Below are 134,022 nucleotides of genomic sequence, written 5' to 3'. Positions count from 1 at the left end.
TCCTTAAGATCAAACTAGCTCAGGCTGTTTCTGTCTTCTCAGCTGTCCCTTAAATAAGGGAAAGAGACAGTAACAATGAACACTGACCTGAACAGCAAATACCAGAGACCAGGGACCATGGATACTTTTTTGCTAATGTAATCCTTCCAACCAAAAGTCATGACAAGGAAGGAATAGGAAAAAAATCAATAACTTTTTTTTATTTATTTTTTTGAGACAGGATCTTACTCTGGCACCCAGGCTGGAGTGCAGTAGCATGATCACAGGTCACTGCAACCTTGACCATCTGGATTCAAGCAATCCTCCCACCTCAGCCTCCTGAGTAGCTGGGACTACAGGCACGTGCCACGAAGCCCAGCTAATATTTTTATTTTTGTAGAGACAGGGTCCCACTATGTTGCCCAGGCTGGTCTTTTTTTTTTTTTTTTTTTTTTTCTTTATTTTGAGACGGAGTCTTGCTCTGTAGCCCGGGCTGGACTGCAGTGGCCGGATCTCAGCTCACTGCAAGCTCCGCCTCCCGGGTTTACGCCATTCTCCTGCCTCAGCCTCCGGAGTAGCTGGGACTACAGGCGCCCGCCACCTCGCCCGGCTAGTTTTTTGTATTTTTAGTAGAGACGGGGTTTCACCGTGTTAGCCAGGATGGTCTCGATCTCCTGACCTCGTGATCCGCCCGTCTCGGCCTCCCAAAGTGCTGGGATTACAGGCTTGAGCCACCGCGCCCGGCCTTTTTTTTTTTTTTGAGACGGAGTCTCGCTCTGTCGCCCAGGCTGGAGTGCAGTGGCCGGATCTCAGCTCACTGCAAGCTCCGCCTCCTGGGTTTACACCATTCTCCTGCCTCAGCCTCCCGAGTAGCTGGGACTACAGGCGCCCACCACCTCGCCCGGCTAGTTTTTTGTATTTTTTAGTAGAGACGGGGTTTCACCGTGTCAGCCAGGATGTTCTCGATCTCCTGACCGCGTGATCCGCCCATCTCGGCCTCCCAAAGTGCTGGGATTACAGGCTTGAGCCACCGCGCCCAGCTGGGCTGGTCTTAAACTCCTGGGCTCAAGTGATCCTCAACCACCCCACCCACTCGGCCTCCCAAAGTGCTAGAGTTAGAGGCCTGCCCACCCATAGCCATCTAATAATTTTTGCCCAAGAAAGGATTGGGAAGGAAGATCAAAGCAAAGGCTTGGACATCTTTTCAACAACAACAACAAAAACACAACAGACTCAAATTATCACAGTAGAAGAAGTATAGGTCTTCCTTTTCCTAATATTTTAGGATTTTTTTTTTTTTTTTTTTTTTTGAGACAGAATCTTGCTCTGTTGCCCAGGCAGGCTGGAGTGCAGTGGCATGATCTTGACTCACTGCAGCCTCCACATCACGGGTTCAAGTGGTTCTCCTGCCTCAGCCTCCTGAGTCTTTGGAATTATAGGTGCCCATCACCACACCTGGCTAATTTTTTGTGTTTTTAGTAGAGATGGCTTTTCACCATGTTGACCAGGCTGGTCTCTACTAAAAATACAAAAATTGGCTGGGTGTGGTGGCATGCACCTGTAGTCTCAACTACTCGGGAGGCTGAGGCAGGAGAATCGCTTGAACCTAGGAGGCAGAGGTTGCTGTAAGCCAAGATCGCGCCACTGCACTCCAGCCTGGTGACACAGCAAGACTCTGTCTCAAAAAAAAAAAAAAAAAAGGCCAGCCACGGTGGCTCATGCCTGTAATCCCAGCATTTTGGGAGGCCAAGGCAGGTGGATCACCTAAGGTCAGGAGTTCAAGACCAGCCTAGCCAACACAGTGAAACCCCTGTCTCTACGAAAAATACAAAAATTAGCCAGGCATGGTGGTACGTGCCTGTAATCCCAGCTACTCAGGAGGCTGAGGTAGGAGAATCACTTGAACCCAAGAGGGGAAGGCTGAAGTGAGCTGAGATCATGCCACTGCACCCCAGCCTGGACAACGGAGAGAAACTCTGTCTCAAAAAAAAAATCTGTTTAAAAATACAAAATTAGCTGGGCATAGTGGCACATACCTGTAATCCCATCTACTCGGGAGGCTGAGGCAGGAGAATCACTTGAATCCAGGAGGTGGAGGTTGCAGAGAGCTGAGATCGCACCATTGCATTCCAGCCTGGGTGACAAGAGCCAAACTCCATCTCAAAAAAAAGGTGGCTAGAGGCAGTGGCTCATGCCTGTAATCCCAGTACCAGTACTTTGGAAGGCCAAGATGGGCAGATCACTTGAGCCCAGGAGTTTGAGACCAGCCTGGAAACAACATAGCAAGACCTCATCTCTACAAAAAATTTAAAAATTAGCTGGGGCAGTGGCCCACACCTGTCGTTTCAGCTACATGGGAGACTGAGGTGGGAGGATCACTTGAGCTCAGGAGGTAGAGGCTGTAGTGAACTAAGACCACACCACTGCCCTCAAACCTGGGCAACAGAGCAAGACCTTGTCTCAAAAACAAACAAGAAACCCACAGCACATTAGGTCAGATACTTTTATTAAAAAATTTTTTTAGGCCTGGCACAGTGGCTCACACCTGTAATCCCAGCACTTTGGGAGGCCAAGGTGGGTGGATCACAAGGTCAGGAGATCCAGACCATCCTGGCTAACACAGTGAAACCCTGTCTCTACTAAAAATACAAAAAATTAGCTGGACGTGGTGGCGGGTGCCTGTAGTCCCAGCTACTCGGGAAGCTGAGGCAGGAGAATGGAGCGAACCCGGGAGGCGGACCTTGCAGTGAGCCGAGATGGTACCACTGTACTCCAGCCTGGGCAAGAGAGCAAGACTCTGTCTAAAAAAAAAATTAGAGTGCAAAAATAAAAAGACTGATGAGTCTGTGTTTCAAAAAAACTCTCCAAACCCCCAAACTGTTTTAAATTTTTTCCTCTACTCTCTCACTCTCTCCCCTCAGCCCCATTCACACACACACTTTTTTTTTTTTTTTAAGACGGAGTCTTGCTCTGTCGCCCAGGCTGGAGTGCAGTGGCGCAATCTCGGCTCACTGCAAGCTCTGCCTCCCAGGTTCACACCATTCTCCTGCCTCAGCCTCCCGAGTAGCTGGGACTACAGGTGCATGCCACCACACCTGGCTAATTTTTGTATTATTAGTAGAGATGGGGTTTCATCTTGTTGGTCAGGCTGGTCTCAAACTCCTGACCTCGTGATCTGCCTACCTCGGCCTCCCAAAGTGCTGGGATTACAGGTGTGAGCCACTGCACCTGGCCTAAACTTTTTTTTTTTTTTTTTTTTTTTTTTTTTAAACAGAGCCTTGCTCTGTCACCCAGGCTAGAGTACAGTGGCACGATCTCGGCTCACTGCAACCTCCGACTCCCGGGTTCAGGTAATTGTCCCACCTCAGACTCTCAAGAGTAGCTGGGATTACAGGTGTTCACCACCACACCCGGCTAATTTTTGTATTTTTAATAGAGATGGGGGTTTCTCCATGTTGGCCAGACAGGTCTCGAACTCCTGACCTCACGTGATTCACCCGCCTTGGCCTCCCAAAGTGCTGGGATTACAGGCGTGAGCCACTGTGCTAAACAACACACTTCTTTTAAAGACAGGGTCTCACTCTGTCACCCAGCCTGGAGTGCAGTGGTGCAATCATAGCTCACTTCAGCCTTGACCTCCCAGGCTCAAGCAAACCTCCCACCTCAGCCTTGCAAGTAGTTGGAACCACAGGCGCGTGCCACCACACCTGCTAATTTTTGTATTTTTTTGAAGACATGAGGTCTCACCATGTTGCCCAGGCTGGTCTTGAACTCCTGGGCTCAAGCAATCCACCAACCTCAGCCTTCCAAAGTGCTGGGACTACAGGTGTGAGCCATGGTACCTGGTCTGAATATTAAGTGATATTAGGGAATTAAATTTACTTTTCTCAGGTATAATAGTATTGTGAATATGCAGATAAACATCCTATTTTTTGGAGATGCATGCTCACATACAAAGGGATAAAATGTCATAATCTCTTTAACATACTTCGAAATGATCCTACCAAATATAAGTACATACACATGCTAATATCATTGTTTGCCAATTTTCTTTTTTCTTCCTTTTAGAGACAGGGTCTTGGTCTGTCACACAGGCTGGAGAGCAGTGAGTGGCACAATCATGGCTCTCTGTAGCCTCAACCTTCTGGGCTCAAGCGATTCTTCCATCTCAGCCTCCCAAGTAGCTGGGACTACAGGTGCTTGGGACTACAGCTAATTTTTTAACTTTGTAGAGAAGCAGTCTCCACCCAGGCTGGCCTCAAACTCCTGCACTCCAGCACTCCTTCTGCCTTGGCCTCCCAAAATGCTGGGATTACAGACATTAGCCACCACGCCTGACCAAAACTTTTAAAAGTTTTTTTTGTTTTGTGACAGTTCCTCTGCCTCTTTTAGAGGAAATCAACCCAGTGTGGGGCGCAGGTATTCCCTGTGTGGTAACCCAGTGTGGAGCGCAGGTGTTCCCTGTGTGGTAACCCAGTGTGGGGCGCAGGTGTTCCCTGTGTGGTAACCCAGTGTGGGGCGCAGGTGTTCCCTGTGTGGTAACCCAGTGTGGGGCGCAGGTGTTCCCTGTGCGGCACCAGGAGCTGGGACTTGCTCCCTGTTTCAAGGTGGTACCAGCTAATGCTGCAAGGCCCTTTGAAGAAGGCTCCCCCTTCCAGTTTATTATCTGCCATCAGTAAATAACTGGGGATTATCAGCTGACATCTTTATCTTCGCTACATTCTTTAGAGTTTAAGACAGGCAACAGCCAGCCTAGAATGTGACCCACTTCCACCTGAGGTTCACCTGACTGGGAGCAATAAAGTTTAACATTTCAAGAGTCAGCAGGTACTTTAACCCTTAGGATAATTTGTTTCTTTATATAGTCTTTGGAAAATGATACAACAATTAAAAAAAAAAAAAGAAAAAAAAGAAAAAAAAAACCCGCCAGGCATGGTGGCTCAGGAGGCAAAGGCTGCAGTGAGCCAAGATGACGCCAGTGCACTCCAGCCTGGGCAACACAGCGAGACCCTGTCCCCCACACACACAAAAAAATCATGGGACAGTAGAATGCAAATGAAAAGAAAGTACTACAATAAACAAACTAACAGATGGACCTAAGATGCCAAAAACCAGGTACCCCTGTATGCCATTGGGCAGCAGAGCTCATGATGGCTCTGTGGCTGTTCTGACTGCAGGTAACAAATCCACGTAACAAAGTAGGACAGGCACAGTGGCTCATGCCTGTAACCCCAGCACTTTGGGAGGCTGAGGCAGGCAAGTCACAGGCTCAAGACCAACCTGATCAACATGGTGAAACCTCGTCTCTACTAAAAATACAAAAATTAGCCAGATGTGGTGACGCATGCACACCAGTAATCCCAGCTACTCAGGAGGCTGAGTCAGGAGCATCGCTTGAACCTGGGAGGCATAGGTTGCAGTGAGCTGGTATCATGCTACTGCACTCCAGCCTGGGCAACAGAGCAAGACTCCATCTCAAAAACAAAACAAACAAACAAACAAACAAAAAAAGCAACTCTGGAGTTGGAGCATCTCATTCCATCCTTCATGTTTCAAAACTTCCTTTTCATGTCACCTCTGATTTCTCTGCTCCACATTATGGATTATTTCTCCCTCCAACTCACTAATTCTGTAGTTGGTCTGCTGTTTATCTTATTTATTGTGTATCTTTTTTTTTTTTTAAGAGATGGGGTCTTGCAATATTTTTTTTTAGAGATGGGGTCTCGAACTTCTGGGTTCAGGTGATCCTCCCACCTTGGCCTCCCAAAGTGCTGGGATTACAGGCATGAGTCACCACACCCAGCCCCTAAGCTACGTTCTTAAGATACTAAGAAATATTTCAGATGTGCAAAAATAAGAAATGAGAGGCCAGGCACATTACATATGTATACATACTCAAAATTATATACATATTAATTTTACATACTACTAATATGTAAACATTACATAATACTAGTTATTGGTTTTTTTTTTGAGACAGTCTCACGCTGTTGCTCAGGCTGGAGTGCAGGGGTGCAATCTCGGCTCCCTGCAACCTCCACCTCCTGGGTTCAAGCAATTTTCATGCCTCAGCCATCAGAATAGCTAAGATTACAGGCATGCACCACACTTGGCTAATTTTTGTATTTTTAGTAGAGACGGGGTTTCGCCATATTGGCCAGGTTGGTGTCAAACTCCTGGCCTCAAGTGATCCACCTGCTTCGGCCTCCCAAAGTGTTGTAATTACAGGCATGAGGTACCGCACCCGGCCCCAAAAGCTTTTAAGGTTGTTTCTGGGCTCTAGAATTTCCTCACAACCCAAATGATGCAAATTCCATCCATAAGTTGTTGGTGCAGGTTTGGGTGTACCCCACAAAGCCTGCCGCTCTGACTCTGGCCAATGGATAGAAATTTTACTTCTTGAACACTGACAAAAGAGCTCCAAGCAGTTCCTGGGTTTCTGTAGTGTGGCCGAAGCAGAGTAGAGATGGGGTTTCATCATGTTGGCCAGGCTAGTCCCGAACCCGACCTCAGGTGTAGAAGATGAGGTCAGAAAGTTGATGGAGCTAGACTGGGAGGACCTTGTTGGGTGGCCCTTGTAAGATGGAGTCTTTTACTCTGAGTGAAATGGCAGCTATTACAGGATCTTCAGAAGAGGGTAGACATGACATGACTCCTGATTTGGAAGGAACCTTCCGGCTGCTGTGCAGAGAGAGCCTGTAACAGGGCAAAAGTGGAAGCCAGGAGACCAGGTAGGAGACGGTTGCGGTTGTCTAGGTAAAAGCCAGTGGTGGCTCCCACCAGGATGCAGCAGCAGTAAAGGTGTGAGACACAGATCCTGCTATCATTTCTAAGGTAGAGACAGTATGATTTGCTGACAAATTAGATGTAGCATGTGAGAACGGGACAGGAGTCAGGCAGATTCCCAGGGTCTAGCCTAAGCAGCTGGCAGGGAGAGGTGTCACCTCGAGGGCCAGCACACTGGCCAGTGGGTAAGGATTCCAAGGATTCCTGTCTCCCATTTCTGTGGGGAGACAGGCTGAGGCCAAGCCTTAGGAGGCTCACTGCCTACAGCAGCTGAAGTAGCAGGCCAGTCTCTATTAGAGTAACTGCAAGCTGGGGAGTTCAGCCTGGGGGGCTGGGAAGGAGGACTGTTTATTACTGAAGTTGCTCCACTCCTGGTATGGAAATGGGGCCTAAAGAAATGAGGAAAATAGCATTTTGGGGTTGAGGTCTTTCAGCATCACCACTTCGAGGGAAAAGAAGTTCACATGACCATCTTCACCATGGCTGTAGCTCAGTCTTACACCCTAAACCTGGAATGGCACCCACCACACAGGGGAGGACTTGGACCATACAAAGGGCAGGGGAATGCAGAAGAGACCCTTGGTGACAAGAAATGAAACCAACAAAGCTGAGTGTGGTGGCATATGCCTGTTGCCCCAGCTACTGAGGAAGCTGAGGTGGGAGGATCACTTGAGCCCAGGAATTCAAGTCAGGCCTGGGCAACAGAGCATGACTCTCTCTCTTCATTTATTTATTTAGAGACAAGGCTCACTCTGTTGCCCAGACTGCAGTGCAGTGGCACAATCATGGCTCACTGCAGCCTCAACTTCCAGGGCTCAAGCAATTCTCCCACCTCAGTCTCCCAAGTAGTGGAACCACAGGCATGCCAGCACACCTGGCTAATTTTTAAATTGTTTTGTAGGAACTAGATTTCACCGTGTTGCCCAGGCAGACTGGTCTCAAACTCCTGGGTTCAAGAGATCTGCCCACCGCTGCCTCCCAAAGTGCTGGGATTGCAGGCGTGAGCCACGGCACTGGGCATCTTTTTTGTTACAGACGGGATAAGCCGGGCTTGGTGGCTCAAGCCTGTAATCTCAGCATTTGGGGAGGCCAAAGCAGGTAGATCATTTGAGTTCAGGAGTTAGACACCAGTCAGGCAATATAGTGAAAACTTCACTGTATAAAAAATTTAAAAATTAGCTGGGCATGGCCAGGCACAGTGACTCACCTGTAATCCCAGCACTTTGGGAGGCTGAGGCAGGCAGATCACAAGGTCAGGAGATTGAGACCATCCTGGCTAACATGGTGAAACCCCACCTGTACTTAAAATACAAAAAAATTAGCCGGGCATGGTGGCCGGCGCCTGTAGTCCCAGTTACTCGGGAGGCTGAGGCAGGAGAATGGCGTGAACCTGAGAGGTGGAGCTTGCAGCGAGCTGAGATTGTGCCAGTGCACTCCAGCCTGGGTGACAGAGCAAGACTCCGTCTCAAAAAAAAAAAAAAAAAAAAAAATTAGCTGGGCATGATGGAGCACCTGTGGTTCCAGCTACTTGGGAGGCTGAGGTGGGAGGATCACTTGAGCCCAGGAGGTCAAGGCTGCAGTGAGCTGTAATCTTGCCACTGTACTCAAGCCTGAGCAACAGAGTGACACGCTGTCTCAAAAAGAAGAGAGGGTATGCCGGGTGCAGTGGGTCACATCTATAATCCCAACACTTTGGGAGGTGTGTGGATCACTTGGAGTCAGGAGTTTGAAACCAGCCTGGCCAACATAGTGAAACCCTATCTCTACTACTCAAAAAATAAATAAAAATAAAAAAGAGGTTATCTATTTACAAACGAGGAAATTGTTATGGGAATGACTGAGGAACTTAGCCAAAGTTAACCTAGCAGTAAGTGTTCAGTCTGGCTCCTGAATCTTTTTGAAACAATCTCACTCTGTCACCCAGGCTAGAGTGCAGTGGTACCATCTTGGTTCACTGCAGCCTCCACCTCTCAGGTTCAAGCGATTCTCATGCCTCAGCGTCCTGAGTAGCTGGGATTACAGGTGCGTGCCACTATGCCTGGTTAACTGTATGTATGTATGTATGTATGTATATATTTTGAGACGTAGTTTCATTCTTGTTGCCCAGGCTGGAGTGTAATGGCATGTTCTCAGCTCACTGTAACCTCTGCCTGCCAGGTTCAGGTGATTCTCCTGCCATCAGCCTCCTGAGTAGTTGGGATTACAGGCACATGCCACCACACCTGGCTTTTTTTTTTTTTTTTTTTTTTTTGGTATTTTTAGTAGAGACAGGGTTTCGCCATGTTGGCCAGGCTGGTCTTGAACTCCTGACCTTAGGTGATCCACCCGCCTTGGCCTCCCAAAGTGCTGGGATTACAGGCGTGAGCCACCACACCCGGCCCTAGTTGTATTTTCTGTACAGGCAGGGTTTCGTCATGTTGGCCAGGCTGGTCTCAAACTCCTGGCCTCAAGTCATCCACCTGCCTCAGCCTCCCAAAGTGCTGGGATATAGGAGTGAGGCACCACGCCAGGCTAGGCTCCTGAATCTTGACCAGTCCCTTATACTTCCTCTGTGATACTGTCATTTTAAACAGTCAAGTGTCATACAAATAGAACTCCTGATATATACTACCTAGACATACCCATCAGCTTATAAAAATACATTCTGAAGGTTTTTTTTTTTTCTTTTTGAGACAGAGTCTCGCTTTGTCACCCAGGCTGGAGTGCAGTGGCACAACCTTGGCTCACTGCAACCTCTGCCTCCTGGGTTCAAGCAATTCTCCTGACTCAGCCTCTGTAGTTCAGCAGCTGAGATTAGACACATGCTACCATGCTTCGCTAGATTTTTGTATTTTTAGGGGAGACAGAATTTCACCATGTTGGCCAGGCTGATCTTGAACTCCTGACCTCATGTGATTTGCTCACCTCAGCTTCCCAAAGTGCTGGGATTACAGGCATGAGCCATCTCACCCGGCCGGAAGTCTTTTTTTTTTTTTTTTTTTTTTTAGGATGAAGTCTCCCCGTCTTGTTGCCCAGGCTGGAGTGTAGTGGCACGATATTGGCTCACTGCTACCTCCACCCGCCAGGTTCAAGCAATTCTCCTGCCTCAGCCTCCCCAGTCAGTACCTGGGACTACAGACACACGCCACCACGGCTGGCTAATTTTCACATTTTTATTAGATACGGGGTTTCACCATATTGGCCTGGCTGGTCTCCAACTCCTGACCTTGTGATCCACCCACCTTGGCCTCCCAAAGTACTGGGATTACAGGCGGGAGCCCGGCCCCTTTTTTGTATTTTTTTTTTTTAATAGAGATGGGGTTTCACCATGTCAGCCAGGTTGGTCCCAAACCCCTGACCTCAGGTGATCAGTCTGCCTCAGCTTCGATTACAGGCATGAGTCACCATGCCAGACCCTGAAGTTTTTTATGTCCACAGATGTGTCTGGAAGGGTGGACTCCAAATGAACTATAGGAAAATACATGAACAACAAAAAATGTTGCAGGCCAGGCATGGTGGTTCTGGCCTAGAAACCTAGCACTCACTTTCAGACACCAAGGCTGGCGTTCGGGAGACCAGCCTGACAAACATGGAGAAACTCTGTCTCTACTAAAAATTAGCTGGGCATGGTGGCACATAATCCCAGCTGCTTGGGAGGCTGAGGCAGGAGAATTGCTTGAACCCAGGAGGCAGAGGTTGCGGTGAGCTGAGATCGTGCCATCACACTCCAGCCTGGGCAACAAGAGCAAAACTACGTCTCAAAAATAAATAAATAAAGCCAAGCGTGGTGGCTCACACCTGTAATCCCAGCATTTTGGGAGGCCGAGGCAGGCGGATGGTGACGTCAGGACATGGAGACCATCCTGGCCAACATGGTGAAACCCTATCTCTAGTAAAAATACAAATTAGCTGGGTGTGGTCGTGCACACCTGTGTTCCCAGCTACTCGGGAAACTGAGGCAGGATAATCGCTTGAACCTGGGAGGTGGAGGTTGCAGTGAGCTGAGATCACACCACTGCACTCCAGCCTGGCAACAGAGCAAGACTCTGTCCCCTCTACCAAAAAAAAGTTGTGGCAGAACACATGAAGAACTATTCTTTTTGAAAAATAAAAAATGGGCCAGGCACAGTGGCTCATGCTTGTAATGCCAGCACTTTGGGAGTCCGAGGTGGACAAATCACAAGGTGGAGTTCGAGACCAGTCTGGCCAACATGGTGAAACCCCCGTCTCTACTAAAAATACAAAAAATTAGCTGGGTGTGGTGGCGGGTGCCTGTAGTCCCAGCTACTCAGGAGGCTGAGGCAGAAGAATGGCATGAACCTGGGAGGCAGAGGTTGCAGTGAGTCCAGATCGCGCCACTGCACTCCAGCCTGGGCAACACAGCGAGACACCATCCCCCCCAAAAAAAAAAAGAAAAATGTTGTCTCCTGTGTCTGGTGGATCATTCAATTTTTATAAAGTTCAAAAGATATACAAAATTAAAATGACACATTGTTTAGGAATGCACTCAGTAAAACTACTAAGAAAAGCCAGAGGATGATATACCCAGTTAATTCTCCAAGTAGGAAGAAAAAGCGAAACTGAATCACACAGGTTTGCTTCAAAGTTATTGGTAATGTTCCAGCTGGGCACATTACTTGAGGTCAGGAGTTCAAAACCACCCTGGTCAATATGGTGAAACCCCCATCTCTTTAAAATAAGGTGTGCAGCTGTAGCCTGTTACTGGGAACGCTGAAGCATGAAAACCACTTGAACCCAGGAGGGACAGGCTGCAGTGAGCCAAAATTGCACCACTATATTCCAGCCCAGGTAACAGGGTGTAACTGTCTCCACAAAAAAAAAAAAAAAAAAAAAAAGGTGGCTAATTAGGTAGCTGTGTGGATACTTTACAATAATTTAAAAAGCTAAAATTTGGCCAGGCTCAGTGGCTCATGCCTATAATCCCAACACTTTGGGAGGCTGAGGCAGGCGGATGGTTTAAGGTGGGTGGATCACCTGAGATCAGGAGTTTAAGACCAGCCTGGCCAATATGGTGAAACCTTGCCTCTGCTAAAAATACAAAAAATAGTTGGGGGAGGTGGCAGGTGCCTGTAATTCCAGCTACTCAGGAGGCTGTGAGGCAGGAGAATCACTTGAACTCAAGACGCAGAGGTTACAGTGAGGCAAGATTTTACCATTGCACTCCAGCCTGGGCAACAAGGGCAAAACTCCACCTCCCCTCCACCAAAAAACAAAAAAAAACAAAAAACCTCAAATGACTGTCAAAAGTCTAGTGTATTATACATAATACTATGTCACCCAACCAAGAATCTCTAATATTAGGGTTAAGGTGGGGTACAGCCTAACTCTTAGCATTAACTCACACGGCTTCACCTTTCACTTCCCTTAATCTTTTTTTGAGATGGCTGACTGGAGTACAGTGGCATGATCTCTGCTCACTGTAACCTCCAACTCCCTGGTTCAAAGCTATTCTGCCGCCTCAGCCTCCCGAGTAGCTTGGGATTACAAGGCATGCATCACCACACCCAGCTAATTTTTGTATATATATATTTTTTAGTAGAGACGGGGTTTCACCATGTTGGCCAGGATAATCTCGATCTCCTGACCTTGTGACCCACCCACCTCAGCCTCCCAAAGTGCTGGGGTTACAGGTATGAGCCACTGTGCCCAGCCCCCTTAATCTTTTTGTACCTTTTCACTGAGACCAAACCATGTCTTGTTTACTTTAAAATGTTTTATTAGAATTATTTTGATAAAAGCAAATACTTGTATATAAGACAAATACAGGAAATAGAAGCTCTCTACTTGAAGTGCCCCCTAATTTTCAGGCATTCTTCCCCCAATAAGGTGACACAGCTGCTCACACAGGGTAATACAGGAAAGTTGTCAGTTCTTAGGATATGCCCAGCACCAGGCAGAAGATATTGTGTCAGCAAATTCCTGAAAATTCATAAAAAGAATATTAGAACCATATAGAATGTACCAATACAAATGAAGGATTTTATGTCCTTTGCAGAAACATGGATGCAACCAAAGGCCATGATCCTCAGGTGAATTAATACAGAACAGAAAACCAGATACCGTATGTTCTCACTTGCAAGTGGGAGCTAAACGTTGAGTATACACTGAACCCAAGTAACGAAATTACACATAATACCCCCTAAATCTACAACAAAAGCTGAGGCTGGGCATGGTAGCTCACGCCTGTCAATTCCAACACTTTGGGAGGCCAAGGCAGGAGAATCACTTGAGCCCAGAAGTTTGAGACCCAGCTTGAGCACCATAGTAGGACCCCATATCTACAGATTTTTTTTGAGATGGAGTCTTGCTGTCACCCAGGGTGAAGCGCAATGGCGCCATATCAGCTCACTGCAACCTCCACCTCCCAGGTTCAAGCTACTCTCCTGCCTCAGCCTCCTAAGTAGATCACTGACAGGCACCTGCCACCACGCCCAGCTAATTTTTGTATTTTTAGTAGAGACAGGTTTTCACCATGTTGGCCAGGCTGACTCAGGTGATCCACCCACCTCAGCCTCCCACAGAGGCGGCGATTATAGGCGTGAGGCACCACACCCATCCTCAAATTTTTTTAAAAAAAATTAGCCAGGGATAGGCTGGGCGAGGCTTGCGGTGAGCCAAGATCGCGCCACTGCATTCCAGCCTGGGCGACAGAGCGAGACTCATCTCAAAAAAATCAGTCAGAGATAGTGGTGCATGCCTGTAGTCATTAGCTACTCCAAGGGTGAGGTGAGAGGTGAGCTTCAACCCAGGAAGTTGAGGCTGCAGTGAGCTGTAATTGCACCACTGCACTCCAGCCTGGGTGAGAGCAAGACTGTCTCAAAAAACAGTAAAATTGTCAGACGTTATGGCTTACACCTGTAATCCCAGCACTTTGGGAGGCCAAGGTGGGCAAATCACCTGAGATCAGGAGTTCGAGACCAACATGGTGAAACTCCATCTCTATTAAAAATACAAAATTAGCTGGGCACGGTGGTGCATGCCTGTAATCCCAAGTAGTCGGGAGGCTGAGAGGCAGAATCACTTGAACCTGGGAGGCAGAGGGTGCAGTGAGCTGAGAATGCGCCACTGCAGTCTAGCCTGGGCGACAAAGCGAAACTCCATCTCAAACAAAAAATAAAAATACATGTTGCGGGCTGTGTGCGGTGGCTAACACCTGTAATCTCAGCACTTTGGGAGGTCAGGCGGATCTCTTGGTCAGGAATTCAAGACCAGCCTGGCCACCATGGTGAAACCCTGTCTCTATTAAAAATACAACAAGTAGCCGGGCCTGGTGGCGCATGCCTGTAATCCCAGCTACTTGGGAGGCTGAGGCAGGAGAATTGCTTGAACCTGGGAGACAGAGGCTGTAGTAAGCTGATATGGCGTACCATATCATGATAAAGAGTGTACCACTGCACTCCAGCCTGGATGACAGAGCGAGTCTCAAAAAATACACAAAACATGTTGGGGTGGGGCACAGTGGCTCACTGAGGCAGGAGTTGAAGACCAGCCTGTGCACAAAGTGAGACCCTGTAATATAGTTTAGATCTGTCTCCCCACCAAATCTCATATTGAATTGTAATGGATCACTGGGATGGATTCTTCATGAATGACTTAAGTACCATCCCGTTGATGCTGTGCTCATGACAATCAGTTCTCTAGAGACCAGTTTATTAAAAAGGTGAGGAAACTCCCAGCCATTGCTGCTGCTCTGGCCATGCTACATCCCTACTTTTCTCTGTACCTTATGCAATATAAAGTATCATGAGGCCTCCCCAGAGGCTGAGTAGATGCCAGCACCATGCTTCACATACATCCTGCAGAACCATAGCCAATCAAACCTCATCATGTAAATAACTGGCCATAAAAACATGAATTACAGGAGATTCTAGGCAGGATGAGGGTGGATCAGGTGGGTTCAAAGATCCTCAGAGAAAAGCTCAGAGACTCTAGTCCAACCAGATCATCATTACCGCTCCGACTGAGCCAAAACAAAGGATACTCACCATAGCAACGAAGGAGAACACGCATGGCTCTCCACCTCTCCCAGCCTGAAGGTCAAGTCGCAGGAATCACTGTCTAAGCATGACAGCCATACAAAGCTTCTTTCCACGAGGGGGAGGTTCCAAACCTTAGGCCTTCACTCAGGTTAGTGCAGAATCTCTGTGAAGGAGCATTGTCCCTGGCTGGGCTTCCAGAGCTCACATTCTAACAAGGTGAAAACAAGACAATTTGAGAATAAGCAGAATTATGGCTCTTCCATTGGGTCCCTCTTAGAAACCCAAGTATCCAGTTCCCTAAATGAGTCAGAACTTAGTTTTGACATCATGACCAGCATCAGAGACTCTAGTCTGTGAAATCATCATTCCCAATTAGGGAGATCTGGATCAAGGGAAGCCCTTCTGGAAAGAGATCTATCCAGTACATTCAAAGAAAACACAACAGTCCCAATATATATTGGTCTAACAAATGAGTCCAAGAATGGACGTTAGAAAGAGTAATAGAAAGTAACTTAAAACTGCAGAGAACAGCTCCTCTGGGAGGTCTCAGTGTACTCCTAGTTTACAGTAGAAATGAGTGGAGGAGTCAGGTTACCCAGCCTTCAACAAAAATACAGGAATTTATTGAAACGTAAAAACACAGGCCAGGCAAGGTGGCTCACGCCTGTAATCCCAGCACTTTGGGAGGCCGAACCAGGTGGATCACCTGAGTTTGAGACCAGCCTGACCAATATGGAGAAACCCCGTCTCTACTAAATACAAAATTAGCAGGGAGCCGTGGCACATGCTTGTAATCCCAGCTACTCTAGAGGCTGAGGCAGGAGAATCGCCTGAACCCAGGAGGCAGAGATTGCAGTAAGTGTAGACCATGCCACTGTACTCCAGCCTAGGCAACAGAGCGAGACTCTCTCCCCTGGTCCCCCAAAACAGTAAAAACACAACAGTCACAAGGAAAATGGTGTAACCCAAAAAGTAGTCTCTAGAAAGTCACCAACATCAGGCGCAGCGACTCACCTCTGTAACTCCAGTACTTTGGGAGACAGGCAGGAGGACTGTTTGAGCCCAGGAGTCGAGACCAGCCTGGACATGGTAAAAGCCCGTTTCTGTTAAAAAAAAAAAAAAAAAAAAAAAAAAAAAACTAAAAATTAGCCAGGCGTGGTGGTAGCACGTGCCTGTAGTCCCAGGAGGCTGAGGTGGAAAGACCACTCGAGCCCTGACGGCGGATGCGGCAGGAAGATCCTGGTATTGCGCTCCAGCCTGGGCGACGGAGCAAACAGTCTCAAAAACAAAATAGCAAGAACAAATAAAAGGGTCACCAGCTGTGGTACGTGGATAGCTCAAAAAAGAAAAAAGTGGCAGGACGCAATGGCTCACGAGGTCAGGAGACGGAGACCATCCTGACCAACACGGTGAAACCCCTTCTACTAAAAATACAAAAATTAGCCGAGTGTGGTGGGGCGGGCCTGTAGTCCCAGCTAGTCGGGAAGCTGAGGCAGGACAATCGACTGAACCCGGGAGGCAGAGGCTGCAGTACTGTGTTCTTGCCACTGCACTCCAGCCAGGGGGACAGGCAGACTGTCTCCAAAAAAAAAAAAAAAAAAAAAAAAGGCAGGGAGGCGCATAATGCCCCATGAACGAAAGCCTGCTTGGGAACAAAGCTTTCCCAAGAGGCACTCAAAAGGCTCCCGCACCTAATACTCACCTTTACTCAAGGATAACACAGCGATGAACGTCTTACAATTCCTAACGGGGAAATGAAACACAGGAACAAAAGATTAGAGATCTTGGCCGTGAACCCCTCGTTGAGCCCGGTCTAGAAATGTTGGACCGAGGGGCGGTCAGAGCGCTGCGGTGATGGCGTCAGCGACACACTCAGAGTCACCTGGGGTCATCATCACTCCCCTCCTCTCCCCGGGCGACCGTCACCCCCATTTTACAGTCACTCGCACAACCCCACTCACAGTTGTGATGTCGCGATTAGTCAGCAGGGGCTGTGGCGCCGCTAGCCGAGTTCCAAGAAGAGGCACCAGAAACTCTACAGTGTGCAATGGTAGTTCACCTCGACTGGGGACCGCGCTCTCCTCCCTCGGCCAGGCCGCGACGTACCTGCCCGCTGGCTGCTGCGCAAAGGCAGGGCAGGCCATTGGGATCCCCTGCTCCCCCTCACTCAACAGCCGGGCCTGCAGCACGCGGTAGAAAAACATTACATCTCTTCTACCAGCAACCCACGAGCCCACTCCGCAAAAAGGACTAAAATGGTGAGGCCGGGTCTATTTATGGCGGCGCCGGGTCGGGGGCCTGACGGCTATGGCTGTTTTCTTATCTGCCTGGCTAAACGCGCGGCATTTTCCCCATTGTTCATCCACATAGAACTACAACAAAGTGAAAGAAAGGCCAGGAAAGTATGTTTCACCCCCTTCTGGGCAAACATTCGGAGATGCTTTCTGAATTTTGAAAAACAAAAAACAGGGACCTGTCTGGCCAGGCGGAAGAAAGTCCCTGGCGCCAGCAGGCCAGCGCCAGCCGGATGCTGTTCATAAGCCGCTTCCCAGGAGCCCGTGGTTGGTTAATGACCTTGGGACTCCGCTGGAGCGCGCGCGCAGCTGCGCCAGTTTAGGGTCCAGCTGCCCCAGTTTAGGGTCCAGCTGCCCCAGCTTAGGGTCCAGCTGCCCCAGCTTAGGGTCCAGCTGCCCCAGTTTAGGGTCCAGCTACTGTGACACTCCGCACTCCGTTCCCCCAGCGAAATCTGAATTCGTCTCCCAGCTCGATCCCGCAGACTGTCAGGCACCTTAAGCGTCAATTAAACAAAACAAAAACCAAAAACACAAAAGCCAGGTCGGGCGTAATAGGTCACTCCTGTGATCTCAACACTTTGGACAGGCCTAGGCAGAGGATCACTTGAGACCCGGAGTTCGAGACCAGCCTGGGCAAATAGTGACACCCAACCCCCGTCTCTACTTAAAAAATAAATAAATAACAGCATTTTTGAAACTCATAAATCATTTCAAATCCCACCTTTCTGGACCCTTTCCTATCTCCCTCATTTATAAACGTGTATGATATTTGGTGATGTGTGTTGTGTGTGTTGGTATCTTTTTCTTCATTTTTTTTTTTTGAGAGGGAGTGTCGCCCAGACTGGAGTGCAGTGGCATGATGTCGACTCACTGCAACCTCCGCTTCCTCGGTTCAAGCGATTTTCCTGCCTCGGTCTCCCAGGTACCAGGGATTACAGGTGCACACCGCCACGCCTGGCTAATTTTTATGTTTTTAGTAGAGTCAGGATTTCACCATGTAAGCCAGGCTGGTCTCGAACTCCTGACCTCAGGTTATCTGCCTGCCTAGGCCTCCACAAAATGCTGGGATTACAGGCGTGAGCCACCAAGCCCAGCCTGATTGAGAGTAGCTATCTCTAGGTTCAGTTTTGGGGAGGAAGTGTTAGGGACACCTAGCTGATATGGCAGGAAGAATACCTTCAGGAAAGGCTTGTGTGGGAGGACAACCCATTAACGTAATCTTCTCAGCTTTATGCTGTGCAGCCTTTTTCTCCTTTCCTCATATATTTGCTATTTTTTAGAGTATTCATGAAAAAGGACAAAAAGGCTACTGTTCGTAAAATCTAGGGTAAAACCATCATTTAGAACCCGACACGAACTACTAAATGCCAACGATATTCAGGCAGGCAGTGGGGGAAAAAATCTTTGGCTCCTAAACCATCACTTGTTGCTCTCTAATTTGACCTTGGATGCAGCTCAAGTGACCACTTCCATATGCTAAATTGTCAAAAAGGTTCTAGAATACCTAATATAGAGGAGAATGGGATGAGGATTACAGAGGTGATACAAAGAACCTGACTCATCTTTCCTTTACCACCATAGCCCCAAACTCTCATTCCTCCGGACCGTCACTTGGATAATTGTAGCTAGGGTGACCATAGCTGAAAATGTTAGTCTACCTCACAGTTCTGCTCAAAACGATCTTAGAACTTTTGAAGTGAAGCTATTCAGACAAAATACTTTATTTTAAAAGGAGGCAACGAAAGCTAAATCAGTCTAAATAATTTGACTTGGTCACCCAAGTTGGGATTTGCAGAGCCATAGTCTGAACCTCCACTTCATTGTTGCTGTTTTGCCCATCCCGCAAGTTTTATTTTTTATTTATTTTATCTTTTTTTTTGAGACGCAGTTTTGCTCTTGCTGCTCAGGCTGGACCGCAGTGGTGTGATCTCAGCTCACCGCAACCTCCACTTCCCAGGTTCAAGCAATTCTCCTGCCTCAGCCTCCGTAGTAGCTGGGATTACAGAGATTCGCCACCAAGCCCAGCTAATTTCTTTCTTTCTTTCTTTTTGACATGCAGTCTCACTGTAGCCCAGGCTGGAGTGCGCTGGCATGATCTTGGCTCACTGCAACCTCCACCTCCTGAGTTCAAGCGATTTTCCTGCCTCAGCCTCCCCAGTAACTGGGATTATAGGCATCCATTACCATACCCAGCTAATTCTATTGTGAGGTTTTTTTTTTTTTTTTTTTTTTTGAGACAGAGTCTCACTCTCTGTCGCCCAGGTTGGAGTGCAGTGGTGCAGTCTTGGCTCCTGCAACCTCTACCTCCTGGGTTCAAGGGATTCTCCTGCCTCAGCCTACTGAGTAGCTGGGACTATAGGCTTGTGCCACCACACCTGGCTTTTTTTTTTTTTTTTTTTTTTTTAGTAGAGACGGGGTTTCGCCATGTTGGCCAGGCTGGTCTTGAACTCCTGACCTCAGGTGATCCACCGGCCTCGGCCTCCCAAAGTGCTGGGATTACAGGCGTGAGCCACGACGCCCAGCCAGCTAATTCTATTGCTTTTTGTGGAGATGGGGTTTCACCATGTTGGCCAGGCTGGTTTTGAACTCCAGACCTCAAGTGCTCCGCCCGCCTCAGCCTCCCTAAATTCTGGGATTATAGGCATGAGCCATCGCACCTGGCCCATTTTATTTTTAAATTGTTTTTGTAAATTGACAAACTTTAGTTGTATATATTAGGTACAAAATAGTCATTAACTATTAACACAATATGGAGTAATTAAATCAAGCTAATTAACATATCACCGCAAATACTTTTGTGATAAGAACATTTGAAATTTTGAAATATACACTATTAACTATTTTCACCATGCCATGGAATATATACCCCCCCAAAAAAATGAAAACAAAAACACAAAAACAGGCAGGGCACAGTGGCTCACGCCTATAATCTCAGCACTTGGGGAGGAATAGACAAGGGGATCGCTTGAGCTGAAGAGTTTGAGACCATCCTGGGCAACACAGCAAGACTTGGTCTCTACAAAATGCAAAAAATTGGCCGAGCATGGTGGCACATACCTGTAGACCCAGTTACTCAGGAGGTTAAGGTGGGAGGATTGCTTAAACCCAGGAGTTTGAGACTACAGTGAGCTCTACTGTGCTGCAGCCTGGGTAACAGAGCAATATCCCGTTTCAAAAAAAAAAATACAATTCATTCCTCCTGTCTGAGGCTTTGTTCCCCTTGCACATCTCCCCATTCCCCCATCCCACAGCCCTTGCTAACCACCACTTCTTCTCTGCTTCTGAGTTCTACTGTTTAGATTCCACATATAAATGAATATGAGCCGAGGTCAGGAGACTGAAACCATCCTGGCTAACACGGTAAAACCCCGTCTCTACCAAAAATACAAAAAATGAGCCAGGCGTGGTGACACGCGCCTGTAGTCCCAGTTAGGAGGCTGAGGCAAAAGAATCCCTTGAACCTGGGAGGCGGAAGTTACAGTGATCCGAGATCCTGCCACTGCACTCCAGCCTGGGCGACAGAATGAGAGTGAGACTCCATCTCAAAAAAACAACAACGAAAAAGTGACTGTTTTTTGTGGACTCCGCTAAGTGCAAGAGGGAGAGAAAACAACCATGATCCCCTCTCAGCACCACCCCTCCCTCCTCGCTCCAGTTAACCCACCTCAACCACCCCTCCAACACCCTTTTGAAGCTGCCATCCCTACTTTTCCCTGAAACAAGCCCCACTCTAATCAAGACGGGCACCTGCAATTCCTCTTAAGGCCCACAATTAAGCCCTAACAAAAATATGTGTAGCCCTAACTCCAACACGTATAACTCTTCAGAAGTACTGTCCTTTTCAGACTATAAAGATAGATGGAATTCAGACACTATCCCTCCCCAAATATCCATTATCTTCACATATAAACAGACAAGAACAAGTTTAACATTTTATTTTTCATATTTAAGTAAACAAATTATAAAAACATACATTCCCAGCCTTTGTAGTGTTTTCCCAAAGCAAGAAGGAAAGAAAGAACTCGTACAGAAGGTGGCAGTGTTGGTTCATTTAAAGGGAACGAAACACCCTTACAGTATCAACATTAAATGCAAAGAATGCTAATGAACATATTGGTTGTACTACAAAAATAATGAAGCCAGCTAATTACCATCAGGATACAACTTTACAAAGAAGTGAAGCAGCAAAGAGCTGAAGCAAAAATGACATAGGAAAACGGCAGCAAAGTCCTTGAGTCCAAACAGTCCACCTCAAAGACAAACATAATAAGGAACGAAGGTCCCTAATCCACCTCCTCAATGGTGGGGCCGGACCCAGACCCTCCCTTGGGACCCTGAGCCCCGAAGCCGCCAGGCCCAGGACCACCCGCACCCTGGTACAGTCCGCTGATGATGGGGTTACACACCTGCTCCAGCTCCTTCCTCTTGTGCTCAAACTCGTCCTTCTCGGCCAGGGTGTTGGCATCCAGCCACGAGATGACCTCTTGACACTTGTCCAGCACCTTCTTCTTGTCGGCCTCGCTGATCTTGCCCTTGAGCCCCTCATCCTCCACGGCGCTCTTCATGTTGAAGGCGTATGACTCCAGGGCGTTCTTGGCTGACACCCTCTCGCGCTGCACCTCGTCCTCCGCTTTGTACTTCTCTGCCTCCTGTACCATGCGCTCGATCTCCTCCTTGCTCAGGCGGCCCTTGTCGTTGGTGATGGTGATCTTGTTGGCCTTGCCGGTGCTCTTGTCCGTGGCCGTGACGTTCAGGATGCCGTTGGCATCGATGTCGAAGGTCACCTCGATCTGGGGCACGCCCCTGGGGGCCGGAGGGATGCCGCTCAGCTCGAAGCGCCCCAGCAGATTGTTGTCCTTCGTCATGGCCCTCTCGCCCTCGTACACCTGGATCAGCACCCCGGGTTGGTTGTCCGAGTAGGTGGTGAAGATCTGCGTCTGCTTGGTGGGGATGGTGGAGTTGCGCTTGATCAGGGCAGTCATCACGCCTCCGGCCGTCTCCAGCCCCAGCGACAGCGGAGCCACGTCCAGCAGCAGCAGGTCCTGCACGTTCTCAGACTTGTCCCCCATCAGGATGGCCGCCTGCACCGCCGCCCCGTAGGCCACAGCCTCGTCGGGGTTGATGCTCTTGTTCAGGTCGCGCCCGTTGAAGAAGTCCTGCAGCAGCTTCTGCACCTTGGGGATGCGGGTAGAGCCCCCGACCAGGACCAGGTCGTGGATCTGGGCCTTGTCCAGCTTGGCGTCGCGCAGAGCCTTCTCCACGGGCTCCAGGGTGCTTCGGAACAGGTCCGAGCACAGCTCCTCGAACCTCGCCCTGGTGATGGACGTGTAGAAGTCGATGCCCTCAAACAGGGAGTCGATCTCCAGGCTGGCCTGGGTGCTGGACGACAGGGTCCTCTTGGCCCTCTCGCAGGCGGTGCGCAGCCGCCTCACGGCTCGCTTGTTCTGGCTGATGTCCTTCTTGTGTTTTCTCTTGAACTCCTCCACGAAGTGGTTCACCAGCCTGTTGTCAAAGTCCTCCCCACCCAGGTGGGTGTCCCCGGCCGTGGCTTTCACCTCGAAGATGCCGTCGTCGATCGTCAGGATGGACACGTCGAAGGTGCCCCCGCCCAGGTCAAAGATGAGCACGTTGCGCTCCCCCTTGCCCGTTCTGTCCAGGCCGTAGGCGATGGCCGCCGCCGTGGGCTCGTTGATGATCCGCAGCACGTTGAGACCCGCGATCACCCCCGCATCCTTGGTGGCCTGGCGCTGCGAGTCGTTGAAGTAGGCCGGCACGGTGATCACCGCGTTGGTCACCGGGTAGCCCAGGTACGCCTCGGCGATCTCCTTCATCTTGGTCAGCACCATGGACGAAATCTCCTCAGGGTAGAATGCCTTGGTCTCCCCCTTGTAGCTCACCTGCACCTTGGGCTTGTCTCCGTCGTTGATCACCTGGAAAGGCCAGTGGTTCATGTCCGACTGCACCACCGGGTCGCCGAACTTGCGGCCGATCAGCCGCTTCGCGTCAAACACGGTGTTCTGCGGGTTCAGCGCCACCTGGTTCTTGGCCGCATCCCCGATCAGCCGCTCGGTGTCTGTGAAAGCCACGTAGCTGGGGGTGGTGCGGTTGCCCTGGTCGTTGGCGATGATCTCCACCTTGCCGTGCTGGAACACCCCCACACAGGAGTAGGTGGTGCCCAGGTCGATGCCGATCGCCGCGGCTTTGGCCATGCCGGTGCCCTGCTGTCTGCTCCGCTCCGAGATTCGGGACTGGAAACGGCGGACGGGACCCGCGACAAGAGCTCAGTCCTCCGGAACGCCGGAAACTCAACGGCGCTGGTGCCTGCAGCCGCACAGGTTCGCTCTGGGAAGCCTCGGGACAACGGGAGCCACGCTCTAGAAACGCGGCGGCCTCTCGCAGCAGCTCCTGACGCTGGCCGTTTTCCGGACCGCTGGCCCCTCGGCGTTTATAAGTCGTCGCGGAGACCCGCCTTTTCCTTTCTGAGCCAATCACCGAGCTCGATGAGGCTGCCAGGTCGGGAATATTCCAGGGGTTTCGCCTCCCGTCCTGCCCTCCAGCCTTCCTTGGACCAATCAGAGGCCAGGGTGCCGCCCTCTGCTCAGAACTCTCCAGAGTCTTCTGGGATTCACTGGAGGGGACAGGGGCCCTGAGCGAAAGGGGGAGTGGCGGTGGGAAGGGTGTTGGTCTCCACGGCGATGCTGGCCGCTTGCCTTTCAGTAGGTAATTGACAGGAAGGGCCCGCTCAGGGCTTGTAATTTTAGGGCGGTGCAAGATTGGTCGGATGACTTTGGAGACCACCAGAACCCGAAAGTTATCTTGCTTCTCGAAGGAGGCGGTGCATGAATGTGCCTAGGAGACTCTGATTGGACTGTGTCTGTGAAGGACGGGGCAGCTTTGGGTCCTTTCTCCAAGGCCTAGTAGGCCTGAGAAACGACCCAACTCTCCCGGATGTTTTTTCCATCGTAATGGGAAGAAGGAATGAGATAATACAATATAGTTTTTGACATAATCTTTAACCTACAAGGATGGGACATCTGGGAATAGGAGCCTTTATATTTTCACAAGGAAAGCAGTTGTGTAAACAGGCACTTCTTAGCAAGACAGGGGCACCCATCCAAGGAGGAAGGGAGGCGCTGGTCGGGTAGTGGGAGGGGTGGGTCGGCCGCACCCCTGCCCCCGCCCTCAGCCGCTCCCCTCTGCTGCAACCAGGAGTTAGAAAAAATTTTCCTTAGTATGTAGGCCGTCCTTAAGGCATTTTGGGTTCCTCCATTTCCCTCCCCATTCTTAGCTTGGGGTCCAGGACACCTCCTTTCTACTTTCTCCTCAATTCCTGTTTCACTGCAGGACAGTATGTAGAACTAGGACCTCACAGTCCCAAATAAAATTTTCTGTCTGTTCCTGAAATCCCTAGGCTGTCCACCGTTTTTAGGTCTAATGTAACAAGATGGTGAGCCTGGGACGGAGGTGCGGGGGGTGTTTAGCCCTCTTTAACATCACATACTACAGCTGTTTGGCAGGTGGCCCTCTAAGCAAACTGTGGAGTGATGCTGGAAATCAAGAGGGGTTGGGACCCAGGTTCTAGCTCCTCTAAAACCTTAGGTTATGTGTCTTAAGTTTGTTGTTTCCGTTTTGAGATAGTCTGGCTCTGTCCCCCAAGCTGGGGTGCAGTGGCGTGATCTTGGCTCACTGTAACCTCCCCCTCCCGGGTTCAAGCGAATCTCCTACCTCAGCCTCTTGAGTAGCAAGGATTACAGGCGGGCGCCACCACGCCCGGCTAATTTTTGTATTTTTAGTAGAGACAGGGTTTCACCATGTTGGTCAGGCTGGTCTCGAACTCCTGACCTCCTGATCCACCCACCTCGGCCTCCCAAAGTGCTGGGATTACAGGCATGAGCCATCATTTCCAGACAGTTGTTTTTGTTTGTTTGTTTGTTTGTTTTGAGACTCTCACTCTATCGCCCAGGCTGGAGTGCAGTGGCGAGATCAATGCTCACTGCACCCTCTGCCCCAGGGTTCAAATAGTTCTGCTGCCTCAGCCTCCCCAATAGCTGGAATTACAGGATGTGCCACCACTCCCGACTAATTTTTGTATTTTTAATAGAGATGGGGTTTCACCGTGTTGGCCAGGCTGAATGTGTCTTAAGTTTTTATCCTGGATTGCAACTTCCTGCGGATTCTCCTTCCTCCTGTTTGAAATACAATTGCATTTAGTAATTTACTTTCCCTTTTTTTCCCCCTTCATTCTTAGTGTGAATGCAAGACCCTTTTGTTAGGCATCTGAAAGGAAAATGTGAGGGGGTTGAAGCAATAGTACTGTGTTTACAACCTATCACAAAAAAAAAAAAAAAAAAAAAAAGGAAAAGAAAAGAAAAAAAAAATAGTCTCATTGCCATGCCGACATTCCTTGAGCACAAATGGAAAGAAGAAGTTATTGATGAAGGGAATAATCCTGTTTTTAAACACTTTGCTCAATTGGCATTTTTCATATGCACACGACACACACACACACACCTGTCCACTATCAAAACACCTCTTCCTGGAATTCAAGGGTATTCATTTGTTTATAATTCACTGATCTAAACTGATGTTGCAAATAAATTGCTTTAACAATCTGTGTGTGTCTGTATGTGCAGGTCGGTGATAACTTTCACATTCAGCGTTAGCTCCCTAATGAATCACCTCTCTAAACTAGTCAAACCGGTCAAACTTCAGGAATTTTCCCAAACATTTCTCTATGAAATGTCTGGCTGGAGATTCTCCCAAACTTTCATCTTAGCTGCACAGTGTATCAACACTTCCAGAGACCCTTAACCTCACCCCTCCCTCTGGAAGCTTCCTCACCATCAACTGCTACTACTGGCAGGTCTGGATTCATTCCTTCCCTCCTTCCAAATCTACAATTTAAAATAGTTCTCCGAGGCCAGGCACGGTGGCTCATACCTGTAATCCTAGCACTTTGGGAGGCCAAAGCGGGCAGATCACCTGAGGTCAGAAGTTCGAGACCAGCCTGACCAACACGGAGAAACCCCATCTCTACTAAAAATACGAAAAAAAAAAATTAGCTGGGCATGGTGGCGCATGCCTGTAATCCCAGCTACTTGGGAGGCTGAGGCAGGAGAATCACTTGAACCCAGGAGGCAAAGGTTGCAGTGAGCTGAGATCACGCCATTGCACTCTAGCCTGGGCAACAAAAGCGAAACGCCTTCTCAAAAATAAAATACTTACCTGATTCTGTTGAGAAACATAAAAAGTGGGGGGTGGGTGGTAAGAGGGGGAGGAAAAAACCCTCTCTATTGGCATGAAGCAAAGGGCATCACTGTCTCAAGTGCCTGGCAAGTAGATGTGGTGTTGGGGCCCCAAATCTTGGATGCTCTCCGGATAGCAGAAAAATCCAATAGAAATGCTGTTTTTTTTTGAATCAGTCACACTAGTCAGATTCTACAGTGCTATAGTTGACCTAGCTTTTAAGTGAAGCCTGTATGGACTAGACTGGAAACCCACACATCCATATTCCTTGTCCATTTCCTGACAAGGAGAGGGTCACTTGAATTTTCTTTCTTTTTTTTTTTTTTTTTTGAGACAGAGTCTTGCTCTGTTGCCCAGGCTGGAGTGCAATGGCACAGTCTTGGCTCACTGCAACCTCCACCTCCCAGGTTCAAGCAATTCTCCTGCCTCAGTCTCCCGAGTGGCTGGGATTAAAGGTGCACACCACCATGCCCGACTAATTTTTGTATTTTCAGTAGAGACGGGGTTTTGTCATGTTGGCCAGGCTGGTCTCGAACTCCTAACCTCAGGTGATTTGCCTGTCTGGGCCGCCCAAAGTGCTGGGATTACAGGCGTGAGGCACCACGCCCGCCTCTTATTTCCTTTTAGACTGGATGCTTCCCAAGGCAGAAATCCAGTCACAAGTTTAATTGCTGTCTAAAGTGAATATATAAGAACCCCAGGATATTTTTCAGAACTTTAATGGGATTAATTTCAGAATTAGGTTTTTACTGGATTCTGTGTTTGGAAGGATCAGAGCTCAGATTCCCCAAACTGAAAGCTGGGTCAGATGGTTTCAAAAGGAAAAGAGAACTGAAGAGGGAGTGCCAAGAACATAACTGCTACAGCAGTGTGGGGTAAGAGAGCTTTCTTCAGGCTGACTCTGCAGGGTGTTTTCCTTCCTTCTCCCTCTTCTTTCTATAGTTCCTCAAACAGTCGTTGTCTTAATTTTGTTCGTTTTAAAAGATGGTATAGAGTGGGAGCGATGGCTCACGCATATAATCCCAGCACTTTGGGAGGCCAAGGTGGGTGGATCACCTGAGGTCAGGAGTTCAAGACCAGCCTGGCTAACATGGCAAAACCCCGTCTCTACTAAAAAACACAAAAATTAGCCGGACGTGGTGGCACACACCTGTAATCCCAGCTACTCAGGAGCTGAGGCAGGATAATCACTTGAACCCAGGAGGTGGAGGTTGCAGTGAGCTGAGATCACTGCACTCCAGTCTGGGTGACAGAGCAAGACTCTGTCTCAAAAAAATAATAATAAATTAAAAAAAAATAATAAGATGGTATAATTTTAAGTTCATCCAGACGAAAGCAAAAGAGTTAATTGATATGAAATCTAGAGGTAGGCATTCTTCACGGAATGAATGACATATGCTTCAATGACAAAGAGAACCCTGGCCATTTCCAGCAGCATGAAAAGAAAAAATCTGGGAAGGGAAAATCCTGGATTTGCATCTGCGCCCTACTTCTTTGGTGAGGCTGTTTTTCTTTTCAACAAGGAAGTACTTATAAGTTGACTAAATAACACAAGTTTCGACGTGTTCATCTCTAAAACAGCATTAACAATATCTGGACTGGGTGTGGTGACTCACGTCGGTAATCCCAGTGCTTTAGGAAGCCAAGGCAGGCACTTGAACTCAGAAGTCCAAGATCAGTCTGGGCAACATAGTGGGTGGGGCACCATGTCTAACCAAAAACTTTAAAAGTTAGCTGGTCGTGGTGGCAGGTGCCTGTAGTCCCAGCTACTTGGGAGGCTGAGGTGGGAGGATCGTTTGACCACAAGAGGTCAAGGCTGCAGTGAGCTATGATCACACCACTGCACTCCAGCCTGGGAGACAGAGATCCTCTCTGAAATTAAAAAAAAAAATAAAAATTCCCTACATGATCAAAGAAAATATTATATTCTCTCTCCTTTTATTGGGGATCCCATACTCTCAGATGTGACTCCTAGTCATTCTTATTTAGGTGTTTAAAAGTTGGGGACCATTAGTAGGACTACAGCTGCTTTCAGCTTAATGTAAAAACTGTCCTAAGATCTGCAGGCACAGGCCATTCAGTCAAACCTTTTCATTTTCAAAGAGAGCACCAAGGATCAAAGAAGTTCAGTGGCTTGATCTGGTTACCCAGACGACAGGTTACAGAACTGGTGATTGGACCCACACGTTCTCACACTCATTTTGTACTCCTTCCCACACTGGCTTATCAACCTAACTGGGTTTTGTTTGCTTTTAATTTTGTGGTTAGACCTAATTGTTGTATTATCTAAAAAGGAAAACAAATGAACACAGTGCTGGGCTCTGCGAGCATTAAGGGCACCTCAGGTTTGTGATCAGCCAGGGACTCCCTTCCTGGCTGCTGCTCCGCTCTTGGGACTCACGACCATGGCCCCTACAAGCTTTGCCTTCCCCACCTTCCAGCTCTCCCAGCCCTGCTTCTCCTTTCTGATAGAACAGATTGCTCAGGCAGAAAGAGGGGAAAGGAGGGGGGAGCCCTGTTACTATGGCAAAGTTGGCATACAGTTCACAGAATCTTCTGGACGTTAAATATAGAGTCCTGACTAACCTTGATGTTTTAGGACCGCTTGGCGAGGGGGGAGAGAGAGGCTTGGGTGGCGCAGTTTGTTGGGCAGTGTCCCTAAGAATGACACAGCAGTTCTCGCCTTGAAGGTCAGAAAACTCTAGAAACTTCGGGTGGAGCCCAGAAAGAGCCTCAGCCAAACGCGAGGAAAGGCGGGGGAGCGCGGTGGGGAGGAAGAAAAGGCCGGGCCGCTGGGGCCTGAGGGCGGGGCTGGCTTCGGGGCTGCCTGTCCGACTCCTGCGTTTTCCGATGTGTTTTTTTTCCAAAAAGGGATTAAAGGAGGAAAGAAAGAAAGACCTTTCGAGTTTCTCTCATACTAGGTAACTTACGAGACGAAAATATTGGAGAGTTTTGTAACTTTCATACAACTAAATCAGATGCATTGGGTGGCCAGAGGCGAAAAGAGAAGGTCCCCACCGCCCGCGGCCAGCGCGCACCCGTCTGCGCGGGGACGCGCGACTGATGGGAAAGGAGTCGGGGACTGAGTCGGTTGGCTTTTGCCTACCGCCAGCTCAGCGCCCCGTTCTAGTCCCTCGCCCCGTGAGGCATCAAGAGAATAAAATTAGACGCTCAGGAGTGATTCTCGGTTGCTGGGCTCCTCCGTAGTCCGAACCTGTGAACCTGCTCCAGCCCTTCTCCGGTGCCCTCCCTTCTAATTTTTTTTCAACTTTTTTTTGAGACAGGGTCTCCCAGGCTGGAGTGCAGTGGTGCAATCACGGCTCACTGCAGCCTCCATCTCCCGGGCTCAAGCGATCCTCCCGCCTCAGCCTCCTGGGTAGCTTGTTCTCCAGGTCCGCACCACCACGCCCTGCTCCTTTTTCTTCTCCAATTATTGATCGGGCTGGACATGGGCCAGCGGGGTGGGGCGGGTTTAACCCCGTGTCTGGAATGCTCCGCTGCCCTACCCCTCAAACATCCCTTTAAATAGTGGTGCTAGGAAAGGATGAGGGCCCGGTGGGCTTACTCCCTCTGGCTGAACTGCACCTGATAGATACCTCAGGGACGTTTCCCAAGGGGACGGATTTATATAAGTTAGCAGGAGGAATGGTGGCTGTCACAATTTTTTATATTCACGTAAGGATCGCCCCCTCAGAAATCGCCAATATTGCCCTCCCCCGAAATAACCTCATTTCCTCTTTTAGCCTAAAGCCGTATTATTTCTGCCCACTTCTCTCACATCTATAAAATACTGTAGTTAATTTTTTGTTTTGTACCTTTTTCGTCTTTTGAGGATGACAAGAACTCTAAAGGCCAGGAGTAACAATAAGTGTATATGTTACAAAGTAAAATCCTGGGTTCAAAAGCCATATAAAATCAAATTTATTATCATAGCCTGCTGCCTTCTGAGGCTTGGTATAGGAAGGCAGGAGGTGATTGGAATCGAGAGGATATCTGTATTAGTTTTTCCACACCTGCAGTTATTTTTCCTGTTGCACTTTTCCTCCCTCAAAGTTCCTCTGCTACTCAAAACATCACTTCGTTTATGGATGGCGCTGCATTCTCTTTGCTAATTCCACAGCTCCCTCAACCTCTTTTCTTGAGGTTACAAAGTGAATATTTCAAAGTACAGTACTCTGTGCTAGGGTATGCAGGCAAGCAATAATTTGTATATATTTCTTGTTAAAACATCTACTAATAAGCTTGATTGATAGGGCCATAGGAACTCTCTTATTGCCTGCATTCAATGTTATGTCTGATGATTTCTCTACTGTTTCAACAAAGGCATTTGGTAGGTCCTTCTCAATCTCCACCCTTTTCCAACTACCCTTTTCCCCACCCATGCCACAGTAGTGGTAGTTGCTCCTGGTTTAGAGTCACTATAGGGTCTGCAGATCAGAGTCACAAATGCTACTGCAGCTCTGAAGGGGAGAGGAGGTCCTATAGCAAAAGCATATTCCCATAAAGATTGATTTACATTGTGGCCAGAGTCCACAGTACTACAGTTTAACTACCATAAGAGATAAGTGTTCCTCTATAGGCTGGCCTGGAAACCTAAGCATTTCATAGTTATTTTCTATTTCCAAACTTCCAAAGCAAGGTCTACCTGTATGTGTCATTTCCCATAACACTGGATTTTCTTCATAACAAGTATTTAGTGAATGGTTTGATGGGCTTTGAGGTACACATAAGCTCATAAAGTGCTTTAATGTAAATATTGATACAATTGATTTTTTCTTTTTTTTTTTTCAGACACAGGGTCTCACTCTGTTGCTCAGGCTGGAGTACAGTGGTGCAGTCATGCTTATTGCAGCCTTGACCTTTACAATGTTATGCTACCGTCAACTCTATCTGGTTCCAAAACATTTTCATTGCCCTTAGATACTATTTATTTATTTTTTCATTGAGACGGAGTTTCGCTCATTGTCCAGGCTGGAGTGCAATAGCACAATCTTGGCTCACTGCAACATCTGCCTCCTGGGTTCAAGCGATTCTCCTGCCTCAGCCTCCCAAGTTGCTGGGATTATAGGTGCCCGCCACCACGCCCAGCTACTTTTTTGTATTTTTAGTAGAAACGGGGTTTCACCCTGTTGGCCAGGCTGGCTCAAACTCTTGACCTGAGATGCTCCACCCGCCTCGGCCTCCCAAGTGCTGGTATTACGGGCATGAGCCACTGCGCCCGGCTGACACAATTTATTTTTATTTTTTGACATGAAGTTTCACTCTGTCATCCAGACTGGAGTGCAGTGGCGCAATCTCGGCTCACTGAAACCTCTGCCTTCTGAGTTCAAGCGATTCACCTGCCTCAGCCTCCCAAATAGTTGGGATTACAGGTGCCCACCATCATGCCTAATTTTTTACTTTTAGTGGAGCAGGAGCAGGGGGCAGGGGGAGGGAGGGGATCCTCACCATGTTGGCCAGGCTGGTCTCGAACTCCTGACCTCAGATGATCTGCCCGTCTCGGTCTCCCCAAGTGATGGGATTACAGGCGTGAGCCACCATACCCAGCCAGATACAATTTATTTTTAAAGGGGCTCACTCTGGGAGCTTTAAAGATTGTAGTGAGCGTTTTCCAACAAGGAGGGAATTACTTCTGGGATGCTAGCAGCTGGGGCATGAAGCATCTCCACGGGAAAGTGCATGGGAGTGAAGTCTGTATGTAGGTCTTCCTAGCTCGGGTGCTCACTGGGGTACTTAAATTGTAGGTGATAACTGCTAAGAATGTGGCATTTCTATTTCAGTATGCTTTCAGTCATAAGAGAGGCAACAAGCCAAACCCTTCCATTTTAAAAGATGACAACTAAAGCACATGTGCATAACTCAGCAAGCCAGTGCATATACCCCTATTTTTTCACTTTGAAATGTAGGACACTCCTTCCATTCCGTGTTGAATCTAGATTAAATATCAAGTCCATAAGCTTATTAGGTGTACCTACCGGAGGTAGGAGCACTGGCCTCCCATCTAACTGCATCCTCTCTGACCACTTTTGCAGAAACATCCCCCACCCCACCCCACCTCTTTTGAGACCAATCTTAAACACCAATTTGAGGCTACCCTCCCAGGTGTTAAAACTTTTTCTGTACCCTCAGGCTAAATACCCAATCAGCATCAACAAGCTTTACTATTTTTTTTTAACTTTCTCTTTTTGTGTGTGTGTGTGAGTCTTGCTGTGACACCCAGGCTAGAGTGCAATGGCGTGATCTCGGCTCACTGCTACCACTGCTTCCTGGGTTCAAGCGATTCTCCTGCCTCAGCCTCCCTGGGACAACAGGCACGCACCACCATGCCCGGCTAATTTGTGTTTTTAGTAGAGACAGGGTTTCACCACATTGGCCAGGTTGGTCTGGAACTCCTGACCTCAAGTGATCCACCCACCTCGGCCTCCCAAAGTGCTGGGATTACAGGCTTGAGCCACCACGCCCGGCCAGATTTAAGAAGCTTTACTGGAGCATACCATTTGTCTAACACAAATGGATCACATTACAGTAGCCACACTTCTCTAATATCTGCCCTTACTGGACGCAAAAATGCCATTCCATTTTAGACGCTATGAGAAAGATAACCTATGCAGACCCTACTGACCCCCAAATAAAGGAAAAAAAGGCATCACTTGAATTTTAAAGTTTATTTACTTTGAAGGAACTAACTTAAAAAATCGCCTGAGTTCAGTGTATTACAAAGAAGAAATGGTCATAAGATGGCAGTATAAATTCATCTCTATACATAGAGACCGGAAAAAAAGCAAGTTCAGTATTTCACCAAAAAAGTTACATTCAGTACTTCACCAAAAAACTTGAACATTGCAAACACAGGAAACTAAGAAATGACAAACGGAAATATTAGGAAATACAAAGTCTTGAGGCGCCAAAACAAAAACAGTAATCTTGGGAAGGCTCCTAATCTACCTCCTCAATGGTGGGGCCTGACCCAGACCCTCCCTTGGGACCCTGAGCCCCGAAGCCGCCAGGCCCAGGACCACCCGCACCCTGGTACAGTCCGCTGATGATGGGGTTACACACCTGCTCCAGCTCCTTCCTCTTGTGCTCAAACTCGTCCTTCTCGGCCAGGGTGTTGGCATCCAGCCACGAGATGACCTCTTGACACTTGTCCAGCACCTTCTTCTTGTCGGCCTCGCTGATCTTGCCCTTGAGCCCCTCATCCTCCACGGCGCTCTTCATGTTGAAGGCGTATGACTCCAGGGCGTTCTTGGCTGACACCCTCTCGCGCTGCACCTCGTCCTCCGCTTTGTACTTCTCTGCCTCCTGCACCATGCGCTCGATCTCCTCCTTGCTCAGGCGGCCCTTGTCGTTGGTGATGGTGATCTTGTTGGCCTTGCCGGTGCTCTTGTCCGTGGCCGTGACGTTCAGGATGCCGTTGGCATCGATGTCGAAGGTCACCTCGATCTGGGGCACGCCCCTGGGGGCCGGAGGGATGCCGCTCAGCTCGAAGCGCCCCAGCAGATTGTTGTCCTTCGTCATGGCCCTCTCGCCCTCGTACACCTGGATCAGCACCCCGGGTTGGTTGTCCGAGTAGGTGGTGAAGATCTGCGTCTGCTTGGTGGGGATGGTGGAGTTGCGCTTGATCAGGGCAGTCATCACGCCTCCGGCCGTCTCCAGCCCCAGCGACAGCGGAGCCACGTCCAGCAGCAGCAGGTCCTGCACGTTCTCGGACTTGTCCCCCATCAGGATGGCCGCCTGCACCGCCGCCCCGTAGGCCACAGCCTCGTCGGGGTTGATGCTCTTGTTCAGGTCGCGCCCGTTGAAGAAGTCCTGCAGCAGCTTCTGCACCTTGGGGATGCGGGTAGAGCCCCCGACCAGGACCAGGTCGTGGATCTGGGCCTTGTCCAGCTTGGCGTCGCGCAGAGCCTTCTCCACGGGCTCCAGGGTGCTTCGGAACAGGTCCGAGCACAGCTCCTCGAACCTCGCCCTGGTGATGGACGTGTAGAAGTCGATGCCCTCAAACAGGGAGTCGATCTCCAGGCTGGCCTGGGTGCTGGACGACAGGGTCCTCTTGGCCCTCTCGCAGGCGGTGCGCAGCCGCCTCACGGCTCGCTTGTTCTGGCTGATGTCCTTCTTGTGTTTTCTCTTGAACTCCTCCACGAAGTGGTTCACCAGCCTGTTGTCAAAGTCCTCCCCACCCAGGTGGGTGTCCCCGGCCGTGGCTTTCACCTCGAAGATGCCGTCGTCGATCGTCAGGATGGACACGTCGAAGGTGCCCCCGCCCAGGTCAAAGATGAGCACGTTGCGCTCCCCCTTGCCCGTTCTGTCCAGGCCGTAGGCGATGGCCGCCGCCGTGGGCTCGTTGATGATCCGCAGCACGTTGAGACCCGCGATCACCCCCGCATCCTTGGTGGCCTGGCGCTGCGAGTCGTTGAAGTAGGCCGGCACGGTGATCACCGCGTTGGTCACCGGGTAGCCCAGGTACGCCTCGGCGATCTCCTTCATCTTGGTCAGCACCATGGACGAGATCTCCTCAGGGTAGAATGCCTTGGTCTCCCCCTTGTAGCTCACCTGCACCTTGGGCTTGTCTCCGTCGTTGATCACCTGGAAAGGCCAGTGCTTCATGTCCGACTGCACCACCGGGTCGCCGAACTTGCGGCCGATCAGCCGCTTCGCGTCAAACACGGTGTTCTGCGGGTTCAGCGCCACCTGGTTCTTGGCCGCATCCCCGATCAGCCGCTCGGTGTCTGTGAAAGCCACGTAGCTGGGGGTGGTGCGGTTGCCCTGGTCGTTGGCGATGATCTCCACCTTGCCGTGCTGGAACACCCCCACACAGGAGTAGGTGGTGCCCAGGTCGATGCCGATCGCCGCGGCTTTGGCCATGCCGGTGCCCTGCTGTCTGCTCCGCTCCGAGATTCGGGACTGGAAACGGCGGACGGGACCCGCGACAAGAGCTCAGTCCTTCGGAACGCCGGAAACTCAACGGCGCTGGTGCCTGCAGCCGCACAGGTTCGCTCTGGGAAGCCTCAGGACAACGGGAGCCACGCTCTAGAAACGCGGCGGCCTCTCGCAGCAGCTCCTGACGCTGGCCGTTTTCCGGACCGCTGGCCCCTCGGCGTTTATAAGTCGTGGCGGAGACCCGCCTTTTCCTTTCTGAGCCAATCACCGAGCTTGATGAGGCTGCCAGGTCGGGAATATTCCAGGGGTTTCGCCTCCGCCGTCCTGCCCTCCAGCCTTCCTTGGACCAATCAGAGGCCAGGGTGCCGCCCTCTGCTCAGAACTCTCCAGAGTCTTCTGGGATTCACTGGAGGGGACCGGGGCCCTGAGAGAAAGGGGGAGTGGCGGTGGGAAGGGTGTTGGTCTCCATGGCGATGCTGGCCGCCTCCGCTTCAGCGCCTAATTGACAGGAAGGGTCCGCGCTGGGCTTTTAATTGTGGGGGCTTGTGCAGTTATGGGCAGGGGGATGGTGCGGGGAGCGGGTGACGCGCGTCCAGGGGAGGGTGGGGGCCTTTGTGTTGACACCGCCCGGGCACGTTACAATGGAGACACTGTCTCTGACCTCATGGGCCAGTTTGGAGAAAGATGACTGAGTTGGAGCCCGCTCAAATTTGCAGGGAGGGACGGGGTGGGGGGTGGGGGGACCCCGGTTGTGCAGTTTTATATTGAGGGAGCCCCCACCTACTCGCCGGGGCTCCATAATCTGAACGTTTCCAAACTGAAGCGAAGTCGTCGGGAGACTAGGTGAGCCAGTTAGGGATCTGATTGATTGTGAACCTGCAAGGCCCAGTAGGTCCTTGTTTGGGAAAGTAGTGGAAAGTTCCCTAGTTGGTTTAAGCCTGAGGTATGTGGGCGTTGGCTGAGCCGGGTAGGAGGAGCACTTGGGGAAAGCTAAGATGGCTCCAGATTGATTGGTCAGAGCAGCCAGAATGGGGGAGGTGGGAAAAGGGGGAGGCGGGGAAGGAAGCGGAGTAATTGGGAGGCGGGGGAAGGGAGTGCGGCCAGGTGGGAAAGTGGGGAGGCGGGGTGAGGGGGAGGCGGGGTGAGGGGGAGGCGGGGTGAGGGGGAGGCGGGGTGAGGGGGAGGCGGGGTGAGGGGGAGGCGGGGTGAGGGGGAGGCGGGGTGAGGGGGAGGCGGGGTGAGGGGGAGGCGGAGGAAAGAGAGTTCGGCCTAGGAGTCTGAGGTGTGGAGAGGGGTAGTCCCTAAACCGTTTATTTTATTTATTTATTTTTTTTGAGAGGGAGTCTTGCTCTGTCGCCCAGGCTGGAGTGCAGTGGCACGATCTTGGCTTACTGCAAGCTTCGCCTTCTGAGTTCTCGCCATTCTCCTGCCTCAGCCTCCCAGGTAGCTGGGAGTGCAGGCGCCCGCCACCACGCCCGGCTAATTGCTCCGCCTCCCGGGTTCAAGCTATTCTCCTGCCTCAGCCTCCGGAGTAGCTGGAACTACAGGCGCCCGCCACCACGCCCGGCTAATTTTTTCTTTTTTTAATAGAGACGGGGTTTCACCGTGTTAGCCAGGATGGTCTCGATCTGCTGACCTCGTAATCTGCCCGCCTCGGCCTCCCAAAGTGCTGGGATAACAGGCGTGAGCCACCGCGCCCGGCCCTTAAACCCTTTATTGATTAGTTATTGACTCCAGAAAACAGGGGTTTTCTTTAGGAGAAGGATAGAGATACTGTCTGGACCGCATGTCTTTTGAGAAAACTCGCGGGCTTGTGAGTTTCTAGCAGTCATCTTCAGGCTGACTGGAATTGACTGCCTATGAACCCCTAGTAGAGAATAGTATCCCCGGAAGGCAGCAGAACTCAAGTGTGGAGGCTGATGTCTCTTCAAGAGACCAGAATGTACACTACTCTTGGGTCATAAAGAGACAGAGTCCCACAATAAAATATATGACAGACACAGGAACAGGACAGTAGAATTAGGTCACTTGGGAAATTGAAAACAATATACAGCTACTTGCTTCCAAACTCCTTTGAGTAGCTGAGAATACTTTACCCTGTCCAAAAAGCACTCTGCCATGACAGTAGCGTCTCCATGTATTTGTATAGGCTTGTTCATAGCAACATTATTCTGTAACCTGTGTCCATCGAGAGATGCATAAGCAAAATGTGGTATATAGGCCGGGTGCGGTGGCTCATGCCTGTAATCCCAGAACTTTGGGAGACCGAGGCGGGCGGATCATTTAAGGTTAGGAGTTTGAGACCAGCCTCGCCAACATGGTGAAACTCTGTACTAAAAATACAAAAATTATTGGGGTGTGGCAGTGCACGCCTGTAGTCCCAGCTCCTCGGGAGGCTGAGGCAGGAGAATTAGCTTGAACCCAGAAGGTGGAGGTTGCAGTGAGTCAAGATCGCGCCACTGCACTCCAGCCTGGGCAACAGAGTGAGACTCTGTCTCAAAACAAAAACAGAAATGAAGTTGTATATAAATATTGTGAATATTACTCAGCCTTAGGAAGGAAATTCTGACATGTTACAACATGGATGAAACCTGTGCACATAAGCTAAGTGAAATAAGCGAAGTCACAAAAGGACAAATACTGTATAATTCCACTTATATGAAGTTACAAGAGTAGTCAAATTCATAGAGATAGAAAAAAGAGGTCAGGTGCCTTGGCTCGAGCCTATAATCCCAACACTTGGTAATGTGGAGGTGGGAGGTTTCCTTGAGCCCAGGAGTGAGAAACTAGCTTGGGCAACATAGGGAGACCCTGTCTCTACAAAAAAATAAAAAAATAACTGGGTGTAGTGGCATTCACCTGTGGTCCCAGGTACTTGGGAGGCTGAGACAAAAGGATCCCATGAGCCTGGGAGGTCAAGACTGCAGTGAACCATGATCACACCACTGTAGTGCAGCCTGTGTGACAAAATGAGACCCTGTCTCTAAAAAAAATGAGAAAAAAGAATGGTAGTTACCAGGGGCTAAAGGGAGGGGAAAACGGGAGTTGCTTAATGAGTATACAGTTTCAGTTTTGCGAGATGAACAGAATATTGGAAATCGGTTGACTGATTTCAATCACCACTGTGATTGAACTCACTACCAAACTCTACACTTAAAAATGGTTAAGATGGTACAATTTGTGTGTATTTTACCACAATAAAAAATAAAAAATAGGCTGGACGAGATGTTCACTCCTGTAATCCCAGTACTTGGGGAGGTTGAGGCTGAAGGATGGTTTGAGCCCATGAGTTTGAGACCAGCCTAAGCAACACAGTGAGACCCCATCTGTACACAAAATTTAAAAAGTAGCCAGGCAGAGGGCTGGTCACCATGGCTCACACCTGTAATCCCAGCACTTTGGGAGGCCGAGGCGGGTGGATCACCTGAGGTCAGGAGTTCAAGACCAGCCTGGCCAACACAGTGAAACCATGAAACCCCATATCTACTAAAAATACAAAAATTAGCCAGGCGTGGTGGCACCCCCATAATCCCAGCCACTCGGGAAGCTGAGACAGGAGAATTGCTTGAACTCAGGAGGTGGAGGTTGCAGTGAGCCTAGATCATGCCACTGCAGTCCAGCCTGGATGACAAAGTGAGACTCCATCTCAAAAAAAAAAAAAAAAAAAAATGAGCCAGGTATGATGTCTCCAGTTACTCTGGAGGCTGAGGCAGGAAGACTGCTGGAGCCCAGGAGATCAAAGCTGCAGTGAGCTATGACTGCGCCTCTGCACTCCAACCTGGGTGACAGAGGAAGACCCTGTCTCAAAAAAATAAATAACATTGAAAAGCATTCTGCCAAAACAGTATCTCATTCTTTCTCCATAGGCCTCAGAGAACCATGGCTGCTGCCAAGGGGATTGCCATAGGTATCGACCTGGGCACCACCTACTCCTGTGTGGGGGTGTTCCAGCACGGCAAGGTGGAGATCATTGCCAACGACCAGGGCAACCGCACCACCCCCAGCTACGTGGCCTTCACAGACACCGAGCGGCTCATCGGGGATGCGGCCAAGAACCAGGTAGCCATGAATCCCCAGAACACTGTTTTTGATGCCAAACGTCTGATCGGCAGGAAATTTAATGATCCTGTTGTGCAATCAGATATGAAACTTTGGCCTTTTCAAGTGATTAATGAAGGAGGCAAGCCCAAAGTGCTTGTGTCCTACAAAGGGGAGAATAAAGCTTTCTATCCTGAGGAAATCTCTTCGATGGTACTGACTAAGATGAAAGAGACTGCTGAGGCATTTTTGGGCCACCCTGTCACCAATGCAGTGATTACCGTGCCAGCTTATTTCAATGACTCTCAACGTCAGGCTACTAAGGATGCAGGTGTGATTGCTGGACTTAATGTGCTACGAATCATCAATGAGCCCACAGCTGCTGCCATTGCCTATGGTTTAGATAAAGGAGGTCGAGGAGAACAACATGTTCTGATTTTTGATCTGGGTGGAGGCACATTTGATGTGTCAATTCTGACCATAGATGATGGGATTTTTGAGGTAAAGGCCACTGCTGGGGACACTCACCTGGGTGGGGAGGACTTTGACAATAGGCTTGTGAGCCACTTCGTGGAGGAGTTCAAGCGGAAGCACAAGAAGGACATCAGCCAGAACAAGCGAGCCGTGAGGCGGCTGCGCACCGCCTGCGAGAGGGCCAAGAGGACCCTGTCGTCCAGCACCCAGGCCAACCTAGAAATTGATTCACTTTATGAAGGCATTGACTTCTACACATCCATCACCAGAGCTCGATTTGAAGAGTTGTGTGCAGACCTTTTTAGGGGTACCCTGGAGCCTGTAGAAAAAGCACTTCGGGATGCCAAGATGGATAAGGCTAAAATCCATGACATTGTTTTAGTAGGGGGCTCCACCCGCATCCCCAAGGTGCAGCGGCTGCTTCAGGACTACTTTAATGGACGTGATCTCAACAAGAGCATCAACCCTGATGAGGCAGTAGCATATGGGGCTGCGGTACAGGCGGCCATCCTGATGGGGGACAAGTCTGAGAAGGTGCAGGACCTGCTGCTGCTGGACGTGGCTCCCCTGTCCCTGGGGCTGGAGACGGCCGGGGGTGTGATGACTGCCCTGATCAAGCGTAACTCCACCATCCCCACCAAGCAGACACAGATCTTCACCACCTACTCCGACAACCAACCCGGGGTGCTGATCCAGGTATACGAAGGTGAGAGGGCCATGACGAAGGACAACAACCTGCTAGGGCGCTTTGACCTGACTGGAATCCCTCCAGCACCCAGGGGAGTTCCTCAGATCGAGGTGACGTTTGACATTGATGCCAATGGTATTCTCAATGTCACAGCCATGGACAAGAGCACAGGGAAGGCCAACAAGATCACCATCACCAATGACAAGGGCCGCCTGAGCAAGGAGGAGATTGAGCGCATGGTTCTGGATGCTGAGAAATATAAAGCTGAAGATGAGGTCCAGAGGGAGAAAATTGCTGCAAAGAATGCCTTAGAGTCCTATGCTTTTAACATGAAGAGTGTTGTGAGTGATGAAGGTTTGAAGGGCAAGATCAGTGAGTCTGATAAAAAGAAAATACTGGATAAATGCAATGAACTTCTTTCGTGGCTGGAGGCCAATCAACTGGCAGAGAAAGATGAGTTTGATCATAAGAGAAAGGAATTGGAGCAGATGTGTAACCCCATCATCACAAAACTCTACCAGGGAGGATGCACTGGGCCTGCCTGTGGAACAGGGTATGCGCCTGGAAGGCCTGCCACAGGCCCCACAATTGAAGAAGTAGATTAATTCTTTTTGGAACTGAAGCATCCTAGGATGCCTCTACGTGTATTTCATTCCCCTCATCTTCAAACATCATTATTATTCTTGACCAGACCTGAACCTAAGTTACCATCCCTTGGGAATTCTGGAGGAGGAGTCTCATGCACCACCTATCACACTCCCTCATATCCTGTTTCTGACTCTGGAATGGACTCAGGAAAACTAGGCCCCTCTTTAAACCGTGTGATGTATTTGAATGTCTGTTATTTCCAGCCACCCTAACATTCTTCTTCCTGTGTGGATGCTTATTTGTCAATCAGTAAATTTGTTCCTAAAGGAAATTACTTCTGGTATTTAGGCTGTGAATGTACCTCGAAGGGGAGAGTTCATGGAGAGAGCATGTGTTCTCTGATTGTGAGCTCACTGTGAATGATTAAATTGGTAAGGTAAAGTATTTGAATTTTCATGAACTCATCGGGGTTTTTTTTCTTTTCTTTTCTTTTCTTTTTTTTTTTTTTGAGACGAAGTCTTGCCCTGTCACCCAGGCTGGAGTACAGTGGCACAATCTCGGCTCACTGCAAGCTCCGCTTCCCGGGTTCATGCCATTCTCCTGCCTCAGCCTCCCGAGTAGCTGGGACTGCAGGCGTCCACCACCATGCCCGGCTAATTTTTTGTATTGTTTTAGTAGAGATGGGGTTTCACCATGTTAGCCAGGATGGTCTCAATCTCCTGACCTCAGAATCTGCCCACCTCGGCCTCCCAAAGTGCTGGGATTACAGACGTGAGCCACCGCGCCCGGCCCATGAACTCATTGTTTCAATCAGCACATAATTTTTGATCCTCAGATACCTTTAGCACAGATGAAACAGATTGTAAACTATAACTGCTTTTAATCAGTTACAGGCTGGTTTTGGTGTTTAGGACTCAGCTTGGGGTGGAGGGACAAATCCTGCTTGATGTCCTGATGTATAGGTAAGGTCCAGGAGGTTCAGCATCTGTGCACTCACAGAGTTCATTGTTTACATTCATTATATGGAGAAAATATTTCTTTTCTTTCTTTCTTTTTTTTTTTTTTGGAGACAGAGTTTCGCTCTTGTCACCCAGGCTGGAGTGCAATGGCACGACCTTGGCTCACTATAACCTTCGCCTCCCGGATTCAAGCAATTCTTCTGCCTCAGCCTCCTGAGTAGCTGGGATTACAGGCCCTCACCACTACACTCAGCTAATGTTTGTGTTTTTAGTAGAGAGGGGGTTTCACCATGTTGACCAGGCTGTTCTGAACTCCTGACCTAGGTGATACACCCACCTCAGCCTCCTAAAGTGCTGGGATTATAGGTGTGAGCCACCATGCCTAGCCCCAGAAAATATTTCTATAACAAACTCTTGACAAATAAATACTTCTATGCAAGATGACAAATATAAGTTTATGAAGTCTTAGTCCATGAAAAAATACTTTTACCGGCCGGGTGCAGTGGCTCACACCTGTTATCCCAGCACTTTGGGAGGCCGAGGCGGGCGGATCATGAGGTCAAGAGATCGAGACCATCCTGCCCAACATGGTGAAACCTCGTCACTACTAAAAATACAAAAATTAGCTGAGCATGGTGGTGCACGCCTGTAGTCCCAGCTACTCAGGAGGGTGAGGCAGAGGAATTGCTTGAACCTGGGTTGTGGAGGTTGCAGTGAGCTGAGATCGTGGCACCGCACTCCAGCCTGATGACAGAGCAAGACTGCATCTCAAAAAAAATTGTTTTCTTTTACCTGTGTCCTAATACACATTTATAAAAACCTGGGGGACGTGAGTTAGAATGACATGTAACTGTGCATTTCTGTCCGTGTTTGAAACATTTGGCAGTGAAATGTTAGACTGGGTTATTTGCATCTGTAAGCCACAGTCTCTTTATTTTTACTCAGTCCTTTACAGGACAGTCTTGGCAAAAGTGTGTAAGAAATATGGAGATTGAGGTTGGCTCCTTTGGAGAAATATATTTATTGGTAACCTTTGATAAAACCAAAATTTGTGCTCCAGCTCCTTCTTATCTCTGGGACTCCTCAACATTTTTTTGTTTTTTATAATTTTCTTTTTTATAGACACAGTCTCCCTCTGTTGCCCAGGCTGGAATGCAGTGGGGAGATCGTAGCTCACTATAACTCTTGGGTTCAAATGATCCTCCTGCCTCAGCCTCCCAAAATGCTGGGATTTACAGGCCTCAACATTTTTTTGTTGTTGTTGTTTTGAGACAAGAGTTTCACTGTTGTTGCCCAGGCTGCAGTGCAATGGCACGATCTCCACTCACTGCAACCTATACCTCCCGAGTTTACAGGCGCGTGCCACCACACCCGGCTAATTTTTGGGTTTTTAGTAGAGACAGGATTTCGCCATGTTGGCCACGCTGGTCTCGAACTCCTGACCTCAGGTGATCCACTTGCCTTGGCCTCCCAATGTGCGGGATTATAGGCATCAGCCACTGCGCCCGGTCAATTTTTTTTTTGAGACGAGTCTCGCTCTGTCGCCCAGGCTGCAGTGCAGTGGCATGATCTTGGCTCCCTGCAACCTCTGCCTCCCGGGTTCACGCGATTCTCCTTCCTCAGCCTCCCCAGTAGCTGGGATTACAGGCGCCCGCGACCACGCCTGGCTAATTTTTTTTGTATTTTTAGTGAAGATGGGACTTCACCATGTTGGCTAGACTGGTCTCGAACTCCTGACCTCACACAATCCATCCACCTTGGCCTCCTAGAGTGCTGGGATTGAAGGCGTGAGCCACCGCCCTCAGCCTTTTTTTTTTATCAGCTGAATTTAAGATTAAAAACATTTTTTAATTTTATTTTTTGAATTTTATGTTTTTACTTTAACAAATATAGAAAAGTGCACACTTCATAATCTTCACAAACTCCCCACAATTCTCGATAGGATGTGTGTAGAGGGCACGAACACATCAAGCTGTGGACGGCAGGGTTATGGAAAAGAACAAAATCCTTTGAGCTCAGGCGCTGAGTGCTTCCACCCGCCTAGCAGCCCAGGCTAGGGTCCGCGCCTGCGCAATGGGAGTCGGTCGGCCCTGGAAGAAGTCGGAACGAAGGAAACCCCGCCCCTTTCCCGGCTTCCTCCTCCCCTCGGTTTTACCCAGCTTGCGCTCCCCAGCCGCAAGTCGGCGGCGCTTTACCCTTCAGCGCTTAGAGGGTTCTGCGTCCCTTCCCGCTGCGCCTGCGCGGTCCCGCCTCGCCCCACGCGCGGGCTCGCGCTTCGGTTCCCCCAGACCTGCTCTCAGCATCCGGCTCTCTTCTCGCTCCGGCCCGGTGCCCGCTGCGCAGCACCATGGTGGGTACCGTGACGTCAAAAGGGGGCGCCCACGGGGATCTCGGACGGTTGGGGCAGGGGGGTCTGGCCTTTGTCCCCCTAGGCTGGAGTTAGGTCCGGAGTTTTTATCTTCATCGTTAGTCCTGTTCCTCAAGTTCGTTGAGGAGACACCTGAGAGCAAATGGGATTTTTTTTTCCATGATGAGGAAAAAAAAACCCCAACCCTGAGAGAGATTCAGTGGGGACAGCGGGAGATGGAAAAGTTAGACCTTAGAGCACTTCTCTGCCAGGCAAGCTTCGGCAGGGTGCGGGTGGGATGTTTTCTGTAATTCATTGAAAGCAGTGGGCAGGTACCCGAGAAAGGTGGTCGATTGAGAGAGCACACTGGGGAGGCCGAGGTATGCAGGGCAGAGCCTCTCTGGGACTTTAAGTGATGGGCTCAATGCAGTGTGCAGAATAATTTGGGCTCCAGCCTTTCACCTCTCAACCAATTATTCTTTCCTGTGAAATTTTGAGAACTGTCAGGGATGCAATGGGGTTCACAATACCGGTATTTGGTAATACTGTCAAGGGACACTCCTCCCTACCATGTTCCTTCCCACATGATGGTTTTCCCCCTCTCTCCCAATAGCTCTTCTATTCTTTTTTCAAGTCCCTTGTGGGCAAGGATGTGGTCGTGGAACTCAAGAATGACCTGAGGTAGGTACCTGTTCCAACAAGTCTGTTGGAGGTGGGTGTGCCCAGGGCCCTGGAACCTCTTTAATTTGAGAAATATTTGAGGGCTGGGTGAGGTGGAATATGTACAGAAGAAATAAATGGCCGGGTGCGGTGGCTCACGCCTGTAATCTCAGCACTTTGGGAGGCTGAAGTGGGCGGATCACGAGGTCAGGAGATCAAGACCATCCTGGCTAACACGGTGAAACCCCCTCTCTACTAAAAATACAAAAAATTAGCCAGGCGTGTTGGCAGGCGCCTGTAGTCCCAGCTACTTTGGAGGCTGAGGCAGGAGAATGGCGTGAACCTGGGAGGCAGAGCTTGCAGTGAGCCGAGATCACGCCACTACACTCCAGCCTGGGTGACAGAGCGAGGCTCTGTCTCAAACAAACAAAAGAAATAAATGGGTGGGGTGCAGTGGCTCACGCCTGTAATCCCAGCACTTTGGGAGGCTGAGGAGGGAGGATTGCTTGAGCCTAGGAGTTTGAGGCTTCAGTGAGCAGTGATTACTCCATTGCACTCTAGCCAGGGCAGTAGAGCAAGACCCCATCTCTAAGACAAATTTTAAAATTTAACGATAAATAAATGCCTTGTGCCTTAAATTTACAGATAAGCTTGGGGATTGAATTGTGTATTGGAAAACAATACAAAGCAATATACAGTTTAAAGAGTAAATACTGGTCAGGTGTGGTGGCTCATGGGCTGGACGTGTGGCTCATGCCTGTAATCCCAGCACTTTGGGAGGCCGAGGTGGGTGAATCACGAGGTCAGGAGTTCAAGACCAGTCTGGCCAAGATGGTGAAACCCCGTCTCTACTAAAAATACAAAAATTAGCTGGGCATGGTGGCAGGTGCCTGTAATCCCAGCTACTTGGGAGGCTGAGGCAGGAAAATCGCTTGAACCTGGGTGGCAGAGGTTGCAGTGAGCTGAGATTACGCCACTGCACTCCAGCCTGGGTGACAGAGTGAGACTCTGTCTCAAAAAAAATAAATAAAGAGTAAGTACTAGGCTGGCCATGGTGGCTCACACCTGTAATCTCAGCACTTTGGGAGGCTGAGGCAGGAGGATCACTTGAGTCCAGGATGTCGAGACTAGCCTGGGCAACATAGAAACATTTCTATAAAAGATCAGCCAGATGTGGTGTACATGCCTGTAGTCCCAGCTATTCGGGAGGCTGAGGTGGGAGGATCACTTGAACCCAGGAGGTCGAGGCTGCAGTGAGCCATGATTGTACCACTTTACTCCAGCCTGGGTGACAGAGGAAGACTGTCTCAAAAAAGAACAGGCCAGGCCAGGCGCAGTGGCTCACGCCTGTAATCCCAGCACTTTCGGAGCCCGAGGTGGGCGGATCACGAGGTCAGGAGATTGAGACTATCCTGCCTAACATGGTGAAACCCCGTCTCTACTAAAAATACAAAAAATTAGCCTGGTGTGGTGGCGGGCCCCTGTAGTTCCAGCTACTTGGGAGGCTGAGGCAGGAGAATGGCATGAACCCAGGAGGTGGAGCTTGCAGTGAGCCAAGATGGCACCACTGCTCTCCAGCCTGGGTGACCAGAGCGAGACTCCATCTCAAAAAAATAAACAAAAAAACAGAACAGGCCATAGGCTGGGCATGGTGGCTCATGCCTGTAATCCCAGCACTTTAGGAGGCTGAGGCGGGTGGATCACAAGGTCAAGAGATTGAGACCAGCCTGGCCAACATGGTGAAACCTACGTATTAGATATGCTACTGTGTATCTAATACCTAGTATAGGCCAGTTGTATGATAGGTGCTTAAGGAAAGAAAAATAATATCTGAAGACCTATTGACTAAGCACTATTCTGAATACATTTATTGATTGATTTCTCAAACACTCCTAAGTAATATGTACTATTGCTGTTATACATATGAGGAAACTGAGGCTTAGATCAGCTATACCACTTGTTCAAGTCTACAAAACTAGTAAGTGATACAGAACAGAAATATGATTATGTCCAGCTTTTTTCTTTTTTCTTTTTTTTTTTTTTTGAGATGGAGTCTCGCTCTGTTGCCCAGGCTGGAATGCAGTGGTGTGATGTCTGCTCACTGTAAGCTCTGCCTCCCGGGTTCATGCCATTCTCCTGCCTCAGCCTCCCCAGCAGCTGGAACTATAGGCGCCTGCCACCACGCCTGGCTAATTTTTGTATTTTTAGTAGAGACAGGGTTTCACCGTGTTAGCCAGGATGGTCTCGAACTCCTGACCTTGTGATCCGCCTGCCTCGGCCTCCCAAAGTGCTGGGATTACAGGCGTGAGCCACTGCGCCTGGCCTTTTTTTTTTTTTTGAGATGGAGTCTCACTCTGTCACCTAGGCTGGAGTGCAGTGGCGTGATCTCGGCTCACTGTAGCCTCTGCTTCCTGGGCTGAAGCAATTCTCTGCCTCAGCCTCCCGAGTAGCTGTGATTATAGGCGTCCACCACTATGCCTAGCTAATTCTTGTATTTTTAGTGGAGAAGGGGTTTCACCATCTAGGCTAGGCTGGTCTTGAACTCTTGACCTTGTGATCCACCCGCCTTGGCCTCCCAAAGTGCTGGGATTACAGGTGTGAGCCACTGCACCTAGTCCTATTTTCTTTCTTTCTTTTTTTTTTTTTTTGAGAACGAGTCTCGCTCTGTCGCCCGGGCTGGAGTGCAGTGGCCGGATCTCAGCTCACTGCTAGCTCCGCGTCCCAGGTTTACGCCATTCTCCTGCCTCAGCCTCCCGAGTAGCTGGGACTACAGGCGCCCGCCACCTCGCCCAGCTAGTTTTTTGTATTTTTTAGTAGAGACCGGGTTTCACTGTGTTAGCCAGGATGGTCTCGATCTCCTGACCTCGTGATCCACTCGTCTCGGCCTCCCAAAGTGCTGAGATTACAGGCTTGAGCCACCGCGCCCGGCCCTATATTCTTTCTTAAAATAATATTTATTTATTTAAAAATTAGAGACAGTGTCTCGCTTTGTTACTCAGGCTGGTTTCAAACTCTTGAGTTCGAGCAATCCTCTTGCTTTAGCTTTCCAAAGTGCTGGGGTTACAGGCATGAGCCAGCATGCCTGGCCCTGTACTTATCTGTACAGTCCTTTAAATGATATGTACATTTAGGCCAGATGCAGTGGCCGACACCTGTAATCCCAGCACTTTGGGAAGTCAAGGCGGGCAGATGCCTGAGGTCAGGAGTTTGAGACCAGCTTGTCCAACATGGTGAAACCCCCATCTCTACTAAAAATACAAAAATCAGCCAGGCATGGTGTTGTGTGCCTGTAATCCCAGCTGTTCGGGAGGCTGAGGCAGGAGAATTGCTTGAACCCAGAAGGCGGACGTTGTAGTGAGCTGAGATCAGGCCACTGCACTCCAGCCTGGGCGACAGACTGAGACTCCATCTCAAAAAAAAAAAAAAAAAAGTACATTTAAAATATTGATACCTATTATCTCATTATCCTTTAGAAAGATGGGATCAATTGTAGTCTCTTCCCAAAAGTGTCTTCCACATTTATTTTTTTGAGATGGGGGTCTCACTGTGTTGTCCAGGCTGGAGTGCAGTGGCACAGTCATAGCTCATTCAGCCTTCTGAATAGGTGGGGCTATATGCCACCATGACCAGCTAATTTTTTAATTATTTGGAGAGGCAGAGTCTCACTGTGTTGCCCAGGCTGGTCTCAAACTCTTGGGCTCAAGCAGTCCTGCCACCTTGGCCTCCCAAAGTGCTGGAATTACAGGCATGTGCCATGTGCCTGGTTGTCTTCCACATTTCTATGTGATTTAATTTCTTCGTGGGTTACACGTTGACATGGCAGGGAATGGTGAGGAGAGGAACTTAAGGGCCGTTGCATTTTAGAACAGAGGTTTCCGTTTGTGGCACTGGCCATGCAGGTGGTACTGATGTATATAGATTGGGGTCACAGAGCAAGACAAGTATGGAAATCACTAGCAGTCTTAGGCAATTTGGTGTGATGACTTGTTTTTGATTCTCTTCTTTTCTCCTTACTGGGCCTTTTATATGGGAAGCCTGACTGTTGCGTTATAACCCTAGGCCCTAAAGTACCTTTTTTTTTTTTTTTGAGACAGAGTCGTGCCCTGTCACCCAGGCTGGAGTGCAATGGTGCGATCTCGGCTCACTGCAACCTCCGCCTACTGGGTTCAAGCAATTCTCCAGACTCAGCCTCCCTGGTAGCTGGGATTACAGGCACACGCCACTACGCCTGGTTAATTTTTTGTATCTTTAGTAGAGACAGGGTTTCACCATGTTGGTCAGGCTAGTCTCCAACTCCTGACCTCGTGATCTGCCTGCCCCAGCCTCCCAAAGTACTGGAATCCCAGATATGAGCCACTGTGCCTGGCCCCAGTAACATTTCTTTTTCTTTTTTTCCTTTTTTTTTTTTTTTTCCCCCGAGACGAGTCTCGCTCTGTCACCAGGCTGCAGTGGCACTATCTCAGCTCACTGTAACCTCCGACTCCCTGGTTCAAGTGATTATCCTGCCTCAGCCTCCTGAGTAGCTGGGATTATACGCATGCACCACCACGCCCAGCTAATTTTTGTATTTTTAGTAGAGAATGGGGTTTCACTATGTTGGCCAGGATGGTCTTGATCTCCTGACTTGTGATCTACCCACCTTGGCCTCCCAAAGTACTGGGATTACAGGAGTGAGCCACCGTGCCCAGCCTTCTTTTTTTTCTATTTTTGTTTGAGACGTGGTCTCACTTTGTCGCCCAGGTTGGAGTGCAGTGGCGTGATCTCGGCTCACTGCAGCCTCTGCTGTCCAGGTTCAAGTGATTCTCCTGCCTCAGTCTCCCAAGTAGCTGGGATTATAGGCGCCTGCCACCATACCTAGCTAATTTGTGTATTTTTTTTTTTTTTTTTTTTGAGACGGAGTCTCGCTCTGTCGCCAGGCTAGAGTGCAGTGGCTGGATCTCAGCTCACTGCAAGCTCCGCCTCCCGGGTTCATGCCGTTCTCCTGCCTCAGCCTCCCGAGTAGCTGGGACTACAGGCGCCCGCCACCTCGCCTGGCTAGTTTTTTGTATTTTTTAGTAGAGACAGGGTTTTACCGTGTTAGCCAGGATGGTCTCGATCTCCTGACCTCGTGATCCACCCGTTTCGGCCTCCCAAAGTGCTGGGATTACAGGCTTGAGCCACCGTGCCCGGCCCAATTTGTGTATTTTTAGTAGACCTGGGGTTTCACCATCTTCGTCAGGCTGGTCTTGAATTCCTGACCTCATGATCCACCCGCTGCAGCCTCCCAAAGTGCTGGGATTACAGACGTGAGCCACTGCACTTGGCCTTTTTATATTAATTTAAAAATTTTTCATAGACAGGGTCTCGGCCATGTTGCCCAGGCTGGTCTTGAACTCTTGGACTCAAGTGATCCTCCCACCTCAGCCTCCCAAAGTGCAGTGACTACAGGTGTGAGCCAACACGTATGTGGCTCTAAAGTGACTTTTCTGTTGGGATAAGAAAGAAGATCTTTCTCCTTTTTTTTTTTTTTTGCTTAAGACAGGGTCTCATTCTGATGCCCAGGCTGGAGCGCAGTGGTGCGATCTTGGCTCACTGCAACCTCTACCTCCCAGGTTCAAATGATTCTTCCACCTCAGCATCCTGAATAGCTGGGATTACAGGTGCACACTACCACTCTCAGCTAATTTTTTTGTATTTTTAGTGGAGATGGGGTTTCACCATGTTGGCCAGGTTGGTCTCAAACTCCTGACCTCAAGTGATCCTCCTGCCTCGGCCTCCCAAACCAGGTGTGAGCCACCATGCCTGGCCAAAAGTTCTTTCTCTTATGCTTGTTGTCAGACCACTTTTGTGCTATGTATTTCCTCCTCCTTACGGGACTTAATAAAATAACACCATGGCCGATCGCGGTGGCTCACGCCTGTAATTCCAGCACTTTGGGAGGCTGAGGCGGGCGGATCACGAGGTCAGGAGATTGAGACCATCCTGGCTAACACGGTGAAACCCCGTCTCTACTAAAAATACAAAAATTAGCTGGGCATGGTGGTGGGTGCCTGTAGTCCCAGCTACTCGGGAGGCTGAGGCAGGACAATCGCTGGAACCTGGGAGGCGGAGCTTGCAGTGAGCCGAGATCGTGCCACTGCACTCCAGCCTGGGCGACAGAGAGAGACTCCGTCTCAAAAAAAAAAAAAAAGATACCACTTTGTGCAATTCCTAAATGTTATTTCACTAATGGAGATGGTGGGATGCTGTCACATGTTTTTCAGCAGCTAGCAATATGGTGAGAACATGACTGAGGCAGTGGATTTCAGATACTGGGTGTTTGTTTTTGTTTTTAGGCAGAGACTCACCCTCTATCTCAAAAAAAAATAATGATTGCCCAGTATTGTACTAGTTCATTTAAATTAATTTCCTATAGCATATTTAGGTGGGTCTTTCTTTTATTTTCTTTTTTTTCTTTTTTTTTTTTTTTTTTTTGAGACAGAGTCTCGCTCTGTCGCCCAGGCTGGAGTGCAGTGGCCGGATCTCAGCTCACTGCAAGCTCTGCCCCCCGGGTTTACGTCATTCTCCTGCCTCAGCCTCCCGAGTAGCTGGGACTACAGGTGCCTGCCACCTCGCCCAGCTAGTTTTTTGTATTTTTTTAGTAGAGATGGGGTTTCACCGTAGCTAGGATGGTCTCGATCTCCTGACCTCATGATCTGCCCATCTCGGCCTCCCAAAGTGCTGGGATTACAGGCTTGAGCCACCGCGCCCGGCCGCTTCTTTTTTTTTTTTGAGACAGAGCCTTACTCTGTCGCCCAGGCTGGAATGCAGTGGCGTGATCTTGGCTCACTGCAACATCTACTTCCTGTATTCAAGTGATTCTTGTGTCTCAGCCTCCTGTATAGTGAGGACTACAGGCGTGCACCACACACAGCTAATTTTTGTATTTTTATATTTAGTTTTTACATTTTTTTTTCTTTTCCTTCTGGGTTCGAGTGATTCTCATGCCTCACCTCCTGAGTAGCTGGGATTATAGGTGCACACCACAATGCCTGGCTAATTTGTTTTGTTTTGTTTTGTTTTTTTGAGATGGAGTCTGGCTCTGTCGCCCAGGCTGGAGTGCAGTGGTGGGATCTCGGCTTACTGCAAGCTCCGCCTCCCGGGTTCAAGCGATTCTCCTGCATCAGCCTCCTGAGTAGCTGGGACTATAGGTGCATGCCACCACGCCTGGCTAATTTTTTGTATTTTTAGGAGAGACAGGGTTTCACAGTGCTAGCCAGGATGGTCTTGATCTCCTGACCTTGTGATCTGCCCGCCTTGGCCTCCCAAAGTGCTGGGATTACAGGCATGAGCCACTGCACCCGGACAATTTTTGTATTTTTAGTAGAGATGAGGATTTGCCGTGTTGGCCAGGCTGGTCTGAAAGTCCTGGCTTCAAGTGATCCGCCCACCCTGGCCTCTTAAAGTGCTAGAATTATAGGCATGAGCCACTGTGCATGGCCGGGTTTTAAAGACTTTCAGAATTTTAACAAAAATTGGAGTCCCAACAGAGAACTGCTAACTTTATTTTTGGCAAGATAAGGACATTTTTTAAACTGCTATTTATTATGATTATTTTTATTTATTTATTTATTTTGAGATGGAGTCTCACTCTGTCACCTGGGCTGGAGTGCAGTGGCTCGATCTCAGCTCACTGCAACCTCCGCCTACCTGGTTCAAGTGATTCTCCTGCTTCAGTCTCCCGAGTAGCTGGGATTACAGGCATCCGCCACTATGCCCAGCTAATTTTTTGTATTTTTAGTAGAGATAGGGTTTCACGATGTTGGCCAGGCTGGTCTCGAACACCTGACCTCGTGATTCACCCGCCTCAGCCTCCCAAAGTGCTGTGACTATAGGCGTGAGCCACCATGCCCGGACACAATTATTTTATTTTATAACTTTAGAGATGAAGTCTTGCTGTGTTGTCTGGACTGTTCTGCAGCTGGCTTCAAGCGATCCTCCTGCCTCAGCCTCCCAAAGTGCTGGGATTACAGGCTTGAGCAACAGTGCCCAGCCAAAGGGTGTTTTTTAAAATTTTTGCACCATTCTCTCAAAGAGCGCTGGTGTTTTGATAGCATTCCTCAAATAGCATTTTAAGGGGCTCGAGGATTGGGGAATGGAGAGGACATCACTCATGCCTGCATCATCAAGAGTAATGCTACCTACCTTTATCTACATATGGGGCTCTGGTTCCAAAGCAATAAATGTTTGAAAATAGCTAGCCTGGGCGACATTCACAGTGAGACCCTTTCTCTACAAAAAAAAAAAAAAATCAGCTGGGCATGGTGGCTCACGCCTGTAATCATAGCTACTCAAGTGGCCGCAATAAACCATGATCACGCCATTTCACTCCAGCCTGGGTCACAGAGTGAGACCCTGTCTCACAAAAAAAAAAAAAAAAAAATAGCTGATGGTTTTGGGAGTCAGACAGACTTGGACTGAAGTTCCTGTTTGTTCTAAACTCAGAAAGTTTAAAACAACCTCTCTGAGCCCCTGGAAGGTAGTAACTACTTCAAAAGATGCTGTGAAGATTACAAATACTATATAGAACACATGTCTAGCCTTTACCAGTTGTTTAATGGTAGCTATTAAGAATAGGTTGGTTTGGCCGGGCATAGTGGTTCACACCTGTAATCCCAGCACTTTGGGAAGCTGAGGTGGGCAGATCGCCTGAGGTCAGGAGTTAAAGACCAGCCTGGGCCGGGCGCAGTGGCTCAAGCCTGTAATCCCAGCACTTTGGGAGGCCGAGACGGGCGGATCACGAGGTCAGGAGATCGAGACCATCCTGGCGAACACGGTGAAACCCCGTCTCTACTAAAAATACAAAAAACTAGCCGGGCGAGGTGGCGGGCGCCTGTAGTCCCAGCTCCTCAGGAGGCTGAGGCAGGAGAATGGCGTAAACCCGGGAGGCGGAGCTTGCAGTGAGCTGAGATCCGGCCACTGCACTCCAGCCTGGGCGACAGAGCCAGACTCCGTCTCAAAAAAAAAAAAAAAAAAAAAAGACCAGCCTGCCCAACATGGTGAAACCCCATCTCTACTAAAAATAAAAAATTAGCCAGGCATGATGGCGTGCGCCTGAAGTCCTAGCTACTCAGGAGGCTAAGGCAGGAGAATCACTTGAACCTGGGAAGCTGAGGTTGCAGTGAGCCAAGATCACACCACTGCACTTCAGCCTGGGCGACAGTGAGACTCCATTTCAAAAAAAAAAAAAAAGGGGGCCGGGCACGGTGGCTCACGCCTGTAATCCCTCCCAGCACTTTGGGAGGCCGAGGTGGGCAGATCACGAGGTCAGGAGATCGAGACCATCCTGGCTAATATGCTGAAACCCTGTCTCTACTAAAAATGCAAAAAAATTAGCTGGGCGTGGTGGTGAGGGCCTGTAGTCCTAGCTACTCCAGAGGCTGAGGCAGGAGAATGGCGTGAACCCGGGAGGCGGAGCTTGCAGTGAGCTGAGATCGTGCCAGTGGACTCCAGCCTAGGTGACAGAGCAAGACTCCGTCTCAAAAAAAAAGGGCGCGGTGGCTCACACCTGTAATCCCAGCACTTTGGGACGCCAAGGCGGGCGGATCACGAGGTCAGGAGATCGAGACCACAGTGAAACCCTGTCTCTGCTAAAAACACAAAAACTTAGCAGGACGCCTGTAGTCCCAGCTACTCGGGAGGCTGAGGCAGGAGAATGGCGTGAACCCAGGAGGTGGAGCTTGCAGTGAGCTGAGATCGTGCCACTGTACTCCAGCCTAGGTGACAGAGCGAGACTCCGTCTCAAAAAAAAAAAAAAAAAAAAAAAAAGGATTGGTTTAGGGAGAGGAGATGTCGGGATGTCGGGTTGAAAATAAACTACTCTGTTAGCCGTCTTTTCTACTCCAGGGCTTAGGAATTTCCCCTTTTGGTTGTACCTTTTTCTGACTTCAAGTCCTTGACTTCTCCCAGTCATGTTCTCATCCCAGCTCTGAAGTCACCTCTATGTTGATTTTGTTATAAACTAATTTGATTCTTCTCTCCCTCTGCCCTTGACAGCATCTGTGGAACCCTCCATTCTGTGGATCAGGTGAGATATAGTAAAGGCCCAGAATTGGTTCCTGGGGAAGGAGAGGGTTGGGTTCTTACATCATGTCTCTAGGGTTAATAATGGTGTTATTCGGCCAGGTTGGTGGCTCACGCCTATAGTCCCAGCACGTTGAGAGGCCGAGGCCTGAGGTCAGGAGTTAAAGACAAGCCTGACCAACATGGTGAAACCCTGTCTCTACTAAAAATACAAAAAATTAGCCGGGCATGGTGGCGCATCCCTATAATCCCAGCTACTCCAGAGAGGCTGAGGCAGGAAAATCGCTTGAACCCAGGAGGCGGAGGTTGCAGTGAACCAAGATGGTGCCCTTGCACTCCAGCCTGGGCAACAAGAGCAAAACTCTGTCTCAATAAATAAATAAATAAATAAATAAAAATGGTCTTCATCTTCTTTTCCTAGTATCTCAACATCAAACTAACTGACATCAGTGTCACAGACCCTGAGAAATATCCTCACATGGTAAGTTGGGGTCTGTGGAGAAGAGGAAACACCTCTAAAGCAGGAGGCCTCTGGGTGGTTAGAGGACATTTTTAAGGGTATTTTCACATTTGTCCATCTTTGTCTAGTTATCAGTGAAGAACTGCTTCATTCGGGGCTCAGTGGTCCGATATGTGCAGCTGCCAGCAGACGAGGTCGACACACAGTTGCTGCAGGATGCAGCAAGGAAGGAAGCCCTGCAGCAGAAACAGTGATGGCTCCTCCTCCTCTTCCCCTCCCTCTTTCATTGGTGACCCATAACCCCAAGTCCCAGCCCAGAACCCCTAACCCCGAATACTTGAAGGGGTTTTGTTTTTTTACTAATGATGGTTTTGTGGGTTTTTTTTAAGGGATGAGTGGATGAGAGGAATAATAGGGAACAGCTATCCTCTCTTGAGAAGGGGAGGATAAGTAGGCTGGGAAACTTCAAAGCCTTCCCAGTCCCCAGCACCTGCCTTTCTCACTACTTCCCTGGAGATGGTAGGAGAGTTTCCTAGGTCTTTCCAGGGCAGCATGTGATTCATTTGGGGATGGAAGGAATCTGTCCCGCATCGGGAATAAAATTTATGATGCAAATTCGTGTTTTGGTTCTGTTACTGTGTGTTGGGCAGGGTGCTGGGATGTGGAAAAGGATGTCAAATTCATCCAAGTCCCTGTTACTCTCCATTAACCCAGCCAAGAATCCAACTCAGCTTCCCACTACTCTCCTTGGTATAAAGCATATAATACAGTTGCTGTTCACCATGTTTCCCCAACATGCCCCTACCTGCAAGTTCTCCCTCTGGTCTTTTGCTTATACCATACCTGCAACTGGAGTGCTTGGTGTCCTTCCATTAATGTGACAGTGTTATAAGATGCACTTCATGCTACCGGACTTCGCCAATCCAACCAAATCAGTACATGTTTTCTGAATATGTACAGAAGATAAATACAAGTGATGTAATTTATATTTTGGAGAAAAGTTGTGACTGGGAATTACTAAACTTCATTCACTCATTCAGCAAATAAGAGTTCATGATAACAGATGAGACTTCTCAGCCTTAAGGGACCGTTAGAGACCATCTAGCAGGACCCTCCTTTTCTTGTTTTTGAGATGGGAGTCTTGCTCTGTCACCCAGGGTGGAGTGCACTGGTGCGGTCTTGCTCGCTGCAACCTCCGCCTCCCGGTTCAAGTGATTCTCCTGCCTCAGCTCCGAGTAGCTGGGATTACAGATGCCCACCACCATGCCCAGCTAATGTTTTTTTTTTTTGAGATGGAGTCTCACTCTGTCACCCAGGCTGGAGTGCAGTGGTATGATCTTAGTTCACTGCAATCTCCACTTCCAGGTTCAAGTGATTTTCTTGCCTCAGCCTCCCAAGTAGCTGGGATTACAGGTGTGTGCCACCACGCCTGGCTAATTTTTGTATTTTTACAAATACTCTAGCTCTGTCTCCAGGCTGGAGTGCAGTGGCACCATCTTGGCTCATTGCAATCTCCACCTCCAGGGTTCAAGCAATTCCCTGCCTCAGGCTCCGGGGTAGCTGGGATTACAGGCGCCCGCCACCAGGCCTGGCTAATTTTTGTATTTTTAGTAGAGATGGGGTTTCACCACCTTCGCCTGGCTGGTCTTGAACTCCTGACCTTGTGATCCACCCGCCTCGGCCTCCCAGAGTGCTGGGATTACAGGCGTGAGACGGGCTTTCACCATCTTGGCCAGGCTGCTCTGGAACTTCTGACCTCAGGTGATCCGCCCGCCTTGGCCTCCCAAAGTCCTGGGATTGATTATAGGCGTGAGCCACCGCGCCCGGCCGTCACCCTTTTCTCATACATGAGGAGATGAGGCTCAGAGAGGAAGCTGGACGCCAGGGCCTCGGCAAATGGACCTCCCCTTCGGTCCTCATCAGGCTGCTCCCTCCTGGGCTCTTCCCCGATACCGGGTGGGGAACGCTCTCCACCGGCAGCGCCAGCTGACCCTCTTGGGCCAGTTCCCTAGCTGCCCGCTGGGCGCCGCCCTCGCCACCCGGCCCGAGGACCCGCACAAGGTGCCCGTGGCGGCGCCTGACGGGAGCGCGGTGCCCGGGGGCGTCCTCTCGTCCTGCGTCCGCGCCCAGCGCCCCGCGCCCCGCGCTGTTCCTCGTGAGAGCGGCGGGCGGCTGGCGGCGGGCGGCGCGGCCCCCGGGGCAGTGTCGGACACGGTGGTGCGCGTACACGCAGGCGGGGCAAGGCCGCCCCCGCCAGGACCCGCAGGCCCGGAAACTCTCCCTGTCACAAAGGGGGGAACACGTGGGCGCCGGCTGCCGGGGCGGCGATCTCAGGGAACTAGGGTCACCTGGAGAGCCGCCCACCATCTCTGCCCGCTCGACTCCTCCGCCCCGGCCGCCCGGCCGGTCCAGCCGTGGCCGGCGCCTGGCTGTGAGGTGGATTCCCGGTCCAGTCTTACCATCTCCCTCCAGTACGTACACGCGGCTCGAACCCGCGTCCAACCAGACGCCGACCGGCTCCTGAGAGTCTTCCACACTCCCCGAAGCCTCGCGATCATGGATGGTCCCTCTTCCCCAGGAGCTCCCTACTGTCACTGCTCCTCTGAGAGCCAAGTCCTTGGCTCCTGACAGCCTGCCTGGTCAGACCCTCAGTCCTGGGGGACTCGGGTGTCTGCGGCGGAGGAGCTCCCGTGAGGGTCCCCTCTCTACTCAAACATAGGACCCACCTGGATCCCTCAGTCATCCCCTGTCTCTCTTTCTTCTTAGGTTTTTCTACTTCGTTCGGACCCTCTCATAACTATGTCCATCCTCTACGTCTCCCCTCACCCAGATGCCTTCCCCAGCCTCCGAGCCCTCATAGCCGCTCGCTATGGGGAGGCTGGGGAGGGTCCCGGATGGGGAGGAGCCCACCCCCGCATCTGTCTCCAGCCGCCCCCGACTAGCAGGACTCCCTTTCCCCCACCCCGCCTGCCAGCCCTGGAGCAGGGGCCCGGTGGACTCTGGGTGTGGGGGGCCACGGCTGTGTCCCAGTTGCTGTGGCCTGCAGGCCTGGGAGGCCCAGGGGGCAGCCGGGCTGCTGTCCTCGTCCAACAGTGGGTCAGTTACGCCGACACGGAGTTAATACCAGCTGCCTGTGGAGCAACGCTGCCGGCCCTGGGACTCCGAAGCTCGGCCCAGGACCCCCAGGTGAGGGGGTTGTACAGAGGGGGAGGGGAGAAATTCAGAGGAGGGAAGCGAGGACTGGAATGGACAGTGAGACAAGAAGGTAGCACATCAGATGTGGGAAAAGAGTGATCACATCCCAGATTGCCAACCGGTATGGTAACCCTGGGCACGCTTCATAAACCCGCTGTGTCTTGGTCGTCCTATGTCTGTGAACACACAGGCAAGTTGATGTAATGCTTGCCTCACTGAGTTAATAGGGTTAAAAGATGTGCGCAGAGCACATAGTTTAGTGCCGGGCACTTTTAAAGTCTCTTAGTAAAAGTTTGATGAGTCTGAAATTGATGAGGATAGAAATTATTTGAATTGCAGGAAAAGACTGGGTGAGGGAGAGATGACAATTGCTGGGAGGAGATAAAAGAGAAATGAAATGAGGAACGGAAGTGAAAGGAGAGATAACCCTGCCAGATTGTAACTATCAGTCCTTCCAAAGGAGACCTGAGCCTTGGTGTACTTTCAACTCCGCCTCCTTGCATGGTGTTGAGCACATGATAGGAAATTAGTATTTATTGAATGGATGAATGAATGCGACAGACCCTGACTTGCTCCCTCATGTTGTGATCACCCTATAGAGTCCTTGCATTCAGAATGTCTGTCCAAACAAATAAAATAGAGTTCCTCTCTCCTGGAATTCCCTGTTCCCCTCTTTTTTTTTTCTTTTCTTTTTTTTTTTTTTTTTAGACTGAGTCTCCTTCTGTTGCCCAGGCTGGAGTGCCATGGTGCGATCTCAGCTCACTGCTCAAGTGATTCTCCTGCCTCAGCGTTCTGAGTAGCTGGGTTACAGGCGCTTGCCACCTCGCCCGGCTAATTTTTTGTGTTTTTAGTGGAGATGGGGTTTTGTCATGTTGACCAGGGTCTTGAACTCCTAACCTCAGATTGTCTGCTCGCCTCGGCCTCCCAAAATGCTGAGATTACAGGCGTGAGCCACGGTGCCCGGCCCCTGTTCCCCTCATTCTGCTTTATTTTTCTTCATAGGAGTTAAGAAAAATATGGCATGAGTTTTTTTTGGTTTTTTGTTGTTGTTGTTGAGACGGAGTCTCACTCTGTTGCCCAGGCTGGAGTACAGTGGCGTGATCTCAGCTCAATGCAAGCTCCATCTCCTGGGTTCACGCCATTCTCCTGCCTCAGCCTCCCTAGTAGCTGGGACTACAGGTGCCTGCCACCATGCCCGGCCTTTTTTTTTGCATTTTTAGTAGAGGCAAGGTTTCTCCCTGTTAGCCAGGATGGTCTCGATCTCCTGACCTCATGATCCCCCCGCCTCAGCCTCCCAAAGTGCTGGGATTACAGGCGTGAACCACCAGGCCCGGCCTGAGCACTGCATTTTATATTTGCTCATTTGTTGTTCCCCTACAAGAATGTTAGCTCTACCAGGTCAGGGCTCTGTCCATCTGTTCGTGTTGTCCTCTCATTCCCTGGAGAAGTACTTAAATATTTATTGATGTCCTGAACCTGGCAGTTATTGAGTTGCCTCATATAATCTTTACTTCTATGCTTAATATATTGCATCTAACACATAAGTATTGAGTTTCATTTGCTGGATGAGTCAGAAGTATTTTTATTATGACTACTTGAGTGAAGAAATGGGACTCAGAGGTGGTGATTTGTTGGAGTGGGGTGGAGGGAGGCCAAAAGGAGGGTTGTGGTGGGAGATGGAGGTGGGCCAAACCTTGTCTCACACCTCTTCCCCTTCCTGCCAGGCTGTGCTGGGGGCCCTGGGCAGGGCCCTGAGCCCCTTGGAGGAGTGGCTTCGGCTGCACACCTACTTGGCCGGGGAGGCCCCCACTCTGGCTGACCTGGCAGCTGTCACAGCCTTGCTGCTGCCTTTCCGATACGTGAGTCACCAGGCCTGGGGAAGAACAAGACTGCTCCCCTCAGACCTCACTGTAGGGTGACTGAGAATAGTCATTTATTTCCTGTTCCAGGTCCTAGACCCACCTGCCCGCCGGATCTGGAATAATGTGACTCGCTGGTTTGTCACGTGTGTCCGGCAGCCAGAATTCCGGGCAGTGCTGGGAGAAGTAGTTCTATACTCAGGGGCCAGGCCTCTCTCTCATCAGCCAGGTGAGGCAGGGCGAGGAGTTGGAGGATAGGGGCTTCCCTGGGGCCTTCTGTGCAACTCACTTTCTTTTTTTCTTAGAAATGGTAGAATCACTGGGGCAGGGTCCTGCGGGAGAGGAGGGTGAGGGGGGAGGTCAGCATGGGCGAGACCTCGGGCATCTGAAATAGCCCATAATGAAACCTAGTAGTGCCATCCAAGAGGGTCCCCAGCTGGCTGAGTCTGAATTTCTGTGCCTCTCTCTAGGCCCCGAGGCTCCTGCCCTTCCAAAGACAGCTGCTCAGCTCAAGAAAGAGGCAAAGAAACGGGAGAAGCTAGAGAAATTCCAACAGAAGCAGAAGATCCAACAGCAGCAGCCACCTGCAGGGGAGGTGAGAGGCGAGGGTGGAGCTGGAAGGAAAGTTGATGTGTGCGGTGATGGGGTGGCTGATGCCTGGGCCTCTGTCTTCTCCCTCCCAAGCAGAAGAAACCAAAACCAGAGAAGAGGGAAAAACGGGATCCTGGGGTCATTACCTATGACCTCCCAACCCCACCCGGGGAAAAGAAAGGTACTAGGAGTGGGAAGGGGCTCACCCCTCAGCAGCCCCTTCCAAGTTTTCACCCTATCTTGCTCTGTTCTTGCTCTCACCACTTTGTTTGGTGAGGATTTCCAGACCCCCTCCCCTGCCCCTAGGCCCCTCAAATGCTTGTTCTACGATGTAAGCGACATCCAGAGAGGGAGATCCTGATCCCTCTCTGCCAGCACGTCTCCTTCCTGGTGCTCTCAGCCACGGCACTGAGCCCTCCCTTCCTCTCCCCCAGATGTCAGTGGCCCCATGCCCGACTCCTACAGCCCTCGGTATGTGGAGGCTGCCTGGTACCCTTGGTGGGAGCAGCAGGGCTTCTTCAAGCCAGAGTATGGGGTGAGTGGGCACTGCTGCCCAGGCCCAGAGTGGGTGGGGTGGGGAAGGGCAGGACTGAAGGACGTGTTGCCTGGGAGGGACTGGGAGAGGTGACTGAGGCCTTAAACATGTGCCATCCTTCTCCACCATCAGCGTCCTAATGTGTCAGCAGCAAATCCCCGAGGTGTCTTCATGATGTGCATCCCACCCCCCAACGTGACAGGCTCCCTGCACCTGGGCCATGCGCTCACCAACGCCATCCAGGACTCCCTGACTCGATGGTGAGCTCCTATCCGCACCTCCCTCTGGTTCCCTCTGCCTCATCTGGCTCTCTCCTCTTGGCTGACAGCCCCCCAGCCTCTCTCCTCCTGGGTTGGTGCTCACCTCTGCCCCCAGAGGCGCTGCACTTCTCTCTGTCATTCCCATCTGATCATTTAGCTTCCTCTCCTAGTCCAGTACTCCCATGCAACACCGCCACTTGCAGACTCTCTTCTCTCCCTTCTTTCTTTCTTTCTTTCTTTTTTTTTTTTTTTTTTTGAGACGGAGTCTCGCTCTGCCGCTCAGGCTGGAGTGCAGTGGCCGGATCTCAGCTCACTACAAGCTCCGCCTCCCGGGTTTACGCCATTCTCCTGCCTCAGCCTCCCAAGTAGCTGGGACTACAGGCTCCCGCCACCGCGCCCGGCTAGTTTTTTGTATTCTTTAGTAGAGACGGGGTTTCACTGTGTTAGCCAGGATGGTCTTGATCTCCTGACCTCGTGATCCGCCCGTCTCGGCCTCCCAAAGTGCTGGGATTACAGGCTTGAGCCACTGTGCCCGGCCCCTTCTTTCTTTATTTAATTTTAATTTAATTTAATTTTAATTTTTGTAAAGATGAGTTTTCGCTTTGTTGCTCAGTCTGGTCTCCAGGTCAAGTGATTCTCCTGCCTCAGCCTCCCAGGGTGCTGGAATTATAGGTGTGAGGCACCACACCCAGCCTATCCCTTCTTTTTCTAGTAACAATAACATTATTTTGAATTTAACTAAAAATATATGAAAATATATATATGTGTGTGTGTGTGTGTGTGTGTATATATATATATATATTTTTTTGGAGACAGAGTCTTGTTCTGTTGCCCAGGCTGGAGTGCAGTGACACCATCTTGGCTCATGGCAACCTCTGCCTCCTGGGTTCAAGTGATTCTCCTGCCTCAGCCTCCCAAGTAGCTGGGATTACAGGAATCTGCCACCGCAACTGACCAAAATATATGAATATATTCTTTTTTTTTTTTTTTTTTGAGACGGAGTCTCGCTCTGTCGCCCAGGTTGGAGTGCAGTGACCGGATCTCAGCTCACTGCAAGCTCCCCGTCCCGGGTTTACGCCATTCTCCTGCCTCAGCCTCCTGAGGAGCTGGGACTACAGGCGCCCACCACCACGCCCGGCTAGTTTTTTGTATTTTTTAGTAGAGACGGAGTTTCACCGTGTAGGCCAGGATGGTCTCGATCTCCTGACCTCGTGGTCCGCCCGTCTCTGCCTCCCAAAGTGCTGGGATTACAGGCTTGAGCCACCGCGCCCGGCCTATGAATATATTCTTATAAGAAATTTAAATTTTCAAATCCCCTTGACCACCCCCCAACCTACTTCCTCCCAAGATTTAGCCATTGTTATCACTTTGATGTGTATCTTTCCAGATCTTTCCTATTTACTTACATATACATGTGCCCATAGAAATTTATAGTTCTCCTTTTGGGTGAATCTTTTCTATATTTTAACACAAAGGGTTCACATTACACATGTTATGCTCTAGCTTTCTTCTTACACTTAACACTTTCTATTGGAGATCTTTCCTTGTCCTTACACACATACCACACATACTGACTTCCTTCTTTTTAATTATTCCGTAATATCCCATAGTGTGGCTATACCATAGTGAAGTCACTCTTTTTTTTGAGACAGAGTTTCGCTTCTTTTGCTCAGGCTGGAGTGCAGTGGCGCAATCTCTGCTCACTGCAACCTCCACCTCCTAGGTTCAAGCGATTCTCTTGCCTCAGCCTCCCAAGTAGCTGGCATTACAGGCACCTGCCACCACACCCGGCTACTTTTTGTATTTTTAGTAGAGATGGGGTTTCACCATGTTGACCAGGCTGGTCTCGAACTCCTGACCTCAGGTGATCTGCCTGCCTCAACCTCCCAAAGTGCTGGGATTACAGGCGTGAGTGAGCTACTGCTCCCAGCCTGGAGTCACTTTTTAATTAATGGTTCTTTCTGGTTTGTAGTTGTTGTTGTTGTTGTTGTTGTTGAAAACCTTACTCTAATGCACATCCCTGTATATCAAGCTTGTCCAACCTGCAGCCTGTGGGCCACTTGTGGCCCAGGAAGGCTTTGAATGCAGCTTAACACAAATTTGTAAACTTTCTTTAAACATTTAAGATTTTGTGTGTGTGTGTGTGTGTTTTTAAGCTCATCAGCTATCGTTAGTGTTAGTGTATTTTTTTTTTTTTTTTTTTTTTTTTTTTTTTTTTTTTTTTGAGACGGAGTCTCGCTCTATCGCCCAGGCTGGAGTGCAGTGGCGCAATCTCGGCTCACTGCAAGCTCCGCCTCCCGGGTTCACGCCATTCTCCTGCCTCAGCCTCCCGAGTAGCTGGGACTACAGGCGCCCGCCACTGCGCCCGGCTAATTTTTTTCTATTTTTTAGTAGAGACGGGGTTTCACCATGGTCTCGATCTCCTGACCTTGTGATCCGCCCGCCTCGGCCTCCCAAAGTGCTGGGATTATAGGCGTGAGCCACCGCGCCCGGCCAGTGTATTTTTATTTATTTATTTTTATTTTTTATTTTTTTTTGAGATGAGTCTCGCTCTGTCACCCAGGCTGGAGTGCAGTGGCACAATCTGGGCTCACTGCAAGCTCCAAGCTCCGCCTCCCAGGTTAACGCCATTCTCCTGCCTCATCCTCCTGAGTAACTGGGACTACAGGCACCCGCCACCACACTCAGCTAATTTTTTTTTTAAATTCTTACTAGAGACAGGGTTTCCCCACGTTAGCCAGGATGGTCTCGATCTCCTGACCTCGTGATCCACCCACCTCGGCCTCCCAAAGTGCTGGGATTACAAGCGTGAACCACTGCGCCCGGCCAGTGTTAGTGTATTTTATGTGTGGCCCAAGACAGTTCTTCCGTGTGGCCCAGGGAAGCCAAAAGATTGGATACCCCTGCTGTACATGCTTGCTCAAGCGTGTGTGGAAGGGTTTCACTGGTGTAGCTATCAAGAAGTGAAACTGCTAGGTCGGCAGGGCACACCTATATTAAGTACGCACAGAAGCTGCCAAGTTGCCCTGCAGAATGGCTTTGCTGATTGATACCTCCAGGAACTGCTGTGAGAGGATTCATTTCCCCACCCTTTCCAAGCCTGAGCATTAGGGTTGCCTAATTAGTTTTGCCAGTCTGATGGACAAAAAAATGATACCTCTGTTACTTTACTTTGTACTTTTCTGATTACTATTGAAATTGTACCTATTTCCATATTTCTTGGCCAGTCAGGTTTACCCATATGTGAATTGTCTGTATCTATCTTTTGCCTGTTTTTCTATTGATTCTTTGTTGTTTTTCTTTTTAATTTTTTTTGAGAATTCTTTACCTGTTCTGGGTATTGATTTTTTTGTTATATATTGTAAATGTTTCTGTTTTATTATTGTGTGGTAGTTTTCCTGTTATTGTAAATGTTTCTCCTGTTTTCTGTTACTATTTGTTTTCACTGCTAATATTTTAATTAGTAATAAATACAAAGTAATATAGGTGACAAATCTTTTTAAAAAGTGTTTTAAAATGACTTTACCATTTTTGGAAACCAGGGTTTATTATATTTAAATTTTGAGAATTTTTTCAGGTGTCTTAGGCACTAAATTAATGTGGTCAAAAGATATTTACTGGGCCCAACTATGTGCCCCCCATGCGCTGAGCACTGGGGATGTAATGTTTATGCATTTTGCAAGTAACTGAGAGCTGGGAAAACAGTTATTTATTTTATTTTTTTATTTTTATTATTTTTTTTCTTTGAGGCAGTCGCCCAGGCTGGAGTGCAGTGGCGCGATCTTGGCTCACTGCAAGCTCCGCCTCCCGGGTTTATGCCATTCTCCTGCCTCAGCCTCCAAAGTAGTTGGGACTACAAGTGCCGGCCACCATTTTTAATAGAGACAGGGTTTCAACGTGTTAGCCAGGATGGTCTCAATCTCCTGACCTCGTGATCTGCCCGCCTCGGCCTCACAAAGTGCTGGGATTACACGCGTGAGCCACAGCGCCTGGCCTGGTTTTTTTTTTTTTTTTTTTGAGTCAGAGTCTCGCTCTGTTGCCCAGGCTGGAGTGCAGTGGTGCATGCTTACTGCAACCTATGCCTCCTGGGTTCGAGCGATTCTCCTGCCTCAGCCTTCTGAGTAGCTGGGATTATAGGCACCGGCCACCACACTTGGCTAATTTTTCTATTTTTAGTAGAGACAGAGTTTCACCATGTTGGTCAGACTGGTCTCGAACTCCTGACCTTGTGATCCGCCTGCTTCGGCCTCCCAAAGTGCTGGGATGATAGGCATGAGCCACCTCGCCCAGCCAACAGTTCTGTTAAATACACATAACATACAATGGCCAAGTTGTTTGTGTTTGTGTTTGCGTTTTTGTTTCGTTTTTCAATTTTTCAATTTTTTTTTTTTTTTTTGGAAATGGAGTCTCGCTCTGTCACCCAGGCTGGAGTGCAGTGGTGCGATCTTGGCTCACTGCAAGCTCTGCCTCCCGGGTTCACACCATTCTCCTGCCTCAGCCTCCTGAGTAACTGGGACTACAGGCACCCGCCACCACGCCTGGCTAATTTTTTTATTTTTAGTAGAGACGGGGTTTCACTGTGTTAGCCAGGATGGTCTTGATCTCCTGATCTCGTGATCCGCCCGTCTCAGCCTCCCAAAGTGCTGGGATTATAGGCATGAGCCACCATGCCCATCCCTGTTTTTCAATTTTTTAACAAAACCAAGAGAGGGTCTTGCTTTGTTGCCCCAGCTAGTCTCGAACTTCTGGGCTCAAGTAATCCTCCTACCTCAGTCTCCCAAAGTGCTGGGACTACAGGCATGAACTACCATACCTGGCCTCCAAGTTTGTTTACATGAGAAGAGAATGAATACTTTTTTGTTTTTTAAATGAGACAGAGTCTCATTCTGTCACCCAGACTGGAGTGCAGTGACGCGATTTTGTCTCACTGCAACCTCCACCACTCGGGTTCAAGCAATTCTCGTGTCTCAGTCTCCTGAGTAGCTGGCACTACAGGTGTGCACCACCACGCCCAGCTAATTTTTTTGCATTTTTATTAGAGAGAGTTTTGCCATGTTGGCCAAACTGGTCTCGACCTCCTAACTTGAAGTGATCCGCCTGTCTCGGCCTCCCAAAGTGCTGGGATTACAGGCATGAGCCACCGCGCCTGGCCACATACTTCTTATAAAACTTTTTTTTCCTTATAAAACTCTTAAGGTAGCCACATTTTTTTCCAGTGAACATGGTTTAAATAAAATGTGAGATACTCCCATTACTTTAATGGAATAGAGTTATATCAACTTTTTATTTTTATTTATTTATTTATTTATTTTTGAGACAGAGGCTCTCAGCTGGGAACAAAGAAAGGTGCACGCCACCATGCCTGGCTTTTTTTTTTTTTTTTTTTTTGCAGAGACTAGGTCTCACTATGTTGCCCAGGCTAGTCTGCAACTCCTGGGCTCAAGCAATCCTCCCACCTTGGCCTCCCAAAGTGTTGGGGTTATAGGCTTGAGCCACTGTGCCTGGCTTGAGTTCTTTAATCTATCTAAAGTTTCTTTTTGTGACTATTGATAAGGGGAAGATTTTTTCCAAATAATTAGCTAGTTGTTCCAAACAAATATTTTGAATAGTTTATCCTTATTTTACTGATAGGAAGTGCCACCTTTCACAAATACTAAATTTGCTTGTATCTGTTTCCAGGCACTATTTTGTTTCTATTTAGTAATTTATTTTAACAATTAGAACTTTTGCTATCCTGTTTGGCAGGAGCCTCCTCTTTGTTCTTTTTTTTTTTTTTTTTTTTTTTGAGACAGAGTCTCACTCTATCATCCAGGCTGGAGTGCAGTGGCCCAATCTCAGCTCACTGCAACCTCCACCTCTCGGGTTTAAGCGATTCTTGTGCTTCAGCCTCCCAAGTAGCTGGGATTACAGGCATGCACCACCATGCCTGGCTAATTTTTGTATTTTTGGTAGAGACAGGGTTTCGCCATGTTAGTCAGGCTGGTCTCAAACTCCTGTCCTCAAGTGATCCACTCGCCTTGGCCTCCCAAAGTCCTGGGGTTACAGGTGTGAGCCACCACGCAGGCCTGTCTTTGTTCTTTTTCCATATTGCCTTGGCTCTTACTGCAAATCTTTTCTCCTTGACTAGCTTTAGAATCACAAGGGTTCCAGCTCCACCCCTGCTTCTTTCTTTTTTTGTTTGTTTTTTGGAGACGGAGTCTCACTGTGTCGCCCAGGCTGGAATGCAATGGCATGATCCTGGCTTGCTGCAACCTCTGCTTCCCGGGTTCAAGCAATTCTCCTGCCTCAGCCTTCCAAGTAGCTGAAGTTACAGGCATATGCCACCATGCCCAGCTAACTTTGTATTTTTAACAGAGACAGGGTTTTACCATGTTGGCCGGGGCTTATCTTGAACTCCCCACCTCAGGTGATCCACCCACCTCGGCCTCCCAAAGTGCTGGGATTACAGGCGCGTGCCACCATGCCCAGCTAATTTTGTATTTTTAGTAGAGAAGGGTTTCACCATGTTGGCCAGGCTGATCTCGAACTCCCTACCTCAGGTGATCCGCCCACCTCAGCCTCCCAAAGTTCTGGGATTACAGGCGTGAGCCACTGCACCCGGCCTCCCTGCTTCTTTATTTAGAGTCCATTGACTCCTTGCCTGGAGCCTCTCCTTTCTTTGGTGCCAGGCCCCACTGGCCTGACTCACCCTCTGGTCCTCCATGCCCCCCAACAGGCACCGTATGCGTGGGGAGACCACCCTGTGGAACCCTGGCTGTGACCATGCAGGTATTGCCACCCAGGTGGTGGTGGAGAAGAAGCTATGGCGTGAGCAGGGGCTGAGCCGCCACCAGCTGGGCCGTGAGGCCTTTCTACAGGAGGTCTGGAAGTGGAAGGAGGAGTGAGTATGCAGCATCCCTGTGGGCATCACAGTCCTGCCTCCCTGTCCCCTATCCAGAGGACCTCTGTCACCCGTAACCCCTGGCCACAGGGTCAGACCCTCTCACAGAAGCAGTCAGTTGGCTCTAGGGACCAGATAAATTTCAGGGGGATAGGTGATCTCCACACTGCCCAGTCAGCCACCTGATGTCTCCCTCCAGCCCAGGCATGAGTGCTGACCTCAACCTGTCTGTCTACTTCCAGGAAAGGTGACCGGATTTACCACCAGTTGAGGAAGCTCGGCAGCTCCTTGGACTGGGATCGAGCCTGTTTCACCATGGACCCTGTGCGTGGGAGGGGTCTCAAAGCTGGGGCAGGAGTAGGAGTCTCCCCAGGGTGGGACCCCCACAGGAGAGAGCACAGGTGCTGCGGCCCTCTCTCAGGAGCTGGCCCACGTAAAACACCATGGAGGGCTCGGCTGCAAATGCCACTTCCCACCCCTCGCCACAGCCCTTTCCATATCGTGGCCCTTCATGTTCCCTGTCTTGGCTCTGGGAGCTCCAGAGTCCTCCAGATGGCACATGATCAGGACTCCGTCTCCCATGGAGCCTGAACTCCCAGGGTCCTCTGCACCAATACTTGTCCCCAGCTGAGTGTCTTCGTCGCCACCTGCAGCATCACAAGACTTGTTGGCTGCTCTTGTGTTCCCTTAGTCCCCTCTCCCTGTCAAGGAAAGAAGGAAAGTACTCCCCTCAGAGGGGTCTCTGTACTGGCCAGTGGGACTCTGTATGGGCCAGGCCTCACTGGAGCCCGGGGTGTCTGCCTGGGCCTCCAGCACAAGGCCCATCTCTCTGACTTCTCCCTGCTCCACCCCAGAAACTCTCAGCAGCTGTGACAGAGGCCTTCGTCCGGCTTCACGAGGAAGGTGTCATCTATCGCAGTACCCGCCTCGTTAACTGGTCCTGCACCCTCAACTCCGCCATCTCTGACATTGAGGTGCGCCCCCCAACCTGGCCTGTCTCCATCTCCAATCTACCCTGGCCCTGGCCCCTGGGTCACGCCTCTAAATACCCATTTTACAGGTGGATAAGAAGGAGCTGACAGGTCGCACCCTGCTCTCCGTGCCTGGCTACAAGGAGAAGGTGGAGTTCGGGGTCCTCGTGTCCTTTGCCTATAAGGTCCAAGGCTCAGGTAGGAGCCAGGGGCACCAGGATCCTGGGCTGGGAGTGGCAGGAAGGGGCCAGGGCCAAGACCACAAGGCCTTCTGTCACCCCAGACAGCGACGAGGAGGTGGTGGTGGCAACAACTCGGATCGAGACAATGCTGGGAGATGTGGCTGTAGCTGTGCACCCCAAAGATACCAGATACCAGGTGGGGGACTGTCCACAGTTAGGGAAGGAATCCTGGCCAAAAAGGGCTCCCGTCCTTATGGGGTGGAGGGGTTGGACTTAGGACCCTGGCTGAGGAGAGGAAACTGGGTTAGAAACTGGTCTTCAGCGTCTTTCCCAGCTCTGACGGTAGAGCTACTGGGGGCTCTTTGGGGAGTTCAAGTGTTGGGATAGTCAGGGCCCTGGAAAGGAAGGACTTGGGCCCAGCCCTTTAAAAAGTTTTTAAAAAGTTAAATAACCGGGCGTGGTGGCTCTTGCCTGTAATCCCAGTGCTTTGGGAGGCTGAGGCAGGCGAATCATAAGGTCAGGAGTTCGAGACCAGCCTGGCCAACGTAGTGAAACCCCGTCTCTACTAAAAATACAAAAAATTAGCCGGTTGTGGTGGCGGGTGCCTGTAATCCCAGCTACTCAGGAGGCTGAGGCAGGAGAATCGCTTGAACCTGGGATGCGGAGGTTGCAGTGAGCCGAGATCACTCTGCTGCACTCCAGCCTTGGCGACACAGCGAGATTCCGTCTCAAAAAGAACAAAAGTTAAATAGAGACAAGGTCTCGCTCTGTTAACCAGGCTGATCTTGAACTCCTGGCCTCAAGGAAGCCTCCTGCCCCGGTCTCCCAAAGTGTGGGGATTACAGATGTGAGCCATGGCACCAGGCCCCTGCATGCATTTTTTTTTTTTTTTGAGAGAGGGTCTCTCTCTTGCTCAGGCTCTCTCTTGCTCAGGTGCCATCTTGGCTTATTGCAACCTCCACCTCCCGGGTTTCAAGCAGTACTCATGCCTCAGCCTCTTGAGTAGCTGAGATTACAGGCATGCGTCACCACACCTGGCTAATTTTTTTGTTGTTTTTTTTTGTATTTTTAGTAGAGACAAGGTTTCACCATGTTGGCCAGGCTGGTCTCCAACTCCCGGCCTCAAGTGATCTGCCCACCTCAGCCTCCCAAAATTCTGGGGTTACAGGTGGGAATCACGGCGTCAAGCCCCGCTTCATGCTTTTTTGGTATCTTTTTCTGCCCCCAGCACCTGAAGGGGAAGAACGTGATCCACCCATTCCTGTCTCGGAGCCTTCCCATTGTCTTCGATGAATTTGTGGACATGGATTTTGGCACAGGTAGGCAAGGGGCTGGTCTTATGGGGACAGGAAAAGACTGGAGCTGTACCATCTGTCTCAGAGATGGTAGCTGTCCATCTTCTCTCAGAGAAAAAGAAAATAAGCTTCAGCCAAATAGGCAGAGTTTGGGGTGGTTCTCAAGGGACTGCATTAGACAAGTGGGGGCCAGGAGTGGTCTTGGAGCTACATCCTTCTGCAAAAGAGGTGAGTGTAGGAAGGAACTCCGTGGAGTCCCTCATGACCCAGGCAGCCCCATGTACACCCAGGTGCTGTGAAGATCACCCCCGCACATGACCAAAACGACTATGAAGTTGGGCAGCGGCACGGGCTGGAGGCCATCAGCATCATGGACTCCCGGGGGGCCCTCATCAACGTGCCTCCGCCTTTCCTGGTGAGGCTGCCTGGAGCATGAGTGCCCGGGTCAGGGAGATGGAGGGGTGGCTGGGCATCGCCATGATGAGGCCTCGTTCCTACCCAGGGCCTGCCTAGGTTTGAGGCCAGGAAAGCGGTGCTGGTGGCGCTGAAGGAGCGGGGACTGTTCCGTGGCGTTGAGGACAACCCCATGGTGGTGCCACTTTGCAAGTGAGGGTGGGGGCCTGAGAGGGGAGGAAAGTGGAGGGCTCCTTAGGGTTTTACCGCCTGGCCTTCTCACCTATGCGTACCCACAGCCGGTCGAAGGACGTGGTAGAGCCTCTGCTGCGGCCGCAGTGGTACGTTCGCTGCGGGGAGATGGCCCAGGCTGCCAGCGCCGCTGTGACTCGGGGCGACCTCCGCATCCTGCCTGAGGCCCATCAGCGCACATGGCATGCCTGGATGGACAACATCCGGTGTGTAGGGCCCTCAGTGTGGGAGGGGCTTGCCAAGGGCTGAGCAGGGCTCGTGCCAGGCTCCACCAGGCCCTCCCTGATTTCCCCTCCCCGACATTTGCAGGGAGTGGTGCATTTCCAGGCAGCTGTGGTGGGGCCATCGCATCCCAGCCTACTTTGTCACTGTCAGTGACCCAGCGGTGCCCCCTGGGGAGGTGAGCAGACGGCCAGAGCTAGCTGCTGGGACACCCTGGGGGAGCAGTGTGTTTACTGGGTCCTTGATGGGGGGAGGGGCAGGATGAGCCAGAAGCAGACACACCCCCTTGGGTAATCACTGCACCTGCGGCAGGACCCTGACGGGCGGTACTGGGTGAGTGGACGCAACGAGGCGGAGGCCCGGGAGAAGGCAGCCAAGGAGTTTGGAGTGTCCCCTGACAAGATCAGTCTCCAGCAAGGCAAGGAGGGGCTTTGAGGGTTTGGAGGGAGTTGTTGGGGGCAGAGCTCCACTCCCTCTGACCTCTGACCTTTGGCCTCTCTCAGATGAGGATGTATTGGATACCTGGTTCTCCTCCGGCCTCTTCCCCTTATCCATTTTTGGCTGGCCCAACCAGGTGTGTTCCTGGGGCCAGGGCTTGGTGGGACAGGGGACTGGAGGGTGGGTGTTGGCTCCCCTTCACACCCTGGTCTGCCCTCAGTCAGAAGACCTGAGTGTGTTCTACCCTGGGACACTGCTGGAGACCGGTCACGACATCCTCTTCTTCTGGGTGGCCCGGATGGTCATGCTGGGCCTGAAGCTCACGGGCAGGCTGCCCTTTAGAGAGGTGCGGAGACAGCCGAGACCCTCCCATCACCCCCAGCCTCCTCTCCTGCTGTCCTGTTCTGCAGCACAGGCGCCGTGTGGCTGGGGCATGGAGTTAGCTGTAGGCAGGCCTGACCCAGGGGCTGGTGGGGGGTTGAAATCCAGCCTAGGCCCTGCTCAGTGATTCCTGTGCCCAGGGCTTCGTCTTCCCAGAGGAGGGAGTGCTTCTGATTCACATAAAGGCACTGAACGAACTCTTGGGGACACTCAGTGGGACATGAGGTTCACAGTGGGGTAGACCAGATACAGTCCTGGTCGGGGCACTGAGGCCGGGGAAGGAGAGGACTGAGTCTCACGGGCCTCCCCACCTGCTCTTCAGGTCTACCTCCATGCCATCGTGCGAGATGCTCACGGCCGGAAGATGAGCAAGTCTCTAGGCAATGTCATCGATCCCCTGGACGTCATCTATGGAGTCTCCCTGCAGGTGCGCTGGGTGCTGGGCCAGCCAGGAAGGGCCGTGGGGCTGTGGCCACAGCCACCTGACTGCTCCCACTCCACCCTCAGGGCCTCCACGACCAGCTACTGAACAGCAACCTGGATCCCAGCGAGGTGGAGAAGGCCAAAGAAGGGCAGGTGTGGAGGGTTGGGCTGGGCTGAGCAGGAGCACAGCGTGGATGGGGCTGGCTGAGGACACTCCTGCCTCTGCCTCTTCCCTGTAGAAAGCTGACTTCCCAGCGGGGATTCCCGAGTGTGGCACCGATGCTCTCCGGTTTGGATTATGTGCCTACACGTCCCAGGGTATGGCCCCCAAAGCTGCCCTCCCAGCCACTCCCTCCTTCTGTGAGGCCCATCCCTCTTCTCCACCCTGAGCCTCTGGTGGGCATGGGCTGGGAAGAGGATGATGAGGACTCACGTCTTACCCCCGACCCAGGTCGTGACATCAACCTGGATGTGAACCGGATACTGGGTTACCGCCACTTCTGCAACAAGCTCTGGAATGCCACCAAGTTTGCCCTTCGTGGCCTTGGGAAGGGTTTTGTACCCTCACCCACCTCCCAGGTAAGGACCTGGTGGGCAGCAAAGGCTGGGCACAGGAATCACTGAGCAGGGCCCACACAGGCTGCACCCCTGTCCAGAGTGGCCTCCATGTTGCCGGGGGGACAGATAGACACAGAGATGGACAGTTAAAGGGAAAGCCCAGGGCACTGGGGGCTGGGGCCTGTCACTTCTTCCCAGATCCTGGCACATAGGTGGTTGCTTTGGACTCATCAGACTCTGGGTGAAGATTTGCCCATGACTCCTGCCCCCATGGGGTTCTGTCACCCTTCCTTGGCCCACTGGCTGATACACCCTCTCTCCCTAAGCCTGGAGGCCATGAAAGCCTGGTGGACCGCTGGATCCGCAGCCGCCTGACAGAGGCTGTGAGGCTCAGCAATCAAGGCTTCCAGGCCTACGACTTCCCGGCCGCCACCACTGCCCAGTACAGCTTCTGGCTCTATGAGCTCTGTGATGTCTACTTGGTGAGAAGGAGCAGAGCGGGGCAGGGGATGGTGGGGATGGGCAGGCAGCAGAGCCCTGGGCTCAGTTTTGCCAGAGTTGGCCTTGAGACCTCAGCCAACCCATCCCCTTCCCAGTCTTCACATGCACAGTGAGGGCTCAAGGCTAGACCTCCAGCCATGAGCCCTGTACCTCTCGTCCCCTAGGAGTGCCTGAAACCTGTACTGAATGGGGTAGACCAGGTGGCAGCCGAGTGTGCCCGCCAGACCCTGTACACCTGCCTGGACGTTGGCCTGCGGCTGCTCTCGCCCTTCATGCCCTTCGTGACGGAGGAGCTGTTCCAGAGGCTGCCCCGGAGGATGCCGCAAGCTCCCCCTAGCCTCTGCGTCACCCCCTACCCAGAGCCCTCAGAGGTATGGCATGGCCTGGAGAGGGGAGTCTGACCTGCGCTCCAGGCCTCCTCACCCCCTCCTTCACCCCACAGTGCTCCTGGAAGGACCCTGAGGCAGAAGCTGCCCTTGAGCTGGCGCTAAGCATCACGCGAGCTGTGCGCTCCCTGCGGGCTGACTACAACCTCACCCGGATCCGGCCTGACTGTGAGCCTCAGGCCCCCATGTCCACCCCATCCCACTGTCCCCTCAGCCCACTCTGCGACCCAGCGTCCAGCAGTGACTGCTTGGTTTGCTGTCTCCATGGAGCTAGGCCTCACCTTTCTCCCTCTCTGGCAGGCTTCCTGGAAGTGGCGGATGAGGCCACGGGCGCCCTGGCATCGGCTGTGTCGGGCTACGTGCAGGCGCTGTCCAGCGCAGGTGTGGTGGCTGTTCTGGCCCTGGGGGCTCCCGCCCCGCAGGGTTGCGCTGTGGCTCTGGCCTCTGATCGCTGCTCCATCCACCTGCAACTGCAGGGCCTGGTGGACCCTGCGCGGGAGCTGGGCAAGCTGCAAGCCAAGCGAGTTGAGGCACAGCGGCAGGCCCAGCGTCTGCGGGAACGCCGTGCCGCCTCAGGCTACCCTGTCAAGGTGCCCCTCGAAGTCCAGGAGGCAGATGAAGCCAAGGTGTGTGGCGTGAGTGGGCATTTCCCACACCATCCACTTCCTCCATCAAAACCCTGGTCTGGGCTGGTCCGAGTACAGTGGCGTTGACGACTAATTGATCGTAACCAGCTACAGATTTCTTTGTTCCTTCTCCATTCCCACTAACCTTAAAAAACAAAACAGCCTGGTTCAGTGCCTCACACCTGTAATCCCAGAACTTTGGGAGGCCGAGGTGGGTGGATCACTTGAGCCCAGGGGTTTGAGAGCAGCCAACATGGTGAAATCCCATCTCTACAACAAATACAGAAAAATTAGCTGGCCACAGTGGCACAGACCTGGGGTCCCAGCTACTCGGGGGGCTGAGGTGGGCGGATTGCTTGAGCCTGGGAGGTCAAGGCTGCAGTGAGCCGAGATCATGCCACTGCACTCCAGCCTGGGCAACAGAGAGAGAGAAGACCCTCTCTCTCAAAAAAAAAAAAAAAAAAGCATCCAAAACAAAACCCAATCCTGGTCTGGAAGCTGGACTCTGTACCCAGACCTGGGGAATCCACTGGGAAGCATGGAGCCCAGGCGCTTGGAGCAGGGACCATAGAATGCCCTTCCCTCACACATGGGGAGCAGCTGGGGGCTGGGCACAGCGCAGGGTCACACAACAGGTCGGAGATGGAGGCTGACCTAGAACCAGGCATCCTATCTCCCAATCAGACCCTTCATACCCCACCCAGCTGCCTGAAATGTGGAAACCCGCATGCCTGAGGCTAGGCTTGGGGTCCACGTGTAGTTGGGAGCCCTGGACCTCCTACCACTTACTTTCAAGCCTACCGAGCTGACCCTGGAAGGCCAGTCTCGTTTGTCCCCTGCCTCCTGGGTTCCACCAGAGAGGAGCAATAGAGTAAGCTGCACAGACACGGAGAAAATCAGTCACGGAGGTCAAGAGCTAGAGAGCCTTGAGTGGACCTGGTTCATGTCACCTGGTTCTCCCAAGAGCCCTGGGAGGGGTAATATTATCGTCATCTGACAAATGAAGTGATTGGCCTGGGACCCTGTGCTCTCCTGCTTACGTGGGGACACTGTGTGGGGAGCATGTAGGCTCTGAGGTTCCTTTGTTCTTGGGGACTGACCACTCTGTGGAAAAAGGCAAGACCCAAGAGGTGCTGGTGGAGGTGGGGTGGGGGTGCTGGCGGAAATGGGTGGGGAGCCAGGCCAGCCAGGTTCACGCCTCCTCCAAGCTACTGACCTTCCATGGTCCTCGCTCATCTTTCCAACTTTGTTGTCCTGGGTGTCTGGGGGTCTCTTCGCTTGGACGTGGGTCCTCACCTATCCCCTGGTTCCACTCCAGCTCCAACAGACGGAAGCAGAGCTCAGGAAGGTGGATGAGGCCATCGCCCTATTCCAGAAGATGCTGTGATCCACCACCTAGCTTCCCCGCTCACCCCCAGCAGCTCACCATGGGGATGGCAGCAATAAAATATTTTCCCACAAAATCCTCTTGTCATCTGTGGTGGGGGCAGAGAGGGGAGCAGAGGGGCTGGGTGCCTGAATCCCTGGGGGTTGCAGGGTGAGAGTGAGGCCCTGGTTCTGGAGGGCAGAGGGGCGGGTCTGTCTGGGTCTGTCCCTGGCACTGTGCCAGGCCTGAGTCACGCTGCTCACTCCCTTCCTCCTCCCCAGCTTTCATTCACCTCCGCACTGCGGCCAAGGGAGGCCCGCCCTGGCATGGGCTGCTGCCTGTGGCCTTGGGCAGGCATGAGCAAAGGGGCCAGGGGGGTTGCCTGTCCTCCCCCACCCTGTGGGGGCCTTCCTCCCCCTCTACTGGGCCTCGGTTAATTATAACTCTGACCTAAGTGCCCTGTGACGTTGTGCCCGGGCCAGCCCTTCCTAGGAGACCCAGCAACCAGGTAGGGGAGGGCCTGAGAGGACTCAGGCTTCCTGTGCATGGGGAGTGTTTCTGCAGCAGGGCTGGGAACTCAGCCAGGGACTGGGGAGGGGGGCCTGGGGGAGGAACCCTGGACCCCTCTCCTGGCAGCTGTGTATGACCCTAATGGTCCGATGAGGCCCTCAGGTTGTCTGGGTGACAGAGAGGGCGGGGAAGCCAGGCTGCAGCAGACGCAGGTTTTGAGGTAAAGCAGGTGCCCATGGAGACCCGCAGAGCCAGCCTGCCCTGGAATCGCAGCTGCTTCCTCCTCCCTTGAGAGCCTTCTGTCTCCCAGGTCCATGTCTCAGCCATGCTCCCCACGGAAGTGCCCCAGTCCCACCCGGGCCCCTCAGTGTTGCTTCTGCTGCAGCTGCTGCTGCCCCCCACATCTGCCTTCTTCCCCAACATCTGGAGCCTGCTGGCTGCCCCTGGCTCCATCACCCACCAAGACCTAACTGAGGAGGCAGCACTCAACGTCACCCTGCAGCTCTTCCTGGAGCGGCCACCCCCAGGCCGCCCCCCTCTTCGTCTTGAGGACTTCCTGGTGAGCATCCCAGGGTCCTGTCACACCCCTGCCAGAGTCCCCAATTCCATGGGGCCTCTACTCCGTGAGGGCTCTGGTTGCCAAGAGAAGAGACACCCATGGCCCCACCCCTGCAGCAATAATCCCCAGTAGTCTTGGTCCTGAAATTAGGAGTCCCCCTCCTTTGTGGGGCTCAGGACCCTCATACCCAGCCTTGAGTGTCAGTTGCTGAGATAAGGTGGGCAACAGTCAATCCAAGGGGCCTCCCTGGAGCCCCGTCCTCCACTATTCTCCCCAGGGTCGAACACTCCTTGCTGATGACCTCTTTGCCGCCTACTTTGGACCTGGTTCTCCTTCTCGGCGGTTCCGAGCAGCCTTAGGTGAGGTGTCTCGTGCCAATGCGGCCCAGGACTTCCTGCCGACTTCCAGGAATGACCCCGACCTGCACTTTGATGCTGAGCGACTGGATCAGGGACGCACGCAACTGGTAGGGGCTCTGCGGGAGACCCTGGTGGCAACCAGAGCCCTTGACCACACCCTGGCTCGCCAGCGCCTCGGGGCTGCACTTCATGCCCTGCAGGTGAGAACAGGGTTGGGTTGATGGTCAGAGGGGTCTTCATGTCCGGGATAGAGAGCATCCTATGGTGCCTTCTTGATCATGCCTTCTCCACTCTGGAAGGGGTGGGCACTGGCACGTGGTGCCCCGAGGTTGTGTCCCAGTTCCCCACCTCCAAGCTGGCAGTGCTTCCTGTAGGAACAGCAAGGAGAGCACTGTGGCTGGAGAGAAGTGAGGGTGAGAGAGGAAGGCTGTGAGGTCAGAGAGCTGAGGGAGCAGCACATGCTGCAGGACCTGCAGGCACAGAGAGGCCTTGGGTTAGACTCTGAGCTGGGAAGAGATGCTGGGACAGTTTCCACCCGGGCAAAGCTCTGCTCTGAGCATGGAGAGGGGGCGGTGGAGGGGACTTGGGGTGTCTGGTGGGAATAGTGGGAGTAGGAGGGGACTTTCCAGGTGAGGAACTCAAAGGAGTGGCATATTAGTGCTGGGGATGGTGAGAAAGGTCAGACTAGTGCCTCATTCCCCTTCTCCTGTCCTCTGGACCAGGATTTCTACAGTCATAGCAACTGGGTGGAGCTGGGTGAGCAGCAGCCACACCCTCACCTCCTCTGGCCAAGACAGGAGCTCCAGAACCTGGCGCAAGGTACGGCTGTGACCCTGTCGGTGAGGCGGGAGTCCACAGGGCTACCTCAGTCCACCCAGCCACTGTGTCACATTCTGAGGTCCCAGAGGGTGTGATGTTACTTAATCTCCACAAGGACTGAAGTCCCCCAGTCCAAGCAATGCCTGGCTCAGTTAAGCAGCTTCCCCAAGGTCACACAGGGAAAAACAGCTAGGACCAGGTCTCCAGAACTTAAGCGTGGCTTCCTCCCCGCACTGACTCACACGGGGCCTTCTCCCACAGCTCCCTCATCCTCTCGCCTGGAAGCTGCCTCCTGTCCACAACTCACAGAGGGCACAATCCCCATAGGATTGGTCCCTACACGTACTGTTTGGGTTTTTTTCTTATTATTTATTTGTGTATTTATTTTTTAGAGATGAGGTCTCACTATGTGGCACAGGCTGGTCTCAAACTCCTAGACTCAAGCAATCTGCCCGCCTCTGTCTTCTAAAGTGCTGGGATTACAGGCGTGAGCCACCGCACCCAGCCTGTGCTGTGTTTTCTAGCACGGCCCCAGTTTCAAACATTCAGGCTCACTGCGGGCCCATGATCCTAGGTTTTAGTTCAGAAAGCCTTGCTAGGGAACTTCTGGGCTTTCACTTCATTCCAGCTGGGAGGAAAAGGTGAAGAGGTTTGGGTGTGTGGGGATAAAGGCTGGGGGTGGCAGAATCTTGGGTTCTAGTCCTGCCCTCTCTTCCCAGTGGCTGATCCTACCTGCTCTGATTGTGAGGCGTTGAGCTGCCCTGGGAATTGGCTGGGCTTCACACTCCTCACCTCTGGCTACTTTGGAACTCATCCCCCGAAACCTCCAGGTACCAGACAAGAAAGTTCCCCAGAAGTAAGGGGAGAAAGTCACTCCCTTACAGGATCTCTGTCCTGTAGGCCCGTATGCCTTTGCTATGGCATCTCCTCCTAGGAGGAGAGGATGCTGGGAACAGGGTGGGTGGAGGAAAGTCCCCTGAGGAGGCTGTGGTGGGGTTGAGGTAGGGGAGCAACTTCTTCCTCCACTGATAGGATTTCTCCCTTGTCATAGGCAGCTTGGGGGGACTGGCTGGAGGGATCAGGGGATCCACCATGTGCTGTGCTGATTGAGTACAGCACCCTAAGATTTACTCCAGAATTTCCCTCCACAAAGCATCATCCTGTTTTTTTTTTTTTGAGACAGAGTTTTGCTCTTGTTGCCCAGGCTGGAGTGCAGTGGCGCGATCTCGGCTCACCGCAACCTCTGCCTCCCGGGTTGAAGTGATTCTCCTGCCTCAGCCTCCCGAGTAGCTGGGATTACAGGCATGCGTCACCACGCCTGGCTAATTTTGTATTTTTAGTAGAGACGGGGTTTCATCATGTTGGCCAGGCTGGTCTCAAACTCCTGACTTCAGGTGATCCGCCCGCCTTGGCCTCCCAAAGTGCTGGGATTACTGGTGTGAGCCACCACCCCCAGTCATCATTTATTTATTTATTTGAGACTGAGTCTCGCTCTGCCGCCCAGGCTGGAGTGCAGTGGCACGATCTCAGTTCACTGCAACCTCCGCCTCTTGGGATTAAGCTATTCTCCTTCCTCAGTCTCCTAAGTAGTTGGGATTACAAGCATGCACCACCACACTTGTCTAATGTTTATAGTTTTAGTAGAGACAGAGTTTCACCATGTTGGCCAGGCTGGTCTCGAGCTCCTGATCTCAGATGATCTGCCTGCCTCAGCCTCCCAAAGTGCTGGGATTCCAGGCGTGAGCCACTGCGCCCACCCCCATCATCATTTCTTGCTGAACCCTTGCTGAGGGGTGAGAGGGTCAGGCCAGGTCTGAAAGGGCCTCATTTTCTTAGGAGGCAGTGGGTTTTTGACCTCCACTCTCCAGATCCCTTTCCTCAACCCAGGGAAATGTAGCCACGGGGGCCATTTTGACCTGAGCAGCTCCCAGCCACCGAGGGGAGGCATCAACAAGGACAGCACATCCCCAAGCTTCTCCCCTCACCACATGCTGCACCTCCAGGCTGCAAAACTGGCCCTTCTAGCCTCCATCCAGGCCTTCGGCCTTCTGCGAAGCCGCCTGGGAGACAGGGATTTCTCCAGGTGAGTGGCCTCCTGGGGATGGACCCACTCATGGGTAGGCATTCCTGCAGGAACTGAGAAACCAGACGCTGGAGACCAACGTGCAGACCCTTCACTGTGTCTCTGGCTTGCTCCCCAGGCTGCTGGACATCACCCCAGCCTCCAGCCTGAGCTTTGTCCTGGACACCACGGGCAGCATGGGTGAGGAGATCAACGCTGCCAAAATCCAGGCTCGCCACATTGTGGAGCAGCGGAGGGGCAGCCCCATGGAGCCTATCCACTATGTCCTGGTGCCTTTTCATGACCCAGGTAAGTGTGGTCTGGCTAGGACAGTAGAGGGGAGGAAAATTCAAGGTAAGGGATAGACTGGGCACGGTGGCTCACGCCTGTAATCCCAGCACTTTGGGAGGCTGAGGCAGGTGGATCACCTGAGGTTGGGAGTTTGAGACCAGCCTGACCAACATGGAGAAACCCCGTCTCTACTAAAAATACAAAATTAGCCGGGCGTGGTGGTGCACGCCTGTAATCCCAGCTACTCGGGAGGCTGAGGGAGGAGAATCACTTGAACCCGGGAGGCGGAGGTTGCGGTGAACTGAGATCGCAACTTTGCACTCCAGCCTGGGCAACAAGAGCAAAAAACTCCGTCTCAGAAAAAAAGAAAAGAAAAGAAAAGAAAAAAAGGTAAGGGATAGAGGCCTGTGGTGAGGAAGTGGGCTCGTGGTGGCACTTCCTGTAGTCCTGAGTGAGCCTCTATGGTGTGCATACAGAAAATTAGCAGCAACCTGGGTGGGGTGGCTCACAACTGTAATCCCAGCACTTTGGGAGGCAGAGGTGGGAGGATCGTTTGAACCCAGAAGTTCAAGACCAACCTGGGCAACACAGAGAGATTCAGGTCTCCACAAAAAAATTAATAAAAATCATGTGTGGGAGTGGTGGCGCATGCCTATAGTCCCAGCTACTTGGGAAGCTGAGGCAGGAGGATCACTTGAGCCCAGGAGATTGAGGCTGCAGTGAGCTGTGATGGCACTACTGCACTCCAGGGCAGCCTGGGTGACGCAGTGAGGCCCTGTCTCTAAAAAAAAAAAACAAAAAAAACAAAGATAACTAGCAGCCTTGTCTCCCACTATTTCTAAAATGACAGCACTTTCCATTAGTTTAATGCATGATTCGTACTTTGGCACGTGGCCTCTGCTTTCTTAGCCTTTCATGCTAATAAGCCGTTTTCTTTTTTTTCTTTTTCTTTTTTTTTTTTTTTTTTTTTTTTTGAGACGGAGTCTCGCTCTGTCGCCCAGGCTGGAGTGCAGTGGCGCAATCTCGGCTCACTGCAAGCTCCGCCTCCCGGGTTCACGCCATTCTCCTGCCTCAGCCTCCCGAGTAGCTAGGACTACAGGCGCCCGCCACTGCGCCCGGCTAATTTTTTTCTATTTTTTAGTAGAGACGGGGTTTCACCATGGTCTCGATCTCCTGACCTTGTGATCCGCCCGCCTCGGCCTCCCAAAGTGCTGGGATTACAGGCGTGAGCCACCGCGCCCGGCCTTCTTTTTCTTTCTTTCTTTCTTTTTTTTTTTTTTGAGATGGAGTCTTGCTCTGTTGCCCAGGCTGGAATGCAGTGCAAGACCTGGGCTCACTACAAGCTTCACCTCCCGGGTTCCCGCCATTCTCCTGCCTCAGCCTCCTGAGTAGCTGGGACTACAGGCGCCCGCCACCATGCCTGGCTAATTTTTTTTTTGTATTTTTAATAGAGATGGGGTTTCACTGTGTTAGCCAGGATGGTCTCAATCTCCTGACCTCGTGATCTACCCGCTTTGGCTTCCCAAAGTGCTGGGATTACAGGCGTGAGCCACCGCGCCCGGCCGCCATTTTCAATTCTCTCCATTTCCTATAGACAGAGATGGGGATGAAGATGGGGCTAGTGGGGCCAGGCTTCTGGGAAGCATCTGAGATAGCTAGCTACATTGTATTCCTTTCCCATTGATTGGAAGTTAGACTCTCTGGCTTTAGTCTGACTATGTGTCTTTAGGCTGGTCATGTAAACTTTCTTTTTTTTTTTTTGAGACGGAGTCTCGCTCTGTCGCCCAGGCTGGAGTGCAGTGGCGCAATCTCGGCTCACTGCAAGCTCCGCCTCCCGGGTTCACGCCATTCTCCTGCCTCAGCCTCCCGAGTAGCTGGGACTACAGGCGCCCGCCACTGCGCCCGGCTAATTTTTTTCTATTTTTTAGTAGAGACGGGGTTTCACCATGGTCTCGATCTCCTGACCTTGTGATCCGCCCGCCTCGGCCTCCCAAAGTGCTGGGATTACAGGCGTGAGCCACCGCGCCCGGCAACTTTCTTTGCCTGGATTTCATCATCCATAAAGTGGGTATCAGTTATGTATCAGTTAGGGTGGGGCAAGAACAAATCACAATGGTGGAATGACATCAGTTAAGGCTATTTTCACTTCTTTTGTGGATCTTCAGTTGCTTCAGGCTACCTGGATGTATAAGTGCAGGTCACAGGGGATATGATGGCTTAGCTTGGGCTCAGAGGCCTGACACCTCCCTCATCCTGCCTAACTCCCAGAGTTGAAATGATGATCAAATAAAATGCCTACTGGGTGAGAGTTGCCTAAGTTTGAGTCTTATTTGTCTGCATACATCCTACAGTGGCCGGCATTTAATAGAGAATTATTATGTTTGATGAAGATATAAATAAAGGTATAATTAAGAACTTAGCACTTATGTGTCAAAGCACTATCTTAAAATGTGCAAAATCAACTCGTTTAGTCCTCCCAATAAGCCTCTGAGGTAAGTGCTATTCTGTCTCTTTTCTTATGAGGAAACTCAGTGTGTTTTTTCCTTTTTTTTGTTTTTGTTTTTTTTTTGGAGTCTCACTCTGTCACCCAGGCTGGAGTGCAATGATACGATCATGGCTCACTGCAGCCTTGATTCAAGTGATCCTCCTGCCTCAGCCTCATGAGTAGCTGGGACTACAGACAAGCACCACCATATCTGGCTAATTTTTGTATTTTTTTGGTAGAGATGGGGTCTCACTATGTTACCCAGACTGATTTTGAGCTCCTGGGCTCAAGTGATCCTCCCACTTCAGCCTCTCAAAGTGCTGGGATTATAGGCGTGACCAGTTTTTTTTTTTTTTTTTTTTTTTTTTTTTAAATATATGTGCATGTTCCCAATAAAGGCCTACAGGAAATGCCACCATTTTTTTAAGGGAGTGGAGGCCCACCTTCTCACCAGGGACACCTAGGTCTGCCCTGCCCTGCCCCGCCCTGCCCTGCCCTGACAAGTGTGACTCTTTTTTTTTTTTTTTTGAGACGAAGTCTCGCTCTGTCACCAGACTGGAGTGCAGTGGCACGATCTTGGCTCACTGCAACCTCCGCCTCCTGGGTTCAAGTGATTCTCCTGCCTCAGCCTCCCCAGTAGCTGGGACTACAGGCACATGCCACCACACCCAGCTAACTTTTGTATTTTTTAGTAGAGACGAGGTTTCACCATTTTGGCCAGGATGGTCTTGATCTCTTGACCTCGTGATCCACCTGCCTTGGCTTCCCAAAGTGCTAGGATTAACAGGTGTGAGCCACTGCGCCCGGCCAAGTATGAGTCTTATAATGGAGTATTGTTGTTTCACTACTTGTCCACTCCAGAAGCACACAGGGACCCTCAACTGGGGAAGTGGCTCTGGGTAGGAATGAGGGGAGCTCTTTCCTCACTTATCTTAACCTCCTTTCCCCTTCCCAGGGTTTGGCCCTGTCTTTACAACCAGTGACCCTGACAGCTTCTGGCAACAGCTTAATGAGATCCATGCCTTGGGGGGTGGAGACGAACCTGAGATGTGCCTGTCAGCCCTGCAGGTCTGGCCCCTCTCCTCTTCCCTTCTTATCCCCACCGCATTTCCTGACCCCGCCACCAGGGGGAGCTAGATCCCTCCTGGGGCTCCCCGCTACCTTCAGAACCTAGATCCACTAGCTTCACTCCAGGATTACTGGGTCATATTCCCTTCTGCTTCATCCTCCTTGGCTCTACCCATTCCCCTCCTGCTGCCATTGTTAACACTGGTCGTTGTCTTCCCTGCCAGCTGGCCCTGCTGCACACACCTCCACTCTCAGACATCTTTGTCTTCACGGATGCCTCCCCCAAGGATGCCTTTCTCACCAACCGGGTGGAATCCCTGACTCAAGAACGGCGCTGCCGGGTGAGCAGAGCTGGTGAGAGACCCAGTGTTAGCCTCCCAGGGATGTGAGAGACCCTGTGATGACAATCTCATCACGAGGGTTGCACCACACTATGGTGGCCCGACAAGCCTTGGCACATGGGAGAAGCAGACAATGAACGAAACCTTTCCTGATACCTTTAATGATACACGTAGGAGACCCCACCCTTAATAATGCAGAATTTTTATTTGAACCTGTCCAGTAAACAATGCGAAGAACTGGGGATCTAGTCACCAAAAATCCACTGTGACAAGGGGGTGGCCAAGTACTAACTGAAGGCAGGGGGTTGTCATTGGGAGACACCATCTAGCAGCCAGAAGGCAGGCAGGGACCTTATCACGAACCATCAGCTCTGGAGAAAGCTTGAGTACAGGGATTCTCCTTCATAATAGTGGATGGCACTTGGATACCCCAACCACCAAGCTCTCTTCTGGCCACAGGTAACATTCCTGGTGACTGAAGACACATCAAGGGTTCAGGGCCGAGCTCGGCGTGAGATCTTGTCCCCTCTGCGTTTTGAGCCATACAAAGCAGTGGCCCTGGCCTCAGGAGGAGAAGTGATCTTCACCAAAGACCAGCACATTGGAGACGTGGCAGCCATTGTTGGGGACAGCATGGCTGCCCTGGTGAGCAAGTGGGGGCCAGGGCCCTCACTTAGGAACTGAAGGGTGGTCAGGCTGCACCTCTCTTCTTTTTTTTTTTTTTTTTTTTGAGATGGAGTCTCGCTCTGTCGCCCGGGCTGGAGTGCAGTGGCCGGATCTCAGCTCACTGCAAGCTCCGCCTCCCAGGTTTACGCCATTCTCCTGCCTCAGCCACCCGAGTAGCTGGGACTACAGGCGCCCGCCACCTCACCCGGCTAGTTTTTTGTATTTTTTTAGTAGAGACGGGGTTTCACCGTGTTCGCCAGGATGGTCTCGATCTCCTGACCTCGTGATCCGCCCGCCTCGGCCTCCCAGAGTGCTGGGATTACAGGCTTGAGCCACCGCGCCCGGCAGCACCTCTCTTCTTATAGGAGAAAGGGGAATCACTCTCACTGCTGTGTTGTTCTTCCAGTCACGGGGCAGGAATGGAAGTTTCTCTGCCTCTCAGATCCATGGCTAGCCATTTCTTTTTTTTTGAGATGGAGTCTCACTGTCACCCAGGCTGGAGTGCAGTGGCGCGATCTCGGCTCACTGCAAGCTCTGCCTCCCAGGTTCAAGGGATTCTCCTGCCTCAGCCTCCCGAGTACCTGGAGTTAAGGCACCCACCACCAGGCCCGGCTAATTTTTGTATTTTTAAAGTAGAGCCAGGGTTTCACCAGTTTTTTGGCCAGGTTGGTCTCGAACTCCTGACCTCAAGTGATCTGCCCACCTTGGCCTCCCACAGTGCTGGAATTATAGGCTTGAGGCACTGCGCCTGGCCTGTATTGTCCTTTTATATCAGTAAACCCCTCCCCGCTTGGCTTCCAGTATTCTGCCTTCGGCTTTACCACAGGAAGTCCTACCATCTTTCTGGGGAGGTGGCTTGTATTTTGCAGAGTCAGAGTCTTGCTTTATTGACTAGGCTGGTCTTGAACCCCTGGCCTCAAGTGATCCTCCTGTCTTGGTCTCCCAGGTGCTGGGATTACAGACATGAGCCATCATCTTTTAATGGGGCACAAGATGTGATTGTCTCATCCCGAATCCCTTGCCTCCAATTTTGTCCCTGACCATAATAACTTCATCCCTGGCCCTGTGCCCCTCTCTCACTGTACCCCTTTCTCTCTGTGTGACGTGGTTTTTTTCTTTTTTTTTTTTTTAAGACAGAGTCTTGCACTGTCACCCGGGCTGGAGTGCAATGGTGCGATCTTGGCTCACTGCAACCTCCGCCTCCTGGGTTCAAGCAATTCTCCTGCCCCAGCCTCCCAAGTAGCTGAGATTATAGGCACCCACCACCACACCTGGCTAATTTTTTTTTTTTTTTTTTTTTTTTTTGTATTTTTTAGTAGAGACGTAGTTTCACTATGTTAGCCAGGCTGGTCTCGAACTCCTGACCTTGTGATTCGCCTGCCTCAGCCTCCCAAAGTGCTGGGATTACAGGCGTGAGCCACCGCACCCGGCCCAATGACATGGTTTCTTCCTATCTCCCCTATCTTCTTTGTTCCTCATCCCATACTTCATCTTCTCCCCCATTTTCTGGTCCTGCTGATCCCTCAAGGTGACTCTTCCCCTGGACCCTCCTTTTGTGGTGCCTGGGCGGCCACTTGTGTTCAGCGTGGATGGGCTGCTCCAGAAGATCACAGTCCGGATCCACGGGGACATCAGCAGCTTCTGGATCAAGAACCCTGCAGGTACGTCTGAAGGCAGAGGGAAGAATGGCGACTGGGGAATAGACAGTCGAGGGGATGTACTCAAGGAGAGCCAGTGTTTCATTTCTTCCCTGACCCCAGGGGTCTCCCAGGACCAGAAGGAAGGCACGGGTCCTCTAGGTCACACTCACCGCTTTGGGCAGTTCTGGATGGTGACCATGCATGACCCTCCACAGACAGGAACCTGGGAGATTCAGGTCACAGCTGAGGACACCCCCGGGGTGAGAGTGCAAGGTAAGGAGGGAGGTGTTCCTGGGAAAGGAAAGGAGAGACTGCAGGCCTCGGAGAACACGATCAGTCACATTCCTTTCAGGAAGGGCTCTGACTGCCTTTGCCTTTTCCCAGCCCAGACCTCCCTGGACTTCCTCTTCCACTTTGGGATCCCCATGGAGGATGGACCCCACCCTGGCCTCTACCCCCTGACTCAGCCAGTTGCAGGTACATCTGTTCCCTGAGTCCCCACCCACCTAACCCCCAGTTATTTATTTATTTATTTTTTCCCGCTCGCCACCCAGGCTGGAGTGCAGTGATGTGATCTTGGCTCACTGCAAGCTCCACCTCCCAGGTTCATGCCATTCTCCTGCCTCAGCCTCCTGAGTAGCTGGGACTACAGGCACCCGCCAACACGCCCGGCTAATGTTTTGTATTTTTAGTAGAGATGGGGTTTCGCTGTGTTAGCCAGGATGGTCTCCATCTCTTGACTTCGTGATCCGCCCACCTCGGCCTCCCAAAGCGCTGGGATTACAGGCGTGAGCCACCGCGCCCGGCCAAACCCCCAGTTATATATATATATGTGTGTGTGTATATATGTGTGTGTATATATATAACGTATATATCTATACATACATCTATGCATATGCATAACTTTTATATTGAGTTATAATTTACATAATGTGCACTAAAGTGTACAGTTTGATGGATTTCATATAATACGCCCAGTTCAGGATATAGGACATTTCCAGCACCCCAGAACTCCCTCCTGATGCTCCCCATCGATACCCCTTGAAGGTAACCTATTTTCCCATCCATACTCCCCAGAGGGAACCCTTATTTTGAAGGCCATTAATTCTTTTCTCCCTGTGTCTCCGAATCTCACAATGTTCTCCCCTCCTCGCCCCTGTCCCAGGTCTCCAGACCCAGCTGCTGGTAGAAGTGACAGGGTTGGGTTCCCAAGCGAATCCTGGGGATCCTCAGCCGCATTTCTCCCACGTCATCCTTCGAGGGGTCCCAGACGGTGCCGAACTAGGCCGGGTGCCTTTGGAGCCCGTGGGACCTCCGGAGCGAGGTCTCCTCGCAGCCTCGCTGCCGCCCACGCTGCTGTCCACCCCTAGACCCTTCTCCCTGGAGCTGATTGGCCAGGACGGAGCGGGGCGGCGCCTGCACAGGGCTGCCCCTCAGCCTAGCACTGTAGTCCCTGTCCTCCTGGAGGTGAGACACTAGGGGAAAAGTGCGGCTGGGGCTGGAAAGAGTTGGAGCGGCCCCTTCCCTGACGAGCCCTTCTCTGCAGCTTAGTGCGCCCTCGGGTTTCTTGGCCCCGGGCAGCAAGGTCTCGCTCAGTGTGCGCGTCGCCAGCTTCTCGGGCCCTCAGGATCTTGACCTTAGGACTTCTGTCAACCCCAGCTTCTCCCTCACCTCCAACCTCTCCAGGTGAGGCCCCTGAACCCTCCATCTCCCTCTGGCATCTTGTCTGGCCCGTGCTTATCCCAAGCCCCGCCCCTGGCCCCTTCCGATTGGCTCTCAGAATCCTCCTCTCACCTCACGTGGCCCTGCGGGCGTCCCCTGACTCTAGGCTCTGGACAGCCAGGGGCTTTAGCGACGCCTGTATCGTCTCTCCAGGGCTCACCTGGAACTGAATGAGTCGGTCTGGGGCCGCCTGTGGCTGGAGGTCCCAGACTCAGCGGCCTCGGATTCCGTGGTGATGGTGACTGTGACTGCAGCGGGACGAGAAGACAGCCCAGTGCCCCCGACTCATGCTTTCCTCCGGCTCCTGGTATTGGCCCCAGCCCCGCAGGTGAGGCACCGCTACTTTCCATCACAGGGTAGGCAAGGCAGGGGGAGGGTGGTGTAGGTTTAATTTGAGTACACTCTAGCACACCCTGTCATTCTCTTCCTCTTCCCCGCAGGACCAGCTCGCCACCCCTACCGGCTCATCTGACCCAACCCTCACCACCGCCACCCCTGCCTTTTCCCCCTTCACACTGGTGACTCAAGGCAGGGCTGGGGCAGGGTTGGCGGGCAGCCCCTGGTGGGGCACAGTTGGAGGGTTGCTTCTTCTGCGAGGCCTGGCCTCCTGGTGACACAACAGACTCTAGAGGGCTCCAGCACTATTTTCAACCTGCCCCATTGGTAAGAAGACCCGGAACACATTTGTCACATAGGTCTTAGGACCTTGCCTCTCCTAGCTGGGATGAAGGTTTTCTTTTTCTTTTTTTTGAGACCGAGTTTTGCTCTTGTTGCCCAGGCTGGAGTGCAGTGGCACGATCTCGGCTCACTGCAACCTCCGCCTCCCAGGTTCAAGCAGTTCTCCTGACTCAGCCTCCCAAGTAGCTGGGATCACAGGTGCCCACCACCATGCCCGGCTAATTTTTTGTATTTTTAGTAGAGACAGGGTTTCACTATGTTGGCAAGGCTGGTCTCGAACTCCTGACCTCAGGTGATCCAACTGCCTCGGCCTCCCAAAGTGCTGGGATTACAGGCGTGAGCCACCACACCCTGCCAATGAAGGTTTTCTTTCTCCAGCACATCCCTTTCCTTTCTTAAAAACTTCAAGACTGGGGCTGGGCGCGGTGGCTCATGCCTGTAATCCCAGCACTCTGGGAGGCTGAGGCAGGAGGATCACTTGAGCCCAGGAGGTTGAGGCTGCAGTGAGCTATGGTCGCACCACTGCACTACAGCCTGAGCAACAGTAAAACACTATCACAGAAACAAAACAAAACAAAACAAAAAACCCTGTAAGACTGGGATAGAGGGCAATGGATTTTCCCACAATGCACTTTTCCTAACCCTATGAGAAACAAACCAAAGACATTTTTGGAGAAAGTTGCTTTCTGGAGCAGCTTTGGTTTTATTTTTGTATTTAAGGCTGAAGGACAGTTTCAATAAACATGTCTTCTCCCCAGAGGGATTTCAAAGAAAGATCATTTTTGCACGTCATATAGGGGAGAATGAGGACGTGAGACACCAAGAAGGTGAAGTTTTCAGGAGCAGAGGAGAAACATTACACCAAGATGTCTGAACTTCATTGACTCACTACCTGGAGCCATTTTTTAGCTGTTAAGAAACAGAAAAAGGAGCCTGGGGCTTCTGACTGTTTCACCAGGCTTAGGGGAGTGAGAGGAGGGTTTAGACACGGGTAGGGCCTCTTGGCCCGTTGGTGCAGCCCCGCTGAGCCATCTCCTCCTTTGGCTGGGTGACTCCTTTCTGCTGCCTTGACAACTCCTGGAGGAGAGGAGAAACAGATGGGGCCTCTTGGCTCCTCCCAGCCCTGTAGGGTGGGGCTCCTGCCCTCTCTCTTGAAGTTTACCTGTTGCCGCCACAAGTTCTGCTTCCTTCTTCTTTCCTTTGAATCCTGGGTGGTGCAGGAACTAGCCTTGTTCAGTGGACTTGGGGAGAACTGGAGGGGAAATTCACTGTGTTTTCTGTTAAGCCAGCACTGACCCCAACAACTCCCCTCACTAGTCCAGCTTCCCAAAAGTCTAAACTGAAACAATAAACTCACCTTCTCATGAATCAGATTCTGCAAACAGATGTTCACCTTTTGAATCTGGGCTAACGGGGGGCCACCAGGCTCTGAGTGTAAATCTGTTAGAAAATTCTAGAGGAGGAGTTGGAGGCTGACAACATGGTGAAAACCTGAGGTCCATCTGCCACTCTATTCCTGTCACCACAGGCCATCCCTCTCATCCGGATTCCCTCATCCCAGTACCCTCCCAGGCAGGTGGGAAAATCCAGTACTCTTCACTTCCATCTCTTTAGCAGGTCAGTTCCTCCATCCCCTCAAATAGCACAACACCCCCTTTCCCTACTCTTCATGGAGCCTCCCTGTCCATCCCTGCCCCATTGGAATGATCCGGCCACGCCCTCATCTCCATGGAGTGATCCAAATCCCTCTGAATGGAATGCAGACCAGCTTCCTCCAGCCCCAACAATGAACACCAACTTAACACTTGGTGGCATCCTGTCACTACGATGCTGCCTCCAATTCATGATCCCTGACCATTAACTCTCCCCTCTCCAGAGTGGTCTCAGGCTGTGTCTACACATTCCCTGTTCCTCCCTCCCTGGCCCTCCCCCCATTCACACAGAGGGGCAGCCCCCATACCTCACCAAGGGCCCCTAGATGCAGCTGCTGTTGCTGTGCCTCCTTCAGACGGTCTTCAAACCAGGCCTGGCCATGCTGTAGCAGCTCCAGCCCCTGCCACAGGGCATCCTGTTCTCTCTCCAGAGCCTGCATCCTCCGCAGCTGGGAAAGGCAAGCACAGAGGCTGACTCTTGTGCCACAGCAGGGCTCTGGGTTATGGCCCTTTCTCTCCACCCTTGGTTGGGTTCACTGTGTGGTCACTGAGTGTGAACCCAGACTGGCCACTGAGGACCTGGAGGGCAAGGGGAGGCAGGTGGGAACACTGTGGGCCCTCAAATTGAATGGAAACATAAAGGGCAGGTCTATGGAGAGACTTCCCCTGGGACCTCTTGTTGTACTGATACTCACCCAAAGGAAGAAGCTCCGGGCCCCCGGGTCTTGGCGGCTTGTTCCCAGCGGCAGCAGCAGGACTGTGTAGGGAACCTGCACCAAGGGCATCCCGCCAGAGCCCTGGCTCCCCATGGCTCTGAAGTGGGAAGGGTGGAGCCACTCCCACTGGTGCAGCCCGGGCTGGTCCCTCCCTTCCACCCCTGCCTTGCACCCATCCTGCCTCTGTCAGCCTCTCAGGCCCCTTCCTGCTGTGTCTGTCTGAGGCTGGCGTGTTCCTACTTGAGAAGAGAGACCATCTCCCTTGGGCCCCTCTGTCTTCCCTCTAATCTGTTTTGTAGGGCCTCTCTGAAGTGGTTTGTTCTCATGAACGATCCTTGGGTAGAATCTGAGAGTCTTCTTACAGCAAGGACACTGTATTTTTATTGAGGCAGGGCAGGTTCCCCTGTGGACTCCTGCTCTGTGTTTCGGATCTTTCCTAGTCTCTCGTTCTGGCTGGCCTAAAGAAACAGTATCTTTCTTCAAAATAAACTTTATTCCTAATATGAAACAAAATTTCTAGAGAAACTAAAAACTCTGGGTCTGAAGGCGATAAGGAAACAAAGAGGGCATGGCAGCCCACTGGGGTCTCAGGAGGCTGGGGAGGACGCAGGAAGGACTCTCAGAGGATGCTGGTGGCAGCAGGCAGCACTTCCTGGCTCATGAAAACGTTCAAGTCCAGGTTAGGATCTTCCAAATCCAGTTTCATAAACTTATCCACTAATGTCTGGCAACTGAAGAAGAGAGAAAATAGCAAGATTTATGGCAGAATGGACAACCAAGTCCCTGGGCAGAGGGGAGAGGCTGTGGCACAGGAAACCTGGGATCTTGAAGATTTAGGGATTTCAGAAATAAATGGTGGGTTTCTGAAGGGCAAAGTGCTGGAGGAAGTTTGAGTCCCTGAAAAGGGGAGAAGAGTTGCAGGAGAAGATGCAGAGAGGGCAAAGACACTGGGGCCACACACTCACTTTTCCATTTGGTTCTTCTTTAGCAAATCCTTGACAGGCTTGATGGGTTTTCCACCGCGGATCAAGTCTGAGACCTAGGAACGACAAGCAAGATGGTGGGAGGAGTATGGGGAAGAGTTGGGGAAGAGAAGGGAAAATAAGGGTCAGAAATCCTGTGGACCTAGACCCAGGCCCAATAGGACTAGGAATGGAAGGGAGCTCTTATGTGGACGCGATTGCACATTTGGATCTCATCACCTCCTTGCCACGAGCCACAAGCTTGTCAGGAAGCCCAGCCTGGGCAGCTGTGTGGGAAGCATGGCTGGCCTTCGCAACACCTTCGCAAACCTGATAGAAGAAGACAAGGTCGTTGCCATCCTCACAGGTCTCCATTGTCTTAAAAGAGAATAAAAGACAGTAAGTATATCATCAATCACCTCCTTCCTGTCCTGAAACCCTTGGCCAATCCTGTGGGGAGGGAGAAAAGGGAAGGGATGTGGTCTCTGTGCTGAGGGAGGCTTTGTTCTGATACAGGATTTCCCACCTCTGGGAAATGCCCAGCCTGGGGGCCTCCGAGGAGCTAGATTGGTCTCCTCACCAAATACTGCACCAGGGGCCCTTGTGGCAGCAGCTGTAACTGAACAAGGCTCAGAAAGTTGGTGGCCACAAAGATGTGGGGGCATGTGGTTCCACGTGCCAGCCAGTGTCGGAGCACAGCGGCCAGAAGCGCGAGCCCATCCACCTGCAAGGAGGGCAGAGGTTAGGGTTCGGAGCCATGCGGACCCCCATGTGCCCCTTTGCACTTGCACTGGCCTTTCCCTGTCTCATGTTCTGTTTCTTTTCTGCCCACACAGCCCTATTCCATTCCAGAGGCCCAGCCTCACTGTCATGCTCCTTCATCCTCCTCCATTTGCCCCTCCTTAGTTTCTCCCCTCATCAGTTTCTCCCCTCACCGTATTGGTTCCCTTTCCAAATTCATCAATGAGGACCAGCGACTGTGCAGTGGCATTGTTCACTGCTTTTGCCACCTGCAGGGTGTAAGGTGGACAAGGGAAAGTTAGTATTGGAAGCCCGTAACGCAGTGACCACAGTTGGCCTGTGAATAAAGCTATATACGCGCCCTCCCTACTGCACTGCAAGTTCTTGAATGCTGAGGTGCATGCTTTGTTCATCCTCTTTGCCAACAGTGACTCACATGAAGCAAGGGTTCAAGAAATGTTTGTGGTATTGATTCTTCCTATCTCTGACCTTAGGGTTCCCCACTTTTAGTATAAATGGTATGCAGCAGAGGGCATGCTTTCCTGTTATGAGCATTTTCAGGGGTTTCTTTCCCATTATCCCCTTCCTCAATCCCACCTCCCTTTGTTCCCTTTGACCTGGTTGAGGTCGATGATGAAGGTGGAGAGGCCAAGGGAGATGGATTCACAGCTATGAATTCGTGTGAAGATGGCATCTACTGCCCCAATTTCAGCCTCCTCTGCTGGCACAAAGCTGCCTACCAGGGCCATGAATGTGATCAAGCCTACCTGAATAGGAAAGGAGACAGGGCCTGAGGCTTGGTGCTGTGGGCTGAGGTGAAAGTGAGGCTCAAGGCATGAATGACAGATCAAAGAGAGATGGACAGGGTGAAACAGGAGACACAGATACACTGACTCTGTCTCTCCTCCCCCAGTCCCAAGCATAGCCCCGCTGGCTAATTTAGAATCAGTAAAGAGGCATGGGACGTGGGCAGAGACATACTTGGGAGTGGTGTGTACCTACTCGGAGACGGGTGAAGGAATTTGAGCCATGGAAAGTTCCATTAGAGCATGGCTCTCCAGTGGAGAATGAGAACATGTGAGGTGGAAGGAAGCACAGGGATGTAGGTGATGGTCCTTTCATGAAGAGCGAGGTCAGAAAATGGGAGAAGAGCTGCAGGAGACTGGGTTGGTTGGCAAGTAGGGGTGGAGTAGATGCAGGAGGTGCCAGAGGCCCAGGCTGCAGGGCTTCTCCTCACCTGTTTGAGGTATATGCTCTTCCCTGATGAGTTGGGTCCAGTGATGACTTTGACCCTTCCTTTGTCCCCACCACATTCTGTGGAGTTGGGCACAAAAGTTCGGGCACAGAGTTCCATCAGAGGATGTCTGCAGTGGGTGGAGAGGCACCTCACATGGCTTGTGGATCAAGATGGATGAACCCCCAGAAGATGTAGCCTTTGGGCCCCTCATGTCTATTCCTCCACCCACCTCTATTCTTACCTGCCATTCTGGATTCGTACCCCAAGGACCTGAGGGGAGTAACGCGGCCTTGAGTAGCCATAGTCCCGGGCAGCACTGGCAAGAGCCAGCAGGACGTCCAGGCGGGAGGCAAGGTCCAATACTTGGGTTAAGACAGCTGCTCGTGCCAGCACCTGGCACTGCAGCTGGTACATCAGCAGCGTCTCCTGGTCTGGGAGTGGGTGAGGGAGGGAGCTAGAGGTCAGCTCCAGGGGAAAGTGAAGAAGAGGCAGAGGCCCCTAGAGGGATCTGGAAACAGGTTACAGATACAATCTGAGACCTCAAGACATTCAGAGGAAAAGATAGAGTCAGAGTGAGTGAGACAGAGAACAGGAAGAGAAGGTGCCTGTTGGAAGCATCCCCAAGTTGCCCACTCCCCTCCTTCCCCTGGCTGCATTTTAAAAAATCATCTTACAATGCATATAACCTCTGGCTTCTCCTCACCCCGGATCTCACAGTGCAGGTCCCCCAGCAATGCATCCAACTCCTTGGTTCGGGCACTACGATAGTGCAGCTTCTCCTCTGAGAGAAACTGGGTACAGTGGTTCAAAGCTGTGGGTTTTGCATCTCTTGGTCCTCCTCTCCTTCCCTATCTTTCTAATTCCACCTCCAGCCCCTAACCCTGACTTCTCTTTCCTTTGTCTCAGTGCTGGTAAAGCTCAGAATAAAACTGCAGAAGAGAGATCCCATATTGGGCAGTGATGCTGTAGGGTAAGGCCCTCCCTCAGCTGCTGACTCATTTTCCTCATCACTCACTTTACAGAGGTTGAGGGTCTTACCATGAAGTCCAGTCCATTAATCTCAAAGTCACTAGCCTCTACCATGAAAGGCAGGCGAGGAATAGAAAGAAGGAAGCCGATCTGGGGAGAGTAAACAGGAGATACTCTACTCTCCTGCTTGGAGACTTACTGGACACCTCCCCTCCCTAGAAGGAGCTTAAGAGATCCCTGTATCCCCACAAAAAAGTGTTCATGTTCTTCAGGCTACCCCACAAGTTTTCTTATCTACCAGTATGTCTTTCATCAGCCTAATATCTCCCCCAAAAGACCTCTGAAGGCTACACCCACTCTCTTGCCCTCACCAGAGGGATGTAGATGACACTGCATGAAGGAATACGTGAGTCCAGATTCTCCAGCTCCTTGCGGGCAACCTCAGTAAGGAAACTGGGAAGTCCCATCAGTCTTCGCTTTTCTACGAGGGTGGAAGACACGTGGTTATCAAAAGTGAGGCTCCTGCCCTGGTTGCTATGAAGATCCCCAGCTGTGGGAACCACCTGCCAAGGATGGTATTCCATCATTGCGCAGGGCTCACAGGCCCATCCGCACCCAACACTCACTCTCATCAATTTCAGGATCTATGTTGGGGAGGACTGTGAAGCGATTTTCAGCAAGGCTGCCCTCAAAGTCCACCTGAGGAGATAAGTACTGTTTCTTAGCACCCGGCATCCTCTCTCTGTCCTGTTCCTCAGCTCTCCTTGGGCCCCAATTCTCCCTGCAGTCCTGCTTTAACTCTCATCCTCCAGATACTTCCCTGAAGTTCTGACGCCTCCTGTCACCATCCCATTCTTTATCCAATTGACCTCAATATCTTCCATGCTTCCCCATCTCGCACACTGCATTCTCTCTCCCTGACCTCCCTGGGTGCACACTCACTACTTTCCCAATGAGGCTGGCAATATGGTGCAGGTCATCAGAGAACTCTTGGGCAATGTCCCGAAAGAGCTGGATGGACTGCGGCAGGGAGCGGCAGGCATCCCTCAGGCCCAGGGCACCGTACACAGTCTGTGAGAGAAACACAAGTAGGACAGCCCACATCCAGCTCAGGCTGGGGCGGGGATAGGGACAGACTCAGAAGAACAAAGACCAGTAGGGAAGATCACAGTAACAAAGAGGGAAGATCTCAAAGGCAAAAAGAAACAGTGGAAGGTACTGCACCAAACACTGAGGCTACAAAGACAATCAAGATAGGGTCCCAGCCAGGCGTGGTGGCTCACGCCTGTAATCCCAGCACTTCGGGAGGCTGAGGCAGGTGGATCACCTGAGGTTCAGGAGTTCGAGATCGGCCTCACCTACATGGTGAAACCCTGTCTCTACTCAAAATACAAAAATTAACTGGGCATGGTGGCATGCACATGTAATTCCAGCTACTTGGGAGGCTGAGGCAGAAGAATCTCTTGAACCCAGGAGGTGGAGGTTATTATAGCAAGATCGTGCCACTGCACTCCAGCCTAGCCGACAGAGCGAGACTCTGTCTCAAAACAAAACAAAACAAACAAAAAAAGATATGGTCCCTGTCCCAGATGTGCTCACAGTCTAGCAAGGAAGACAGAAATACATGCAGAAGATGTAAAAGTGAGGTGGTAGGTGCTTTGATAGAGGGTTGTGCAAACTCTATAACAAAGAAGTTTATACAGAGTCAGGAGAAAGATAAATTTAGCTATAAAAGGCCATGAATCTGTAATGATACAAGAACAACGACAAAAAAATCTCATTGGCTATCAGGGCCGGGCACGGTGGCTCACACCTGTAATCCCAGTACTTTGGGAGGCCGAGGTGGGTGGATCATGAGGTCAGGAGATCGAGACTATCCTGGTTAACACAGTGAAACCCCGTCTCTACTAAAAGTACAAAAAATTAGCTGGACGTGGTGGCGGACGCCTGTAGTCCCAGCTACTCAGGAGGCTGAGGCAAGAGAATGGTGTGAACCTGGGAGGCGGAGCTTGCAGTGAGCCGAGATGGCGCCACTGCACTCCAGCCTGGGCCACAGTGCAAGACTCTGTCTCAAAAAAAAAAAACAAAACAAAAAACTTCATTGGCTATCTTGGAGAATGTTAGGGAACTAATTTACCATATTGATAGCTAGTAAATAAAGGTGGGGGGTGCTCATTTCTGCAGTACATATACTAAAATTTTGAAGGTTACAGAGATTAGCATGACCACTGGGCAAGGATGACACACAAATTCATGAAGCGTTCCATATTGGGAAAATAAGAAAAGGGCTGGGCACGGTGGCTCACGCCTGTAATCCCAGCATTTTGGGAGGCCAAGGCGGGTGGATCACGAGGTCAAGAGATTGAGACCATCCTGGCCATCATGGTGACATCCTATCTCTACTAAAAATACAAGAATTAGCTGGGTGTGGTGGCGCGCGCTTATAGTCCCAGCTACTCAGGAGGCTGAGGCAGGAGAATCACTTGAACCCGGGAGGCGGAGGTTGCAGTGAGCCAAGATCACACCACTGCACTCCAGCCTGGTGACAGAGTGAGACTCTGTCTCAAAAAAAAAAAAAAGAAAGAAAAAAAAGTGGGAGAAAAATCAAGCAACTTTCTGTATTTCTATATGATTTCTATCACTTGGCAACCAAATAGATGAAAGGAAGTTTCTTTTTACAGAAATTTCTGGCTAATGAAGAAAGAATGAGAGATTTAAATAATACGACTTTGTAATCGCTAAAGAATTAATAGATGGCTGGGCATGGTGGCTCACGCCTGTAATCCCAGCACTTTGGGAGGCCGAGGCAGGCAGATCACCTGAGGTCAAGAGATCAAGACCACCCTGGCCAACATGGTGAAATCTTGTCTCTACTAAAAATACAAAAATTAGCTGGGCGTGGTGGTGTATGCCTGTAAGTCCCAGCTACTCAGGAGGCTGAGGCAGAGGAATCGCTTAAACTCAGAAGGCGGAGGTTGCAGTGAGCCATGATTGTGCTCTTCATGTGCAGTGAGCCATGATTGTGCACTTCAGCCTGGCAACAGAGGGAGACTCGTCTCAAAATAAATAAATAAATAAATAAGGAATTGACATATCAGACATTATGTTCCTCTACTTCCAAAACAGTATTGAAAAAAAAACCTAATCATGCTTCTATAACTAAATATTAATTTACAGAAACTACAGAAGAGAGAGAAATGTGCCAAAAACATCTAGGAAATGCAAACAGCAAAATCCGCCCCGCGCCTGGCCTGTTATTCTTTTTAAAAAATAATTTTCTTTTAGAAATTACCCTGAAATATTGGCCAGGTGCGGTGGCTCATGCCTGTAATCCCAGCACTTTGGGAGGCCGAGGTGGGTGGATCATGAGGTCAGGAGATCAAGACCATCCTGGCCAACATGGTGAAACCCCATCTCTACTAAAAACACACACAAAAAAATTAGTTGGGCATGATGGTGTGTGCCTGTTATCCCAGCTACTTGGGAGGCTGAGGCAGGAGAATCGTTTGAACCCGGGAGGTGGAGGTTGCAGTGAGCTGAGATGGCACCACTGCACTCCAGCCTGGGCCACAGAGCAAGACTCTGTCTCAAAAAAAAAAAAAAAAAAAAATACACTGAAATATTTATGGATGAAATTATATAATGGCTGGGCTTTGCTTAAAAATAATCCAAGAAAGCCAGGTGCAGTATCTCAGGCCGATAGTCCCAGTTACTCTGGAGGCCAAGGTGGGAGGATTGCTTGAGCCCAGGAGTTAGAGGCTGCAATGAAATATGATCACACCACTCCACTCTAGCCTGGGTGACAGAGCAGGACCTTATTTCAAAAAACAAACAACAACAACAAAACCCACAAAATAATCTAACAGGGGAAAGTGAGGGACGATATAGATGAAACATACTGTGCTGGGCACTGTGGCTCTCACCTATAATCCTAGCATTTTGGGAGACCAAGATGGGAGGATTACTTGAGGCCAGGAATTTGAGACCTGCCTGGCCAATATGGTGAAATCCCATCTCTACTAAAAATACAAAAATCACTCGGGTGTGGTGGTGGGCTCCTGTAATCCCAGCTACTTGGGAGACTGAGGTAGGAGAATCACTTGAACTCGGGAGGCAGAGGTTGCAGTGAGCTAAGATTGCACTACTGCAATCCAGCCTGGGTGACAGAGCAAGACTCTGTCAAAAAAGGGCAGGGAAGGGCAGGGCAGGGCAGGGCAGGGAAGGGAGAAAAAATAAATATATTGGCATAAGTTAAAGTGTTGAAACTGCATGGTGGGTACATGGGGGTTAATTGTATTACTCTAAATATTTTTTACATTTTCCTGACTACAAAATTTAAAAAAAAAAAAAAAAAAAGAGGGAGGCCGGGTGAGGTGGCTCACACCTGTAATCCCAGCACCTTGGGAGGCTGAGGCAGGTGGATCACCTGAAGTCAGGAGTTCAAGACCAGACTGGCCAACATGGTGAAATCCTGTCTCTACTAAAAATAAAAAAATTCGCCAGGCGTGGTGGCGGGTGCCTGTAATCCCAACTTCTCGGGAGGCTGAGGCAGGAGAACTGCTTGAACCCGGGAGGCAGAGGTTGCAGTGAGCCAAGATCGTGCTACTGCACTCCAGCCTGGGGAACAGAGCGAGACTGTCTCAAAAAAAAAAAAAAAAAGAGGGCAGAATAAAATTGGACAGCATATCTAGGGCACAGACAGTCTGGAACACAGGCTGAGGTCTTTTACCTGGACTTCTGGGATTCAAGAAGGAAGGCCTTACCTTGTAGAGAACCTGCCAGTCGCTGACCTTGGTGTGGGACAACTTCATGCGTTTCAGAATCAGCTACAGTCAGACAAGGTTACAGCCACTGTTTTCCTTTCCCTCATTGTAATGCCCCTCAAGAAGCCCAATGCCCAGTATCAGCCCTCAACCTCCTTCCCCACCTCCCTGCCCTCCACCCTGGGCTCACGGGCACGTTCTTGATGTGACCCAGGAGCCGATGCAGCATCTGAGCCATGTCCAGATTCTGGGGCAGCAGAAAAAACTGAATGACGTCCAGACGAGAATTGAGTTCCCCCAGGTCATGAGTCGGACGTGTGAACCATAGTCTGGAAGTGAGGGTTAGGGTGGGGTTACTAGAAGTTACATCTATTATCATCTTGATCTCAGTTTGCCAAAAAGTGTGTCTGCAGTCTCTGGGGATTGTGGCAATATGTATCCACGATGTACTATGGGAATGTAGTGGCAAAGTGCAGTGTCCTACCCATTCAGGTGTGTTTACATGTATCTACTGAAAAATTGCTAGATGTAGGGGGAGGGATTGCATTGGGAGTTATACCTGATGTAAATGAGGAGTTGATGGGTGCTGAGGAGTTGATGGGTGCAGCACACCAACATGGCACAAGTATACATATGTAACAAATCTGCACGTTGTGCATATGTACCCTAGAACTTAAAGTATAATTAAAAAAAAAAAAGTAAGAATTTGCAAAACTGATTAGTTTCACTAGCAATAAAAACATGGCAATTAAAAAAAAAAAGAAAATTGCTAGATGTGAGCATAATTGTGTCTACATATCACAGTTTCAATGGATAAGACCATGTGTCATTCCATGTATATAAGTAACGGAGTTTGTCAATATTTTAGAAGGACAGCAGTGTGTTGAGGTATTTGTGTGCCAACACTGCAGTTCGCTCTGCGGCTGAGTAAGAGACGGTGAGTCAGTATGAGTTTGTATGTCTGTATTTAGCTGTGAAAGTGTCTCTGGGTAATAGCAACAGACATTCGTCTTTTCATGTTCTTCCTGTGAAAACACAACTGTCCCATTAGGGATGATAAGCCTTTAATTCATAATAATGGTCAACTCTGCAGAGAAAAAAGGATTGGGGAGGGACATTTAAGGGGCTTCAACAATATTGTCTTATTTATTTTTATTTATTTATTTTGAGACAGTCTCTCTCTGTTGCCAGGCTGGAGTGCAGTGATGCAATCTCAGCTCACTGCAACCTCCACCTCCCTGGTTCAAGTGATTCTCCTGCCTCAGCCTCCCGAGTAGCTGGGACTGTAGGTATATGCCACCATGCCCAGCTAATTTTTGTATTTTTAGTAGAGTCAGGGTTTCACCATGTTGGCCAGAATAATCTCGATCTCTTGACCTCATGATCTGCCCGCCTCGGCCTCCCAAAGTGTTGGGATTACAGGCATGAGCCACCATACTCGGCCAATAGTGTCTTATTCTTTTTTTTTTTTTTTAAGACAGAGTCTTGCTCTGTCACCCAGGCTAGCGTGCAGTAGCACAATCTCAGCTCACTGCAACTTCCGCCTCCCAGGTTCTGGGATTACAGGCACCCACCACCGTGCCCAGCTAATTTTTGTATTTTCAGCAGAGACGGGGTTTCACCATCTTGGCCAGGCTGGTCTCAAACTCCTGACCTTATGATCCACCTGCCTCGGCCTCCCAAAGTGCTGGGATTACAGGCATGAGCCACCGTGCCCAGCATGTCTTATTCTTAAATTGGCTGATGGATGTATAGATATTTGTATTATTATTATTATTTTTGAGATGGAGTCTTGCTCTGTTACCCAGGCTAGGGTGCAGTGGAGTGATCTCAGGTCACTGCAACCTCTGCATCATAGGCTTAAGTGATTCTGCCTCAGCCTCCCTAGTAGCTGGAACTATAGGTGTGTGCCACCATCCCCAGCTAAATTTTGTATTTTTAATAGAGATGGGGTTTTGCTGTGTTGGCCAGGCTGGTCATGAAATCCTGACCTCAGGTGATCTGCCTGCCTCAGTCTCCCAAAGTGCTGGGATTACAGGCGTGAGCCACCACACCCAGCCATTTGTATTATTATTGTTAGTTTTTATAGAGATGAGGTCTTGCTATGTTGCCCAGGCTGTTCTCAAGCTCCTGGCCTCAAACAGTCCTCCTGCCTTGGCCTCCCAAAGTGCTGGGATTATAAGCATCAGCCACTGCACCTGGCCCAATAGTATTATTATTTACATCTTTTTTTTTTTTTTTTTTTTTTTGAGACAGAATCTTGCTCTGTTGTCCAGGCTGGAGCAGAGTGGTGTGATCTCAGCTCACTGCAACCTCTGCCTCCCAGGTTCAAGCGATTCTCGTGTCTCAGCCTCCCGAGTAGGTGGGATTACAGGAGTTCGCCAACACACACGGCTAATTTTTGTATTTTTAGTAGAGATGAGGTTTCACCATGTTGGCCAGCCTGGTCTCAAACTCTGGACCTCTGGTGATCCACCTGCCTCGGCCTCCCATGTGCTGGGATTACAGGCATGAGCCACCACGCCTGGCTAATTATATCTTTTTTTTGTGCTGGAAGTATTTCCTAATAAATTAAAATAAATTCATACACAGAAATAAATGTCTCATCTGTGTTTGTCTAATTCTGGGTACCCCCGTATCCTTATTGGCCATGAAGAGTGTGAGACTCTGTAGGGACTTGTGAGCCCACAAATTCTTTTCTACATAGAGCAAGTAACTAAGGATGCCATTTTATGTAAGAGCCAACATGTGTACACACTAGGGCCTGAAACTTTGTATCTTACTTTGCAGTCTGTGGCCAGTTACTTTGGGTTAGAACACCCCAGATTAGAATGAAGCGGAGCATCCAGATGGCTTCAAGGGTGGGTTTCAGGTACCTCTGCTCCTTGGTCACTGAGGGCTCCCACCAGAACAGTGTAGGCCAGTCTGTAAATAGCCATCCCCACTTTAGAAAGCACATGCGCCGCACTAAACACTTAGGTATCTCTGATTCATGTCCTGCTAGTACTGGGAAAGACTTCAGTTAAGCCAAACTCCGTAATTTAACAACTGAGAAAATGAAATCGTTAAAAGATAAGCAACTTGCCCAAAGTCATACTGCTAATGAGAACAGCTAAGTCTCAAAATCATGTCTCCAGACTCCTAGGACAGTGCTCTTTAAAGCATACTGTGACATTCAGTAATATTGTTGGTGCCCTATCCAGCTTTTAGTTCTTGAACTCCTGGCCTCAAGCAATCCTTCTGCCTCAACCTCCCAAAGTGCTGGAATTACAGGCGTGAGCCACCACATCTGGCCCTATGTTATTATTTGCATCTTTTTGTGCATTAGAGGTATTTCCTAATAAATTCAAATAAATTCGTATATAGAAATATTAATAAATGTGTCATCTGTCCTTAGTTCATTAGATTATATGATGATTCTTCAAGTTATATGCTCTCATGCCCTGTCTGATTCCATCTGGGGAATCTGCACTCCTCCCCCACCTTAAATCCAGCTCTCTTCTCCACTGAGAATTCTCTCCCTCCCATCTGTGGCTGAGATTAAAGATCTGCACCTGAAGCACTGGAGAATGTGTGGGTAATTAAATTCCTGGCAATGCTGATTACCTGATTACCCTGCTGATTACCTGGAGATGACCTCAGAGATTATCCTAAATTAACCCCTACAAGATACACATTTCAGCAGGAGATGAGGTAGGGGAAGGACTGTGCACCTGAGGCTAGCAAAGGTTTCCACTCTGAGTGTTTAGAGATGGTGTTACCAGTGTATTTGCCTTTGTGTTGTGCTCACACGTTGAGTGCTACTATGTACAAGACCATGTGTCAGACACTGAGGTAACAGGTATGGTCACTAGACAGAATTCATAGCTATGGAGGCAAGCAGATTCACTGACTGCTAATTCTAACCTGATGTGACAGTGCAACTAGAAAAACATAAACAAGCACTATGTGAGCACAAGGAAGGTGCACATCAACTCCTTACAGGTACCTGTAAAAGCCAAAGGGTAACAGTTGGGTTGCACCTTGAAAAGGATGTACTTTTTTTTTTTTTTTTTTTTAAAGACAGTCTCACTCTGTTGCCCAGGCTGGAGTGCAGTGGGGCAATCTGGGCTCACTTCAACCTCCACCTCCCTGGTTCAAGCGAGTCTCCTGCCTCAACCTCCTGAGTAGCTGGTACTAGAGGCACACGCCACGACGCTGGGCTAATTTTTATATTTCCAGTAGAGAAGAAGTTTCACCAAGTTGGCCAGGCTGGTCTCAAACTCCTGACCTCAAATGATCCACCCACCTCAGCCTCCCAAAATGCGGAGACTACAGGCATGAGCCACCGTGTTTGGCCTAGATGTAAGATTTTGATAGGTACAGAACAAGAAAAAGACTTTCCAGAAGGAGCATCATAAACACAGGCATGACATGTTTCCATAATGGCAAGTGGCCCTAAATGACTAGAATATAAGTTAGATCCAGTAGGAAAGGACTTAGCAGGGGCTTGGGAAGGTAAACCTGGAAATTAAAATGGGTAAATGTGACGGACCCTGAACATCATTATACTGCTAAAGACGATAATCTTCATCCTGAAGGTAATGGGAAAACCTCCTGAGGTTTATGTTATTTTCTTTCTACTTAGGCTATTTAAAAAGTGGAGTGACGGCCGGGCACAGTGGCTCATGCCAGTAATCCCAGCAGTTTGGGAGGCCAAGGTGGGCGGATCACCAGGAGTTCGAGACCAGCCTGACTAACATGGTGAAACCCCATCTCTACTAAAAATACAAAAATTAGCCAGGTGTGGTGGGTGCCTGTAATCCCAGCTACTCAGGAGGCTGAGGCAGAATTGCTTGAACCTGGGAAGTGGAGGTTGCAGTGAGCTGAGATTGCGCCATTGCACTCCAGCCTGGGCAACAAGAGCGAAACTCAGTCACAAAAAAAAAAAAAAAAAAAAAAAAAGGAGTGACATGCTTAATGCTTAGATCTGTTTTGGAATGACAGGTTTTTTGTTTCCAGCTCACTTGAACTGGCAGAATGATAGGTATTTTAGAATGAAGAGTGGATTAGAAAAAGAAGAGATGGTCAGGCGCGGTGGCTCACGCCTGTAATCCCAGCACTTTGGGAGGCCGAGGTGGGCAGATCACGAGGTCAGGAGATCGAGACCATCCTGGCTAACACGGTGAAACCCTGTCTCTACTAAAAATATAAAAAACTAGCCGGGCGTGGTGGCGGGCGCCTGTAGTCCCAGCTACTCGGGAGGCTGAGGCAGGAGAATGGCGTGAACCTGGGAGGCAGAGCTTGCAGTGAGCTGAGATCGCGCCACCGCACTCCAGCCTGGGCGACAGAGCGAGACTCCGTCTCAAAAAAAAAAAAAGAAGAGACTAATTGGCCGGGTGCGGTGGCTCACACCTGTAATCCCAGCACTTTGGGAGGCTGAGGTGGGTGGATCACAAGTTCAGGAGATCAAGACCATCCTGGCTAACATGGTGAAAACCCCTCTCTACTGAAAATACAAAAATTAGCCGGGCATGGTGGCGGGTGCCTGTAGTCCCAGCTACTCAGTACGCTGAGGCAGGAGAATGGCATGAACCCAGGAGGCAGAGCGCAGTGAGCTGAGACCATGTCACTGCACTCCAGCCTGGGCAACAGAGTGAGACTCCATCTGAAAAAAAAAAAAAAAGAAGAGATTAGAGGCAGAGAGACCAATTTGAAGGCAGAGGCAATGCTCCAGGTTAGAAATGATGATGACCAGAATTAGAGCAGTGGAAAGAGACAGGGATACCTGGGAGAGACATTTCAGGATAGAATCGATAGGACTCAGCGAATAATTAAATATGGGAGATGAGGGAGAAGCATCAATCCAAGGTTCATGGCTTGAGAAGGTGTACTGCCAGCAATGCCATTAACCAGCAAAGGGAATGCAGGAAAAGGAAGAGATCTGGTGGGCATCAGTTTGGATGCTCTGAGTTTGAGCTGCCTGTGAAGACTGCAGGTGGTGATATGCAATTAACATTCACATATGGAGGAGTTCAAAACTAGAGACGCAAATTTGAAAGTCATCACAGAAATTTGAAGTGTGTTTTCTATAACTAAAGATAACCATGCTAACATAGCCATGTGTTACATTAGCATTTTGTTTTGGTTTTTTTTTTTTTTTTTTTTCCGAGACAGAGTCTCATTCTGTTGCCCAGGCTGAAGTGCAGTGGTACAATCTCAGCTCACTGCAACCTCCGCCTCCTGGGTTCAAGCGATTCTCCTTAGTCTCCCGAGAAGCTGGAATTACAGGCACCCACCAATATACCCGGCTAATTTTTGCATTTTAGTACAGATGGGGTTTTCCCATGTTGGCCAGGCTGGTCTCGAACTCCTGACTTCAAGTGATTCACCCACCTTGACTTCCCAAAGTGCTGGGATTATAGGCGTGAGCCACTGTGCCTGGCCTTACATTTCATTTTTTCCTGCTGCTTGTATGTGTGCAAGTCTGTGTATCATCAATGGGTATATGTGTACCTGTGCTGACAACAAAAAATGAGATGAATATCAGCTACTACACAAGGCTGTCATAAGGATGAAAAGCATTTAAGCCAGTGCTCAGTAAAGGGCAGTTGCTTTACTACTCCTAGGTGGGGTGGTGTATGTGAGAATCTGTATACTGCCATTAGTAGGCTTCAGTATGGAGTGTGCATATGGAATTCATGCATTAGTGTGTAGTACGTGAGGGACCCACTCACCTGAGCAGCTTCTCTCCCCACTTACAGCGGCATCTGTTGAGGATTCCTGTGAGGGATAAGGCAGGGAGTGAACTTGTTACAAGGCAGGGACAGGGAATGGAATATGTGTATGTGTCTAAGCTGAGGCATCCAGGTCAGAGGTGCTGGTTGTTGAGGAAGGTGGCCTGGGAGGACACAAAGGCAGCCAAAGCTGGTGCCTGAACACAAATATGAGCTGGGATTACCATACATGGAGATGGGGAAGGGATGGACACTCACAGGGGCGCTTAGCCAGAAAAATACACAAAGCAGGCCTAGTTAAAACTTAAGAGCCGGCCAGGCACAGTGGCTCACACCTGTAATCCCAGCACTTTGGGAGGCCAAAGCAGACGGATCATGAGGTCAGGAGATCAAAACCATCCTGGCTAACATGGTGAAACCCCGTCTCTACTAAAAATACAAAAAAAAAAATAGCAGGGCATGGTGGTGGGCACCTGTAGTCCCAGCTACTCGGGAGGCTGAAGCAGGAGAATGGCATGAACCCAGGAGGCAGAGCTTGGAGTGAGTGGAGATCACGCCACTGCACTCCAGCCTAGGCAACAGAGCGAGACTCTGTCTCAAAAAAAACAAAAAACAAACAAACAAAAAAACAAATAAATGAAACACAAAAAACTCAAGAGCCCTCCCGTCCACCAAAAAATACAAAAACTCAAGAGCTGGCCAGGCAGGGTGGCTCATGCCTATAATCCCAGCACTTTGGGAGGCCAAGGCAGGAGGATCACTTGAGCTCAGGAGTTTGAGACCAGCCTGGGCAACATGGCAAAACACCATCTCTACTAAAAATACAAAAAAATTAGCTGGGTGTGGTGGTGCGGGCCTGTAGTTCCAGCTATTCAGGAGGCTGAGGTAGGATGAGGCAGGAGAATCACTTGAACCCAAGAGGCAGAAGTTGCAGTGAGCCAAAATTGTACCACTGCACTCCAGCCTGGGTGACAGAGCAAAATTCCATCTAAAAAAACAAAACAAAACAAAAACAAAAAACTCAAGAGCCCAACACACATATGTAAAAAACTGGACGGCCGGGTGCGGTGGCTCATGCCTGTAATCCCAGCACTTTGGGAGGCCGAGGCAGGTGGATCACCTGAGGTCAGGAGTTCGAGACCAGCCTGGCCAACATGGTGAAACCCCGTCTCTACTAAAAATACAAAAATTAGCCAGGCGTGGTAGCAGGTGCCTATAATCCCAGCTACTCGGGAAGCTGAGGCAGGAGAATCACTTGAACCCAGGAGGCAGAGGTTGCACTGAGCCAAGATTATGCCATTGCACTCCAGCCTGGGGGACAAGAGCAAAACTTTGTCTCTCTCACACACACACAAAAACTGGACACAACTTACTGAGATATGAAACCATATGGATATTTGCGGAGATGTCCCTAATATACCCTAAAGCCAGAGACAACTGATAAAGACTCTATACAAATCAAATAGTTATGCAGTTACAAAGCTCTCCTCTATATACAAGGCCTCCCAAAGTCCCTAACAGGTACCCAACTAGTAGAAACATTCATACAAACCCAGGGAAGGAACACAGAATTGGTAAGGTAATGGCTAATACGCAACACTGTACAGTCACAAAGTATGGGAAGATGCTCAAGCTTGGGTGGTGGGGGGTACTAAGAGGTAAGAAGTTGGATTGGCATGAAAGAGATATCTGACAATGGGAGTGAAGTGGGAAGGGAGGCTGGGACACATCTTTGGAGCCAAGTGCTTTTCTGGTAGGTCTTTGTAATGTGAGATGAGGGATGGGGCACACCTACCAAAGAGGCTGAGCCCCTCCTTCAGTCCACTGGCCACTTTGTATGCTGAGGGGTGAGACTCACTCTTAAAAATCTGTAGAACACTGTCAAGGAGAAATGGAGGAGTTTGGGGTAATTTGGACTTTTGAAGGGAATAAGAATTGAGGACTGAGAAATGGAATGGGGACAGGGGATATCCTCCTGAGTTCACGTCTTCTTTTTTTTTTTTTTTTTTTTTGAGACGGAGTCTTGCTCTCTCACCCAGGCTGGAGTGCAGTGGTGCAATTTCAGCTCACTGCAACCTCTGCCACCTGGGTTCAAGCAATCCTCCTGCCTCAGCCTCCTGAGTAGCTGGGATTATAGGCGCACAACACACCCAGCTAATTTTTGTATTTTTAGTAGAGACGGGGTTTCACCATATTGGTCAGGCTGATCTCGAACTCCTGACCTCAGGCGATCCACCCGCCTTGGCCTCCCAAAGTGCGGGGATTACAGGCACGAGCCACCGAGCCCAGCCGAGATCACATCTTGATGTAAGGTTTGTCCCTTACTTTTCTTTGTCTCAGTTTCTCCCTATAGAAAGAAAGTTAATAGCTTTATGCTTTTCTTCCTCTTTTTCCCTCAAAGCCCCCCTTCCCTTTCCTTCAAGGAGAGAGATCTTAATAGCCCCAGGATTAGGGAAACTAGAGCCTCATTAGGATTACTGGGGCATTAAATTTAATCCTTCTCCCTCCCCAGAGACAGCAGCATGCCTCCACCTCTTTACCTGTAAGTATCTTGATCTATGTTCACAAGATGAGTCCTGAGGACAGAAAACAAGCAGGAAGGGGGCTGGGGTATGAGGGGTCTGAGTTCATTCCACAACTCCACTTTCTTTGCCCTCCTTTCTGAATATTGTCCCAGTCTTCTTCCCAAAGTCCCATAAGCCCTTAGGTTCTCCCGAGTGTCCTAGAGCACTTGACCCACTGGGTCACAGCCACACCCACACCCCACCCCCATTTTACTTTTCAGGCCTCCCAATCCCACATTACTTTGGTTGGGGTTGGGGTGAATCACCTACAACATAAATTTCTTAAAGCCCAGGATGGGGACGCTGACATTATAGTCTTCCAGTTCAACCCCGATTCTTCTTCGACCCAGGAACTTCAGCAGCCCTCCAAGTGCTCGAACCTGGGAGGGGATCAGCAGTGGAATTGGGGTAAATCTTAATCTCCTGGGGGCTGCAGAGCACCAGGGAAAGTTATTATTTTCCAGGGCTAAGCCAGTACCTCCCAGAACTCAGTCCTAGCACTGAGGTTCTTGTGCCTTTCTCCAACCTGCCGCCTCCCAGCCCTTATCCCCCAGGACCAATCTTACTGTGAGGAGGCAGTCAAAGGGAATAATGGAAGAGAGGAAGAGGATTTTCTCAGTGGCAGTCATGGAGTCTGGGATGAAGGAGTAGTTTCCAGAAAGGAGGCGTTGTTTGCTTATCTCCAGACCTATTTGAGGGAGGTAAGCAAAGTGAAAGGTCTTGTAGCTCAATTTTTTCACCCCATTTTAAGAATGAGACAATAGAAGCAAGAGAGATGATTTGACTTGCCCAAGCTCACACAGGCAGTTAATGGAAAGCTAAAGCAAGAACCAAATTTTCAGATTCTTAGTCTAATTCTCTTTTTATTCCACATATAATATAAAGATACTTGGCTGAAAGCACAGCCTGAGAAAGATAAATGGCTGAGGAAAGTAAGATATCTGTCTGGAATTGAGGATTTTGGTCAAAATGATAATATTAGTAGAACTAGTAACACTAATCCCTTAATATCTAATTAGGATAGTACACTCCTGCTCTTACTGTAAACCTAGGAAGGTTATGGAAGTGCCTTATGGATCATAATAAGGGTCACTGAGGCAGTGCCTTTTGGTTTTGTGATAAAAGGCTTTAACTTAATGGGAGAAATTCCAACAATAAAATCTGTCCAAAAATTGTCACCACTCCTCAGGGGAGGCCCTCATCCCTAGACATGACTTGAGCAGAGGCTTCCCAATAAGCTGCATATTATTAAAGGGTAGGGAGCAGGAGAGATCTTGTGGGGACTGGTCATAGGGGTGAGGAGCACAAAGGTTTAAGATGACATAAGGCAGAGGGGAGATCTGTGATGATGAAGGTAGAGTTAGGGGGAAAGAATGGGACACCGGAACAGGGAATTATGCAAAGCAAAAGGAAGGAGATACCAAAATCCACACTTGGCAAAAATACGATTTCAGGTCTTTTAGGCTGTCTGTGCTCCTGGGAGGCTGTTGGGGAGGCAAAGAAAAGGCTATCATTCTGTACATCTCAGTCGTTCTACCTCTGTCTGACACTCCCTCTCACCCAATTCTAGCCCCCTGGAACATTCCATACATTAGTCCTTCCCCATTTTCCCTCTATCTTTTACCAAGTCCTTACCAAGCTTTCCCAGAAATCGAGTCATATTCTCATCCTGTTTGGCACTCGTAATAACAGACTGGGGATTGATCTCATCCAGAACTTGAAAGGAGAACAGAGATCAAATGAGTTAAAGGATCTCTGTCTTTGACTAAGAGAAAACCCATGACCCCCCTCTTCCTACCCCTCTCCTTCTCAAAAACATTTCCTCCCTAGAAGTAGGAAGTGATCTGCACATCGGGAACATAGGTAGAAGTTAGGAATGAGATTTAGAAAAGTAGTAAGAGTGGTGGGATGGTGGGAGGGAAGTGGGATGCTCTGGATATTGTCACTAAACTGTAAACCCCTGGAGAACAGATGTGACTGATTTGCCCAGGGCTGAATCTGAGGCACCTGAAACACTGTAAATACATCATATACCTTTGTGGCCAGGCACAGTAGCTCATGCCTGTAATTCCTGCCTTTTGGGAGGCCAAGGCAGGCAGATCACTGGAGGCCAGGAGCTCAAGACAAGCCTGGCCAATGTGGTGAAACCCCATCTCTATTAAAAATATAAAAGTTAGCCAGGCATGGTGGCAGATGCCTGTAATCCCAGCTACTCGGGAGGCTGAGGCAGGAGAATCGCTTGAATCCTGGAGGCAGAGGTTGCAGTTAGCCAAGATCGCACCACTACACTTCCAGTCTAAGTGACAGAGCGAGACAGCATCTCAAAAAAGAGCAGCCAAACAAACCAAAAAACAACCTCACAAATATTTGTTAAATAATGAAATGAATTAGTAAAAACAAAAGATGGAGCCTCTGTGAGGCAACTGTAAAATATATTGAGTCAGTGCTATACTTTGGATGTGATTTGTCCCCACCAAATCTTGTGTTGAAATTTAATCCCCAGTGTGATAGTGTTGTGAGGTAGGGCCTAGTAGGAGGTGTGTGGGTGATGGGAGTGGATCGTTCATGAACAGATTAGTGCCCTTCCTGGAGTGTGTTGGTGGGTATGTGTGAGTGGTTCTCACTCTATTAGTTCCTAACAGAGCTGGTTGTCAAAACAAGATTGGCATCTGTCTCCCCCTTGCTTCTTCACACCCTGCCTTCCCTTCTTCCATGAGTTGAAGCAGCCTGAGGCCCTCACCAAATGAAGATGCCCAATTTTGAGCTTTCCAACCATCCAGAATCATGAGCCAAATAAAAACTTTTTTTTTTTTTTTACAAATTACCCAGACTCAGGTATTTCCTTACAGCAACACAAAATATGCTAGACAGTGAGGTGAGTTAATGTAAGTGAAACGTGGCTGGGCGTGATGGCTCATGCCTGTAGTCCTAGTACTTTAGGAGGCCAAGTTGGGCAGATCACAAGGTCAGGAGTTTGAGACTACCCTGGCCAACCTGGTGAAACCCCATCTCTACTAAAAAACACACAAAAAAATGAGCTAGGTGTGGCAGCACACGCCTGTAATCCCAGCTACTCGGGAGGTTGAGTCAGGAGAACTGCTTGAACCCAGGAGGCGGAGGTTGCAGTGAGCCGAGATTGCGCCACTGCACTCAAGCCTTGGCAACAGAGTAAGACTCTGTCTCTAAAAAAAAAAGTGTGTGTGTGTGTGTGTGACACATTTGCAATCCCAGAGAGCAGAGGAAATCCTGGTTCCGTCCCCACCTCTCTGGAGAAGCTTGAGGCTCTCGTGGTCTGGGGCATCTGGCATGAAGTGGATAGTGGAGTCACTAGTATCATAGTAGGCAATGCCCATGTATCCTGAATTCCACAGCACACACAGATGGATCTGTCCAGCAAGAAAGAAAGGAAACTACTATTGGAATCACTCCAGTGTAGGGTTTGCCATGCTTTATGTAATTTAATCATTTATCAAATATCTGAGATAGGTATCATCACCCCCATTTAGTGAATGTGAAATAGCCACTCAGGAGGTAAGAGACTTGTCCAGCTCTTCCCAACCCTGTTTCTGTTTTGCATTTTTCTTTTTTTGAGATGGAGTCTTGCTCTGTCGCCCAGGCTGGAGTGCAGTGGCACAATCTCAGCTCATTGCAACCTCCGCCTCCCGGGTTAGAGTGATTCTCCTGCCTCAGCCTTCCCAGTGGCTGGGATAACAGGCACGCGCCACCACGCTCGGCTAGTTTTTGTATTTTTAGTAGAGACGGGATTTCGCCATGTTGTCCAGGCTGGTCTCGAACTCCTGAGCTCAGGTGATCCGCCCGCCTCAGTCTCCCAAAATGCTGGGATTACAGGTGTGAGCCACCGCACCCGGCCCCCAACCCTCTTTTATTGTAACTTCCCATCAATTCTCCATTCAAGTTCCTACTCCCCTCAGAGACCTCGGCCAGCTCCTCCTCCTCAACTTCCTCCTCCTCGGCCTCCCTGGGGCCCGGCACTGGGGCCGGGCTGGAGAAGCCAGAGGAGGCCGCCCCAGGTCCCGGCCCCTGCGGTGTCCTGCTTGGGTTCACTCCTAAGGAGGCCATGAGCTTGGAGGCTCTGCGGATGCAAAAAGAGAGGGCGGTTCGGCAGCAACGATTCACGGAGAAGGCCGGGGTAGGCTGGTGCGCAGAATGCAACGCACTAAGTACTTCTGCGACACGGCTGCGTGGCAGGGCTGAGGGGCGTGGAGAGCTGTGGGCACAGTGGGTGAATTTTCAGGTTTGTAACTAAAGTACAGATTGTGGGAAACTCCACGCGCCCCACCCTCATTCCTGTCACGCGGAGGTTGCACTTTGGAAGGAAGTGGTCTGAGGGCCCTGTGGGGCGAGTCGTGCACGTCTTCTCTCTCTGCCTCTGCCAACCACGCGCCAGGACCACAGCCTCACGCCCTTATCTTCCTCCTCCCCCAGCTGCCGCCACTGCAGCGTTTTCCCGCCTTTTCAGTAACCTGAGTCGCAACACGCGGGAGAGCGTCCCGCTGATCAACCGCCACGAGCCCGCAGGAGGAGAGCGCCGGCGCGTGGGCCAGGTGCGCGCGCACGCCCCCCGCCCTCCTAGCCGCTATTGATTGGAGAGGCCCGGATCCAGCCTAGAGATCCGACAGGGCGAGGAGGAGAAGCGGACTGCCGTAGCTGAAGAATCTGGATGCTGATTGGCCTATTCGCCTTCGGGGCGGGTCCAGAACGTTCAAACTTCCCGCCCTCTGCCGTTGCTTAGCAGCCGGGCCTCTAGCCCTCACTGTTTCTGGGCTTTGATTGACGCAGTGGAAAGCCCGCGAGAAGGTCGGACGAGGGGCGGTAGTCTCGGTTCCCGGAGGGGGTTTGGGAGCGTTGCGGGAGTTTTGAGCCAGAGGCGCCTTTTTTTTTTTTCCCCTGCAACAACTCTAAGTTAGTATTTGTACCTTCTGAGTTAATATTTATACAGAGCTTAGAACAGTGCCTGGCAAACAAAGTAAGACCTAAATGAGCGATGTTTCAAATAAGCGGAAACAAGCAGGACTCCTGCCTCAGCCCTCCTACCGTGCCTGTTTCCCGGGTGCAGGGTATGACCACCCCCATAATGGCACGACGGGGCCTAATTTATTATTTAAACCCCTCAAGTGGAGGTGGAAGCTTTCGAATTACATCAAATTCTGGCAGAGAGAAGTAGATCTGATCAGAAGAACACCTACACCCCTACTGGGACATGCCCATACCCCTTCGCACATCTACACACCCCTGAAGACAGAGAGGTATCATTCATGCATTCGGCAACTATTTATTTAGTGCCTATTCTGGGCCAGGGGATAGACTCAAAGCGGTAAACATAACGAAGTCCCTGCTCCATAAAGCTTATTTGTGCGTGTGTGTGTTGCGGGGGAGGTTAGGGAGAAAGAAGGGAAGGAAAGAAGGAAGGGAGGGAGGGAGGGAGGAAGAGAGGGAGGGAGGGAGGGAAGGAAGGATATTCCCTTTAAATGCACCATCCTCCCCAGCTTTGTTCCTAATACCCTGAGATGGGGAGATTCCTCCCCAGCCCCCCAACCCAAGAAGTTAGGAAAGATGGTGGGGGTAAGATGACCTAGCTGTGCTAACCAATAATTGGAAAATCTCCTCTAGCAAGAAAAGTGGGGGAACAGAGTTAAGGGCTGGGTTGATGGTTACCCCTGGCAAATTTGTTGAGCAATGGAGCTATAGAAACTTGGAGGAGGTTGGTGACAGCTCTGGGGAGTGTCAGGGAGGGACCCACCTTCCAATCGGGGGTGTGAAGAGATTAGGGACTGGTTTACCAAGCCCAGGAAGGGGAGGGAGTGGAAAGAGAAGCCCTGAGAGGGAAAGAGGAGCTACTGAGATAGGAGAAATGCAGGGGCAAGGAGGTGAGATGCAGGGAAACCTCTGATGCAGGATTGGGGGTACAGCCCTGGCTCTGCTGAATGGTTTCAGGAGAGGGCAGCGTTGCCTGTCACCTGGTAAATTAAGGCACGGTACCCGGTGGGTAGTCATGCCAGCCAGCCAAAGTCATTATTGATATCAAGGCAGCTGTAGGAGAGAAAAGAGAGGCAGCGGAGAGGCTGCCAAACCTGTCTGATCTTCAAGCTGGCCCCATTTACTTAAGGCTTCTCTTGGACACAGATCAGTTGGAACAGAAGAGGACCCTGAGAAGTAGAGTTGCTTTGATCCCCTCCCCTCAGTGGGAAGGGGTCCTGTGTGCAGATTTTGAGGGTCACCATAGAGGGAATTCACACACATATAGTCATGGAATCATATCCTTATAGGATGTTACAGTTCAAGGGAACAGACACCAAAGATAGCCTTTCTGTCGGGAGGAGAGAAAAAGGCCCTCCCACAGGCAGGAGAAAACCCACAGAAGAGGAAGCACAAGAGGAAACTACCAACTGCTGGTTTCCAGCAGCACATCACGTCATTCCACCCCACTCCTCCCCCAAGTCTCTCCTTTTCTTTAAGTTTCAAGCCCTGTTTTGCTTCTGTGTTCTTGCACTCTACCATGGTTTTCTGGAACTGAAAACCAGGTCTTTTGTTGGACAGAGGGTGAAGAGCAGGATAGAAAAGGGATGGTTGGACAGGAGAGAAATTCAGGATATGGAGGCTGGAATTCTGAGTTTATTTTTTCAGCAGGTCATAAAAGGTTTAATAGAAATCAAGGTTACTGGGGAGAGAGCTGCTCCTCCTGTGTCCTTCCCACTTATTTATTTAGGTGTTCCCAAGGACTCCACTCCCACTATTCTGTCTGATCTTTCTTTATGCCCATGACAGGACCATCTAACAACACCCCTACCCCACCCCCTATACACATACTTCAGGATCGGGGCAGCTCTGTCTCAGGGCCATGATAATCCCACCCCTCTGCCCCATCTCCAAGGCAACCTGTCAGTGAGAAGAGGACAAAGGGCACAGGAAGGGGCCCCAATAGGAAGCATAAGTGGAAGCACAAAGCTCGCCAAGCTACAGGAATAGACCTCTCCCTGCAACAAAGCCTCTTGCCTCAGCTTTTTGTTTCGTTTGCAAAAGACTTGGTCATCTCCCTTCCTATCCCTAACTCTATTTTCTTTTTCTTTTCTTCTTCTTTTTTTTTTTTAGACAGAGTTTCACTCTTATTGCCCAGGCTGGAGTGCAATGGCACCATCTCGGCTCACTGCAACCTTCACCTCCTGGGTTCAAGTGATTCTCCCGCCTCCGCCTTCTCGAGTAGCTGGGATTACAGGCACTCACCACCACGCCTGACAAGTTTTTGTATTTTTAGTAGAGATGGGGTTTCACCATGTTGGCCAGGCTGGTCTCGAACTCCCTGACATTAGGTGATCCACCCCCTTCGGCCTCCTAAACTGCTGGGATTACAGGTGTGAGCCACCTCGCCCGGCCGCTAACTCTACTTTCTATACCCAATCCCAAGTCTAGGCCACAAGGACTGCAAATCTTAGTGCTGAGCTGGGCCTGGAGACAGTAGACTGTGGGGGGCACAGGACCTACTGAGACACCAGTCTGGGCAGCTCAGGAAGTGCTGGCGTCACCCCTTCCCTAATCCCAGGCTGCATGACTAACGGTTCCTATCTGCAGTCCCAGCCTTCCACTTCCGAGTTCTTCTCTCAGACCACAGTCCCAGCAACCCAGAATTTGGACTGGAGTCTGGAAGAAATGCAGAAGGATTAAACGACCACCTTTCCATTCGAAGGCCGCATCCCTGGATCTTCACGGGTATGCCTAAGCTGCTAGTGTCAAGTTTTTTATATGAGGGTCAGTTGGGTTGTACTCAGATTAATGAAGCAGGGAAACTGAGGCAGAAAAGAGTCTTGTGTTCAGGAGAAGTCGGACAAACAAGGAGGTTTTCAGGACTCCTCCTTAACACCCCCATCCCCATCCTGTGGGAGATCTGAGGATTCCCCTTCCGGACCCACTCCCTACATCGTCGAGTCCCGCCCCCCTCCAGTCCCCTCCCCAGGTTCAGGGCGGGGCCGGTCGGTGAGTCAGCGGCTCTCTGATCCAGCCCGGGAGGGGACCGAGCTGGAGGAGCTGGGTGTGGGGTGCGTTGGGCTGGTGGGGAGGCCGAGTTTGGGAGCAAATAGGGTCTGATTGAGCTTGTGTTGCACTGAAGGGACAGCCCTGGGTCTAGGGGAGAGAATCCCTGAGTGTGAGACCCGCCTTCCCTGGCCCCAGCCCCTCCCAGTTCCCCCAGCGACGGCCACTTCCTGGTCCCCGACGCAACCATGGCTGAAGAACAACCGCAGGTCGAATTGTTCGTGAAGGTAAGAACGCTTCTCTCCTCAGCCACCCAAATTCCTCCCACGTTTCCCTCGGTCCAGCCTTAACTCCCCAATCCCTTCCCTCCTTGGCTCCCACCCCCAATCCCACGTGCCCTCTTTGGTTGAGGGGTGGTTTTGAGAGGGGAAGACGTTAACTTGTTAGCAAGTAATGAGAGTTCTAGGATCAACCCTGAAAAGTTTGTAAAAGTGCAAGTTTCCAGCAGCCTAAAGGAGGGGAAGTAGCGAAAAAGGAGAATTCCCAAAAGTGAGACTGGGGTGGGGTAGGGAGCGAGCTGGTGAAGGGACAGTGGGCCCAGCAGGGTTTAGAAGGGACAGAGGGGAACCTCAGTTAGGACATGTGTCCCTACAAGATCTGAGGGTGAGTAGTGTAGCAGGGGAGGGGTGTGTGTGTGTCTGGCTGGAGACATTTCAGGGAAGATTGTGTGTGTTGAGAGAGGCCTGAGAGTGAGAGTGAGTAAATTGGGAAGCTTTGAGGGGGTGGAACAAAACAGGAGACTGGGATCAGAGTTCGAAAAGCAGAGCTGGAGAGGTGATGGGGTGGCATCGAATATCCGCAGGACTGGGGAAAGGGAGAGAAGGGGAGGTGGCAAGAAGACGTAAGTAGCTACCACAAGGATGGGCGGGAGAGAGATCAGATGGAGGAAGAGAGCTCAGTTAGGGCATTTTGGGATCTGGGGGTTGGAGAAGTAGAAGACTTGCCCCAACTCTCTCCTCTCTCTGCGGGTGTGGGTGAGGAGAGATGGTCGTATGGCATTTGGGTTGCAAAACTGCAGGCAGCAGGCTTCTCGGTGTTGCCCAGCTCCCCTCTGATTCCAGCGGCCGGTCCCCTCCCTACCGCTGCTGCATTCTTTCTCCAGTCTGGGGACGTCCTGTCTGTGCCCCTCTCTCCCTTCTGTAACAGCGTCCTCTTCTCTCTGCTCTGTTTGTGTCTCTCTGTTGGCACGCATGTCTCCCCACCCTCCACTTTCCTGCCGCCTTTCTTTCCCCTTCCCCGCTTTTGTTTCTCTCATCTTTGTGTGTCTCTGCCTGTGTCTCCCTCTCCCTTCTGCTTGGGTTTCTCGGGCAGCCATTCCCTCTTCCTGGGCCGGGGGAAGTCAGAGTGTGCTTGGGTCCACCCCCTTAGGTGTGGTCCCCACCTCACTCTCACATTCGCCTCTGGGGCTATTTTTACTCCTGGGTGAGGCTGTGCCGCAGAGATTCCCGCGAGGAGATTCCGGCCCTGTGTCCTGTGAGAGGATAGTTATAGCAGTCAGAGGACTCGTGCTGGGAGACCCTGGCAGCGGGTTAGGGGGTAGCCTTAGCTGCCCAGGCCTCATCCTCATGGTCCCTTCCCCCACATCCTTGACAGGAAGGAAGCTGGAGACAGAGAGATGAATCACCCTCACCTTAGGGGGAGGTGTCCCTTGGGCCAATGAGGTCACTACTTGCTAATTAGAGGGCAGCCCCTCTCTGTAGGGCCCTCCATATCTCTAGGGCAAGGCTCAGGGCCCCTTGACTAGACTCCCCACCCAGCTGCCAAAGACAGCTTGGGTTGGAGGTTTAGAGAACCGAAGCTCTGGCTCCCAGACCCCACCCCACCTCTCCTGTCTTCAGACTCTACTGCCTTCAGGAACCCAGAAATCCAGGCTTCTAGCCTACAACTCTGGCCTTACTGAAGTTCCACACCCTTCCCTTTCTAGGATTCAGATCCTCCCAAGTTCTCCAGGACCTCCTCCCTTTACTTACCTCCCACCTGTCCTCAGTCTCTGGGGAACCAGAAGCCTGCCTTTGCAAAAAAATTTCCCATTGATCTGCCTTAGGTTTGACCCAGGCCCAAGGGCGAAGAGCCCATAGTGAGGGGACAGTGTATGTGTCATGACTAGGCAGAAAACAGCTGGTCTGGGAGTGGGAATGCAGAGACTGGCCTAGGGATTGGTGGGGTGCACCAGGCATAACCTTGGGTTGGAGTTGCTTTTCAGGCTGGCAGTGATGGGGCCAAGATTGGGAACTGCCCGTTCTCCCAGAGACTGTTCATGGTACTGTGGCTCAAGGGAGTCACCTTCAATGTTACCACCGTTGACACCAAAAGGTAGGCCTGCTTCTGTTCCTTGAAACACCCCTTGTGTACACATGTGTGCAAACACACACTCACGCACGCGAGTCCTTCTGTCGTGAACATTTTTGCCCTCCTCCTGGAGTCCCTTTCTTATCCCACGTCCTCCATTCCCCCTTTCTGGTTCTCCCTGACCCTCATTTCCAGTCCTGATGCCTAATCCTTTCTCCAGGCGGACCGAGACAGTGCAGAAGCTGTGCCCAGGAGGGCAGCTCCCATTCCTGCTGTATGGCACTGAAGTGCACACAGACACCAACAAGATTGAGGAATTTCTGGAGGCAGTGCTGTGCCCTCCCAGGTATAGTGGCACTCAGAAAGTGGAGAGGTGGAGCAGGGAGATTCTAGGAAACAGACAGGTAGCAGAAACGGAAAACAGAGATGGTGGTGGGGCTGGGGCAGGGGAGCTAGCTGAGGTTCCTCCCAGGAAGACATCTTACCTCATTTTTCCCATTGGCTTTCAGGTACCCCAAGCTGGCAGCTCTGAACCCTGAGTCCAACACTGCTGGACTGGACATATTTGCCAAATTTTCTGCCTACATCAAGAATTCAAACCCAGCACTCAATGATAGTGAGTCCTGTGGGTCAGAGGCCTGGGTCCTGGGATGAATAGAGAGGACCCAGCGGGTAGGAGACATTAGGGGCACCTGGAAGTTCCGATATCAGGGAGATGAAGCAGATGTTGGTAAATTTCCCCCAGCTTCCCATTTTTGTTTTACCTCTGTATTTCCCTGCATTTTTATTGGCCAGGACTTTTAAGCCTTTCTCATTTGTTCCCTAGCCTCTTTTGCTCCACTGGGGACATTAGTTGTCTGCTGGCCTGTGTTCTGGCAGAATAGGATTATGCTTAAGAACAATCATCACTTTAGATCCAGATTGCCTGAGTACAAATCCAACTAGCTGTATAGTTTTGAGCAATCATTTCACCTCTAAATCCATTTCCAGATCCACAAAATTAGGATAACAATTTCATATAAATAAGTTTTTTGTTTTGTTTTTTTTTTGGAGACAGAGTCTCACTCTGTCGTCCAGGCTGGAGTGCAGTGGCTCAGTCACCTCACTGCAACCTACACCTGCCGGGTTCAAGCTATTCTCCTACCTCAGCCTCCTGAGTAGCTGGGATTACAGACATGCGTCACCACGCCCAGTTAATTTTTGTATTTTTAGTAGAGACGGGGTTTCACCATGTTGGCCAGGCTGGTCTTGAACTCCTGACCTCAGGTGATCCATCTGCCTCGGCCTCCCAAAGTTCTGGGATTACAGGCGTGAGCAACTGCACCTGGTGATATAAATGAGTTTTTAAAATGTAAAGTGCTCACTTTGGGAGGCCGAGGTGAGCGGATCACCTGAGGTTAGGAATTGGAGACCAGCCTGGCCAACATGACTGGGCTCTACTAAAAAAAAATACAAAAATTAGCCAGGTGTGGTGGCAGGCACCTGTAATCCCAGCTACTCAGGAGGCTGAGGCAGGAGAATCATTTGAATCTGGGAGGCAGAGGCTGCAGTGAGCCGGGATCATGCCACTGCACTCCAGCCTGGGCAACGGATCAAGACTCCATCTAAAATAAAATAATATAAAGTAAAATAAAATGTAAAGTGTTTAGAATAACACATAGAAAAGTAAATGAGTGTTAGCTATTATTATTTTGGACTCACCATTAGTATCTACCCCCAACGGGCCTTTTCAGACTATGTCAATCTTTTCCTGAAGTTCTAATCAATTCCCTCTCTTGCACAGATCTGGAGAAGGGACTCCTGAAAGCCCTGAAGGTTTTAGACAATTACTTAACATCCCCCCTCCCAGAAGAAGTGGATGAAACCAGTGCTGAAGATGAAGGTGTCTCTCAGAGGAAGTTTCTGGATGGCAACGAGCTCACCCTGGCTGACTGCAACCTGTTGCCAAAGTTACACATAGTACAGGTGTGTGGTTATTGCGGGAGGAGAGGATGACCACTGGGATGGCCCTTTAAGGAGCTCCCACGCGGGCTTCCCCTAACAACCACTCTGAAGATGGCTTCTTTCTTATTGTGGTTTTCATAAATTGCTACCAATGGCAGACCCCACCCCAGTCCTTTGCAGCAGTCATTGCTGGCAAGACCACTGCTTGAGATAATTATATTCCATGATATAAGTAGTGGGTGCAAACAGACTACCAAAGAGGAATACATCCCAGTATTACTTTTGAAGAATGCTCTTCCTGTCTCGGTATCACTGCCAAATTCCCAGATTAGATAGAGCAGGCTTTTCCTAAAGTCAAAGCTTTAACTTTCTTTATAGCTTCAGTCTTCACTTCCTCTTGTGGAAGATCAAAACTGCTGGTTCCCATGTTTTTGTCATAGCCTCAAAGCTATGGTTTAGTTTGTGCAACATGGGCCTGACGTCAGTCTGCCACACAACTATGTAGTGAACATCCGTGTACTAAGCATTGAAAGATACACAAGCGTATGGTGACTGGGCCTTGCTCTCAAAGGGTTGAAATCTGAGACAATAAAATATTCACATGAAAGTTAAGAATATATGATGAAGTCAGATGGGCTAGGCACAGTGGCTCACGCCTATAATCCCAACACTTTGGGAGGCCAAGGCTGGTGGATCACCTGAGGTTAGGAGTTTGAGACCGGCCTGGCCAACATGGTGAAACCCCACCTCTACTAAAATTAAAAAAATTATCCGCAGTGGGCACCTGTAATCACAGCTATTTGGGAGGCTGAGGCAGGAGAATCACTTAAACCTCAAAGGCGGAGGTTGCAGTGAGCCAAGATCATGCCATTGCACTCCAGCCTGGGTGACAGAGCAAGACTCCATCTCAAAAAAAAAAGTCTGATGAAAAATAAGGACAAAAGTCACTGTGTCAGTGCCTGAAGTGGTATGGGGGAAAAAAGTCACTGTGGAAATTCAAGAGGAGAATTTTATGATATGTAAATTGTATCTCAGGTTTTAAAAACTCAGGAAAAATGGCTGGTTATTAAAAGCCAGGATTTCAGTAAGTGAAAAGGAGGGCTAACGACGGTACAAGACAGTAAGGAGTTGAGCTGGTTTTATCATGTCAGCCTGGGGAGAAGGGAAAGGCCAGCGTAGCAGCCAAGGTGGCTTCCCTGGGGCTAACATGTTGGTCCCTCTCCTCTCCCCATCCTCAGGTGGTGTGTAAGAAGTACCGGGGATTCACCATCCCCGAGGTCTTCCGGGGAGTGCATCGGTACTTGAGCAATGCCTACGCGCGGGAAGAATTCGCTTCCACCTGTCCAGATGATGAGGAGATCGAGCTCGCCTATGAGCAAGTGGCCAAGGCCCTCAAATAAGCCCCTCCTGGGACTCCCTCAACCTCCTCCATTTTCTTCACAAAGGCCCTGGTGGTTTCCACATTGCTACCCAATGGACACACTCCAAAATGGCCAGTGGTCAGGGAATCCTGGATCACTTGTTCCGGGATGGTGTGGTGGAAGAGGGGATGAGGGAAAGAAATGGGGGGCCTGAGTGAGATTTTTATTGTGGGGTGGGATGGGTAGAACAACATATTTCAGTAATAAAATACAGAATAAAAATCAAGTGTTTTTACGCAATGGGGGTTTGAAGTGTGGGTGATATGGAATGAGGGGTGGGTCAGTGATCTTGAGCTCAGGGCAGAAGCCAGGAATTGAGAAGGGAAATGTTTGTGGTGGGGGCTATTTTTCGTGCCGGTCCGCCGTTGCGCTGTTGTGAGGTCTACAAAGCATTTGCAGCCCCGACACTAGGGCCGGCCAGATCTGGGTGGGCCTGGGCAGCGCTGGCTGGGCGGCGCCGATTTCTGGCAAGGGGGACGCAGTCTGGATGTAGTGGGCGCGGCTTAGCAGGGCGGAATGGGCGTGGCCCAAAGAAGCCCCGCCCCGTCCCGCTTAGACAATGCCCCGGAGCCGCCAGACCGTCGCGCCCCCGCCCCATCGTAGTATATGAGCTCGCCTACCCAAGGACCCCCTAAAAGCCAGAGCTCCCAGTCCCTGAGGCTTGAAGACGGGGACTCCCTTCTCCACCAACTCTGTCCTCGGGGGGTGGGGCCCCAGCCGAGATCACAGCGCGACAGGAGTGGGGGTGGCCGCTGGAGGTGAGTCTTGGGTGGGAGGCCCTGAACCGTATGGGGGCCGGAGTTTGGGGGTGCCGGGCCCATGCCTGCACCGGACAAAGTATGGGGAGCCGGCATTTGGGCGCGGAGCTAGGCGGGGTGGACTTTGGGACACAGACGGGGAACCCGGCCCTGGAGCCGGGAGTAGCGCCAGCGCCCCGGAACCACGCCCCCTGTTTCCCCGCCCCTCGCATTTCGTTTTAGACCTCTCCCAGTCCTTTGGGACTCAGTCCGGTTTATACTAGGTCTTGCTAGGGGCAGCGTGACCGGCCAGGGCGGAGAGAGGATGCTTAACTCCTTAGGCTGGAACTCCTCCCTTCCTACCCACCTTTTTTCCCTTCTCTTTCGGGTATTCAAGACTTCCATCCCCCAGCCCTTGACTCTCCAGCTTTCTCCTTCTGTCCCATAACCCCTGCGGGTCCCGGGCCGGACTTCAAGTCCCTACCGTAGCGAGCAGCTGAGGGTTAAGGGGGCGGGGCTGCTGCATTTTTGGGGAGTGAGCGCATCCTAGTGGCTGCCAAGAGGGGCGCCCGACAGGGACCTCACGAAGCCCCCGAGCAGGGGCAACAGGTGTTTTGGAGATTAGACACCCTAGCCTTGTTCCTCAGGCTCCTCTTAAAGAATCTGACCCCTGAGGGTGCTGGGTAGAGTGGGGTCGACAGGAACAGAAGGTCTGGAGGGGGTGGGGCGGAGTGGGAGGGACGCCCAGAGATGGCAGGAGGAAGACCTGGGCGCTCTTAACCACCCCCAACGCCCTTGTCTGCATGTGTCTTTCTCTGTCTCTTCCTTTTCTGTTTCTTCTCCCAGACAGGTGAAGAAACAAGAAAACTAAGAAATTCGAGCGGTTGGAGGGGGCTTCTGTGTGGATGGGATGGGGACGCCGGGGGAGGGGCTGGGCCGCTGCTCCCATGCCCTGATCCGGGGAGTCCCAGAGAGCCTGGCGTCGGGGGAAGATGCGGGGGCTGGCCTTCCGGCTCTGGATCTGGCCAAAGCCCAAAGGGAGCACGGGGTGTTGGGAGGTAAACTGAGGCAGCGACTGGGGCTACAGCTGCTAGAACTGCCACCTGAGGAGTCGTTGCCGCTGGGACCGCTGCTTGGCGACACGGCCGTGATCCAAGGGGACACGGCCCTAATCACGCGACCCTGGAGCTCCGCTCGTAGGCCAGAGGTGAGCGCCACGGCGAGTGTGTGGTATGGGGAAGGGCAGGAGGAGCTGGATGTCGGGGCTTTGGGGAAGAATTGGGGACGGGGGTGTCACAGCTCCGTGCCCTCTTCTCCTATCCTAAGGTCGATGGAGTCCGCAAAGCCCTGCAAGACCTGGGGCTCCGAATTGTGGAAATAGGAGACGAGAACGCGACGCTGGATGGCACTGACGTTCTCTTCACCGGTGAGTCTGGTGGGCGGCACCAGCTGGGTCTTGGCACAGGGAAGTAGAGTTTGGGAGACTCGGCCGTCTCGAGCCTTGTTTCCAACTCATTCCCGCCCTCAAACCTCCGCGGCCTCCCGGACTCAGGCCGGGAGTTTTTCGTAGGCCTCTCCAAATGGACCAATCACCGAGGAGCTGAGATCGTGGCGGATACGTTCCGGGTGCGGAGCGGGACCCGCCTAGGGAGGGAGCGGGGTGCAGGTGGGGGCTCAGAAAGGCCCGGGAGCCCGCTGGGGAAATGAGAGGCACAGAGCAGCCTATGTTTGAGGATATCCCATCACCCCTCCCGCGCCCCTGAAAACCTCCCCTCGCTCTCCCTAGGACTTCGCCGTCTCCACTGTGCCAGTCTCGGGTCCCTCACACCTGCGTGGTCTCTGCGGCATGGGGGGACCTCGCACTGTTGTGGCAGGCAGCAGCGAAGCTGCCCAAAAGGCTGTCCGGGTGAGGAGGGGGCGGGGCCAACGACAGTGGGCGCGGTTCTGGGCCCGGGAGGCAGGGAGCTGGGAGGCTTAGGAAATTAGCCCCAACCCCTGCCCTCATTGGGCTGTCCATCTTATATGAAAGAACACACGAGTAAATAAGAAGTTACAACAGTGGGACTAGGAACAGGGGTGATTAATTTGCTCTTCCGGAGTTTCAGGAAACCCCAAAGTTGGCACCTAAACTGTTACTCTAAGGATGGATAGGACAGATAAGGGGAGGGGCTGGGGAAGGTAGGGGGTTGAAAATAACTGCATGTGATTGCAAGGTGGAAATTAGCAAAGGTAACTAAAGTACTTAGTGTCTGACATACAGTAAGCTCTATGTGCTTGCTGTCATTATTATGCACAAATGTCGGTCTTTCCCTAGCCCTTAGTGGTGGTGAAGCAGGCGGACTCAGCTGTGGAGAGGTTCTGAGACTGCAACACTTCCTTTTTCCTCCAGGCAATGGCAGTGCTGACTGATCACCCATATGCTTCCCTGACCCTCCCAGATGACGCAGCTGCTGACTGTCTCTTTCTTCGTCCTGGGTTGCCTGGTGTGCCTCCTTTCCTCCTGCACCGTGGAGGTGGGGATCTGCCCAACAGCCAGGAGGTGAGGGAGGGCAGGAACTCCAACACCAAGCACCATCAGAGAAAAGAGTTTCAGGCTTTCCTAGTGGGAGGAAGGGTACTTTCTCTAGAAGCCTGGGTGGGGCCACTCTGAGCTGGCTGGAAGAGTGGCCTGGCTCAGCCTGAGGTCTCACTACCCTCTCCCCACTCCATGTCCTCCCTGTGCAGGCACTGCAGAAGCTCTCTGATGTCACCCTGGTACCTGTGTCCTGCTCAGAACTGGAGAAGGCTGGCGCCGGGCTCAGCTCCCTCTGCTTGGTGCTCAGCACACGCCCCCACAGCTGAGGGCCTGGCCTTGGGGTACTGCTGGCCAGGGGTAGGATAGTATAGGGAGCAGAAGGGGAAGGAGGGTTAGATAGAGAATGCTGAGTAGGCAGTAGTTGGGAGAGAATCTCAATATGGGGGGAGGGCAGAGTGTAGGGAAAAGGATAGGGTCCACTGGGTGAGTCCTCCCTCTCAGAACCAATAAAATAGAATTGACCTTTTAGACTGGGCTGTGACTGGTGTCTTATTGGGGCAAAGGGATAAGGCAGGGCTAAAACTTGAGGTTGGGGTCAGTGCAGGGAAGAAGGCCTCTCATTCAAAAAACTTGTTAGGTACTTACCAACTCATTGCCCAACCATGTCATAGGAACTTGCGCAAAAGATGGACAAGACAGAATTTCTATCATGGGAAGTGTGTCCAGGGCAGAGAAAAGAGTGTACGGATGGATTGCTCACTGAATTTATCTAAAAGTCAGATGATTCAGAGACTGGTAGATTACCAGTCCACCCCTATTTGATAAAGAAAAAGAAATGACACTTCCAGGGACATTCATTTTTCATTCATTCATTTACGGAGGCTTAGTAATGATATCAAAAGGGTCAGTCTCCTGATGGTGGGGAGCTCACAGTACATGCAAATTTCTTACAAATTGAAATACAGGTTGTGATGTGATGGAACAATTTACAGAAGGCTGTTTCTATGAGGGAAATAAAGGGGGTGTGCCCTAGGGCATCAAAGTATATATAAGGGGTGGGCAAGGAGGGTCAGCTTCCCAGAGAAGGCCACACTTGAACTGAGGATAAATAAGAATTAGCCAGGCAGGTAGTGTGGAGGAGGGAAAGCGGTACTACAGAAAGAAGGAATTGCACTGGGCAAAGACATTTGGGGGCTAGGGAGAATTCTCTTAAGGCTGACATTTTCTTTTTTTTTTTTTTTTTTTTTTTTTTTTTGAGACCGAGTCTCGCTCTGTCGCCCCGGCTGCAGTGGCCGGATCTCAGCTCACTGCAAGCTCCGCCTCCCGGGTTTACGCCATTCTCCTGCCTCAGCCTCCCGAGTAGCTGGGACTACAGGCGCCCACCACCTCGCCCGGCTATTTTTTTGTATTTTTTAGTAGAGACGGGGTTTCACCATGTTAGCCAGGATGGACTCGATCTCCTGACCTCGTGATCCGCCCGTCTCGGCCTCCCAAAGTGCTGGGATTACAGGCTTGAGCCACCGCGCCCGGCCCAAGGCTGACATTTTCTAAGACGTGCATGTGGAGTGACAGAGAGAAGCCTGGAGAGTGGACAAAGTGCTGTTGTATGTTGTATCCAAAGCCAAGGCATGTGGGCACAGAGCTGAAGCTAAGGAGAGTACTTCAGTTCTGTAATAAGGGCTGTCAGAAGCAGTTGTCTCTTGAGTAGCATCTCTCTGACTTCAGGGAGGAAAGCAAGGGTAGGAGGATGAGGTGGGGCTATGGGTAATCCAGGAAGGAAGTAAGGAGAGTACATTCACTTGGCAGCGCTAGGCATGGAATAGAGTGTGGGTTTGACAGTGATGTTAAGATAGAAAGACTGGACTTTATGGCTCACTGTGTGGGAGTAAGAGAGGAAGGAGGTCTGCGTGACTCCCAGTTTCTGGGTTGGGCAACTGGATTGTTAAAGAGAATGCAGAGGAGAATTAAGTGAGCAGCTTCAGAGATGACAATGAGTTGGGTTTGACATTCGGAGTACAAAATGCCTGAGGTCAGTCAGGCAGAATGTCTAAGGGGAAGTTTGTTAATCCCAAATCTGAGATCTGAGCCAGACAGAGTTCTGGGTGTCATTTGCAGAGGTGGGGGCTGAGGACTGACTGTGGATGAGAGTGTCCCAGAAGAACAGAAAGGGACAAACCTAGAATGATGGGGAATACTGTAGGGATATGGAGCAAGGAAGAGGAGTCCAAAAAGAAAACACCAGTAACAAAGTAAAATAGAGTTTAAAGAATGGAGTAATCAGGCCGGGCGCTGTGGCTCACACCTGTAATCCCAGCACTTTGGGAGGCCGAGGCGGGTGGATCACGATGTCAGGAAATCAAGACCATCCTGGCTAACACAGTGAAACCCTGTCTCTACCAAATATACAAAAAATTAGCTGGGCGTGTTGGCAGGCGCCTGTAGTCCCAGCTACTCAGGAGGCGGAGGCAGGAGAATGGCGTGAACCCGGGAAGCGGAGCTTGCAGTGAGCCGAGATTGTGCCACTGCACTCCAGCCTGGGCGACAGAGCGAGACTCTATCTCAAAAAAAAAAAAAAAAAAAAAAAAAAAAAAAAAAAGGAATGGAGTAATCAGAGACCAAACCAGATGAATACTAAAAATGTCTACTGGGTGTGGCTATTAGGACGTTACCTGCAATCTTATGGAGAGCAGATAAGCAATTTCAACAGATGAGCAGTGGGGATAAAGTGAAGGAGAAGAAAATGAAAAAGGCAGGTGTATGCCCCTGGTTCCAAAGTTTGACTGTGAAGGGAAGGGAAGAGATAAGGCAACTGTCTGGGACTTTTGATGTCGTGAGATAGGAGCTAGGGCTTGATTGGATATAGAGAGGACACCGGTGTTGAGGGAGACATGGAGGTTATAGGAGAGATGTGAGTAAGTGTAGGAGTAAGATCAGTGGCAGAGACAGCCTAGAGCCCAGGTCTCCCGACTCCCAGTCTAGCACTTATTTCCATACCGTGGTGCCTTCCTCTTCCAGGTGAGGGACCAAGGAGGGGAGAGGGATTATGGGTAGCTGGGATCCCCTAGTTTGGGAGGTTTGGAGTAAGGGCTTCCCTTCAAACTACAACCGCATAGATGGTGGAGGCATCAGCAGGGTCCACTGTGGACAGTCGGCGGGGCCTGCTGAGGGCTAGATGGTCCAGATCCGCATAGAGCAGGCTCTGGAGGAGGAAGGGGAGGAAGACAAGATGGTCTCCACAGTCTCCCTTGGGGTTCAGGCCTTTTTTTTTTTTTGGTCCATATTCCTCAGAGATTCTGGCCATCCCCATCCCATCCCCATGCCCTTACCGGTTCCTGGTCCAGGTCCCCTGGAATCTTGGGCTCTTCCTCCTTTACTGGCCTCTGGGGCTCGGTTTTCACAAGTGGAGCTATGTGGGGGGGACAGAGCTGAAGGATGGAGAGAAGGTGACCAACGTGTCTGTTCCCAGCAAGGGCTCAGACTCAGGAATTGAGGGGTGGGGAGTGGGTGTGTAGGAGAAAGAAAACGGGGTGGAGTTAGTCTCACCAAATCTAGGGAGTGGTCGAATCGGTTGCGGGGGCAGGCGCCTGTAAGGGACATATGAGTCTTTGAGAGCCACCAGTCTTGTCTCACTGGTTCTCCTGGGACTCAGGCCGCGCCAAGGACAGTCCAGCAACTTGAAGGCTCAGACCGGAAACAACTTAGACTCTACCCCCACCGACAGTCCAGCCCAGGCTCTGACTCTGCTGCACTTCCAACTCATCTCCTCTGGCTGGGCTCTACTCACCAGCCAGCGGCCTCGCTCCCACCTTTGACCTCTCCCATTCTTCGCCAAGACAGGACCAGAGCTCGAGGTCTAGCTCTTTGTTTTGCGAAGGTTCTGGTCCTGCCCTTTCCACCTCTGGTCACTCCCATTTAACCAGGCCAGGTCCCTCCTGCTCACCTGTGCAGCCACCAGACCAGGCCCAAAGCTCCCAGTCCCAGCACCAGCCCAGCGCCCAGCAGCGGGATCAGGAGCTGGGGATACACGGACCCTGGGGGGAAGGCATGGCGGGGAGGGATGCTGAGGTCAGGGGTTTGACGAGAGAGAGCCAGCTCTCCCGCTCAAGAACCTCCAGCCAAGGCCCTCTTCCCTCCTCTTCCCTCCTCTGGGTATGTGTCGGAGTTAAGTACCCTTGTGCGCACAGGCCTGGACCTACCATGGGTAGGCCCAGGAGTCTTGCAATAGGTCCTGTCCCCCAGCACGTGAAGCACTGTACGGCTCTCGTCCTCGTGGCGGCCCTTGCAGAAAAAGGTGCCCGAGTCCCCGGCGCTCAAGAGGAGCTCCAGCCGCCGGATACTAGAGTCCAGGGAGCGAAGGCGGCCTACAAAAGGCTGGAGGGGAGGCACGGTGGGGGTCCCGCTCGAAGAGGCCCACAGGATCGGTCGGCGTCCTTTGGAGAGGCCCTTGCAGGCCGGAAAGCTGGGCGCCCAGACCCAGCGGATGGGGTGAGAGACTCCTACGCAAGAGAGATTCACCCGGTCCCCAGGGCGGCCGTCCAGAGAAGCTAGGAGAGGCCGGAGGCTGTGGTTAGGGCCGGTCCATAGGGCAAGACGACCCCCCATCCCGTCTCCTCTTTCTCTTCTCTCTTCTGCACTCCAGCCATCCTGGATCTTCCCACGCACAACCCACCCTACTAGGCGGCCCCTTTCTTGCTTCAGCCCCTCTGCATCTATCACAACTCTCCCAGGGATCGCTTACCCCCTTGGTTCCCTTGGGCCCTCAAGAGCAGCAGCGGTAGCAGCTGCAGAAACACAGCCATGGTTGGGATGTGGTGAGGAGAAGCTGCGAGCGAATCAGCGGCGTGGGGCGGGTTGGCGGGGGACCGGAGGGAAGTTGGGGGTGAGGAGAACGGAGGGGCTGGGGGGCTCCGATAAGAGAGGGGGCGGGGCCACCAACTGCCCAGATCCCTTTGGGAATCCTCGCAGGCAAACTCAGAGTCCTCAGATGGTGCTCACTTAAAATGTGTGCTCGGGCCATTTACACAAACGCTTTTGCCTGCTTAACTTTTCAGGCGCGCCTGTAATTCCAGCTACTTACGAGGCTGAGGAGGGAGGATCGCTTGAGCGCAGGAGGTCCAGGTTGAAGTGAACTGTGATCAGGCCATTGCACTCCAGCCTGGGCGACAGAGCCAGCCAGACCCTGTCTCAAAAACAACAACAACAAAAATCCCTATTTTGTAGGGTATTGTGATAACGAAATAAAGTAATGCATGTAAGCTGCTTAGAATACATAGGATCACTATGTAAGTACTTGCCATTATTATTACTATTTCTATTCTTTTTTTTTTTTTTTTTTTTTTTTTGAGACAGAGTCTCACTCTGTTGCCAGGCTGGAGTGCAATCTTGACTCACTGCAACCTCTGCCTCCTGGATTCAAGTGATTCTCCTGCCTCAGCCTCCCAAGTAGCTGGGACTACAGGCGCACACCACCACACCCAACTAATTTTTGTATTTTTAGTAGAGACGGGGTTTCAGCATGTTGGCCAGGATGGTCTTGATCTCTTGACCCTGTGATCCACCCACCTCGGCCTCCCAAAGTGCTGAGACTGCTGGCGTGAGCCACCACCCCTAGCCTACTATTTCTATTCTTATTTTAGCTTCTACCTCACCTCTCTGTGCCCATGCTGTTCCTCCTGCCTTGGTGCCCTGCCCAAGTTGGCAGGTTTTGTTTAGGGAGGTGCTTTGGAGCAGGTGCACACAGCCACACCTAGGACAATTGCTGCTGCTGGACTGGAGCAACAAGGTCACACCACGTGCAAGTGGAGCCGAGGTGACGTCCTGAGAACCTTCATGGGAGCCTGAGGCAGCCCCTACTTAGCAGACCTGTGGTGGCTCCCCTAGATGAGTAGCCCCAGCCCCTGCCTCTGCTGCTATGGCATCACAGAAGCCATCAGTGAGTCACTGATGGCTGAGCAGGCATTGGAAAGACCGAGTGGGGCCTGAATGGAGATTAATTTGACCCATTCCATCCCCAATTTCCACCAGCATGTCCCTATCAATGTCCAGCAGGGACCCAGGGACCCAAATTCAGCAATTAGTTTGGGCCTTATCCTTTTGTCCATTTCCCAGGAACCAGCAGAAGCTACCACCATGGACACTGTAAATCACAGAGGCCTTTGATGATGCTCCTTTAGAGGACTCGGCAGCAGGACTGTTAGCGGGGGGCCAGGAAGGGCATCTTGGCCTGAAACCAAGAACCACAATGGCATTGGCCACTAGTAGCACCTGCCCTCCCGCATCCCTCTCTCCCATCCCTACTTCCCACTCTGTCCTGCTCAGTGCCTCCCCACCCCTTGTCTTTTCTCTGGTCAGCTGTGTAGTAAGTGGGAAGGGAGGGGCTATCAGAGGCAGTGAAGGGAGGAGCCTTTAGGTTTATAAGTTCCAAAAAGGCCACTAAACTCCCAGAGCTGGATTCTACTTTATCAGCTGCTGTGGTTGCCACCATTCTCAGGACCCTCGCCATGAAAGTTCTTTTGCTGCTCACCCTGTCTGCTCTGCTCTGCTGGGTCTCAGGTGAGCACCTGGGGGCCCCAAGGACCTGGTTTGCCTGGTCAGGACCTTTACACCCTGCTTTACCCACTTCCCTGCCTTACCCACCACTCGGGATCCCAACACCCCCAGCCCCAACTGGCTCAGCTCTCCTGTGCCACCAAGACCAGGCTTCCCTATGACAGCCTCCTTGCTCTGTTTCTCAAAATGCCAGGTCTCCATCCATCTTCCCCACCTCCAAGACAGACCCATTTCTCTCACCTGCCAGGGCTCTGGGTCCCCTGTTCCCCAC

At 50.9% G+C, this 134,022-nt stretch overlaps 12 protein-coding genes, 4 non-coding genes and 1 pseudogene across 34 annotated transcripts in view; 8 read left to right on the top strand and 9 right to left on the bottom strand.

Annotated features, from left to right (window-relative positions):
* Positions 1–12,460: 12,460 nt before the first annotated feature.
* On the bottom strand, positions 12,461–17,001 carry LOC103222358 (uncharacterized; annotated as a pseudogene). Its single transcript, XR_493329.3, has 5 exons — positions 16,804–17,001; positions 16,447–16,487; positions 15,759–15,847; positions 14,751–14,952; positions 12,461–12,684 (listed from the first exon to the last, which is right to left on the bottom strand). The product of XR_493329.3 is annotated as an uncharacterized protein (transcript).
* LOC140708964 (small nucleolar RNA ZL8) lies at positions 14,643–14,725 on the bottom strand. Its single transcript, XR_012089267.1, has one exon. It is a non-coding gene; the product is annotated as a small nucleolar RNA ZL8 (small nucleolar RNA).
* On the bottom strand, positions 15,048–15,114 carry LOC119626870 (small nucleolar RNA SNORD52). Its single transcript, XR_005243063.1, has one exon. It is a non-coding gene; the product is annotated as a small nucleolar RNA SNORD52 (small nucleolar RNA).
* On the bottom strand, positions 16,581–16,643 carry LOC119626872 (small nucleolar RNA SNORD48). The gene has a single exon (XR_005243065.1). It is a non-coding gene; the product is annotated as a small nucleolar RNA SNORD48 (small nucleolar RNA).
* A 3,957-nt stretch (positions 17,002–20,958) lies between the features above and the next one.
* LOC103221743 (heat shock 70 kDa protein 1A) lies at positions 20,959–23,473 on the bottom strand. Its single transcript, XM_073005883.1, has one exon. The coding sequence runs from the start codon at positions 23,245–23,247 to the stop codon at positions 21,322–21,324; it is 1,926 nt and encodes a 641-aa protein (XP_072861984.1). The 5' UTR covers positions 23,248–23,473; the 3' UTR covers positions 20,959–21,321.
* Positions 23,474–32,934: 9,461 nt separating this feature from the next.
* Positions 32,935–35,349, bottom strand: HSPA1A (heat shock protein family A (Hsp70) member 1A). Its single transcript, XM_037996244.2, has one exon. It carries the CDS (start codon positions 35,144–35,146, stop codon positions 33,221–33,223), a length of 1,926 nt encoding a protein of 641 aa, XP_037852172.2. The 5' UTR covers positions 35,147–35,349; the 3' UTR covers positions 32,935–33,220.
* A 138-nt stretch (positions 35,350–35,487) lies between these two features.
* Positions 35,488–42,888, top strand: HSPA1L (heat shock protein family A (Hsp70) member 1 like). The gene is made up of 2 exons (XM_007973081.3): positions 35,488–36,004; positions 39,028–42,888. Exon 2 carries the CDS (start codon positions 39,041–39,043, stop codon positions 40,964–40,966), a length of 1,926 nt encoding a protein of 641 aa, XP_007971272.2. The 5' UTR covers positions 35,488–36,004; positions 39,028–39,040; the 3' UTR covers positions 40,967–42,888.
* A 1,267-nt stretch (positions 42,889–44,155) lies between these two features.
* On the top strand, positions 44,156–56,031 carry LSM2 (LSM2 homolog, U6 small nuclear RNA and mRNA degradation associated). The gene is made up of 5 exons (XM_007973086.3): positions 44,156–44,258; positions 44,869–44,936; positions 54,930–54,960; positions 55,378–55,437; positions 55,545–56,031. Exons 1-5 carry the CDS (start codon positions 44,256–44,258, stop codon positions 55,668–55,670), a joined length of 288 nt encoding a protein of 95 aa, XP_007971277.1. The 5' UTR covers positions 44,156–44,255; the 3' UTR covers positions 55,671–56,031.
* Positions 56,032–57,582: 1,551 nt separating this feature from the next.
* VARS1 (valyl-tRNA synthetase 1) lies at positions 57,583–76,827 on the top strand. Of its 2 annotated transcripts, none has more exons than XM_007973084.3 (30): positions 57,583–57,887; positions 58,183–58,602; positions 60,336–60,470; positions 60,561–60,699; positions 60,941–61,065; positions 61,155–61,242; positions 61,496–61,596; positions 61,729–61,856; positions 68,572–68,736; positions 68,979–69,060; positions 69,591–69,710; positions 69,797–69,905; positions 69,991–70,085; positions 71,118–71,208; positions 71,475–71,599; positions 71,687–71,790; positions 71,877–72,035; positions 72,139–72,229; positions 72,364–72,469; positions 72,555–72,625; positions 72,710–72,835; positions 73,193–73,297; positions 73,378–73,446; positions 73,533–73,611; positions 73,745–73,872; positions 74,178–74,333; positions 74,517–74,723; positions 74,795–74,906; positions 75,039–75,364; positions 76,683–76,827. In XM_007973084.3, the coding sequence occupies exons 2-30, from the start codon at positions 58,216–58,218 to the stop codon at positions 76,749–76,751; spliced, it is 3,798 nt and encodes a 1,265-aa protein (XP_007971275.1). In that variant the 5' UTR covers positions 57,583–57,887; positions 58,183–58,215; the 3' UTR covers positions 76,752–76,827. The 2 variants fall into 2 exon arrangements, with proteins under 2 accessions (XP_007971275.1, XP_007971276.1); XM_007973085.3 differs by having other exon boundaries at positions 57,585–57,887; positions 61,158–61,242.
* Positions 76,828–76,941: 114 nt separating this feature from the next.
* Positions 76,942–90,689, top strand: VWA7 (von Willebrand factor A domain containing 7). Of its 2 annotated transcripts, XM_007973083.3 has the most exons (17): positions 76,942–77,238; positions 77,551–77,799; positions 78,077–78,358; positions 78,881–78,977; positions 79,697–79,807; positions 80,865–81,060; positions 81,179–81,348; positions 84,771–84,883; positions 85,108–85,224; positions 85,684–85,869; positions 87,419–87,551; positions 87,651–87,803; positions 87,915–88,007; positions 88,696–88,997; positions 89,077–89,216; positions 89,406–89,580; positions 89,693–90,689. In XM_007973083.3, the coding sequence occupies exons 2-17, from the start codon at positions 77,566–77,568 to the stop codon at positions 89,864–89,866; spliced, it is 2,676 nt and encodes an 891-aa protein (XP_007971274.1). In that variant the 5' UTR covers positions 76,942–77,238; positions 77,551–77,565; the 3' UTR covers positions 89,867–90,689. The 2 variants fall into 2 exon arrangements, with proteins under 2 accessions (XP_007971274.1, XP_037861857.1); XM_038005929.2 differs by lacking the exon at positions 76,942–77,238 and having other exon boundaries at positions 77,265–77,799.
* SAPCD1 (suppressor APC domain containing 1) lies at positions 90,597–92,659 on the bottom strand. The gene is made up of 5 exons (XM_007973102.3): positions 92,278–92,659; positions 91,891–92,031; positions 91,288–91,383; positions 91,093–91,182; positions 90,597–91,007 (listed from the first exon to the last, which is right to left on the bottom strand). Exons 1-5 carry the CDS (start codon positions 92,389–92,391, stop codon positions 90,912–90,914), a joined length of 537 nt encoding a protein of 178 aa, XP_007971293.2. The 5' UTR covers positions 92,392–92,659; the 3' UTR covers positions 90,597–90,911.
* A 121-nt stretch (positions 92,660–92,780) lies between these two features.
* On the bottom strand, positions 92,781–114,830 carry MSH5 (mutS homolog 5). 11 transcript variants are annotated; one of them, XM_038005920.2, is made up of 25 exons: positions 114,735–114,809; positions 114,187–114,478; positions 113,513–113,636; positions 111,886–111,966; positions 111,672–111,734; positions 110,817–110,938; positions 110,521–110,630; positions 110,227–110,262; positions 109,482–109,564; positions 107,687–107,732; positions 101,161–101,299; positions 100,971–101,033; positions 97,150–97,278; positions 96,834–96,906; positions 96,579–96,688; positions 96,277–96,357; positions 95,942–96,029; positions 95,480–95,669; positions 95,239–95,365; positions 94,619–94,768; positions 94,196–94,270; positions 93,841–93,984; positions 93,501–93,638; positions 93,264–93,337; positions 92,781–93,029 (listed from the first exon to the last, which is right to left on the bottom strand). In XM_038005920.2, exons 2-25 carry the CDS (start codon positions 114,328–114,330, stop codon positions 92,918–92,920), a joined length of 2,502 nt encoding a protein of 833 aa, XP_037861848.1. In that variant the 5' UTR covers positions 114,331–114,478; positions 114,735–114,809; the 3' UTR covers positions 92,781–92,917. The 11 variants fall into 11 exon arrangements, with proteins under 11 accessions (XP_037861848.1, XP_007971283.1, XP_072861977.1 ...); XM_007973092.3 differs by having other exon boundaries at positions 114,187–114,343; positions 114,735–114,806; XM_073005876.1 differs by lacking the exon at positions 114,187–114,478 and having other exon boundaries at positions 114,735–114,803.
* Positions 98,376–98,480, top strand: LOC119626925 (U6 spliceosomal RNA). The gene has a single exon (XR_005243100.1). It is a non-coding gene; the product is annotated as a U6 spliceosomal RNA (small nuclear RNA).
* Positions 114,831–117,838: 3,008 nt separating the features above from the next.
* Positions 117,839–124,190, top strand: CLIC1 (chloride intracellular channel 1). 2 transcript variants are annotated; one of them, XM_007973103.3, is made up of 7 exons: positions 117,839–117,975; positions 118,435–118,523; positions 120,500–120,609; positions 120,806–120,931; positions 121,095–121,201; positions 122,369–122,550; positions 123,768–124,190. In XM_007973103.3, the coding sequence occupies exons 2-7, from the start codon at positions 118,485–118,487 to the stop codon at positions 123,927–123,929; spliced, it is 726 nt and encodes a 241-aa protein (XP_007971294.1). In that variant the 5' UTR covers positions 117,839–117,975; positions 118,435–118,484; the 3' UTR covers positions 123,930–124,190. The 2 variants fall into 2 exon arrangements, with proteins under 2 accessions (XP_007971294.1, XP_007971295.1); XM_007973104.3 differs by lacking the exon at positions 117,839–117,975 and adding an exon at positions 118,253–118,301.
* A 295-nt stretch (positions 124,191–124,485) lies between these two features.
* On the top strand, positions 124,486–127,730 carry DDAH2 (DDAH family member 2, ADMA-independent). Of its 3 annotated transcripts, none has more exons than XM_007973106.3 (7): positions 124,486–124,708; positions 125,534–125,894; positions 126,014–126,113; positions 126,240–126,313; positions 126,474–126,593; positions 127,077–127,226; positions 127,412–127,730. In XM_007973106.3, the coding sequence occupies exons 2-7, from the start codon at positions 125,598–125,600 to the stop codon at positions 127,526–127,528; spliced, it is 858 nt and encodes a 285-aa protein (XP_007971297.2). In that variant the 5' UTR covers positions 124,486–124,708; positions 125,534–125,597; the 3' UTR covers positions 127,529–127,730. The 3 variants fall into 3 exon arrangements, with proteins under 3 accessions (XP_007971297.2, XP_007971300.2, XP_007971299.2); XM_007973108.3 differs by lacking the exon at positions 124,486–124,708 and adding an exon at positions 124,832–125,397; XM_007973109.3 differs by lacking the exon at positions 124,486–124,708 and having other exon boundaries at positions 124,814–125,894; positions 127,077–127,200.
* A 2,323-nt stretch (positions 127,731–130,053) lies between these two features.
* Positions 130,054–132,001, bottom strand: MPIG6B (megakaryocyte and platelet inhibitory receptor G6b). Of its 3 annotated transcripts, none has more exons than XM_007973111.3 (6): positions 131,941–132,001; positions 131,399–131,746; positions 131,143–131,233; positions 130,746–130,786; positions 130,529–130,627; positions 130,054–130,401 (listed from the first exon to the last, which is right to left on the bottom strand). In XM_007973111.3, exons 1-6 carry the CDS (start codon positions 131,999–132,001, stop codon positions 130,328–130,330), a joined length of 714 nt encoding a protein of 237 aa, XP_007971302.1. In that variant the 3' UTR covers positions 130,054–130,327. The 3 variants fall into 3 exon arrangements, with proteins under 3 accessions (XP_007971302.1, XP_007971301.1, XP_072861983.1); XM_007973110.3 differs by having other exon boundaries at positions 130,529–130,608; XM_073005882.1 differs by lacking the exon at positions 131,143–131,233.
* Positions 132,002–133,534: 1,533 nt separating this feature from the next.
* LY6G6C (lymphocyte antigen 6 family member G6C) overlaps positions 133,535–134,022 on the top strand; it is a 2,754-nt gene continuing 2,266 nt past the window's right edge. The window contains exon 1 of the mRNA XM_007973123.3: positions 133,535–133,754. Coding sequence (XP_007971314.1) covers positions 133,703–133,754 — 52 coding nt within the window. The 5' untranslated portion in view covers positions 133,535–133,702. The remainder of the gene's footprint in view (positions 133,755–134,022) is intronic.

The sequence above is a fragment of the Chlorocebus sabaeus genome, chromosome 17 (assembly GCF_047675955.1).
Source record: "Chlorocebus sabaeus isolate Y175 chromosome 17, mChlSab1.0.hap1, whole genome shotgun sequence".
NCBI lineage: Eukaryota > Metazoa > Chordata > Mammalia > Primates > Cercopithecidae > Chlorocebus > Chlorocebus sabaeus.
This window is presented reverse-complemented; position numbering and strand designations above follow the sequence as displayed.

Excerpts from the sequence above, each read along its gene's own strand:
- LOC103221743 (XM_073005883.1), bottom strand. The coding sequence starts at position 23,247 with ATGGCCAAAGCCGCGGCGATCGGCATCGACCTGGGCACCACCTACTCC.
- HSPA1A (XM_037996244.2), bottom strand. The coding sequence starts at position 35,146 with ATGGCCAAAGCCGCGGCGATCGGCATCGACCTGGGCACCACCTACTCC.
- HSPA1L (XM_007973081.3), top strand. The coding sequence starts at position 39,041 with ATGGCTGCTGCCAAGGGGATTGCCATAGGTATCGACCTGGGCACCACC.
- LSM2 (XM_007973086.3), top strand. Across the intron at positions 54,961-55,377 it reads CCCTCCATTCTGTGGATCAG|TATCTCAACATCAAACTAAC; the intron begins GTGAGATATAGT and ends TTCTTTTCCTAG. Across the intron at positions 55,438-55,544 it reads CTGAGAAATATCCTCACATG|TTATCAGTGAAGAACTGCTT; the intron begins GTAAGTTGGGGT and ends ATCTTTGTCTAG.
- VARS1 (XM_007973084.3), top strand. The coding sequence starts at position 58,216 with ATGTCCATCCTCTACGTCTCCCCTCACCCAGATGCCTTCCCCAGCCTC. Across the intron at positions 68,737-68,978 it reads GTCTGGAAGTGGAAGGAGGA|GAAAGGTGACCGGATTTACC; the intron begins GTGAGTATGCAG and ends GTCTACTTCCAG. Across the intron at positions 71,600-71,686 it reads ACGTGCCTCCGCCTTTCCTG|GGCCTGCCTAGGTTTGAGGC; the intron begins GTGAGGCTGCCT and ends GTTCCTACCCAG.
- VWA7 (XM_007973083.3), top strand. The coding sequence starts at position 77,566 with ATGCTCCCCACGGAAGTGCCCCAGTCCCACCCGGGCCCCTCAGTGTTG. Across the intron at positions 81,349-84,770 it reads GGTGCCTTTTCATGACCCAG|GGTTTGGCCCTGTCTTTACA; the intron begins GTAAGTGTGGTC and ends TCCCCTTCCCAG. Across the intron at positions 89,217-89,405 it reads CTCACCTCCAACCTCTCCAG|GGCTCACCTGGAACTGAATG; the intron begins GTGAGGCCCCTG and ends TCGTCTCTCCAG.
- SAPCD1 (XM_007973102.3), bottom strand. The coding sequence starts at position 92,391 with ATGGGGAGCCAGGGCTCTGGCGGGATGCCCTTGGTGCAGGTTCCCTAC. Across the intron at positions 92,032-92,277 it reads CCCGGAGCTTCTTCCTTTGG|CTGCGGAGGATGCAGGCTCT; the intron begins GTGAGTATCAGT and ends TGCCTTTCCCAG. Across the intron at positions 91,008-91,092 it reads AGAACTTGTGGCGGCAACAG|GAGTTGTCAAGGCAGCAGAA; the intron begins GTAAACTTCAAG and ends CCTCTCCTCCAG.
- MSH5 (XM_038005920.2), bottom strand. The coding sequence starts at position 114,330 with ATGGCCTCCTTAGGAGTGAACCCAAGCAGGACACCGCAGGGGCCGGGA. Across the intron at positions 113,637-114,186 it reads AGGAGGAGGAGCTGGCCGAG|ATCCATCTGTGTGTGCTGTG; the intron begins GTCTCTGAGGGG and ends CTTGCTGGACAG. Across the intron at positions 109,565-110,226 it reads ATAGATCAAGATACTTACAG|TGTTCTACAGATTTTTAAGA; the intron begins GTAAAGAGGTGG and ends TCTCCTTGACAG.
- CLIC1 (XM_007973103.3), top strand. The coding sequence starts at position 118,485 with ATGGCTGAAGAACAACCGCAGGTCGAATTGTTCGTGAAG. Across the intron at positions 120,610-120,805 it reads ACCACCGTTGACACCAAAAG|GCGGACCGAGACAGTGCAGA; the intron begins GTAGGCCTGCTT and ends TCCTTTCTCCAG. Across the intron at positions 122,551-123,767 it reads CAAAGTTACACATAGTACAG|GTGGTGTGTAAGAAGTACCG; the intron begins GTGTGTGGTTAT and ends CCCCATCCTCAG.
- DDAH2 (XM_007973106.3), top strand. The coding sequence starts at position 125,598 with ATGGGGACGCCGGGGGAGGGGCTGGGCCGCTGCTCCCATGCCCTGATC. Across the intron at positions 126,594-127,076 it reads CTGCCCAAAAGGCTGTCCGG|GCAATGGCAGTGCTGACTGA; the intron begins GTGAGGAGGGGG and ends TTTTTCCTCCAG. Across the intron at positions 127,227-127,411 it reads ATCTGCCCAACAGCCAGGAG|GCACTGCAGAAGCTCTCTGA; the intron begins GTGAGGGAGGGC and ends CTCCCTGTGCAG.
- MPIG6B (XM_007973110.3), bottom strand. The coding sequence starts at position 132,001 with ATGGCTGTGTTTCTGCAGCTGCTACCGCTGCTGCTCTTGAGGGCCCAA. Across the intron at positions 131,234-131,398 it reads GACTCCTGGGCCTACCCATG|GGTCCGTGTATCCCCAGCTC; the intron begins GTAGGTCCAGGC and ends CCTTCCCCCCAG. Across the intron at positions 130,787-131,142 it reads CTGGTCTGGTGGCTGCACAG|GCGCCTGCCCCCGCAACCGA; the intron begins GTGAGCAGGAGG and ends TGTCCCTTACAG.